Below are 144,179 nucleotides of genomic sequence, written 5' to 3'. Positions count from 1 at the left end.
ACGGGTGGGAAATCTCTAGCACACATCTCCATTAAGATTTTCATTTCATATAGCAGCTCTTTCCTTAATAGTGACAACAGAAAGGAGAGATGCTACATAAGATAGAAAAATGGAGGCAGAGATCCTCACCCAGTACCTGACTAGAGGGTTGTTCAGGTTTGCCTCCCTTTTTTTCCTGATATCGAGTAGGTTTGATACAATTATTCTAGGTTTGGGAGGACACGAAATTGCATTTGTGAAGTTTTACCTATCACTATCTGCCTGAGTTTCCTTCAGCCCACTTGCTTCTTAAGGTAAACTCTGTCCTTCATGTGCACGGGCTTGGCTGCTTTTGCATGTGGGATGCAAGTTTGCTTCTTGGATATAAAATCCATGATGAGTTTGGACTTTCTTTGAACTTTATTGTTGTTGTGGGGTTTTTTGTTTTTTGTTTTGTTTTTTGTTTGTTTGTTTTTGCCAGCTTTAAATCTTAGTGTTATGGGTTTGAAGCTACAATCCATTGAATAAAATGCGGAAAGGGCAGAGGGGGTACGTGAACATGAAGATGACTTCCGATTGCTGATCATAATTGATGTATTGCTGATCATAATTGATGTCAGGTAAAGATAACAGCAACACCCACATCACTATATTGACCTCCTTAGATAGTCACCAATCTCACTCACTAGGGCTCTACTCACTTTAGCTGCCAAATATGACAGGCCAGCACCATTACTATTTGGAACACATAAGGAGAGATAATGCTTACTTTATAAATTAAGTTAAAAATGCAATTTTAAAAAGGGAGGGGCACCTGAGTAGCTTAGTCAGTTAAAGGTCTGACTCTTGATTTCCACTCAGGTCATGATCTCAGGGCCATGAGATTCGAGCCCCAAGTCAGGTTCTGCACTGGGCGTGGAGTCTACTTAAGATTCTATCTCCCTCTACACCGCCCCCACACTCTCTCAAAAAAAAAAAAAAAATAGAACCAGATTTCAATAGGCTTATGAGCAGGAGATGGAAAACACTCAATTAGCAGCAAAGGGTACAGTAACAATTTTGTTGAATGGAGAAAGAAGCACTGATTTGCACGGAAAGTCCAGACATTGTTGAAGTGGTGGTCACCATATCAAGTAAAGAGAATAACACAGCAGGAGGTGTTCATTAGAAGTGAAGGGGATAAAACAGAATTGGCAGTTTCGTCAATTTGCCAGCCTGCATGCTTCCTGGCCAAAAAATGGAGAGTATGAGAAAAGAATTAAATTTTTAATTTGAAGACATAATTCCCCCCTCCCCTGGGAAAAAGAATGTGATGGCATATGAAGTCAGTTAGAAAGAAGCCTGTGATGTTTTCCTTCTCATAAAAAAAGGAAGCAAATTATTTTATCCAAGCACAACTGAATCAAATTTGAACTTCCTGAAAATTTATCAGTTGATAAACCAGGATTTAAGTTCAAGGACACATTCCACACCTAATCTTCATTTTACAACCCTTGGAGATAGATTTTCCTTAGCACTGAAATCTTTCAAAGATAGTCTTTCTTGCAAAACAAATCGTTAGAAGTGTGCAGCAAATTGGCCAGATGTCTCTGGGGCATAAACTCTCTCTTAAAAGTAAGGCAAGAGCTTTTAGTAACTACCTCGTGCTTTCAAACGATGAGCTTTCTAGTTGGCATTTTGAAACAGTAATGTTCAAAGTATTTCTCTTGTTGTCGAAAGAGTTAATACAGCTTCTCAAAATGTGCCTCTCTTCTCACAGAATATAGTTTATATTTGGGGAGAATTTGGCACAGCTTAAGTTACAGCCTAACTGGTTTTCTTAGTAGAATCCAATAAGGCATTTCTCCCACCCATTTGTCCCTTAGTGTTTATTAGCAGGGATAGACACAAAATGTCAAGAGGAAAGAAAAAAGTATTATTTATATTAATGTACTTTCTTCAAGACTTCACATCAAGATACCCAAATAACAGCCTTCTTCACATCTTCACATCCTAAACTGGTAACCGTCCCTTGGAGAGTGTTCACAAACACCCCAAAGTTCATTATCAACCCAGTGTATCACGCAAGATAAGTGGACTTAATTCTTGTTTATCTAAAAAAACAATAATTGCTAGGCACATAAATCAATTTGTGGCATGAAGCTAGTTCTGCTCTCTTCCAGAAATTGCTCTTCTTAAGTTTCGGACCTTGAAAAAATAGCAGAAATCTATTCAGCGGTCTTTATTTCTATGATTGTTGCTGTCCCCCAAACAGCCTGAGCAGTCTACCATCTGAGGTGTGGCAGAAAACCAGATCCTCACCCTCCCGCCAAAAGAGAGTGCTTAGAGAAGCAAAATCTATACAGCTTAATAGCTTGGTATGTGGTAAGGCCATAGTTCTGATTCTTAATTATGATTCTACTCTGGGGCCCCAATAAATAAATAAATAAATAAATAAATAAATAAATAAATAGTGATTAGTTTGCAGATATCTCAGTAGCTGCACAAACACACATTTCACAAAGTGCTGGCCAATGCCTACTTTCACATATTTCTTTTAGCCTAAAAATAACTTTCATGTCTTCCTAAGAGCAAGAAAAGGGAGGGAAAATAAAGAAACTAGTTTGGGAATCAGTGGGGAAATGTTTAACAGGCCTGCTGGGTGTTCTCTTAATGCTGTCTTGGATCTCAGATTAAATTATTATACTTTTTCTGTGTTGTAGTACTGGGTCAGTTGTGCATGAGGACAAAGGCAACTTCAACTTGATATTTCTGTCATCCCTGCTGTGGGAAGAGTCCTGTTCCTGGTTTATAACATCAATCACTCTCACAATAAATCTTGGTGGTGGATATGGTCATTTAAATCTCCACCTGCACAAACAACAGAAAATAAGAGAGCTCATAAATCTCTACACTGGTGATTAACAAATTTTGGATCCTGGGCAAAGATATTATGGGGAGGGGTTCTCACTAATTCATTAATAAAGACTGATTTGCTGACAATCTGTTTAGTTTACAGCATGGGGGAAAGCAAACAAGACCCTGCTAACAAAACAAAACGTTAGAGGTTAGTGAATTCCCAGCTGAGCCAGGATTAGAGATATGATATCTTAATGTAGGAGAGGGGTACAGCCCGTGAACCAAAAGCTCAGAAGCTGCTCTTACACTTTGCTCCAGCCCCTTGTCTTCGATGCCTAATTGCAAGGGAAGAAAACCTGGAGAAGAATCAGTAAGAGAGATTCAGGCGTTCTGTCTCTCCAATTTTATTTCATCGATTTTATGCAATCTCTTGGTTGCTGGTTCCCTTTGCTTTTCTACTTACTCTCCAGATTTTCTTCTTCTCCAGGAAAGAGGGTCCAGGCTCGAGTTAGAGAAAGGAAAAAACAAAACAAAACAAAAACAAACAACAACAACAAAAAAAAACCCTTTGCCCCAAGGGCTAATACTGCTTAGTATTCTGTAATACCAGTTTCAGGTGGGGAACCCGGGTAGCAAAGAGGCCCTAAGGAGAAGGCCAAGGCATTGGGAGGGTGAAAACAACAAGTCCCAGGCAAGATAATATCTGAGAGCCGCTAAGATTCTTAAGACATTATTAAATGCATTTCTAGAAAGAATTTTAGGGGAAAGTTTTAATTTTGTCAAGAAAAGATTATCAATTAACAAAATGCTTTCCACACACTCGTGGGACTCTATCTCACCACCCCCACCCCCACTAAACTGTGTGTGTTGTCCTGGGTGTGCGATCATCGAGTATGTTTGTGTGCACAAACAGTTCCATCATAGCTTTAAAGTGACCAGGTGCAGATGGATGTTTTGGTACTTTCTCTGCATCACCCTAAAGATTCAGTGAAGTGCTTGTTTTGTTAATTTACCCCGGTTAAAGGTGGGAAGATATCTTGGTAAAGCCACAGAGTCTTAGGGGTGTTGGCAGGCAGGAGTTGACCACTGTCTGGATGGTGTTTAAATTGCAGGGAAGAGGAGACAGGGGGATGCTTGTGAGATTTGTGTTTGGAAGTCCCAGATAGAGCAAAAGGATCCGGTTGTTTTTCTGAAGTCCTCAGTAACAACCAGCTACGACCTCTTAAGAGGGAAAGCAGGCCTTAGGAGATGGCCCTGGAGAGGGGCTGTGGGTGGGGCGCTCTCCTTGGCTAAACTGGAAGAAGGTGACTGGTATTTGCGTGTTGCAGTTGAGTTGATTTACATTGCAAGTTGGAAATCAGGGTCTGTGCGTAAGAGTTTCCCTCTGGTTGTGAAAGGGGTCTAAGAGTCGGCTGGGGCCTCGTAGGCCCCTCCCCTGGGCTACAAGGATCCGCCTCTCTATTCCCCAGATAAATTCCTAGTGTCCACCAAATTCCTCAGCGCTCTCTCACACTCCTCTGCGGCCAGGACTCCGGGGGTGGGGAAACAGAGCTGGGTTCCTCCCCGCAGAAGCCCTCTGGGTTCCTTCTCACAACTCTGCGAAGGGGAAAGGGGTGTGAGACTCAACCAGACCCCAACTCCAATTCCCAACACGAGGTGGCTGCTTCATACTCCACACCCGGGGGCCTACTGGTTTGGGGCTCGCTCGCGCTCGCTCGCTCGCTCTCTCTCTTTCTCTCATCCCCCCCCCCCCCGATCCTCTCCCCCAAACATGTCCACCGGCTCGCTCAGCGATGTGGAGGATCTTCAAGAAGTGGAGATGCTGGACTGTGACGGGCTGAAAATGGACTCGAGCAAAGAGTTTGTGACTTCCAACGAGAGCACCGAGGAGAGCTCCAACTGCGAGGCGGGGTCTCCCCAGAAGGGCCGCGGAGGCCTGGGCAAGAGGAGGAAGGCGCCCACCAAGAAGAGCCCCTTGAGCGGCGTCAGCCAGGAGGGGAAGCAGGTCCAGCGCAACGCGGCCAACGCGCGCGAGCGGGCCCGGATGCGGGTGCTGAGCAAGGCCTTCTCCAGGCTCAAGACCACCCTGCCCTGGGTGCCCCCGGACACCAAGCTCTCCAAGCTGGACACGCTCAGGCTGGCGTCCAGCTACATCGCGCACTTGAGGCAGATCCTGGCTAACGACAAGTACGAGAACGGTTACATTCACCCGGTCAACCTGGTAAGTCCGCCGATGCCGATGCCGCTGCGGCTACCCGAATGCCCCCCGCCAGCGCGTCCGCAGCCGCGTCTGCGGAATGGCTGTGCGCTCACCTCGGCCGCCACCAGCCCGGCGCGCCTCTGGGGACCTTTGCAGGAGATCCCGCACCGCCCTCGCTCTCTGCCCTGCAAGCTGCTGGAGCGGAGATGATTTATGCAAGTGTTTGACGTGGCAGCCCAATTAAGAGTTCGCAAGTGTACTGAGCTGGCAAAGAGGGATCCCCGAACCCGCGCCAGCGCCGTCAGGGCTGGTGTGGGACAGGGAACACCAGCCAGATGCTGCGCGCCTAGAAGGCATTTTGTGAATCCCTTTATTCTTCTTTTAGCTGAAGGAGAACTTGATTTTCCCCTTCTCATTTTTGTACATAAAAACACCCAATTCTGTTTATTTCCCAGGTATATTTAGGACCATTAGATACAAATTCATGGCCCCGTAATTGTCATGTAAGTCCCCAATTATGTAAATATTCGGCGCTTCTCTTATAGGTAGATTAACATTTTTAAATCCCAGAAGTTCTAACAAATATCAGCCTAATCAGTAAATTCTCACAAATATTAGTGTAATAAGTGATATTAAAATATAATAAATAACATTAAAATAGGCCACTCTCGTTGAAGATTTAAAAACATGTTACAAAAAACCCGTAATGCTCACTGAGGCTAATTTCTCTCAAATGCATTTTGCTATATAAGAAGTACAGTTTAATTCCTTTTTTATTTCATTTCATTTTAAGACCTCCAGGCTCTAAAGAAAAACAAGGACCACAACTTACTAGCACCTTTGTTTATATATGATAAGAATGAGAGGTTTTCCTCTTAAAAGTCATCTTATCGGCCAGCACTAGTGGGAGAGGTTGGGAGCTTTGAATTGTCTTCTCACTGAATTGATTTCAGGAATTGGGGGGAGGGGTGCAAAACCACATTTTACCCTGGTAAATATTTTTCCCTCTAATTAAAAGTTTATTCTCTTTCTAAAAAAAAGATGCGTAAATAGCTTTTCGAAATCTGTAACTAAAATGAAAGTAATCACTTCATTTACAGTTGCTGCTGTGTTCATCTTTGAATAAAGAAACTGCAGTGAGCTTTATTATAAAACACCTCGGGGAAGGGAAAAGGCGATGTTCGCTCAGCCCAGTAGGAAGATGATCTTAAATAAAATATGCGCGTATATTCTTTTATTAGCATTATCCCCCCCACCCCTTAAGAGCCAGCGATTAATTTAGAAACTGTGGTCCAAAGCCCGCGTTTGTGAGGGAGGAAATGGAAGCTGGCAGTAGAAAAACAGACGGGGAGGAAAGCGAGGGGGCCGGGAAACCTGGGCAGGGCCTCAGAAGAGGGGCCCGAGGGCCACTTCGCCTTGAACCCGGGGTCCGCTAGGCGCTAGGTCCTTCTCGGCTTCCCTGCTTAGGCTTACCCCGGCAGCTGCCCCAGCCACTTTGGGCCTTCCAAGGGCCTCCTCTTTGGGTTTCTCTTACAACTGAGGATGAACCCCCTTTGCTCTACCACCCCGAGCTGTGACTTGGAGCCAACGCTTTTTCTTTATCCAGCCACGGGGCGCACTGGAACACGGAGCAAATTGCAGAGATAACGCCTCTCTCCAACTCACTGCCTGCCCCCACCTCTCCCTCTCCTTTAGTCTCAGGCTCCGAATCCACCCCATCCCTCCTCCAAGGCCACTTACCTCCTCCACCCTCTTCTCTCCTGCAGACGTGGCCCTTTATGGTGGCCGGGAAACCCGAGAGTGACCTGAAAGAAGTGGTGACCGCGAGCCGCTTATGTGGAACCACAGCGTCCTGACCTTGGAGGTGCGAGTCTGGGAAAGGCGCGCTCCCGGGGGGAGCGGGCCCCGGGAAGGCGACCCCTGCCCTCCCTGCTCTCTGTCTCTGCTTCCCCCTCGCAACGCTCCTCTCCCTATCCCCCGCCCCCCCCCCCCCGCGAGAACACTTTAGAGCGACGAGGAGATTCGTTTCCAAACCTGAGGAGATCAGTTGTACTTACAAAGATTCCCATCTATTTAACTTTATTAACTTCTACCGTGAATGACTCTTCGAGCCTTGCTGGTCCAAGTGCAATATGTAATTATAAATATATAAATAGATAATAAGAGCCTATCAGTGTGTATCTTTTGTACAATATGTTGTAAAATGTAGATCATAGAATAGCTGACTTTGACAGTCACATTTATAAAGTAATTCACTTAAAGATATATATTTTTTTCAAACAAGTTTTGCTACTTTCGAAAATAAATCTTTCTTTATATTGCTAAAAGCCCTGACATTGGTGTGATTTTTACCAAAAAAAAAAAAAATGATCTAGACTTGAAAGCAGGGGACTATGGGGAACCTTGAAAATAAAAGTGATTCTTTTGATCCTCAATCCAAACTTCTAGAGATGGAAAAGATTAAAAACAATTTCCACTGTGAAGGTGCAGCTCACATTTCACACTGAAACCTCAAAAAGAAACTCTGGTCTCAGGTTTGCAGGTTATTCTTAAGACAATTATAAATAATGTAACCGTGAACCAAAAAAAGGGGGGGGCAGGATAACCGTTAGTAACAGTTACACGATTCAAGGGAAAAACACACCAAAAGGAAAATCCGATTTTCAAGTATTCCACGGTATAATTGATGACAGGAGCAGGAAGGTAAATTCCACGTTTTTTAGCTTTCTAGGCGCAGACATGAACCCAAACAACCCATAATGCGAAACTGTGAAGAAATAACGGGAGCTATGAAAAAGTGTAAATTCCATAACCTTTAGGAAGTGCTGCAACATACATTATTTATTTCTTCTTAGTAATTAATGAATTACTTCTAACACCGCTTATGCCTACCTATGGGTTACAGTTAGCCAGCGCCTTCAGCTCCCGGCCACGACTTCCGGCGGACTGGGTTTTAATTTAAACATCTTCCATGCTACGGAACAGCTCCTTGGGGAAGATTAAGTTGAGATAAACAGAGAGGCGAGGCCGAGGAGCCTGGAACCCGGTTCACTCGCTGCCCCAGCGCAGCCCGCAGCGGGCCGATGCGCCAGATGCCACCGGGGCTGTTTAATGTTCGGGGTTATGACCGCAGTGTTTACAAGACGTCTTCGGTTATTTATACTGTTATTCCTCGCAGAGAGCCTTGAAACTTCCGCTTCATTTGCTCTTTCTTTTCGATTTTTTTTCCTCTTTTTCTCGGCTCAATTTTGTACCTGAAGTAAGAGCTCCCTCGTCCATCTCCTGCACCTCCAACCAACCCCAGGGCTGCTTAGGGGGTGGAACCCTGGGTCTGGCCTTCTGGGAAGGAGCCAGCGACACTGGCCCCGACAGGTGAACCGCTTTGCCTGCCGTTCTCTGCCAGTGAAGGCTACCACATTACCAAGTGCAATTCTCTGCTCTTGGAGGGCTGGGAACTTTGCTCACTCCTAATCTGCCTGCTTGTCATTTGCAAGTCAGAGGACATCCTGGGGTGTCTGGCTTTCCTACCACTCCCCCAGCCCCGACTTGACCTTTAGGAGCGCATTTCAAGCTTTGACCACCTCCACCCTCCCCAAATTCCTGTGTTCCATTACTTCAACCACAGGACCAGTGCCCCCGGCTCCAAGATTCAGAATCCAAGTCAGAGATGAGTCCCAGAGTGATTCAGCTGTTTGCGTTTCACATTCAGCAGAATTTCCAAGCTCCCACTCATGTTCTTATAAACCAAATGCTCAAAATTCTGAGCACCCAACTCAGGTGGCCCACAGAGAAGAAATTGCTGCTTGCTCATTCTGTGGACCCCAAACTGCAAATGGACTTGAAAAAAAAAAAGTCCTATGCCTCCTCTCTATAATTTGAAGTCTTTGCTCTCAGCATGAGGCATGTGGCTATGAATAGGGAACATGTGAGTTAAGCCCAAGTTCTGCCTCTAGGTTTTCCCTGAAAGGGCTTGGATCCTCAGTTTTCTCATCTCTGAAAATGGGGATGTGTTAAAATAATAATACTCATAATTTTCCTCTTTTGCCTTGCAAAACCTCAGTGGGATACACATGAGATTATATTTGTGTAATCACTTTATAAAAGAAAAGATCAATGCAAATATCAGTTACTTTCACAAAGTAGCTAGAGATGAGCTGTCTATGCTTGACCTGACCTGAAAGTGTCTCAGGAAGCTCAAAGGGTGTGTGTTCATAGTGCACAGGTTATAGTCTTTCTATGGCCAGAACAAAACACCTTCTTTTCTTTGATGCAGTGCTGAAGGTTACAATTTCTCCCTCTCTCTCTCTTTCCCTCTCCCTCTCTCTCATGCCTTTACCTCTCCCCAGTATTCTCCAAATGTGTCTAGAGCTTTCTACCAATGTGACTATCCTGAAAATCGAGAACCCAGAATTCAGAGAGCAAATACAGGGCCCGAGATCAGCAAACAGAAGGGCTACCCTGGCGTCTTGCTGTCAGGAAGGCCTGCCAACAGGGGCCTCAGCCAAGAGCCAAGGGTGTCCTTGGGGTCCCATGGTTGTTCACTGAAAGGAGCAGGCAACACTATGGGAATGACTGGGTTTTGGCTACCACTAGCCCCAGGAATGTGGCAATGTGACCGCCCCAAACACTTTGATACACACATCCACAGTCTAAACACTTCTTCCCCATGGGCCCTTCTCTTAGGCCAGCCAGATCCCCAGCTCTCCCCCACCCACCACGCCTTACTTTCCAGTGTCTGTTGTCCTGGGACAGCCATCTTACCCTTGTCCCGCTCAGGTACCTGGTGTGCCTTGATTTGAAAAGGAGGCAAATGGCAGCTGGGGACTGAATGGGGACCTCCTTTGCTGCTTGTCTGATAGGAGTGAGGGGTCGGGCGTGTCCTGTCTGTGGCCTCTTCGTTATGAAAACTATCTTAGAAGGTGCTTTCAGAAAGAACCAGGAGAACAACCAAAACAGACTGTAGAAGCTTGGAAGATAAACATGTCTTCCAGTCCTCAGGAGGAGTAGACAGATACTAAAACTGGCCTGTAGCTGGAGAAGTCCCCCCCCCATTCTGATTGCTTGTATAACTTCTCACAAGCAATTCATTGTGCTTCTATCAGGTTTTTCTACTGTCAAGTTGGAGACATCTTTCTAAAAAGAGAAGTGGTAAAGGAGATCTGGTACCTCTGGTTATATTTGGTGATCAGTGGGAAATACTGACCAAGGAGACTTTGAAGCCAGAGGTTCTGTAGTGTGTGACATCCAGAATTGCCTAGGTGGCTGGTGAAGTCCATGATCGGGCTTCATCCCCTACCCCAGTTCCAGATTCAAGAGCTCTGGGGTGGGGCCCCAGAGTTTCTAACAATTTCCCAGTGCGGCTGGTCCACGACCCACACTTTGAGAATCATTGTTTGGGGATCTGGCTCAGAAAAACAAAAGAAGTAAATGCAGAGAGAGAAAGAAAATATTTGGGAAAATTTTTAAGAAGCTGCATATTCTGGGCTTCAGTTTCATTTACTTTTCTATTCACCCCAAGATGGCACGCAGTATATTCCTAATGCTTAAATGCCAGTCGGGAAATCTAATCACTCATCCTCAGAAAATAAAAGATTTGTGTGGCCCTCGTGTATCTAAGTTTGTGCGCTCATTTTGTGCCCTTGAGACAGATTTCAGTCATCAGATGATGAGTTACAGACCTGGATGGATTAGGGCCCTACTGCTGTTGGCTCCTTTGCGACCCCTAAAGGGAAGAAAAAAATGGGCACCCGGGAATCACGCCCCCTGCGACTCGCCGGTTGCGCAGAGGGTCTCAGCAAAGATTTCCTTTTCACTCCAGTAGGAGTAGGTGGGTGGGCTCCGGGCTGGGGGCCTGTGCGTCGGGCCCGTGGGAAGTCGGCTGGTTGGGGTGCAGGGGCTCCGGGGATGGTGGTGAGCGCAGGGTGAGCACCGGGTGCGGCTGGCGGGCAGGGCAGGGACCCGAGCCCAAAGGCGGAGTAGGGAATGACGGGTTTTCGTTGGCGGCTTTTCTACTCCCAAGAGTTGATGGAAGTAGGCGGGAGGAGAAGAAAGGAGGCTCCGAGCTCTGAGCCCCAGCCTACACAGCCTCCTGGGTCCACTGCCTTTTCCGGGCACAGCCCCCGAGACTGCCGGATCCGTGTGCGAACCGCCCCGCGCAAAGACGCCACCCGGGGAAGGTTCTAGGGCTACGACCCCGCACAGCCGCGGAGGGGAGGCGCCCGCCCCACGCAGATGGCTTGCCGAACTTCTTTCCTAGCTTTGCATCCTTCCCTCCAAATGCTGGCTGTGCCCCCCCGGAAGCTCGCGTGCTGCCAGCTGCATTGTCGAGGGCTGGTCTGGCTTCCTCCGAGAGGCTGGGGTCGACGTGACTTTGATCTTTGGGTCTGCGCCGGCTCCGCACGTCCACCCCCATGCCGGTTCACAGAAGGATTATCCATCCCGGGGAACCAGGCTTAAAATCCCCTCCCTGCTCAGAGGGAGTAGGAAAAGGTGGAAAGGGCGCAGGGAACTGGCGTTTAGAACTTCGCGGAGACCAGACTTCTCAGAGCGAGATCATCCTCCTCGCCCCCAGAACCCAGCGTAGTGCCCAACACCTCCATATATGTTGGATCAAGGGGATGGGTTAGCCCGGTGACGGGTATTAAGGAGAGCACGTACTGAATGGAACACTGGGTGTTCTACGCAATGAATCATGGAACACTACATCAAAAACTAATGATGTAATGTATGGTGATTAATAATATAATTTTAAAAGGCTTAATTAAAAAAAAAGATTGAATTTGAATCATTGACTCTCTAAGGCTATTGGGAAGGAAGCTCGAGGGAAGAAATGGACAGTGGAGGCTGTTGTGGTGCTTAAATCAAAACTCAAGTCAGGTTGACGTAGGCGTGTTTGAGAAAAGCACAAAGCGAGCAGATATGGTGGGACTGGGTGGCGTCATCTGAAGGTGGGATGTTTCAACTGCTCTCTCCCCACACTCAGATGAAACCTGCTTTTTCCCTTCCCAATAGAAGATGACATTATTAGTTATGAATTTATCCGGCCCTTAGGTTAGAATCATTAGCTTAAAAGGTGCTTTAAATAGTGGAAATAATATAAGACACTTTATAAGAATAAAATGTTCACGGGACCTTATTTTAAAATTAATCCAGTTGGTGATAAGGAAGTAGTCTGTTGCCTTTTGCAGATGCAGTTAGATCTACATCTAGTGTATAGTGTAATGGAAGGAGCTTTTGAATACTTGACCATTCAGACCTTGGTTCTTTCACCTGTAAAGTGAGTATAATAATGGCTTCTTTGGTACCATTATGTCTGGTACATGTCAGACACTAATTAATATTCGTTTTCCTCCTCTCTTCTCCCTTTCTTCTCATCACCAAGTTATAAAAGTGCCTCAAAGAATGATATGCATTTACCCTAAATAGTTATCTAGCCAATAGGAAACAATATTAAATTCTTGTGATAATCTAATTGTTCAGGTTATCTTGAAAGTGTTTAAAACAAGTTACATTCAGGTCTCATCTTCCTTATTAAGACCTCACCACCTTATCTGCAGTGGATCCCACTTGAAGTTCTGTATTTTGGCCCTTATCACTTTATCAATAACAGGTAATTCTTATTTTCTTTCATTCCTCTATTTATCTAGTTGTGTCTCTCTACTCTAGCTCCGTGAGGGCAGGAACAACAGTGTCCAGATGGTTCTCCTTGGTTTCCCAGCACCTGGCACAGTGACAGACACATAGCAAGTGTTCAATTGAAAAGGAATGAACGCAAAAGCTTAATAATAAGCTTGTTAGAGGGCTCCTGGGTGGCTCAGTCGGTTGAGCCTTCGGCTCAGGTCATGATCCCAGGGTCCTGGGATGGAGACCCACATCGGGCTCCTTACTCAGCTGGAAGCCTGCTTCTCCCTCTCCCTCTGCCTGCCGCTGCCCCTGCTTGTGCTCTCTGTCAAAAGAATGAGTAAAATCTTTAAAAAAATAATAACAATAATAAGCTTGTTAGAGATGCCTCTGTCTGCTCGTCAAGTTCCTTTTGAATTGCTATAACCACGTTCAAATATATTGTCTAATCTTAATTTTAGAATTTGGTGATGAAACTTACTCTATAATAAAAATAAATCTACAATGAAAAAAATCACCATCAAGTCCATCAAAGGGAAATTAACCTGAAACATTGGTTCTCATCACATATGGATTCTTTTTTTTTTTTTTTTTAGCAATGAAGTCCAGAAAAGGGTCTTTATTAAGTATTGTGTCTTTCAAAACACTGTGGGTCTCCCTTCAACATTTTTACCATCACTGGGGAGTCATCACATCTAAACTATTCTGGTTAGTTCCAGGGGTCTTTCGCTAATGACTCTCATTAGAATCCTTTTTCTTCTTCCGTACTTTATGTGAATACCACCACCTTCTGTTGCCCCCTAATCTCTTACTTTCCAGGCATCTGTCACCCACTCAATGACTCCTTCCTCCACCATTTTTTTTTTTCTTAACAGGCTTTGTTTTTTCCCCCTGCCAAGGACTTAAAAAAAATCCAAGCCATCTCTAAACCCAAGGGAATTTTTCAAACCAGCAGGGGTCATTTGGTTACAAGGAACAAAAATCCCTCCAAACTGGCTCACATAAAAAGGGGAATGAGGCATTGTAAAGATAGTCCAAGGAATCTGGCTGACATCTCCAGGCAGAAAATAAACAGTAGGGAAATCTACTGGGAAACTGAAAGTCTGGAGTGAAACACCCTCTCTTTCTCTCTGGGACCTTAGTTCTGCTTTTTCTGCCAGTGTTCTGCATTTTCTCCTCTGATTTTCTGTGCTGACTTGCTTTCTACTCCTCCTGAACTTTCTCTTTCATATGTGGTTGGTCTGTTAGGTTACTGACTATGACCCCAGTTCCATATGTACGTTCAGTTAGACTCCACTCTCCAAAATTTCAATCTCAGCATGTCTTAATTTGAATTCTCATGACTGGGATCACTGAGAACTTGTTCTAAGAAGCTCTGATTAAATTCCCCAGGTCAGTTGTATGCCTCTTGCCCCATCGGCTGTGGTTGGCTGGGGATGGATGGATAGGTTGGCTCTTGACTAAGGCAGATTTTTTGAGAAGGAGGCTCTAGGTAAGACAAGGATCTCAAATCTGCTTGCTACAAATGTAATCTAATGCAATTAGGGCTGGGATGTCTGCATATGGACCACCTGGTTTTATTCTACTACGCCAACAGTAAGCAACGTGTGATGGGGAAAAAGTCATGTTCATAGATCATATTGTATCTGTGTTGCAGGAAAGAGTGTGGATAACCACAGCAAGAAAAGATGTATTCACATAACCCAAATGATCTACTTTATGGAATAGAAAAATTATATTCAAAAAATCACCATCACTCTTTAGCCAAGAAAATGTTATTATTGGACATATTTAGAAACAAGCTAATTAGCATAGATTCGGCTTCCTTAATATTTTTCATCCATTTGCATTACACAGAACACATTCATATGCATTATCATATTTTATCTTCAAAACAACCCTAACCCAGGAGGTATTATCATCCTCACTTCTCATATAGGGCAACTGAAACTCAGAAAGGGGAAGAAAATCACCAGAAGTTATATAGTAGATAAGTGGCAGAAAGTTGAGCATAGAATTATTGTATTTAAACTGAAATGGGCTTCTGCCTTGAACATAGGAGAGTCCCAAAGATAAAAGAAATTAAGGATAGTTATAACCCTAAAAAAGAAATACCTCCAATAAAATCATGACATTATGCTTTTTTCAATTCAAATTTTTATTTTATACTTAAAGATCTCTTTTAGACTTCTTAATAAGTATATTTTTATCCTACGTCACCATTAAGGATACCAAAAACAGAAAATTATAACCAAAATAAGCTCATTAAAGTATTCCAAAAATATGTTTTTACAATCAGAGTCTAATTCATTCCAAAATATTTATTCATTCTGTCATAAAAATCTGGTGATTTTTCTATCCATGATGTGTTAGTTTTTATCTTATAATAACCATGCCAGAACCCAGTGTCTTAAAACAATAAGCCTTTATTATTGCTCAGAGTCTGCAGTTCACTTGGGCATTTCTGCTGCTCTGGGCAGGGCCCAGCTGTGCTCATTGAACTTGCTCATTTATCTCATACCAGAGCTAGCTGGTTAGGGATGGCCTCACTCAGAGGTCTGGTGGGTGGCGGGCTATTTTATTGGCTGGAGTGATGAGAGTGACTGAATCACATGTTGCTCATCACCCAGTAGGCCAGTTTGTATTTGTTCTCATGGTGACTGGGGAGGGAACAGAAACAAGGCCTCTTGGACCTAGATAACATCACTTCAGCTGTGTTCTGTTAGTAATGCCAGTCACAGGACATCCTAGATTTGAGGGATGGGGAAATAGATTCTATCTCTTGATGGGAGAAGCTGCAAAGTCACATTGCATAGAGTGTGGATCAGCAAAGTTTAGAGATTTGGGACCATTTTTATAATTAATCTGTCATATTAAAGTTTTCCTAAAACTTCTTCATGTTCAGAGTCTAGGCCTTATAAATCACTTCCCACTTTGAATTGCCAATATCTAAGTGATTTGCTACCCAATTGTGTTCTCTGGGCCCTTATGAACATTCCTTAGAAGAGTTCTCTGTTGTCACTGAGATTTTCTTCCAAGCCGCTGATACCAGTTCTTCATGTTTCAGTGATTTTCTGATTTTGTCAGAAGGAAACATAAAGAAAATATCACCATTAATTAATCACACCAACCTTTCTTTTACTTATTCTTAAAAGTTTTTGGGTTTTTTTTTTTTCCTGACTCTAGTTACATTGCTTGGTGTGTGTAGTGGGCTGAATGGTGGTCCCAAAGACCTCAAATTCTAATCCCTGAAAACTAAATGTTACTTTATTTGGAATAGGATTTTTGCAGATTAAGTTAAGGATATTGAGATTGAGAATTTATCCTTGATTGTTTATTGTGGGCCCACAACGCCATTACCAGTGTCCTTTTAAGAGAATGGGAGAGGAAGATTTGATACAGGGAAGAGAAAGGTGATGTGAAGACAGAGGTAGAGATCAGAGTGATGTAGCCACCAGAGGCTGGAAGAGGCAAGGAATGGATTCTCTTCTAGAATCTCCAGATCCTAGAACCCCAAATTTCTAAGAAGGGCCCACCTTGATTTCAACCCAGTGAAACTGATGTTGAGCTTCTGGCCACCAACTAAGAAATAATAAGTTTCTCTTGTGCCAAGGCACTAAGTATGTGGTCATTGTTACAGCAGCCACAGGAAACTAATACAGCGTGTGATAGGCAATACCTTGCATGTATCTCAGTAACAAAAATGCAAAAATGTAACGGTCATCTGCTCATAGTTTACTTCCTTTCTTAAGTTCTGTAAGGCACTTGGATGTTGCTTGTAAGAAAATAAAGGGTGATGGTATTTCTCCAATGAATTTGTTCTCTTTGTTCCTACAAATTACTTTTCTATTTTCATGCCTTTTGGTGTATAAGAAAATAATATTTATATTTACTATTTATATGACAAAATAAATTTTTTTCTGATGCTCAGAGTTTAAACTTTTTAAAGCATTTTTAATGGCAATTGAACTCAGCATAGATAATACCAACAATATAAAAAATTCAAACAGACACATGTTAAGATGCATCCCAATTTTAGAAATGTGAAAATATGAAAAATAATGTATCTTAGAATGATGATATACAGCAGCTCATTGCATTCCATGCATCATCAATGAGTGTCCAGGATCCTATGTTACACTCTGGAAATAGATAAGATGACACCTTCCTCATCTCCAGCTTGGGTCTTTCTCTTCAGTAGTTACAGAATCTCTTCTCTTCAAGGATCTGGAAGAGCAAGGCAGTCTTGTATTCTGAAAAGTACCAACTGTGCCAGTTTCTGGAAGGGTAGGCTACTGATAAATGCTGGCTTCCCCCTGACATACTCTAACCACCAGGCTACAGGCACTCAGCCTGTCATTCATGAAGTCAGGTCAACCTGGAGTACTTCCAGCTGCATCTACCCTACACTAACCAATCTCCCAGTAGTGGGCAAATATCTGGGGAAGTGATTTCAAAAGGTCCCTTTCTGCATCCAAGGTGGTTGTCCTGGAAGCCTTTATTTTCCTAAAGCTAAAATTGGATCTCAGGCCATTTGGAGATGGGCTATATGAGATGGGCCATCATTGCACTACACTGATATAGGAAGCCATTTTACAAATAAATACTCTTGGTTCAAAGCAAAAAAAAAAAAAAAAAAAAATTCAGGATATGATGGGTGCATTAGCCGAAACATCTTCGTTACTGGAAAATCGACACCAAAACTATGAATGATATAGATCTTTAGAGTCGACCAGGCCCCATGATAGCTGAGCTTAACTTTTCATTCCCCACCTGCCAAGCTTTCTGCATCATCTCAGGGGCCTTCTCCTCAAAGAATTTATAAATTTCCCAAATATTTTTGTCTTCAAATCTGTCTTTTGCTTTTCCTTCTCTTTGAGTCTTATAAATCAATTCACAAATTATGTGATACTGAATTCCACTATCTTTCTCAATATTTTTTATAAGGTATATTCTAACTTATTAGAATACAGGTTCTAAGAAGTGGTATTTTCAAAGCTTCATAAATAGGAGGCTCAGCCACTAAGTGCTCTGACCCCAACCTAATCATTTAATCTCTCTGTGCCTTGGTTTCTTCACCAGTGGTGAGATTTCTAAAGTTCCTTCCAGCATTAAAAAAAAAAAAAGTCATGACTCCAGAGAAAAGTTCCTGTGATTTTGAGCCAGACTGCTGATATTTTGCCAGTTAAAGGCCCACCCAGTCTCAACTGTATGTTATAGAAAATCCCAGAAATTGTTAGTATATGACTAGTTTTGAAACCTCTGCTGGTCCTGACTATCAGTAAAGGGCATGAGATTTCTTCTAAGAACCTCTCTCATTAGAATGATTTCCTTTCCCACAAGTTACATACTATTCAGACAACATTCAAAAACAATTATGTGTTCACATCTATTTAGTTATCATTCTGACCCTGGTCTGAGGCTGGATAAGCAAAATGGGGCTAAGAAGAGGAGGATGGCCCAAAGGTATAGCAATCTCTGAAGATTTACTAAACTTACAGAAGATTTAATTTTTTTATATTTTGTTTATCCCATCCACAGTTGAGCTAACCACTCCATGATTTTCAGGTAATTAGATGATGGTTGACTTTGTATTGTTTCATTCTAGGCCATGATGCCCATCTTGGATCTTGGTCTGCCTCTTCCAGAAGTAGAATTCTGAGCCAAAGAATGTGACTAATTTTAGGTTCTTCGTATATATTGCCAAATTGCTACTTATTTTATACCAGACCAGAAATTTCTAGGTGACTTCTCAGACTAAATTTTAAATTTAACTGTTTTGTTCCCTTGCTCATATAGAGAGGTCAAACCCTGAGCAGATAAAAAAGAATAATGGGTTAAGATTAGTGAGTTTCTCTCTCTGACACTAATTCACACTATCACACCCTTGGATCGACATACAACTTAAAAAAATAATAATATTTGTTCTTGGGCAGGACTCAAGGAGAACATGAAAAACTAAAAATATTAAAACTGTGCAGCTATCGGGGAAAAGAGTAAACTGTTTTCCAAATTCTTGTCTTTCTATTCCTTTCCTAAGAATCTTCCCCCAAAAATTCTATCTTGTATGTCTCCCAGGAAAAGCTTTTACCCCTGAACCAGAAACCCCCAAAACAGATTGGTGCCAAATTAAAATAGATTTTGTTAACCTTTTTTCTCATAATAAAAATAATCTTTGATTATTTCAAAGCATTTGGAAAGAAAAGATTTACTTCCAGAGAGATTGATAAACATAACAAAATTAGGTTAATATTGTATATACAGTTTTTATTCTACTTTTTGTCTCAACACTAAGCTTTTTGCCATATCGTACAAATATCTTTTGGAAACATGATTTTTAAAGATAGGGTAATATTCTATTTTATGCAAAAACCGTAACTTATTTTCATACATTTAGTTTGTTTCCAATTTCTCTTATGATAAATAATAGTGATGATCCTTACACATCCTTACAACTTTCATTTCTTCTCAGATTATTCTTTAGGACAGATTCCTAGCAGTGATTTTTTTTTAATAAAGAGTGCAAAATTGCTTTGCAGAAAGCCTATACTCATTCAAAGTCTCACCAACAATGTATAAGAAGGTGCATTACAAAGAACACTTATGAGCCCTGAATATTATATCTATATTTTTGTCAAAAACAACTCATTGCTTTTTCTCCAGGTCTTGGTAACTTTACTAATCTACTTATATGGCTTTTACAGAAGTCAGGGGAAGGATAGAGGGAGGAAGAGAGGGAGAGGGAGAGAAAGACAGAGAGTGAGAGATGATAGAGTTTCTGTCCCCAGAAATGTTTAAGGATTGCTCCGAAAACCAAGTTACTTCCCTTTATAGCATTTGGGTTGGGGTAGCTGTTGAGTTATGTGGTCAGCTGGAATTAGGCACCAGCACCCCCTAGAGATCCCCTATATGGTCTGGTTACGTTTGTTTCATGATTAACTTTACTGTTATGAGCTCTTGAGGGACATGTAGAATAGATGCCAGGTCCTATCCCTTGTTTTGCACGGAGCTCAGAAGTCCTGTGAGAAATAACTTGAGCTCTGTTTAAAATTGGAATTAAAAGATGCAGGTCCCCAAAGTAATCTAGAGTAAAGGGAGAACAGTGAAGGCTGAATGAAAAATATCACCTGAGTGAGGAGTGGAGTGGAGTAGGCTTAACTGTGCAGCAAGGGGTGGATATTGAAGAGAATACTTGTTCCAGGGCGAGTGAGAAACTGGGCCCCGCTATCCTCTGAACCAGTCACTGAGGGCTGAAGGAACAGTATCCCAGGAGAGTAAATTGCTGGGCTGTGATAGACCTTTTTTAAGAGCAAGACATCAGAAATAAGAGATTTCCTACAGTTAGTGTAAAAAGAACACCAGGAAACTGCCCCGGAATTAGCAGAAGAGAGGCAGAAACCCATGGGAAGAGAGAAGGTCAGCTGTTCCAGAGCAACTGATTTTGGTTCCAGCAGGAGAGCCACAGCTGTCAACTGAGCAGGAAGGTGAGAAGAGCTAAAGGCTCCTCTGGCTCAAGGGGACCAGAGAACACCGCTCTGACTGCCTTGAGAGAAAAGCCCATCACCACTTCAACCCAGCTCCCATGCCCCCTACCAGTCTCCAGAGATTTCGACACTGAAAATGACCCGTACAGGATCATACTCCTAGGAATTCATAAAGCCAAACACCACAGCTTGCTAACCATGCCTTCAGCTCCTGCCTTCTTGCCACTGGTGTCCCCTTGCCCTGTGACCAACTCTCATCTGTCTGCCATCTGTCTCCAGTTCTGCTTTCCCCTCTTCACATAATTACATAGGCAGATTGATGACTCAGCTGCTTAAGCTAAAATCCCAAAAACTCCTTCGGGGAACAAAATGTCAGTCTCATAGTTTTTAAGGTATTCTTAAGGTCTGTAAACAATTACCTTGACTCTCCCTCCTTTACCTGATTTGTGGAAGGGGATAAGCGTGGCACCCTTCCTTTTTCCATGGGAAGACACTGGAAAATAAGCAGAGTTCCCACCTAAGCCAACAGTATCTGACTCCAAAGACTTTTCCCTACTCTATCACTATCCCCAGGTCTTTTGTTTGTAGGACTGTAAGAAGCACTGGGGTGATAAATGAGGTTGAAGGAAAGGGGTGGGTGATGTGCTAGGATAATGATTGGAGGCGAGAGGGCTAATCCGCCCAGTTGTTTGTAAACTCTAATACAGATGTTAGCCCACAAATGTTTGAGTTTCCTTGGAGGGTGTCCCTATAGAATAGGATACTTGATGTCCCTTTATCCATAGCTTATAGCCTTAGTTGCCAATTCCAAGCAACAGGAAAAGGCCACTCAACAATTTTTGTGTGAGAAATGAGAACATGCTATACATATTTTTTGCAGCTTACTTTATAAAGTCGTGGCTGCATAAAATTTCATTGTTTTGCATACCACAATATTTTTAACCATTTCTCTATTTGTTGATGAATTGTTTCTAATTATTTTCACTTTTACAAGCAATGCTAAGATAAGCATCTTTATTATTTATGTACTCATGTTGTAGTTATGTAGAATAGATTCTTACAAGTAGGATTGTTGATCTTGTTAAAATTTTTGGATAACAACTATCAAATTACTCTCACCAACATTTAAGAAGTTCATAATCCCAGTACCAAATGCCTCACATCCTTGACTGTACTCAATGTTATCAAATTTTTTAAACTTTTGCTGAGGACTTCTGCTTCCAGGAATCTGAAGCAGATATACTTTTCTCTATTCTGACTGCTAAGTACAATTAAAAACTCTGGACATTTTATATAAAGTGAACATAAGATGAAAGAAAAACATGGAACAACCCCTACCCCCTACAGTGTCAGTGAAGACCATGTGAGGAAACTGGACTTCCATCCCCATGTGTCAGTAAGGGAATGACCCTTCCCCTCTCTGCTGGGGTGGTATTAGAGAAGGTCTAGTGGAAAGTCAAGACTTTTTTGGAAAATGCAAAATTATGGAGACAGTAAAAAGATCAGTGCTTGCCAGGAGTTGGTATGGGAGGTGGAGGAATGAATAGGCAGAGCACAGAGGATTTTTAGGGCTGTGAAAATACCGTGCATGATACTATAATGGTCAACACATGTCATTATACATTTGTCCTAACCCTTATAATGTGTAACATCAAGAGTGAGCCCTATTGTAAACTATGGATGTTGAATAATAATGATATAGGTTCATTAATTATAACAAATGTACCACTTTGGTGTGGGGTGTTGATAATGGGGGGGTTATGCATGCGTGGGGGAAGAGGGTATAGGGAAATCTCTGTACTTTTGTCTCAATTTTGCTGTGGACTTAAAATTGCTCTTAAAAAATAAAAAGTCTTTTTTTAAAAAATGACAATTAATAGATGCCATACTGAGATGACAAAGATATTAGAATTATCCAACAAATATTTTAAAGCAGCTATGATAAAAATGCTTCAATGAGCATTTACAAGCCTGCTGAAACAAATGACAAAATACAAACATCAACAAAGAAATAGAAAGTCTTAACCAGGAAGGAGGAGGAGGAGGGGAAGGAAGAGAAAAGGCAGAGGAGAAGGGAGAGAAAGAAGATATAAAGAACTAAATGAAAATTTTAGAACCGAAAAATATAATAACCAAAATAAAAAGCTCAGTAGATGAGCCCAATAGCAGAATGGAGGGCACAGAGGAAAGAATCAGTGAGCTGGAAGATAGAACAATAGAAATTACTCAACCTGAACAAAAGAGAAAAAAATATGCTGAAAAAAGTTTATTAGGTCTGCAGTGTCTTATTGGATTATTAAAAACAAAACAAAACAAAAACACCCTGACATTTGTGTCATCAGAGTCCTGGAAAGAGAGGAAAAGAGAACAGGAATGAAAAAAGCACTCAAAGATATATTGAAAACTTCCTAAATTTGGCAAAGACATAAACCTACAGATTCAAGAAGGTGAGTGAACCCCAAGCAGAACAAACCCAAAGAAATCCAGGCTAAGATGTAACATATTTAAAATTCTGAAATCTTTAGACTGAAAAAAAGATACCTTGAAAGCAATCAGAGAAAAATGATACCTTAGCTGTGTGAGTAAAGCAATTAAAAGGATAGTGAATTTCTCATCCGGAAACAATGGGGATTGATAAGAAGTAAAATAATATTCTTTAGGTTCCTAAAGTAAGAATTGTCAGGGCAGAATCCTATACCCATAACAACTTTTTTCAGGAATGAAGGGAAAGTCAAGCCAATCTCAGATGAAAGAAAACTATGGCAATTTTTCATCAACAGACTAGCCTTTAAAAAAAAAATGGCTAATGGAAGTTCCTAAATAGAAAGAAAATTATATAAGAAGAAACTCTGGAACATCAAGGAGGAAGAAAGAGCAAGGCAAGGAAAAATATGGGTAAAACTTAATAGACTGTCAGTCTTTTCTTGAGATTTCTAAATTGTGATAGACACTTGAAGCAAAAATCGCTGTAACACTGTCAGATGTGGTTCTAAATGTATGTAGAGGAAATATTTATGACAGACAATTATATTACAAATGGGAGAGGGTGCATGAACATAAAGAGAGGTAAGATTTCTATACATCTTTCGAACCAATTAAATAATGACAACAGTAGACTGTGATACATTATATATATACACAAGGTAATGCCTAGAGAAACCACTGATAAAAATATACAAAGAAATGCACTGAAAAACAGTATAGATCACAAAATGGAATTCTAAAAACATTCAAATAACCCCACAATAATACAGGAGGAATAAGAACAGAAACAAAAACAGAGATAAATAAAAACAAAATGGCAGACATAAGCCCAACATATCAATAATTACATTGAATATAACTAATCTAAATATATAAATTAAAGACAGAGATTGCCAGAGTGGATGGCCAAACTACATGCTGTCTACATGAATTCTCTTCAAGTACAACAGTATAGGTAATTTGAAAGTAAAAGGATAGAAAAAGACGTATCATGCAAACAATCCAAAAAAGGAGTGACTATATCAATATCATAAAAAATAGATTTCAGAGAAAAGGAAATTACAGAGATAGAGAGGGATATTAATATAATTATAAGATAGTCTGTCCACCAGGAAAATATAACAAAGTTAAATGTGTATGCACCAATCAACATAGGTGAAAAATATGTGAAGCAGAAATTAATGGAACTGAAAGGAGAAAGAAACAATTCCACAATTATAGTTAGAGAATTCAACACCCCTCATTCAATATTTGGTAGAACAGCCAGACAGAAATTAAGTAAGGATATAGAACTTCAACAGGTTCTAAAGAAAGTGTTCCTTCTATTAAAATTTTCTAAAATCTTGGTTAACCTTGGAATTTATTTCTGTTTATTATAAACAAGTGATTTAACTTATTTTTTCCAAGTGAATAGTGATTTGTCCCAAAGTAATTTATTAAATAATTCATTCTTTGCCAATTAATTTGAAATGTCAACTTTATCATATACACAATTCCCACATATATTCGACCTGTTTTTGAACTGTATGACAATGTGAGGTGGTTTCTTTCTAGTAATATATCTATATCCTACTTCTTATATATAATAATGTATTCTTTTTGCCCCAGCTCAGCTGAATGTTAAAGCAATTTTTTTTAACTTAAAGTACAACACAAAGTAGGATACTCTATGTAAATTTTGGTTATGATCATTAACAAATATAGAGAATAGCCAGAAGCATGTACAATCCATCCCAACTGTCAAATACCCTAAAACTTGCCCCTGGTCATACAGTGAAGCAGTAGAGAGCTGGTTGTGGGCCACTTCAAATTATCTGTGGGTAAGCTCCATTTACTCAACTGTGCTGGTTACATACTAAGTATTATATAAAATAGAGTTGTATTATCTGCTACTGCTTCCATTTCAAGGGTGTTGTTGAGAACCTAAAAGAATATGCTCACCAATTTCACTAATGTTCCAGAATACCAGGCATGGTTGTACTTCTCCTGTCAACTGGTTTGTTTCTCTTCTTGATACTGTGACTGAGATAATATGTCTCCCTTTGCACAGATGCTTGAAAGATCATAGACAAATCATCAGTAGAAAAATCATAGCAAATATTCAGAGTCATGTAGCCAATTTGATGTACTGACTCCACCAAAGGATTCATCTTAGTTTTTTTTATTCCCATTACCCCTTTGTCATATTCTCTTCTCTCACTTGTTTTTCTTTTTTATCCTCCCTTGTATTATCCATATTTAGTAAGCAGAATAATGACTTCCCAAAGATGACTACCTTCTTATCCCTAGAACCTGTGAATACATCATGTCATATGGTGTAATGATCTTTTTGACATGCCAGTTTGGCTAGTTTAAAGTTCCTAGTTATTCAATCATTAATTGGTATGAAGGTCTTTTGTAGATGTGATTGAAGTCCATAATCAGTTAACTTGAAGTAAGAGAGATTGTCTGGATAGTCTGGGTGGGCCTGAGTCAATCAGTTGAAAGCCCTTAAAATCAGAGTTGAGATTTTCCTGATAAAGAAGAAATTCCACCTGTGGACAGCAGATTCAGTCTGTGCCCAAGAGTATACTTATAGAATAAAGCCTTTATCCACTGTTGGGATTCCACACAGCATTGCTTCCAATCAAGGAACTCACTTCACAGCAAATAAAGGCAGCAATGGGCCATATTCATGGAAATCACTGGTCTCACCATGTACCCCACTATCCTGAACCAGCTAACTTCTCAGAATAGTAGAATGGCCTTTTGAAGACAGTTATAGCCCTAACTAAGTGGCAACATCTTGCCAAGCTGGGACAATGTCCTCCAAGAGGCTGCATATGCTCTAAGTCAGCATCTAATACATGCTTTGCCTCCCATAGCCAGGATTCTTAGGTCCAAGAATCAAAGGGTGGAAATAAGAATGCTCTACTCACTATTATCCCTAGTGGTTCACTATCAAAATTTTTGCTACTTGTCTATATGACCTTACATTCTGCAGGTCTATCTAGAACTCTTAGTCCCAAAGGGAAGAATGGTTCTACCAGGAGACAAAAAATTATTCTACTGAGCTGGAAGCTGAGATTGCCATTCAGCCACTTTGGGGTCCCCATGACTCTGAAAGAACGGGCAAAAAAAGTTGTTACTGTATTTGCTGGAGTGAGTTGACCTGATTAACAAAGAAATTGTAAGCCCAGTGACGATTCAAATTTTTCTTTGTGCACTTGGCGAATGAACACAAAAGCCTGAAAGTATTGCTTTTGGGATTATAAATAAATTTTAGGATAGGTGAATTTGCAAATACTGAATCCTTGAAAAGTGAGGGTTGACCTATCTTGCCCTGTGCTAGTCAGGGTTCTTAAGAGAAATAGAATCAATAATATAGATGATAGATAGATAGATAGATAGATAGATAGATAGATAGATAGATAGATAGATAGATAGATGATAGATAGATGATAGATAGATAGATAGATATTGTAAGGAATTAGCTTATATATAATTAGGGGAGGCTAGGATATCTCACAATCTGTCATCTGCAAGCTGCAGACCCAGGAAAGCCAGTGATGTTCCAATCTGAGTCCAAAGTCCTGAAAACCAGGACAGCCAATGGTATAAGTTCCAGTCCAAATCCAAAGGTGTGAGAACCAGGGGACCTAATGGTGTAAGTGTAAATTTGAGGACAGGAGAAAACTCACATCTCATTTCAAGCAGTCAGGCAGAGAGAGTAAAATCTCCTCTCTTCTGCTGTTTTCTTCTAACCATTGCCCTCAATGGACTGGATGGTGTGAACCCACATCTGGGAGGGTAATCTGTTTCACTCAGTCTACCAATTCAAATGCTAAGCTCATTTGGAAACACCTTCACAGACATATCCAGAAATAATGATTAACCAAGGATCTGAGCACCCCATGGTCCAGTCAAATTGACACCTAAAATTAAGCATCACACCCTGTACTAAAGTAAATGGAAAACTGCAACAATCCGATTCAGCCAGGATTACTAATGGCCCAGACCCTTTAGGAATGAAAGTTTGGGTCACCCTGCTGGGTAAAGAACCAAAGTCATTGAGGTGTTTGCTTTGGGTAAAGGGAATAGGGAATGTGTTAGTGGAAGAAGATAGCTATAAATACCAACTAAGACATGTAACTAGCTGCAGAAATTAGGGTTATAATACTTATGAGTATTTCGTCCTCGTTTTGTCATGAAATATGTTTGTACGCATTTTAACCAATGATTTTTGTTTTCTTCTCTCTCTTATCCCCTTATATAACATAAGATGTATTCATGAAATTAATTTTGTATCACATCATTTAAGTTACAGTATGTCAAAGAGAAGAGTGGGTATCATCCTAGCACTTTGCATCCTCTCCTGGAGGAAGGGTTAGTGTGTTTGGGTTGTATGCAGGATGTGTGATGTCAGGTGGAAGTGTGACTTTGTTGTTGCCTTTATTTGGAGCATAAGTATCATTTATAGAGGTGTGTAGCGATGCCAAACTGACAGAATGAACAGTAATGGTCTAGTTGACATGGCAACTTGCCTAGGCTGTAGTCCCAATTGTTAAACCAAAAATCCATAATCAATTAAATTTGACTTTAAATAAGAGTGATTGTCTTGCATAATTTGTATGAGCCTCACTCAATCATTTGAAAGGTCTTAAAAGCAGAGTTGAGGCGTCCTTGAAGAAAAAGGAATTCCACCTATGGACAGCAATTTCAGCCCATGCCCAAGATGCCCAGCTGCCCTCCCTGACTTGTCTAATCAGCCCCCACAATTGCATAAGCCAATTCCTTGCAATAAATCTCCTAATATATATCTCCTACTAGTTCTGCTTCTCTGGTTGAAACTTGACTGGTATACATGCCAAAAGAGAATTAAATCTGAAGATAAAATTAAGCTTGCTGATCAGTTGCAGCTGACTTTAAGATAGGAGGATTATCCTGCATTATTTGGGTGAACCCAGTGCAATCATGGGGTAGTTAAACGTGGAAGAGGGAGGCAAAAGGGTCAGTGGCAGAGTGGTACAGCATGAGAAAGAATCAACTGCTGTTGCTGGCGTTGAAGATAGAGAGGGGCCATGAGCCAAAATGCTGGCAGCTTTAAAAAGCTGGCAAAGACAAGAAAATGGATTCTTCCCTAGAGCGGCCAGAAGACATGCAGCCCTGCTGACACTGATTTTAGCCCAGTGAAAGCAATTTCAAACTTCTGACCTCCCAGACTATAAGATAATAAGTTATTGTTGTTTTAAGCCACTGAATTTATGGTAATTTTTTACAGCAGCAATTAGAAACTAATATACCAAATCTATAAATATATATGTAAATGTATTTATATAAATGATATAAAAATTATAGCATTGACTTAATTTCTTCTTTCTTTAAGATTTATTCATTTATTTTAGAGACAGAAAGACCAGGGGGAGGGGCAGAGGAAGAGGGAGAGAAAGAATCTCAAGCAGACTCCCTGCTGAGCACGGAGCCCAATGTGGGGCTTGATCTCATGACCTTAGATCACGACCTGAGCTGAAATCGAGTTGGACGCTTAACCTACTGAGTCACCCCGGTTCCCCTTAATTTATTCTTTACAAAAGAAATTCAGAAAAAAATAAGTACCCCTGGGATTAGTACTGTGTGAGAGATTGTTTAAAGTTTCTACTGAGACAGTCCAATAAAATCAATGCTAAGATTCATGATATGGTTCCCTTATGAAGCATTTATAAAGAAAATTGTCTAGAAAAATTGACTTCATGACCCTCAAATCTCTCAACCAAATCAAGAATATAAAAGGGACAGGAAAGTGTGGGGAGAGTTGGCAGAAGATATGGTGTGAGATATGAGACTAAACTGTGAGCCCAGTCTCACCCCAATCCCAAGAGGCAAAGGAGGAGCCAACTATCTTATGGGGTGGGGAAGTTTCCCCAGGGCTACCCAGATAGCTCAGTGTTTTATTTCTGCTTGAGGGGGGTGCAGGAGGGTTGGCTTCTTCTTTGGTGAAGCCAGGAGAGGGATACTGTGCTAGGATCTATATACCCAGAGCTTGTCCCCCACAGGAAAGAGAGAATAGGCCTATGAGGGCACAATGGGCCCCGTCTAAGCACACAACCTGGAGGGGCAAAGGGACCCAAGCAGTAAGTTAAAACCCACACACAGAGCCTCCAGTGGCCTCCAAAAGTGGAGATGCATCCATCTGGAACAAAGGACAGTGCCCATAAGAGAAAGGTTGGCTCTAAATGTCTGCCAGGTCCAGACCACGTGGAGTCAGATTATAATGATGCCCTGTTCTTGTGAGAGCTTTTCTTGTCCCTTATGAGTCTCTGGAACAACTCCTTCCTGTTTCAACTTTTCAAGGTGGGAAACTGTGAGGGTTGAAGGTAGAGGAAGAAATAAAAAGGGGGGAAAAACTGAGATGCGGCCAACTCTATGCCCCTTTGTCACTTGCAGCCCCAGGTTGGCCTGTGCTAGGGGTTTGAGGCTTAACACATAATATAGTCCAGAATTTCTATTAACATCTTCGGTTGGATATTCTAATTACTGGATTGAGACTCCATGACACTTAGCACTGTCTCCTACATAAGAATGAGCACAAAAGTGAGAGGACTTGCCAAATTTTCATTCAGGGGAATAAGAAGAAATTCCCCCACTGAACACTTTTTTAAAAAGGCAGGAGAATGGATGAATAAATAAGTGAATTAACTGTTTGAGTTACATCAGCATACCAGTTATATTTATTATAGGGACTTTCCATTTCTCACAGTATATTCCAGCTAGGTTAGAAAATTAACACGAATTCTGTTTTCCCATGATCCCCTGCTTCTGTGCCACACATAAACCGGACACCTAGAATCATCAAGATTTCCTCTCTTATACCCACCCATTCAGTCTCTAATGCAGTCTTCCTTTACATATATTTTATACCTCTGTTCCTTCCTTTCCATTTTCCCCACTCTCCCTTGTTCCATTATTATGGGTCCAGATGGCTTCATATCTTGGTTACTATAATAATTTTTTCATTAGTGTCCTTGATTAGGTCTTAGGATCACTTTCCAATTCAACTTATTTACACTGAAGCTAAACCTACATGAAAATATAGTATCTCTCCATGCTTCTTTGCTTAGCATTCAAGGCCCTCTGCAATCTGATTCTACCTTCTTCTCAGCTCTATTCCTGCTTCTTCCCTATCCAATGAGTTTGTTCCCAGTAAAAAGGTATGCCTCTGTATCTTTTTCCTTATGCTTGAAATATTCCCATGACTGTGGCTATATTTCAATGTTTTGTGAGAACCTATCCTTCCTTCAACGCCCAACTCAAATGCTGCCAACTCCATGAAGCCTTTCCCAATTGCCTCAGTTTGAAGATTTAGCTGCAATGTAAGGTGGATTCTAGAACAGTATACATCCACCTAATTAAATCAACTAGTAACTGGGAGAGGCCTAATATTTGCAGGTTCCCATCACTACTGATTTGACCTTTTAATATGAAATTTATATGTCTTGAGCCAAAGATGAATTGACAAAAGGAACGTGATTGACATAAGGAAACAAAAATCTCCATTCTATATTCAGAACTTTACAGGAAGATCTCAGGGGCAGAGGAAGTTTTGTCACAAGACAGTTACTTCTGTGCTGGAATAGAGTTAATTGAGTTTTCACTGAGGTTGGAAAAAGGACCCACTTTTATAGTCAGTGTCCAATCAGAAACCATATAGTAATCTGAACAATGAAGGTTTAATCTAAAAATTAGCTTTTTGATGTAGTGTTCCATGTATGGTGATTAACATAACATAATAAAATACAATTTAAAAAAGAAGTATGTTAATTATAACATTCTAAAAAATTAGAAATAAATTTTATGCCCAACATAAACCACATAAAAATAAAAAATAAAAAGTTAGCTACAAAAAAGCAAAAATGGGAAAAATAAAAAATTAACTACCGCAGAGGATTAACTAGAAAGAAGAACTGGGGCTAAGAAAGTATACCCTCAAAGGGAGTAAACTTGGAAAAGAGGCCCCCTCCTTCCAAGGCTAAGACTCGGGCCTTATTGGGGAAGTCCCCCGGACAGAGAAAACCCCTAGCTGTTCTGGGCCAGAGTTGATCGGTAGTTGGCTGGAGCACAGACCGGCAAGCAAGGAAATCCTGTTGGAGTGGAGTGCAGGGAACAGTCTTCCGGGGTGGGGGCCAACAGAGGCTGGCAACTGGGAACCATGACTGGGATTCACTGGGAATTTGCCCTGTGGGCATTCTGCAAGGGAAAGCATGCACAAGAGATGCCACACCTCAGAAGTCATTGTAAAGCCATCCGAGGAGGTACTGGGCACAGGTCCCCCCACGGGGAAGCCCTGTGCTGTGTTGGCCACCAGACACTGCTCGCTGCCACAGCTCTGTAGGAGCCTGGCCTGCAGAAGCCGGCCCCTCAAAGGACCCTGCTCGGAAGGAGCGCAGTAAGTGAATTTGAAAAAACGAGCCCCTTCTTCCTGCAATGTCCCTCTAGCTCCCTCTACTGACGAAGTGTAGCATTGTGCCAGCTTCAAGGAGAGAACTGTGGATCAAATCCGGCTGCAAAACAGTGGATAGGGGGCTGAGAGGCAACACACTGAATAACTGGAACACTGCCCAAACCGTTCTCTTCCGGTTTTTATTTTCCTATTCATCAAACAAAACGGATTTGTAAATCAACTTCCAAAGTACTTAAATCTCAGGATTTCTCTATTACCATCACCATCATCAAAGAATCCCAAGGGAACAACAACAAAAATTATTGAGACGTGTTCTAGAATAGATGCTTACAAACATCCTGATGTAGGATGCTATAATAGCCACTATATTAAACAAGCCATATGTAAGTACATGGTTTTATTCTTTCTATTTTAACATATGGGAAACTGAAGTCCAAGAACACATAGCTAGTAAGTGATGGATCTAAAAATATGAACCTGGGACCATCTGATTAGAAAATCATCACTCTTCTCACTAACTCAGCCTGAATTTCTCACCAAGAGACTAATTATTTTTTTTTTTGATGGGCCAAGAAATTCCAGGCATCAGGCTGAAAATGCAGTGCCCTTTGAGAAAACCCGCTGGTAATCAGCTTCTGCTGCTGCTGCTGCTGCTGCTTCTTCTTCTTCTTCTTCTTCTTCTTCTTCTTCTTCTTCTTCTTCTTCTTCTTCTTCTTCTTCTTCTTCTTCTTCTTCTTCTTCTTCTTCTTCTTTTTGTCTGACACATCTTTTCTTTGAATGCCTAAAAAATGCAATAGAAGTTATGGTTTTCTCTATGAAATTTGATAGTTTCGTTGTGAGCACACTTAGAGTCTGGTTGTACCCACATCTCCGCTGCTGGGCGATGCTAGCAGCCTAATGTTTATGGAGCACTAGGTGTTAGGCTTGGCGCTAGGTCCTGCGCATGCCTTTTCCCGCCTAACCCTTGCTACAGTCCAGGGGGTAAGTCTGACCAGCCCCATTTTCCAGATGAGAAACTAAAGGCTGGAGAGGTTAAATATAACTTGACCAAAGTTATCACCTAAGCGGGGGCAGTAGGATTTGAACCCAAATAGGATTTATTTCAAACATTCCTGACTTTTAAGTTTTAAAAATATAAAATGGGGCTAATATTATTTTTTTAGCTACATTCAATTAATAAAAGAAATTACTGGGCGCCTGGGTGGCTCAGTTGGTTAAGCGACTGCCTTCGGCTCAGGTCATGATCCTGTAGTCCCGGGATCGAGTCCCACATCGGGCTCCCTGCTCAGCAGGGAGTCTGCCTCTCCCTCTGACCCTCTTCCCTCTCGTGCTATCTCTCATTCTCTCTCTCTCTCAAATAAATAAATAAAATCTTAAAAAAAAAAGAAATTACTGCCTCGAGATTATTCGGCTCCTTTAAAAATGTTAGGCTGTGTTACGGTGAGCAGCCCATTTCTCTGGAGTTACTGATACGGCACCCCTTGTCCATTCTCATTAATTCCAGGTGAGACAGGGCAGACCCATGCGTACTTGACTCAAGCAATTTGCAATTGTCTAGGATGAAGATAATTGCTGATATAGTAAATATTTTTGGCAAACTGATGTTTCATGGCCTCGTTTTTTACCTTGTGTCCGCTTGCTGAAAGCATTACATCGACCGAGGGGACCTCTGTGCAACTCAACTAATGAGTCTCCTTAGGCTTCCACTTCTATGTTTAGCCCAAAATAGATCTCAGTGCCCATTTCTGTGATGCTCAAACTAGAGCAACACTTATATAACTACTGAAAGCAAATTCATCCAAATATTTCACATTTAAGTATTAGCTTCACTTAGATTTCTTTAAATTCTATTTCATTAAATTATCTCATTTGTATAAGATGACTATAATGACAAAAGTATCTGTGAAAAAAGGTAGGGACAAAGAGAATTTTAAGAATTTAATAATATATAGCATATTGTTTTACTTAATTCAGTTTTATAAAATAAAATTGTGCCTATCTAGACCTACTTTTAAGATAAACATATATATATATATTCCTTCCATAGATCTCTTAGTCTGTGAACATAGATCAGTCAATTATATCTTCCTGGGACTTGAGAATGTCGCCTAAAAAGAATTTCACGTTCTTGTAAATCTCACTAAATGAATCACAATGACAATTACAAAAGTTGGTCATTACTGTTCTAGTTAATGAGAATTTACCGTGCATAATTTCCTCAGTTTTCACAATTCTCTGTATAAATCCCTCCTTTCCGTTCACACCACGGGGTGGCAGCCTTGTTTCTCATTTCAGGTTCTGTAGTTTCACAACAGGGATCCCCATTGTTACTGAATGGGTATTGGTTTTCAGAAGAAATCAACTCATACAAAACCACGTTTTGGAGGAAATGAGTAGGAAAAAATAGTGTGGGCCTTCTTTCCTTATTTATAAAACCAAACTGATCTCCAAAGTCCCTTCTAGCTCTAATTAATGATTCCAAGGCTGACTTGGAAACTGAACTTGAATCTAAGATTGTGAGATGGGGATGATGGGACAGAGCCTTCAGGGGCAAGCCGAACAAGCATGCAACAGATTGGGGAAGAGGTGAAGGAGGGCTTGAGGTGAGGGTGTTCCCAGCCTTTTCAAATGCAGAGGGTATGAAAGCAACCCGCTCAGCAAACGTCTCTGAAAAGTTTGCGAGTCTACAGGACAAAAGGAATTAATGAAGATTCTGATGGAAGTTAGAAATGTGCTAGAAAACACTAGTTATAAGTATTTAATTTCCACACCCTAGAAAATATCCTAAAATCAATCCTTATATATAAAACTACCATCTTAGAGGAAAGTTAGGGGAAAAAATCATTGCTAATGGAAGTAATTCTAACTGCTGCCAGGAGGAGAAATACAAAACCACCCCAAGCCAATCAAGGCACAGTTTCAGAGAGGATAATCATTAACTGATCAGTAATATTATCGTAACTCTTCTGAAGAAAAAAAAAAAGTTAACAGAAAGATAGCCATTTGCATGCTGTCTCTAAAGGGGAGGACAGAAAAATTTAAGACACCTTCTGCAGCATTGTTCAGGAGAGAAATCTTGATCACATTGCATTATATATTTGGTCTGTCTGAAGTATATGCACTTTTAGGTAAGATATTTACTATTCTAGTTTGATAATGCTTGCCATTAAAAGTATCCAAGTATTCTTCCTTGAACAAATGTCCTGATCCCTGGTTATAAGCAAGTCTGTTATAAGAGAAAGTATCTTACTTTCAGGATTTATTTGGAGACAATATAGCAAAGTGTTTCAGGGCACAACCTTTGGAATTATACCATGCTTTGAATTGTCCTGCCACTTGAGTAAGTTACTCAACCCGAACCCGACCCTTTTCCTCATCTTGGTAGAGACACTAACTTACCCCAGAGGGTTGCTTGTGAGGGTTAATTGAAACAATAAATGTACAGTGTCAAGCAGAGTTTCTGGCACATTGCAGATACCAACAAATGACAGATATTGCAGGAAATGATCTCTTTACTAAAGTTTTATTAGTTTGGGTGGATTTTTAAATTGATTTTATTGGGGTTTCCAGATAACACCATCATGTGCAAATAAAAATCATTTTACTCTGCCTTTCCTATAATTATTTCTTTTTCTTATCTCATTTTATTGGCCAGAACTTCTAGAACAAAGAGGAGAAAATTATGGTGATAAGAGGCATCGTCATTTTTGTTCTACTTTAATGAATATGCTGCTAGTCCAGGCTTGACAAATAATATAAACACAAAAGACATCAAAATGTTCAAAGTTTGACTCTTCAGCTATCTCGTCTTCCTCCCAATAAGGTAAACGTTATCCTGGATTTTTTGTTTATAGTACCCTTACTTATAAAAAGAAATGTCTTTATTAGTTTTTTTTTGAAAGGCTTGCTTCAAAGAGCTTTTTAAGTTTGTTTAATTTTGCCCATCTTTGAGCCGGTATCATACTCTATATAGTCTTTGCAACTTGTTCATAACACTCAATACTGAATTGATTGAACCCTGTGATAGCTTCTAGCTTTAGTTTATTCTTTTTAACGGCTATATAATATTTCCTTGTATAAACACACCACAATTTATCTGTTCTATTTTCAGGAGACATTTGGAATTTTTTTGTACCACTTTAGCTATTAGCAATGTGGCTTTAAATATTTTTGTGCACATATCTCAGTGCAAGAGTTATCCTGACAACTACTAACAAGATGAGATTGAGCATCTTTCCCTATGATTGACTCATATTTTTATTCATATTATGATGTTTCTTCTGTGAAATGCTCTTCAGGTCTTTCACCCATTTTTCAACGGGGTTGTCTGGCTTTCTCTTACTGATTTACAGAAGTTCTTCTCTTCTTGTCCTTGTTTTTTCACGGAGTGAGGACATTGATTTTAATGTTCTAAACTCAAACTGCTTTATGGTTATGGCTTTTTGTATCTTGTTTGAGAAACATTTCCCAATTCTGAGATCATAGATTTATTCTTCCATATTTTCTTTTTACAGTTTTGAAACTTTGCCCTTCACATTTAAGTCCTTAATTGTGCTGGAATTGATTTTCCTGTATGGTGTGAAGTAAGGGTCCTATTTTATAACCCATTTTCCTAACACTGATAATTGATTCGTCCATTCTTTCCCCATTGGAATTACAACATGACTTCTGATCTATATCATGTTTCCCTATATGAGTCTGACTTTGGCCCCTTACTCTGTTTCACAAGTCAGTTGATCTAATCCTGCACCAATAATTCATCATTTAATCATATAGCTTTATAATAAATTATGCTAAGTGATAGGGCAAGTCTCACCCTTTTCTCCCAACCTCGTTCTTCAAGATTTTGTGAAATTCCTCCAAAAATCTTCTGGGGATCTAGATTGGAATTCTATTGAATCTATAGACCAATTTAGGAAGAAATTACTTCTTTTGGATATTGAGTTTTCCTACCTGTAGAAATGGTATATCTCTGCATTTGTGTAAGTGTTCTTGAATTTAATAGTATAATTTTTACATAAAGGTCTTGCATATCTTACTATGAGTACTCATAAATGCTTTGTTTTGTAGATCCTATAAATATTATGCATTTTTATTACATTCTTGCAACTCTTTGTTGCTAGTCAAAGTGCATATGGTTGATCCTCAGTTTTCATTCCTGCTCTTTTCTAGTGTCACTGCTATGTTGTCACTGGCACTTGCAGCAGAGTCTGGAAAGCTAAAATCTACATCTTGCAGAATCTCCTTGAAGCTAGTTTTATCTTTGTGAATTAGTTCCCACCAATCATAAACACTTACAGGCAATTTGGGAGACAAAAGTAAGGCAAAAGTCACCTTTCTGTCACTTCATCAGTTTTTGGCGAGGAGGCAAGGGCACCGAGGTATGGAGTTTGTAGCCCTGTTCTAGAATCCAGTCGCACCTTGCAGGCATTGGGTTGAGAGGAAGCTGGGAAGTGGCTTTCTGATTTCAGATTCCTGAATTGCCGCAGTGGTGGTATGCTACTGAATGCAGTTGCCTGATTCTCTAGCTTAGTTCTTGTGGTCTTCTTTGGAGGATCCTTCTGTGCTGTTCTGCGATTCATATTTGGAAACTCAACTTTTCCAATGATTTCATATTCCTCTAATTTTGTCTATTCAATTTCTTTCTGTTTAAAGTAGTTAGAGTGGCTTCTGGTTCCTAGTTGTTAGCTGATTTATAGAAATGCAACTAATTTTTATATTTTTATTTTGTATTTAGCAACCTTGCCAAACTCCATTTTTATTCTAAATTTCCTTTTTATATAACCATTTCGTCTGCTAGAAATAACCATTCTGTTTTGTTTTAAATCCTGTATCTTTGATTTGTTTTTCTTGCCATACTCACCTGGCTAGTATTCCAGCAGAGAGCTGGTTGAAACAAAAGTTTAATGGCAATTGTCCTTGTCTGAGTCCCACTCTTAAAGAGAAAGTATTTGGTATTTCACCATTAGGTATGATATCTGCAATAAAGTTATTGTTATTATTTGTAGATACTTCTTATCAGTTTAAGGAAATTTGCTTTTATTCCTGACCTCATAAAAGTTACATTTTAAATCACAAATGCGTATTGAAATTCATCAGATGCTTTTTTTCCTATTGAAATATCCAACTGATTTTCTACTTTATTCATTTAGTGGATTATATTTACTTACTTTTTTTTTTTTTTGAGTAGGCTCCATACCCAGGGTGGAGCCCAACATGGGGCTTGAACTCACAACCCTGAGATCAAGACCTGAGCTGAGATCAAGAGTCAGATGCTTAACCAACTAAGCCACACAGGTGCCTCTATTCATTTACTTTCACATATGAAAGTAACCTTGCATTCCTGGGATAAACTCACTTGGCCATGGTATATTTCCCTTTTTACATTTTGGCTTGTAGGTTAAGCCCTCTATTGAAGTAAAATTGACATATAATAAACTGCATATATTTTAAGTGTATAATTTTATAAGTTTTGAGATATACTTACACTCAAAAAACCATCACCACAATCAAGATAATGAACATTTTTGTCACTTCAAAAAGTTTTCTCATGCCCCTTTTTATAATCTCTTCCTCTCACCCCTCTCCTGCATCCTCAGGGAACCACTGATAAGCTTTCTGTCACTATATAGTAGTTTGCATTTCTGGAATGTTCTGCAGATGAAATAATACAGTATGTACTCATTTTGCTGACTTTTTTTTTAATTCAGCATAATTATTTCGAGATTCATCAATGTTGTTATTTTTTTTAAAGATTTTATTTATTTGAGAGAGAGAGAGAGAATGAGAGACAGAGAGCACGAGAGGGAAGAGGGTCAGAGCGAGAAGCCGACTCCCCGCCGAGCAGGGAGCCCAATGCGGGACTCGATCCCGGGACTCCAGGATCATGACCCAAGCCGAAGGCAGTCGCTTAACCAACTGAGCCCACCCAGGCACCCTCATCAATGTTGTTATTGCCTGTAGCAATAATTTGTTCCTTTTTACTTCTTATTAGAAATTCTGGTATTTCTTCTGTCTCCATTCTATGAAGATACCACCATTTGTTTACCCATTCACCTGTTACTGGATATTTGCTTTGCTTCTTGTTTTGGGTTATTAAAAACAAAGTTGCATGAACATTTGTGTACAAGTCTTTGCATGAGTTACCATTTTACATTTCCATCAGTAGTGTATAAGAGATATATTTCCTTTGCATCCTTGTTAACACTTGGTATGATCAGGTTTGTTTTTTTTTTTAATTTTAGTTATTTTAATAGCTGTGTAGTGTTATTTCATTGTGGCTTATTTGAATTGCTCTAATGACTAATGATGTTAAACATCTTTACATAGGTTTATTTGCCACCTGTATATTTTCTTTGATGAAGTGTCAAAGTCTTTTGCTCTGTGTTTTATTGACTTCTTTTGTTATAATTTTCTTTTTATAATTTTTTAGAGTTTTTATAAGATACATGATTTGAACTATTTTCTCCAAGTCTATAGCTTACCTTTTCATTCTCTTCACATGTTTTTTGAAGAGTAGAAGTTTGTGGGACACCTGGGTGACTCACTTGGTTAAGCCTCCAACTCCTGATTTCAGCTCAGGTCATGACTCAGGATCATGATCTCAGGGTTGTGAAATCCACTCTTGTCAGGCTCCACTCTCAGCAGGGAGTCTGCTTGAAATTCTTTCTTCTTCTTCCTCTGCCCCTCCCCCACTCTCTAAAATAAATAAATAAATCTTAAAAAAAAAAAACCAGTAGAAGTTTTTTAATTTTGATGAAATCCAAAGTATTAGTGCCTTAATAGGTATTCTTTTGATATCATGTATAAGAAATATCTGCCTGATTTGAGGTCATCAAGTTTTCCCTTGTGTTTTCTTCAAGAAGTTTCATAGTTTTAGGCTTTACCTTTAGGTGTAGCATCCATTTTTGAAGTAATTTTTTATATATGCTTCAAGAAATGGATTGACGTTCTTTTTTTTTTCCCCCATTTGGTGACCAAATAATTCCAGAGCCATTTATTGAGAAGACTATCATTTCTGAATTGTTTTATTCAAGGATTTTGCCTAATGGTTAAAATGACCAGTGTTTTCATATCTCACACTCTCTTTGTCATGTTTTGGTAACAAGTCATTCTAGTTTCATAAATAAATCTACAACTATTTCCTATTTTTCTATTCTTTGGAACATTTCATATAAGGTTGGGACTGCTTTTCTTCTTTGAATGCTTGATACCAGAATATTTGGTATCCACAAAAGCCATCTGGGCCTGAAATTTTTTTGTGGAAAAATCTGGGCTGTTAATTTAAGTTCTTAGGTGTGGCAAAATATGTTTTCCTAAGAATCTGTACTTATCTTCTATATTATCAAATCCATTGCTATGTATATAAATGTTTATAATATCCTCTGATTATTTTTTAATGTCTGCAGCATCCGTAATGATGTCCCTTTCATATTCCTGATAGTAACTGTTTGTACTTTCTCTTTTTCTCAGTTAATCTCAACTAAGCAATATTTGTAATTCTTATTAATCACATATATATCAGTCATTATCTCTTCAGATATTACCTTTGCCTATTTTCTCTCTCCTCTACTTTCTGGATTCTGATTAAATGTATGTTAATCATGTCTCCCCATAATTTATGTCAATACCTTTTCTTCTGTACTTTCTTTTTGTCTCTATTTCATTTTTAAAATATTTTGTCTAATTTATCTTCTAGTTCACCAATTCCCCTTTCAGCTGTGTTTGCTCTGTTGTTAAAACCATCAAGTTTTTAATTTTGGTTCTAGCAATTTCATCTCGACCTTTTTCAAATCTGCTATGTAATTTTTTCCTACAGATATTTCAAATTTATCTTTTATTTATTAAGAAGTAAGCATAGTTATTTTATTACCTATTTGATAATCTTCTAAATTCAAATATTAAATATTTATGGCTCTATTTCTGTTATCTCTTGTTTCTTTTGGTTCTTGCTCACATTGTCTTCTTTCTCTAAGTGCCTGTGTAAGTTGAACTATATATGTGCTGGGAATAGTACTTGAAAACCTATTTATAGGGGGTCGCCTGGGTGGCTCAGTTGGTTAAGCATCTGCCTTTGGCTCAGATCATGATTCCAGGGTCCTGGGATCGAGCCCGGCATCTGGCTCCCTGCTCAGCAGAGAGCCTGCTTCTCCCTCTCCCTCTGCTGTTCCCCGTGCTTGTGCTCTCTCTCTCTCCTTCTCACAAATAAATAAAATCTCTAAAAAGAAAGAAAGAAAAAAACCTATTTCTAAGAATAATTTGAAACCTAATAGAAATTTACCTTCTTACAAAGAGGTCTGTGTTTCCGCTAGACATCTAGGGAAACTTATCAGTCTGAAATCATCTTAATATAAGTTCAAAGTTTGATGTTTCCACGAGAGGACTTGTCTACTTCACGTACATTCTTACGCTCAGCATATAGCTCTTTTGTGTCTCACTCTGGTGCCAGGAAGAACTCCTATTTAACTTCCCACTTAGTGCCATCACTGGGCTATTGATGTGCTCTTCGCTCAGTAAGGACATCAAAATACAAGTCCCAGTTCTCAGGACTGGCCAATACTCACCAAGCAAGATCACCTTCTAATGATCAGTTACCTTTCTCAGTTCTTCCTTCGTTCTTAATTTTGGCCTTCTTACTCTCTTTTCAGTATTTGCTTTTAAGAAAGGCTTCTAGGGGTCCTGGGTGGCTCAGTCATCAAGCGTCTGCCTTTGGCTCAGGTCGTGATTCCAGAGTCCTGGGATGGAGCCCTGCATCAGGCTCCCTGCTCAGCGGGAAGCCTGCTTCTCCCTCTCCCACTCCCCCTGCTTGTGTTCCCTCTCTCACTGTCTCTCTCTCTCTCTCTGTGTCAAATAAATAAATAAAATCTTTTTTTTAAAGAAAAGTTTCTAGATTTTTCTCCCAGAATTTTTAGTAGTTTTCTGTAAGAGAATTGGTCAATTACCAGAATCCAGAGTTCTATTCCTTTCTTCCTGAGTCATTTTTGCTGTTATTATTTAGGGAAATTGCTCATTTCTTCAAAATGTCCGAACTTACTGGCATAAGGTTGCTCGTAGTGTTCTCTTTTTATCTTTTTGGTCTTTATCTGAGGCTAAGATTCCGTTTTTCATTTCTAATTGTTTTTTTTTTTTTCATTTTTTCTTTTAAGATTTATTTTGACAGAGTGAGAGACAGTGAGAGAGGGAACACAAGCAGGGGGAGTGGGAGAGGGAGAGGCAGGCTTCCCACTGAGAAGGGAGCCCAATGCGGTGCTGGATCCCAGGATCCTGGGATCATGACCTGAGCCAAAGGCAGATGCTTAACCACTGAGCCACCCTGGCTCCCTCTAATTGTTTTTATTTAAGCTTATCCCCTGTTTTCCTTGGTCAGACTCATACAAGTGTTGTCTACTCTATTATCCTTTTTAAAAAATCAGTAGAATCCTCTGTATTTTCTTTGTGTTTTCTATTTCATTAATTTCTGTCTTTATCATGTGTTTTTTCTATTTTCTTGGACTTCTTTCTGCTTTTCTTTCTCTAACTTCTTAAGTTGGATATTTAGCTCATGAATTTTCAGGCTTTCTTCTTTAAAGCAAATAAAAATCATATTAATTATATTAATCTCTACTAATTTTAATCTGCTTTACCTATTAATAACTCAGAGATTTATTGGCATATCTACTCTGATATAAATTAGTCAAATTTTAAACTTTTATCTACTAATTTTTACTTTTATTTTGCTGATATTAATACAGCTACTAGTTTTTTATGATTAGTATTTTCCTGGAATTTTTTTAATTTAAATTCAATTAGCCAACATATAGTACATCATTAGTTTCCGATATAGAGTTCAGTAATTCGTCACTTGTGTATAACACCTAGTGCTCATCACATCACGTACCCTCCTTAATGCCCATCACCCGTATACCCCATCCCCCCACCCTCTGGAATCTTTTTCATTTTTAATTTTCATAATTTTTACTCTTTAAATATAAAAACATCTTTGGAGATCTTATATTTTCTTTTTGTTTATTTATTTATTTATTTATTTATTTATTTATTTATTTATTTTTAAAGATTTTATTTATTTGACAGAGAGAGACACAGCGAGAGAGGGAACACAAGCAGGGGGAGTGGGAGAGGGAGAAGCAGTCTTCCCGCCGAGCAGGGAGCCCGATGGGGGACTTGATCCCAGGACCTGGGATCATGACCTGAGCCGAAGGCAGATGCTTACGACTGAGCCACCCGGGTGCCCCTCTTTTTATTTTTTTTTAATCCACTGGAACAATCTCTGTTTTTGAACTCAACATATTTATACACAGAATATATTTCTATTTTTAATCTACTGTTATATTTTTCTGGCATATTTTACATGTGAGTTTAACCTATTTACATGTGTTATGGTTAGTAGAAATTTATAACTTATTTCCACTACCTTTATGCTTTCTTTTTGTTTCACTTTTTCTTTTTTAAGATTTTATTTTTTTATTTGAGAGAGAGAGTATGTGAGAGAGCGAGCACAAGCAGGGGGAGCTGCAGAGGGAGCCCAATGCTGGGCCCCATCTCAGGACCCTGAGATCATGACCTGAGCCGAAAGCAGAAGCTTAACGGACAGAGCCCACCAGGCTCCCCTGTTCCACTTTTTCTATGTCTTTTTTCTTTCTTAACTTTCTTTATACTTGTTTAATTGTTTATTTGTTTTATTATTTAATTTTTGTCTTCTAGATGAGAATTTATACACTCTATTTTTTTATTCTCTTTATAAAATAGTAGTCTTTTATTAATCTTATGTAACAACCCAACAAGATCTAAAATCAATCATACTGTAACTTTTTTCAAACAATACAAATCTAAGGATATTTTCCCCACATCAACCTCCACCCTGCTCCCTCCAAGTTAATGAGTTGTTAAGTGTGCAGGATAAAATTTCCAGAGTAAAAATTAAGTACATAACTTTCCCACTACGAGAGGGCGAGATGCATTTTCTAACTAATTTTATGTATTTCAAAAAAACGCTATTTATCTTAGTTGTGATTTGAATTATGGATTAAATGACCAAATGAACTTTTTTTTCAAGTAGGTGGCCTAAAAATACAAACATCTCTAGCTTTTCAAGATTCAATTATATTAATAGAAGAAATATAAACATAAAATGTAATCCATAGCAGCACAAAAAATGACTCTGAGGTGCCACCAGAATACCAGAACAGAGGAGAGTCTCTGAATCATATAAAGTAGATGTCACATGATAGTGTTAAATCTGAGGTGGGGGATGAGATGGCAGGAGGGGGGAACAGAGGAAAGTCCATTTGTGTGTGTATGTTTGTGTTGTCTGAATTTCTACAAAGGAAATGTATTTGTGTGTTATTTGTGTAGAAAAAAAAGGTTACATAGTCATTTATAAATAAACTATATGGATAGAGATTTGATGATAAAACCTAACAGAGCTGAGGATCTTTGAAACTCACACATTTGACAAATGTCATAAGAACTCCTCCAAAAGGGGGCTAAAATTGGAGACAGTAGAGCTCTTTAATCCATGTGGAATGTATTTTTGTTATGAAATAAAGATCTGACTGTATATATACCTTTTTCAGTGGATAGCCAACTGTCTTCCATTTATTGACTGATTACCCTTTTTCAACAGAATTGAAATGCACCTTTATCATTTAATAGGCTCCTTCAAATACATGGATCTCTGTTTTCTGTTCTTTTCCACTCATTTTCTGTCCATCCTTGCCCCAGTTCTATACTATATTAATTATTGTTGCTTTTTAATGTGTTTTTAGATCTGTCAGTTTAATATATATATATATGTCATGCTCTTGTATTTTCTTTTTCAGATGAAATTTAGAATTTGATGAATTTTATTAAAAATTATCATTAGCTATTGATAGGGATATATTACATTTATACATACATATGAGGAGGATCGACTTCTTTAAACTGTTGAGCCTTTCCATCTTATTTCTTCCATCTTCTGTCTCTGCTTCTCTTCCTATGTCAGCTTTGTTAACTGCTAGCGAACATTGTCTTCCTTTTTACAGAAGAGGATATGTGAGTCCATTGCCCTCAGTCCACACCTTCCCAGTCATACTACTAGAAAGGGAAACTGTTCTTTTTCCCAGCTGCACCTCAATAAATCCTGAAGTAGGACACTCTTTGGCCTGGCTTGGTCACATACCCTTTCTTTACCTCACCAATCACAGGAGCCAGGAAAGTGGGGTAGTGAGTCCAACCAGGAGCGGTAAACTGTGCAGTATTTTGAGCAGAGACAGTATAATATAAAGAATTTTTAACTATAACAGGAAATTGGAGTATTAAGGGGTTAGCTAGCGTGAAACAAAGAAAACTGGAAAGAATACAGAAACCGCGTATTTAAAAAGCAGGCACTACTCCTGGGGCTGAGATGGAGTGCCAAGGAACAGCCTTGTGCACACACCGCCCCACCCGCCCCGATGCCGCTGAGCTCCAGACCTTGGTGGAGAGGGCATGGCCATGACTCACTGAAATTTACTATGATACTTCACAGACAGAATTCACAGGAAATCCCCCCTCTAACTCTGGGGATAGCAGGTCACAGGGAGATATCTCACTGGAGGGGCTCTCCTACAAAGGCTCATGCTAGGGAGCAGGTTTTGGGGGTGAGCTGCAGGAGGGGAAGCTACATGTGTTGTTGGAGGCAGACACTAGAGAAGCTGCTGACACTGTAGGAACCCACATGCACAAACAGGAGACCGCCTGACTGCGGAGCTTCCAGAGGCACCTCTCTACAACAAAACGATGCTGTATTTCTATGTAATTATAGACACTGCTATCCTTAGAAGTGAAATTCTCATCTTTTCCCCAAATGAGGAGAAACAGTCTTCAGACTCATTGTATCCATTGCTGACTATATTAATCCTCAAATTCAGTCACAGTGCTACTGAATATTCTGTTACTTAAAGACAATTTTGTAGGGGTGCCTGGGTGGCTCAGTTGATTAACTAAGTGTCTGCCTTCGGCTTAGGTCATGATCCCAGGGTCCTGGGATTGAGCCCCGCCTCAGGCTCCCTGCTTAGCGGGGAGCCTGCTTTTCCCTCTGCCCCTCCCCCTGCTTGTGCGTTCTCTCTCCCCCCACCCGTATCAAATAAATAAATAAAATCTTTAAAAAAAAATAAAAAGAACAATTGTAAAGTTAACTTCTATAGTGAGTTGCATTGTGGCCTCAGAAGATATGTCTAAGTTCTGGTGCCCAGTACCTGTGAATGTGCCCTTGTTTGGAAATAAGGTCTTTGCAGAGGTAATTAAATTAAGGATCTTGAGATGAGGTCATCCTGGATTTATAGTGGGCCCTAAATCCAACGCCTGGTATCCTTATGAGAGAGAAGAGGGGAATTTGAGACCCAGACACACACAGAGAAGACAATATGAAGACGGAAGCAGAGATTGGAGTGATGCATTCACAGGCCAACGAATGCCAAGTGTTACCAGGATGCCACCAGAAACTAGGAGAAAGACATGGAACACATTCTCCCTTAGAGCCTCCAAAAGAAATCAACACCGCCAACACCTTGGGGTGCCTGGGTGGCTCAGTTAGTTAAGCGACTGCCTTCAGCTCAGGTCATGATCCTGGAGTCCCAGGATTGAGTCCTGCATTGGGCTCCCTGCTCAGCAGGGAGTCTGCTTCTCCCTCTGACCCTCCCCCCTCTCATGTTCTCTCTCTCTCTATCTCATCCTTGATTTAACAGAACCACTGATGCGTCTCATGAAAGAAGCACTCTCCCCTTGGGGACTAAATTCTCTACACCAGCAGCAAAGTTTTCAGATAAGGGAAGAAAAATTCTGAGTGGTTTATTAGGTGAAATTGTGAGAAGAGCCAGTCCTACTGCCATACCTTGATTCAAATTTATTCTGGCTATGGAAGAGAAGGTACCACGTAATGGTCTCCGATTCAAAATATATCCTGAAAGACAGAATGTCATTTTTCCAGGGTGTTGCCTCCCAAGAAGGCTACAGCTGAGTCTTCAGTAAGTCATTTCACTGTTCAGTTAAGCCAGCTGCTTCCAAGTGTTGGTCGATGTGGTAAGATCTGTTAATTTCATAGACATGGCCCCATTGCTGTACTTCCTTTGCTGTGAAATGAATTCCCTGATTAGATGCAGTGTTGTGTGGGATGCACTGCGGGCAGATACACCGTTTGGTGAGTTCACAGATAGTGGTGCTGGCAGAAACATTAAGGGAGTAAAGCCAAATCCATTTTTCAGAATATGTGATTATTCCAATAAGGATGAATCTTTGCCCCCTCAGTGATGGAAGAGGTCTAGTATAATCAATTTGCCATGAGACAGCTGGGTCATACCCTGGGAAAGGGGGCCATATCAAGAACTCAATGTTGTTTCCTGCTTTTGGTAAATTAGGCACTTAACAGTAGTGCCAAGATGAGCCTTGGTTAAGGAGACGTCCAGATTGTTGAGCACATGCATAGCCTGCATCCTTACTAGGATGGCCATTTTGTTCAAGGGCCCATTGAGCAAGCCTGGATGGCTGGGTAAGAGGCTGGCTGACATCCACAGATAGTGCCATTTTGTCCACCTGATTATTAGCAGTCTCCTCTGCAATGGATACCTTTAGTGTGCATCGAAATGGGACACAGATATCGTCACAGTTTGTGTCCATTTAGAGAAATTCATCTATATATCTCTTCCCCACACGTCCTTGTCACCAATCTTCCAATCTTATTCCTTACAAATCCCTGTATGTCTAGAAAAACCATTAGCAATTGCCCATTCTGGTCACCCCTCACTCTAGACATGGTATACAAACAAATATACTGTTCTAATTATGCCCCCTTGGAAGATTTTCCTTTATCACTGACTGTCCTTCAGACCCCTGAGTGGCCATAGGGGAGCCACCTGTGCTGTAGGAAGTAGATTCTAGGGAAGCCTTCCATGCTTCCAGAGCCTGTCAGGAGGTACACTGGAAGCAGGAAGCAAAGCCCTTTCCTACTTCAATGTCTCTCCATCCTTTTCTACTGATAAAACTTAACATTCTGATAGCTAGCAAACAAGAATATTTAAAGGATTAAGACCCATCTTCACAGAGCAGACATAAAGTGAATTTGGAACTGGGAGCGATAACTCAATTTCAATACAGTTGCCCCAGCTTAGCTCAGAAGCCTGCCTCTCTGCCAATCATTATCACTACTGCAACTCCCATTTGGATGCACATGGGATTGGAGGAAGGTAAAGAGGAAACATATTTCCCCAAATAAGAGGTAAGAGTGCTCTTCCTAAAGGAAGAGAGGTGTTCTGGGCTGACAAAACGATAAATGTTTCCTACATGATATCCTTTGACTATTCAGTGCACGTATGTGTACACACACACACACACACACTGGTTTTTACATATCTATAGTGTCTCTCTTTTTTTTAAAGATTTTATTTATTTATTTGACAGAGAGATGGAGAGTACAAGTAGGCAGAGAGGCAGACAGAGGGAGAAGGAGAAGCAGGCTCCCCGCCGAGCAGGGAGCCTGACATGGGGCTCGATCCCAGGACCCTGGGATCATGACCCAAGCCGAAGGCAGACGCTTAACTGACTGAGCCATCCAGGCGCCCCTCTATAGTTTCTCTTAACATAAAGCAACTGTACCTTATGCAGTTGAAAATGTGCTTGATCCCTATGCAGTGGGAGGCGAAAACTCAAAGTCACATCCAGCCCAAATTCAGGATCTTTGAGTGTAGTCAATCTTGATAAGGTCCTGATCTAGCTAAATGATAAATAATGTATTTTCCCCCAATGCACAAATATATAATAGAGGAGGTGGGGAACAGGATAACAAAAACTAATGAGAAGTGGCAAAAAGGAGACTCACTGTGCAATGGTTGAGCATATACCGTATCCTGTTGGACAAGAGGTACCTCTGAAACAAATAATGCAATATATGTTAAGGAAAAAGAAAAAGAAGAAGATAGCAGGAGGGGAAGAATGAAGGGGGGTAAATCGGAGGCAGAGACGAACCATGAGAGAAGATGGACTCTGAAAAACAAACTGAGGGTTCTAGAGGGGAGGAGGGTAGGGGGATGGGTTAGCCTGGTGATGGGTATTAAAGAGGGCACGTTCTGCGTGGAGCACTGGGTGTTATGCACAAACAATGAATCATGGAACACTATATCAAAAACTAATGATGTAATGTATGGTGATTAACATAACAATAAAAAATTTAAAGAAAAAAAAAAGAATAAGGGTAAGAAGTCATCTCTTCTCCAGCAGAGAATTGAGATCTTTGGTCAGCCACTCAAAGTGTCAAGATTTCCTTTATCTATTATCCTCAAAGACCCTGCCTTAGAGAAGTAGTGAGAAGGAATTTCCTGGGACCGCTCTGGTAACTGAATTCATCTTTCTGCTGATACCGAGACTGGGATGTTGTCTTTGACAAGCACACCAGTAGAGGCCTTTTGCAAGGACAAAGGCTTTCTGGCAATCCCTTAAAATTTACTTGGCTGTCAGTCAATGTCATTTGGGGGGAAATCCATTAGGTTGTTATCAGAAATCTCATTGAGACAGTAAGCTTTGAATAGGGACTTTGCCCTTCTTGTTTCTATCTCTTGGAAACTGGCCTAGCAACTCTGCCAATCACCTTGGATCTTAGTTCATTGTCTTTGCCACAGACTCTATCCAATGATAGGGAGAGAAACAGGCTGGGATTGTAAAGCCAGGTTACAGCTTTAGACTCTGTCCCCTAACTTATGCACCATTCAACTGGTATAATGGGAGAAATTATCTTTTTCAATTGGTAAGGGGCCACAGGAGAAGATATTTGAGGAGAGTCCTGAGTAATGAGACATCCCTGACTCCATTGCTCTGCTGGGTCTCTGCATTTCTGGTTAGTGTATGAACCTTATGGGGGGCAGAAAATGTAGTTGTTTCAATTGACAGAGTAGATATTATCTGATCATGATCAATAAAGGATAACTAAACCAGGAAGCAGAAAGGACTCCTCTTAACAGCTATATAAGTACCACCCTACCATTGCCCGTCTCTTTCAGAATGGCTCTACTGAACCAGTTTGTCTCTCTCATAGCACTAAGGGAGCAATAAGCAGCCAATAATATTCCAATAGCTTGATTTTTTTTTAACCAAGTTCATAAAGCTAGAAGCCTTAGTAGGCATAGCTATCTATTGTGAAGAATCGCTGTTTGATTGTTTTTAGTTAGCAACCCGATGCAGGCAAATGCTTTCATAAATATAAAACTGCATGCTTGGATACCATATTAATGTCAAATTACTAGAAGTTTTGAAATGCTCCTCTCAATTTCTATACTTATTTCATTGCTGATTTCACTGCAGTTTGCAAACTGGCTTTGGTCCATACACCACATTCTAAGTAGTACTGATCTAACAGATAAAGCTCACTATTTTCCCAGCCTCGGTATCAATTTCTGTGTAAATGGAGAGTCTTGGTTTGGAACATATACTGTATATTCTAACCTTACCTAGCACCTGAATAATGAATAATATTATAATCTGACCTGGCACCTAAATAATGGAGCACATTCTAAGACCAAGGAAGCCCACAGACTTTATCTCATTGTCTTACTTCTTTCATCATGAAGTGAATTCCTTGGGCAGAGGAATGGTGTATGGGCTAATGTGATAGTGTATAGACATTCAATAGGTCTATGGAGAATGATGCTTGCAGAAAAATCAAAATCCATTTCCAGAATGTGGAACTGTTGTACTGAGACAAATTGTTGACAAAAATCGTATGACAAAAGGGATTCCAAAACGATTGACATGCTTTATACCAAGTATCTTGCTAGTCCGCTGAAAGAAAGTTGCCTCATAAAGACCTTCAAGTTGGTCACAAGTGCAGGAAAATTGACTTTTCAGCAGTGACACTAATCACTGGATTACGGCCTTTCCCTTGTTATTCCCTTGGTAAATCAGACCGTGTTATGCTACAGCTTAAAACACTTCACTTCTCCTAGCACTTGTAAGAAACTCCAATCTCCTTTCCATGTCTACAAGGCACGAGGTGTATAACGCCTTAGTCTCTCTCCAATTTCATCTCATGTCACTCTTTCCCTCGATTTGATCAGGATGCCCCATCCACTCTAATGCTCCAGCATAGCAAACTCTTAGCATCTTGTTCCCTCTGCCGGTAACACTATGAACATCCCTTCCACTTCCATCCCTTTCAGTTAACAGCTGATGTTACCTCCTAAAAGTCATCTCCCTACTAACATACAGACATCTTTCCAATCAAGCTTCTTGTTTATTTTCTTCACTTACACCTAACACAAGCTACAATTATTTGAAAATGTTAGTACAGAAATTGAAACAAAATGGCAATTCCATAAATCTACAGGGCTTTTAAATGCTCAGATATTTTTCTGAACAGAGCGGGAAGCAAAAGACCAAGAGGCATTCTTGGAGACCCGATAAATAATAAAATACCCAAATGGTTGCATACTCCCAAATCCTCTGAAGTCAGCTTTCACCTTTTCTCCCTAAAGGACAGTGGCTTTATCATTTTTCATCCAGGAGTCACACCAATCAGAGGCCAGGTACCTATGACCCCGCCTTGTTGCCGTTTATTAAATCAGAGCTGCCCATTGGCCTCATCCAGGGTCAGAGGCTTCTGACTGCAGCGACTGAGCTCCGGAACAGAGGCCCGTGCCTGCCTGAGAGTAGGGCTCCGGGGGCGTCTCAAGGTTCTGCACTGCCTGGCGCTCCCCAGGCCGTTACTCGAGTCTCGCTCCTGCCGGTAGCGTCTCTCAGGCCACCCACCGAGGGCTCATCGGGCCCCAGAGCGGCCGTTCAAACTGGCGAGGGTGCGCCTCCCGGGGTCCCCGGATCATTCCAGGGCTATTTGAGCGCAGAGCCGTGGAAGGGTCTCAGGAAATTTAGCAAGTGAGCGCCCTCCTACGCCCGTTGGCCTGAACAGCCGCTCTGCCCCGCGCCCCAGCCCCAGCCTGCAGCAGCCCTCTTCCCCCGTCCATCCTTCCCGGATCTGGCTACACTGCGAAAAAGCCACTGAAGTGCTTGGGCTCCAAGGCGGAGCCCTGACCACAAACCCAAGTTGAGTAAGGAATAGCGAAGGGAGAGGCGACAGAAGTATGACCTAAGCTCCCTGCCCTATCTATCTATCCATCTATCCATCCATCCATCCATCCATCCATCCATCCATCCGCTATCATCCCCTGTCGCTGTATTTTAGGACTAGAATTAGAATTCCTTAATGAAAGCTTTATAGCGTCGTAAAATAACGCGTTTAACTGAAAAAACGAAAGAGGACTTTTTCAGACAGAAAAATGTCTTAGAAAATAAATTTAGTTGTTGAGAACTAGTTGTGCTAATTATATTAAACAGTGGACCTTTAAGTTGAATGAGCTAACGAGAAGGTTCTATGGTTTCGACAAAAAAATTTAAAGTCCTTTTATAGTATACTGTATGCCAGGAATTACGTACTTAAGTTTAGATATCAGCTAAAAATGTATAAAGGTCACGCAGTTTTTTTCGAAATCTTTTTAGACGGTTCTCAAGCAAAAAACGTCCAGCCCAATATTAATCCCTGCCCCCAATACCCGGACATCACCAAGCCCAGGAGCGGGAGGGGCCCGCCTCGGGGGACGAGGAAGGAGGAAGGGAAAGTGGGGAAAGGGGCGGGGGGAAAGTGACGGGAGCAGTGAGAGCCGGAAATGACTGGCTAGCGAGGAACCCAGGGGCACCCTGTCCGGCGGCGCTCTAGCCTCCGCGCTCTGTCTCTATGCTCCCCCCGCGCCTGGTCTATTTATTGTCGCGGGGAAGAAGCGGCCGCCCAGTACCCGGAACAACAAAGCACGAAAGACGGAGCCCGAACCTCGGGGGCTCCTAGCAACGGGCCGGGGCGGGAGTTCCATGGAGACTGGGGAGCGCGCCCGCCTCATCATCATCCTTGTCCTCCAGCTTATCCTTCGCGTCCGACGTAACCGGCAGCAGCGCTGCCGCCGCGTTCTCTGCCGCCGCCCCCTCTTCCCACGGTAACCCCGTAGGCGACCCTGGGCTTGGGGGAGCGCGGGCGACTGGGCGGCCTGAGTGCCGGGGGTGGTGTGTGAGAGCGGGGCCGTGCTGCGGGTGGGAGGTGCGGGGGCGGACGACCCGAGGAGAGGAACTAAGGTGGGGGCAACTGGTCCGGGGGCCGAGGGAGGCTCCACTTCTTAGGAGGACAGGGTGATATTTGGGGAGCTCATCAGGGATAACGGCGTGGGGGCGGGGCGTCCCTGCCTGCGAGCGTTATCGAGCAGGGTGTAGCATAAGAAAAGAGGTATTTTATTTTTCGTGTTAGCCATCCCTAGGAAAGACAGGAGAAGGCTGCTTCCCCATCTGTCTCTGTGAAGCTCTCATCCAGAGAAAGAAGGATCCTGCAAAGATGCTAGGGGTCCATTGCTTACCAGAAAACTTCCAGCGGCCTCTGCCGCGGCGGGAAGGCTCCCAAATAGCACCTTCGCGGTTCCTGGTGCTGGTAATGCCAACAGCCCTGCTTTATTATTATTATTGCTATTAACCAAATTAGGTTTGATGAAGAGTCTGGAACTAAGGAAGATAAAATGAATTGTGGGTAGGGCTAAGCAAGGATGAGAATTGGGATAAGCGCTTAATGATAGCCAGTAAGAGCCCTAAAAGTAAATTTAATTGGGAATGACGGTTTTTAAGACCCCTTCTGCAGAAATGTGCATCTGCAGGCTCTGTCAGTGTGCTCATTGCAATAAGACTCACACTGCAGCCAGTCCACATCTGTGAGCTCTCTGGCTGCATCTGTCACCTGCAGTTCCAGAGCGACACTGGCAGTTAACCATCGTGGGCTTCTGTATTTAGGGTTAAGAACAGTGCCTTAAAATTGGCTCAAGGAAAAAAAAAAAAGAGGAAACAGGCTTGGTTTGATTTTTGTGTGAAAAACCAGTTACAGAATCCCTGAGAAAATTGAAAAAGATAAATATAAGGAAAAGATTTAGCTATTGGAGCATAATCTACTGTCTGTTAAAGTTTCAGAAAATGGCAGTTCATTCGAATGGAGAAGGGACTTTTATCGCTATCAGTTCTGAAGAATTATTCACAGTCTGATACGTCCAGTTACATATTTATCAGTTTATATTACCTCTTTATGCTTTACATCACTATTTAATGGTTTTATGCTTTCCCAAATCATTCCAGGTCAGTAAATGAGGTTTCCCTGTGGCATACTGAAAAGGCTACATATACCTACTAGAGAATATCATTTTTGTGTCCAGTGAAAATAAAGCTCTTTATATAAAATCGAGGATTAAAGATGAAAATAAAACTGATAAGTCACAGAGGCAATTATGTCAACCACAGCCTCTGTTTGTCTCCCGCTTTTTTGTTGTTGTTGTTAAGCCTGGCTTGTCTTAAAACGAAATGTGTCATTCTTATCCCCAGCCCCCTCTCTTCATGCTCTCTGCCATCAAAATCAGAAACTGTAATGGTCTAAGTGCTACTAAGTGCTCTTGATTGGTTGACTGGTGCCAGAATAGAGTTTTTAACTCAGGCATTTTCATGGAATTGAGATGAATTGAGGTTCAGTGTCTCTTGTTAAAGGAAGTTCATGGATGTGCAAAGAGGTGGGCAGTTTCTTTTAATGGGAAGTATATACATTGGGAGACTTAAAATAGCATTTTAGGACTCCTCAGAGGAAAAACACAGTATTGTCACCTTTAGGTGAATGAATCAAGGACTGTTGTTTAATCTTTTCGTAAAGCTGTTCTTCTGTGAAGGATATCCTGGAGGATGACCACACTTGAGGCTGTTGGATGTTGAGTCCCGAGATTTTCATAGTGCCTATGAGACTTAGTGAATTTCCTCAATCTCAGGGTTGCCATCATACTCACTTCACCTAGACCTATTTGTGTTTACCTCTATCCCTTCCGTGTTAGAGTGGGTGTTAGGCCCTAGCTTCCACCTTTAGTAACAGTCCCAATTTCTGCGTTCCCTGCTCCCTACGACACCATTCCCAGTGTTGGGTGGTGTTTTAGTTCCTCTCCTTATTTAATCATGTCAAAATGATTTTTTGTGCTATTTGTATTATTTGTTTCTTATGGAGTTTTCAGCACATGTGGTTGGCCTATATATCTTTTTCATTAATCTTACTTTGTTGTATTTTCCTTCTGTATCCCTCCCCTTTATTTGGAGAATTGGAGTGGTCATGTCACATGTCTGTATTCATTCTATTTGTGCAATACAACAGGTTAGGAGCCTCATGCTGAGAGACTCAAAAGACTGTATTGAAGTAAGGCATGTACAAAATATTGTAATTTTTCAGAATTAAAGGTGTTTTAGAAGTTCGAGTGGTAGTATTATAACTGTAGACATAGTCACTTTTTTAAAGGTAAGAGAGTATTGTAGATTTTACTGTGTGCTTTTATCTGAACCTAAGATTTTCATAATTCTTATTCTAAAACACTTTTCTTAACATTAGTCTTTTCTGATTATTTTTGGATCTGAATATTTGACTGAAATTACATTTTGCCAAATTTGAGGGAACAGTTGAAGTTATTTCCACAAATTTTTCTTTATGTGGAAAATTTTTGTCTCGAAATTTTTGTGGATGTATGGTGGTTCCCTGTTTATCTGTGGTTTTGCTTCCCATGGTTTCAGTTACCCTTGGTGAACCATGGTCTGGAAGCAAATGATCCTCAGAATGTTAATAGTAGCTTAACACTAGGTCATAGGGCCTACATCGTTCATCTCACTTCATCTCAACACACAGACATTTTATCATCTCACATTATCACAAAAAGAAGGGTGAGTACAGTACATGAAGATATTTTGAGAGAGAGAAACCACATTCACGTTAACTTTTATTGCAGTATATTGTTATAATTGTTCTGTTTTATTTTTGTTGTTAATCTCTTATTTATTGTGCCTAATTTATAAATTAAACTTTGTCATAAGTATGTATGTATGGGGAAAACGTACTATGTATAGGGTTTGGTATTACATAGCTTTGGCATCCACTGGGGGTCTTGAAACATATCCCCCACAGATGAAGGGGACCTACTATATACATATATAGAATGTGCAGAATTTGCTCTAAAGTAGAACAAATACATGTGCAATATGCAACTGAATATTTTTAGAGTGTTATTTCTTATGGATGTGGCACATCATTTAAAATAAATATTGTATAATTTAGTTGAGTGGGTGTCAGTGTTGTTTTTAGGTGAAGGATGTCTGTAATAATCTGGTGATTGATTTCCTTCTGTTGCATCATCGACCATGTGATGAAATTACTATTGCTTTGAAAAATAAAATTTAAATTGACTTTAGAAGAATTTATAGTAGAGTATTTCCACAGTGTCTCTAACCGAAAACCTGTAGTGCTTTGAAAATATAGCTATGTTGTGACATTTAAATTAAAAAACAAGGATTTCCTGAAATTTATATTCATATTTGTTGCACCTTTTATATGCCTGATGCCACGTCAGGTATGTACAGCTGGATGAAAGGTGTTTCTTTTCAGGTGCTTTTTGTGCACTTGTAGATAGCAGAGAAATGCCGTACACGAATACCAAAACATGACACACAAATGTGTATTTTATCTTTTTTTAATTTTATTTTATTATGTTATATTAGTCAACATACATTACATCACAAATATGAATTTTAAATCCTTTGTTACTCTGGTGCTGTTGGTGTACAGATTTCATCATGCCCGCTAAATTAGAAGTTCCTCGAGGATCGGGACCATGAGTTGCTATCCTGTTGTATATTAATGTCATGCATGTGTGTTCATATTTGAAGATTAACATTTTAATAAAAGGATGTATACATATTTATTCTTTCACTTCAGGGAGTTGTCTGGTAGATGAGGGGAATCTTTCAGATTTCTAATCTAATTAGTAATCTAATTCTTGTTGTCTACAATTTCAACTTTTTTATGCTGGCTACAAGTTATAAGCGGCAAAAATTTCTCGTACATGATTAGGGCCTTTTTTTTTTTTCTAAACCAATTCAAACAATAAAAATAATGATTTTCTGCCTTGAGTAGATGCAGTCTTTTCTCTTGTCCCAAGAATACCACCTTGGGCAGTTTCAAAAAGGAGAAAGAGTATGTGCATGTTTGAGGTCTTTCCAGCCCACGTATGCACATTTGACTTTTGTATTGTGATACAGCCTTTTATTAAGTAGGGAGATGGAGTGTGTGTAGTTGTGGAAAAACCAAGATTCCAGAAGTATGTCATTAATGAAAAAGAATCAGATTGTATCAGAAATTATATTCATCTGGTTTTATCTTGTGACTGGTGATAAAATTCAAGGTTTGGTTTAAGTGGCTTGTTTTGTATGGGAGACATGCTGCTAGGGATCCCATTAAATGTTAAAAAAAATACAGTAAGGTAAATTTTGGGACAGTTCAGATTGGCCTTCATGCAGGAATCAATAATAAAACTGTTTAAAATTTCACCCAAAAAATGCAGCACAAAAGTTTGGCTGTCGACTTTGACCACACAGGATTCATTCATCAGTCAAGAGTATTGCAAGTCAGAGTGAATGTTGAGTTTTCTCAGGACATGTGTGGATGACTCTTAGTATTTTAAGTCGAAAATTTTTTATTGATTAAATAATTCCAAAGAATCAGGTGCTAACCTCCTTTGGCTGATAAATTACAGGTATTTTCATTGTGAGGCAGAACATTTTTTATCAAAATCAGTTATGCTTTCTTGGGATTAAGGTTGATATATGGACTCTGGATACGGGTTGTCTGTGTTCAGCACAGTGGTTTTCTGCTTCTTGGTGATGTGGCCTTGAGCAAGTTATTTCACTGCCTGGATTCCCCAGTTTCCTCAACCACAGTGTGGGGTTAATATTAGTACTAGCCTGTGGGGGTTGCTGTGAGAGCTAAGTGTAAAGCACCAGAACAATGCTCAGCATAGTGAGCTGAAAAACTAGTAGCTGATGCTCCTAGCAGCGGTACTAGGCAGCACATTAAAGGTGAACCGGCTGTATACTTTTTTCTTCCTTCTGGGGACTTTCTGTTAAAGCATTGGAATTCTTGATTTGCGATCACTGACTGTTGGATTCGTCTCTGCTGTTAGGTTTTGGGGGGAGGGAAGCACTTTGTTTTAATTTTGAATTATCACACAGGCATCTGGTTATCACTTACGGCAGATGGACTAAGTAAAAAGAGACATCTCTGGTTCTTGGAAAAGGAAGGCCAACAAAGCCTGGTCTGGCACCACGTTGCAGCTATTGAAATGCTCTTACCCTGTGGACTTGACCGCTTGTTTTGCTGTATGGTGCTTCTGAATAAAAGGAATAGACCCCAATGGTTTCATTTAGCAGAATTCGTCTTTCTTTAGAGGACACTATTTTTGCTTGTATAACCTGAAATGGTGGTAAACTCGAAACTTGTTGGTGTCTTTGTCAAGCCATTTAACTTGAGTTTTCTGTGTCACTATAAATGTTGTACATAGTAGCTTTTAGTAGATTTCTTGTAATTTTAGAAGTAGCTGAAACTGCTGCTCTGCTCCAGTAATTCAGGTGGCTCAAGAGTGACTGCATACGATTGGAAAATTATTTGTTTATGGTAAGGCCGACACAGTATACTGAGGCTTGCCTAATCAGGGAAATAACTTGATAATTGTGGCTTTGTTTAGGCTGTTACTGAAATGGTTCGCCTTTTAAAGTTAAGTCCAAATGTTTTAGTTTAGTTATATGGACACTTGAAACTGCTGACAGAAAATAAAGGTTTCTGTTTTTTCATTTATACAATGAATTGCAAACTGTTCTTTCCCTTTTTGGCTAATATCCAGCTCTTGGTTTTTAGCTGAAATGATATTTTTATAAAATGTATATTATAGAAGTTTATATAAAAGATACTATTAGAAATGTGTTTTGCTTTAATTGTATAGGAGTAGAGTTTCACAACACTTTCTTCCATGTTGTGCTGTTTTTGTTGGTTTTAGTTGGTTTTTATACCTTTCCCCACTAAGAAAATTGGCCAATATGCTTGTATTTGGAGATGTGGCTTTTGTTTTCCTGTTTAAAGAGAATGAAGTCTAGTTGATATTGCTGATTTAGTTGAGTAATCACTATGTTGGCCAGATTGATTTAATATTGATAAAGTATTGTTAACATTATTCCCATAGCCATCATGGATTCTGAATCTGAAAACTACTGAGATAAGCAAGGAAATGGTCATGGCTAATTCGCTGATATCTATATAGATATAGATATTTGATATATACATTTACATATATCCTTTAATTTTAGATATTCTAAGGACTGGAGTGGGAAATTTTTGGACCAGGAGACCAGGTCTCTATGGTGTCCATATTGCCCAGAATAAAAGCCTTTTTTGAAATAAAGGTTTGACTAACACATTGTTAATGTTTCCTTATGTTCTTTCCACCGCACTTTCTTAGGGATAGGTGTTGCTGTCCTTGAGATATAAAGACAAAGCTAATGTGAAATCCAAAAGTACAGATAAGAAGATGGGAATTTGGTTTTTGACTATGGTCAACATTTACAGAACCCATCATTGGTTGAACCTCAGCTAAGATTCATGAAACCTGAAGCTTTTGTGGAACAAGAACCACCCCATTCTTTTTAATTTTCCACGTACTTTTGTTGAGCAACAAAGCCTTTTTTTTTTCCTTACCAGCTTATGGCTAAAGTGAGCTTCTTGACTATCTCCAGTTACTGTATGCATGTGTAACCGAGTGACACTGTAATGAGCATCCTTTAACTGCTCATGGTGGATTGACCATATCCTAGGACCTCCACTGGTGGCAGGTGAGGGTAGATGTGGAAGGCACAACCATGCTGAAGGCATAGTCTTCAGTTCATTAGACCTTCCTCGGCATGAACTTGGTATGCTAATCTCAAAGGTACACTAGATTTCTTAATGCAGTTCTCTACTCCTTTTTTGGTGGTGATGGGGGACCTAAAGTATGTGACACAGCTCAACAGTTTATAACTGATAAAAAGCCATGCGAATAATACTCTTATCATCTTCTCAGCAGCATATTGCTAATGTAAAGCTTTATGTTAATATAGCAGAGAAAACCTTTAGCTGACCAGTGATCTTGAAAATTCTGCTTTAGTGCATAGTACAATACTGCTTGGATAATTGTTCAATTTGTGTGTCCATTAATAACATGTGCCTTTTAATTTACTCTTTCTAGGCTTTTTGCTTGTGGCCTGTTAAATTGGAAGAGTTTCAAATGTCTGAAGTTACATTCTTAATTTGCCTTGTGTTAAATCCTCACTCTCATTTCCTAAAGAAAGGAACGATGGCTTTATCATCATACCCATTCAGTTGGATGACTGATGTGTGCTGAAAGTAACTGACCTGTTAGCTAGTCTCTAACCAGCTATCATGGAATGAATTTAGGATATGGATGTGTAAGGACCCTTGGGGTTAAAATGGAGACTGCAACTCTTAGGAGAAAGGGAAGGGAATATGTCCATCAAAAGTGCTGAGGATCTGTATGTGTGTTTTAATTAAAACAATTCTTTCCTTACATCAGAAACATGTTTCTGTATTTGTAAAAGCTCCTGAAACACAGTTACCTTTCAGGATTTGGGGGTCTAAACTAAAACCAATAATAACTTGTTAGGTGTAGGAACACTAAGCAGAACATACCAGCCAGTTAAAAAAGGAAATAATAGGATGCTGCTAGAGAACTTGAGTGGTCTGGGGCTACTGAGATTCTTAATTTGTTATCGTGAAAAATGTCTACCCTTCCTACTTATTCCCCAGCCCCATAATTTTCTCTTTTAATTGTCCTTATTCATTTAATTTAGCAACTCTTTATTGAGTCAATGACCAAGTGCCAGCTAAACCAAATTCTAAGGACACACATTTGTACTAAACAGTTCTCTTCAAGGAGTGCGGTGCCTATAGTCTAGCACACAGTTATGGTACAGACGGTACCTTTGCAGCGCCCTCTGCTCGGAATCCCTCTCTCAGTGTTTCATGACTGGTTCCTTATCCCGCAAGATCTCATTTGAATAATTTGTCTTCTCTGAGGAAGTTAAGAAGCCTGCCTGCATCATTCCCCCTAGAGTTTCTCTTGTGTCATCTTATTTCCTTTATAACCTAGATCACATTCTCTAATTTTTTTAATTGCATGTCTGTTGTCAGATTCTGCAGCTGCCGTGAGCATGCCTTACCTGACCATTTTGTTCTGAGCTGTATGCCCGGTGTCTAGCCACGGTGCTTGGTTCACATCAGTTGCATATTTAGTGAATCCAGTTACAAGTACGAACGAGTCTGTTGAAGCAAGGAGCAAAGGGCATCCTGGGCAAATACGAAATTAGGAAAAGGTCTGCTATTGCAGGAGAAATGGTAAAAAGTTGAGATTGTTAAGGTGTGTTGGAAGTGGAAGATTAGGTTACAAAAGGTAAATTGGAAACTTGGAGCTCACTGCATTCCAAAGCCAAGCAAGCTAGATTCTATTTTGTCCGTGCAAGAGAGCCAAGAGACTTTTCTTTAAGCAGGGCTGTGGCACAATTAGGAAGATGATTCTGGTAGCTTATTTGGTAGATGGACTAGATGTGGGGACTGCAGGCAGAGTTCTTTCCGTTAGAAGGCAGTCGCCATAAAGACATGAGAAAGCCTAAAATAAAATGCCGATGCTTTGGAGGCAGAAAAGAAGCTAGATGAAAATTTAACTGGGTAAAGAGAAAAAGAAGAGCTGAAGGATGATTCTGAAATCTGATTTAGGTGTGTGAGTGTTGGAGGGTGGCTCCATTGACTGAAATTAAGAATTAAGGAGACCACAAGTATTTCTGAGGGGACTGATTAATTTTGGATATGTTGGTTTAATTTAATGAATATGCCAAACAGCCAGTTAGGAATGTGGATTCAGATCTCTGATAGGTTAGGTTTGATGTAGGAGCCATAAACTCATAGATAGCAATTGAAGCCTGGAAAGCTTAAAGAAAAAAAGGATTTATGGCAGTGGTTTATAACCTTCGGGGATCATTGATCACTCATTGAGAATATGAAAAAAAAAAAGGCCTCCTCAGGTATGCATCCAAATTTGTGTGTATACAATTTCAAGGAGTTCCTCACCTCTGGAACCTATTGTTGAGCTTTTCAGGGACTGTCATGGATTTCAATTAAGTATTTCCAATTTAAGGAGCAGAAAGAAGTATTTGAGATGGCAGGAAAGTGTAGGAAAAGGTGTCTCAGAAGCCAAAAAATAGGGGGTGGTAAGGGAGAATTTTGAGAATCAGGAGTGCCCGGTGTTTTATCTTCTGGAGAGGTCCAGTAGGAGGGAGTTTCAGCTGTGACATCAGATTCAGCAGTGAACTTTGTAAACATCTCATACCATGCTGAGGACAAGGTAGATTGTGAAGGTTTCATGCGTGAATCAAGTTAAGGAAACAATGCATGGTAAACAGAGTGCAGAAGTCTTGATGTTCTCTAATGATAAACAGGCCTGATATGAGAATAGAGCCCATTTTAAGGACCTGCTGAAAGGGAAATTCCATTATTTTGATGACCTGTTGTGGCGTTTCAGCCCAGTGGCTCTCAACTGGCTGCCCATTAGGAACAACTTAGAAATGTTTTAAAAAATTAGGGCCCTACAAAGGTTAGTTAATCAGTATCTCTGTGGGTTGAGGCTTTTCATAGTGTTTATTTTGTTTTATCTTTTTCTTAATAGTTAAGAACTAGTGTTCCAGTCAGAAAACTTCGTTATCACTCTTATGTTCTGTGTAAGAATCCTTTCTTTTACTTGTCTGTTATCTAATTATGCAGCTTACTGTTGTGCTATTTTAAAATATTTTTAGAGTTTTCTCACAGACCTTAATTTCCAGTTTAAAAAATGTTACGGCTTTCTTCTACTCTTAAGCCCCGTTCTCCATACTGACTGTTTTTGAGTGACACGGACCCCAATTATTAAAAACCTGACCCCTCTGAGAAAAATAAGGAATTCTTAATGGTGCTTACATGTGGAAAGAGTATTAATTCTCTAATCCTGTTTGCTTTTTTTAAAGTATGTTACTTTTTTACTAAGTAGTAAAAACTATTTTTTACCTAGAAAAGTTTGAAGTCTGTATACTGTTTTCCCACAACTAACTTACTTCATAATTCTACCTTCCTTTTCTTAAAATGGCAGTCATGCACGACATAGACCTTAAACAGGTTGTCTATGCTAGAGCACACAGTTTATATGAAGGGTAAACCTGTAAAAGCAGTTGAAAGGAAACTGTCAAAATAGAAAATTTCACATGTTGTGTTTTCATCTTGCCGTGCTTTCTCTTGATTAAATTCTTGATGAGCTGTCAGCATTTGAGTTTGAACCCTGTATTCCACTCCTGAATAAAAATCAGAATACAGAGAAGTTTGAGCTTTATGCATGCCAAGCCTGACACCAACCAGACAGAGGCTGAAAGAGGGGTTGTTTGGTTTGTTAGCCACCTAGTGAGTTAACATGTACACTTACAAAGAAAATAATAATCTTTTTAAAAGTATGCACTTTTATTATCAGGTAATGGCTTGATTAGTCTCAGAAATTGTAGCTACTTGTGGGTAAGTTAGGACAAATATCAAGATTCTCTATAAAGTGATAAACTTACTAGTTTTTGAAATGATAGCCCGTAATATGTGAAAATATAGACATATAAGACCTGCTGGAGAAAATTGATGCCTTACAAGTGAAATGAAATGAACATAATAAATTTACACTTAGAAATGAACATGATAAACAGTTGTATTACAATTTAATTTCTAAATGTCACTCTTCTGTCTACCTGTGTTTGCCAGTACCTAGCTAAGTAAAAGTTAGCAAAATATACATTTTGTAATATGTAAGAGACTTGTTCAGATTCTTTTCCCCTCTTCCTATTCCCTTTCTCCCCTAATCCCGCTCCCCCTGCCCCAAACCCCCCACAATCAACACTTGGTTTGAAATGATTCTGTTATTATTGGGGATTTTTTTTTTAAATCACTGCTAAATTTATTTTTTTAAATACTAATTTCACTTAGTGGGTACATCAAAATTATATTCCTTATTTTTACCCCCTTGCTTTTAGACTTGAAGGAACATGATCTGTTTTTGTGTTCCAGAGCTTAAGGACAACAACAAATAATTAGAAATCCTTTCCATTTTGAACATTTCTCTATTCATGGAAGAGGAAGCAAGGAGATTATAATTGTAGCAACGAGGATAGCTAAATATGAATGCTTACCGTGTACAAGTACTGTACTAAGTGTTTTGCATAAAATGTCAACTTTTGCAACACTCTGTGATAGGTACTGTTACCTGCCTTTTTTTATAGATCAGGACATTGAGGCACAGAGGCATTAAATAACTACCCAACACCACGCTACTGGTAAATGGTAGAGTCTGGATTTAACCTAAATGATCTACTGCAGAGTCTAAGCTCTTATAATTTAGTGTGTGTGTGTGTGTGTGTGTGTGTGTGTGTGTGTGTGTGTGTGTGTGTGTGTACTGCTTTTTGATCTCAAGCTAACAGTTAAGCTCTTGCAGACATTTTATTGAATGTGTTTGGTGTCTCAGGAACCATGCTAAGGCTTGGGTACAAAAATAAGTAAGATTTGATCATGTGTCTGAGGAGTCTATTGTCTACCAGGGAAACATAAATAAATGGGAAATTTCACTATAGTGTGGGAAAATGCTGTGATAGTGGTTTGCATAGCAACATGGTAATGGGACTCAGGAGTAGGGATACCCTGGCTCAGTGTTAGGGATCAGATGTCTTACTTCCTTTGATTTCTTATTTTACCCATCATGGTTTTTTATTTTTTTTAAGATTTTATCTATTTATTTGACAGAGAGAGACACAGCAAAAGAGGGAACACAAGCAGGAGGAGCAGGAGAGGGAAAAGCAGGCTTCCCGCTGAGCAGGGAGCCCGATGTGGGGCTTGATCCCAGGACCCTCGGATCATGACCTGAGCCGAAGGCAGACACTTGACCGACTAAGCCACCCAGGCACCCCTACCCATCATGGTTTTAATTGCCTTCTATACTAGGGTTTTCAGATTTTCACCTCTAATCTAGACTGACGTGTCTGAGTGATGGACTCTTATCTGATTGTCTGCTCTAGACCTTCCTTTGGATGTCTCACAGGTTCATTCAATTCAACATTTCTCCAACAGAATCCTTACCCCTCCTTCTTTTCCCGTCTCCTCTGCAACGTGCTCTTCCTCCAGTGTTTCTGTCTCAGTAAATAGTATCTTAGGCCACAAACCTGGAGTCATCCTCCATCTCCCATTTCCTCTTCCCCATATCAGCCACAAAACTCTGTTCCCTCATCTCCCAAAAATGTCACTCTTCTGTCTCCTTCTTTCCATCTTCATCCACCCTGGTCTCCACTGCTGTCCTCTCTCACCAGGACTGCTCCACTAGACCCTGACTGAGTTTCCTGACCATTCTTATCATCCAGTCCATTCTCCCATTACAGAAGTGCCAGTGATAATATTTTTAAAAAAGCAAATACTTCATGTCATTTCTTCTCTTTTAGTTCCCCATTGTGAAAATGTGAATGTGAATGTGAAAATCCTTAATATAGCCTAGAAGGCATGATTTGACCCCTCCCTGCATTTGCAGCCCAGTCTTGTGCCACTCTTTCCACTCTAGCCATGCCAGCCCTTCTTCATGTATGAATAGTTCATAACTTTCAACTCACTTCAGAGCTGAGAACACCTGCTATTCCCTCTACCAGGTCTCCTTCGTGCTGGAGCTCTGTCCCCTAGCAGGAGGCCTACTGCTTAGATATCCAATTCATTGTTAGGGAATTGGTTGAATGAAAGTGATGCTGAGCTATAGAACAAATAGGAGTGAGCCAGGTGAAGAACTTTAGCAGAAGGAATAGTATAAGCAGACAAAAGGGTTAATATTCTTCAACATATAAGAGCTTGCATAGATCAGTAAGGAATCTCAGAAGGAAAATGAACAAAGGATCTGAGACAGTTAACAGAGTAAATATGAGGAGTAATATTTTACAAGCTCACCCTCATTAGTATTTAAGAGGATCATCCTCACCAGTTAATTCAATTTTGCTTTCTCTCATATCTCAAATTGCCAAAGACTTTGACAAAATATTTTGTTGAGTAGACGTGACTGCATATACATGTGTGATCTCAGTCTTGTTTAATGTGCAGATAAATAGAAGGATTCAGCAGCCTAGAAACGTGTGCCTATATGAGCATAGGGGAAAAAAACTTGGTAGTTATCACTGTGGTAGGACTATGAATGACTTGTTTTTGAGTATTTTTTATGTAAGCAGAAAATGACATGTTATCTTCCTTAAAAATCATGTATTAAAACCATTTATTTGAAATACTAAGAAATCTGTCCAGTGGGTGCCTGGGTGGCTCAGTTGGTTAAGCGTCCGACTCTTGATTACGGCTCAGGTCATGATCTCATGTATCCTGAGATTGAGCCCTGCATAGGGCTCCATGCTCAGTGGGGAGTCTGCTTGGATTCTCTCCGCCTACTCCTCCACCTGCTCGTGTATACCCTCTTTCTCTCTCAAATAAATCTTAAAAAAAAAATGTATCCAAAATAAATTTTGCTCTTAATAAGGAATTGGTACACCTGATTTCTCTTTTTGAGTTTGATTCCCCAAATTTCAAGTTGTATTCAGTAAATTGTACTATTTCTATTCTTATCCACAATAACACATTAGTTAATGTTAGCATTGACTAATATGACATTACTTTAATTGAGTATATTATGATTTGTGAGGTGCTCATTAGTTCCTCAAAACAATCATGATGAGTAAATGGTGTGCACTGTTTACAAATAAGTGTAGGAACAGTTCAGAGCTAACCCACTGTCACATAGCTTCTATTAGGATCCAGGTTTTCTTACTTTATAGATAGGTTTTAGTACAACATAAATAAGTAAATGAATAAATAAATAAATAAATTCTTAAGTAGGCTACTGTTTAAACATTAATATGAGATGGATATTGGATTATGTATTTTTTAAAGATATATTTATATATTTTAGAGACTGAAAGTGAACCTGAGTGGGAGGGGCAGAGGGAGAGGGAGAGAGAGTCTCAAGCAGACTCTGAACTGAGTGTGCAGCCCAACTTGGGGCTCGATCTCAGAATCCTGAGATCACGACCTGAGCTGAAACCAAGAATTGGACAGTTAATCAGCTGTACCACGCAGGCGCCCCAGATTATGTATTCTTAAATCGCAAAATATTTTCTTAACTGGAACTTTTTCACAAGAGTGTAAACCATTGACTTATCTTATACTAAGCACTCATTCAGAAAATCAGCATCATTTGAATTTTCCTCCACTACTTTTTAGGTACCATTACAAATATTTTTATTGACTGAGGCATAAAATTTTTTCCTTACTGTTTTTTTAAATAGATAGTTGCTGACAAACCCCCAGCTGTTGTTGTTGTTGTTAATTAATGTTCATAAAAAAATATTTTTTTATAGTTTATATGGATTTAAAAAATTGTAACGGTTCATTTTGATGCAAGTTATTTACATGAATGCTCCCTGCTTACTACTCTTCAGAATTGGTATTTAGACGAGTCAGAGATAGTAGGTGGAGGCAAAAGTAATGAAGATACTTTAACTTTCTGTTTAACTTAATGTGATAATGGTTTTGTATATCAAATACTTTCACTTTCTACTTAAGTATTTGTTAAATGTTTTATATAATATGGGTGGCATAATATATAATCCTTTCCTTTGGAAAGTACAAGAGTTTTTGAGGCCAGGCCTACTGTTAGTAAAGCTTTCTTCCTGTGGCTGGAACACAAAAATGCCAACCCTAAGGATGGGCCCCCAAAGGCTGAGCTCTTGCGCCATGCATGAAAATGGCCTCCTTGCTGCCACACAAATGAAAGGGTTGCAGTTTTGGTCGTGTGCCTATACTTTTGCCCCCTAGTGCTGCTAACAACTGTCTTCCTTTCCTGCCCCTTTGAACACAAATGCGTGTTGAAGAGAAAATGGGATGTTGAGAATTGGGATGTTAATTTAACTAAATTAACTAATTTAACTAAATTAACATAATAGCTCTTGAATTAAAATCAAAATTTAGTATATAATTCCTAAGTTCGTCTGTAGCATGTCTGCATCTAAGATGTTGGAATCTGGGATTTTAGAATTAGATGGGATCTTAGAAACCATCTAGTCTCCTCTTCCACTGAATGGAAGACTCATTCTGTAACATCCCGAACTGTTGGTTAATTCTCTAGCCCCGCTGCCTTTTTTTTTTTTGAGACTTCTCTTCTGTGGAGGCTACTGCTTTGTAGGTACTTGTTTATTGGTGTGGCTTTGAGATTTGCTGCCATGTGACGTTAACTGGTTCTATCATTTTCCTTTTTATTCAGATATTTGAGAACAACTGCTATCTTTTCTTTCCTGTGCTAAATGTCCTGAGACTTTCCTCACACAACTATTTTTGTATTTCATACCATCCTACTTTCCTCTGGATATCTGTTGTCATTGTCCTCTTTAAATGATAATGTTAGGACATTCTAGACGTTTCAGTCACAAAAAAGACTATTACGTTCTTTGCTCTGGGCACTCCTATCTAACCTAGCTTTTGTTTGTTTGTCTTTTAAGTAATTACAATTTCATGTTGCCTTAGTGTGGCCTAGTATGAAGTAATGTCTTTTTCTTAAATACCCTTTAAAATTGTTATGGAAATTTTCAGACAGAATTGTAGGGAAAATAATATAACAAGTGCCCATATATCCCCTAGGTTTAACAATTGTTAACAATTTTTTTTTAAAGATTTTATTTATTTATTTGACAGACACAGAGAGGGAACACAAGCAGGGGGAGAGGGAGAGGCAGGCTTCCCGCTGAGCAGGGAGCCCCATGCGGGGCTCTATCCCAGGACCCTGGGATCATGACCTGAGCCAAAGGCAGACGCTTAACGACTGAGCCACCCTGAGCCACCCAGGCACCCCGAATTGTTAACAATTTTAACAATTGTTCAATTGTTAACAATTAAACGATGTAATATATGTTAACATATATCCCCTAGTTAAACAGTTGTTTAAATAATTGTTACTCTTTAACAATTAAGAAATGAAATAGTAACATGACATTTTTTGATCCTAAAATACAATTATGTCTATTATCCAAATCTGTATCTCAGAGTAGATTGTCCCAATTTGTTTGATTCCCATGGCAAGATGCCAACATCTAGGGAATCATCTGAAACCTTATCCAAATCTAATTGTTACTCAATTCAGACAATGACAAATGCTTGTATTTTAATGTAAATTATACACATGACATGCCTCCCTGAATATTTTAGTATGCATCTCTAAAAAATAAGCATATTTGGGCGCCTGGGTGGCTCAGATGGTTAAGCGTCTGCCTTCGGCTCAGGTCATGATCCCAGGGTCCTGGGATCGAGTCCCACATCGGGCTCCCTGCTCCTTGGGAGCCTGCTTCTCCCTCTGCTTCTCTCTCTCTCTCTCCCCCTCTCTCTCTCTCCTTCTGTCTCTCATGAATAAATAAATAAAATCTTAAAAAAAAAAATAAATAAACGTTTAAAAAAAAAAATAAAAAATAAAAAAAAATAAAAAATAAGCATATTTGTCTCCATAACCACTCTATCATTCCGTGTAACAAAATGAACAGTAATTCCCCAATATCATCTATCACTCAGATCCATACTGATTGCCCTCAGATATTTCTTACAGCAGCTGGTTTGTTCAAGCCGGGATTCAGTCAAGGACCATGACAAACAGATGTTTTGCTCATCTTAATAAAAAGGTGGGCTTTAAAATTTGTCAGTGTTACATTTTATTTTATTGATACTGCCTCATTGGGCTAGCCCAGGAATTGAGAAGCTTTTTTTTAAAGGAACTGATAGTAGCTATTTTAGTCTTGTGGGTCATTTGGTCTTCGTCAGAACCGCTCAGCTGTGTCACATAGCCATTCGGTAAATACTGGAGCATGGCATGTTCCAATAACACTTTTTTTTTTTTTTTTTTTTTTACAAAATAGCCACTGGCCCATTGGCCATAGTTTGCTGACCCCTGCCTAACCTGTTGTGATATCCAGTTTTTTCATCTGTTAATGTTACTGTTCTCAGGCTTTGCATCAGTTCATTAAATAATACTATTTGATAATAAAATTCAACTACCTGTTAATCCATCAAACAGTAATAGCTGCCATATAATGAGCGCATGCTATATGCAATGTACTGGACATAGATAACCATATTTAATCCTTAAAAGCACCTTGGGAGGTGCAGTGATACCACCAGTTTTCAGAAGACAAAATTAAGAAGTAAGGTATCTCCTATACTATTAAACAGATGTGAAAGAACACCGTCTTTTTAGAAGGCAAAAACGTTAGTTTGGTCATAGGCATGTGTTGAGAGACTGTCAAGTAATCTGTTGGAATCTGGGCACAAGATGTCTATTTCCTAATGTGCTATTTTGAGAGCTTCTTAGAGAATAGATTACTTGGATGATATGCCTCACTTGTAGAAAAGAACAATTTTCAGGAGACCGTGAGGGTTCGTGTTGTTTGCAAATTGCTCTATATATTGCTCTATATTCAGTCTTCCCCTACTTCTGCCATTTCTCAAATCATGGATGGTAATTTTGTGATTAAAGCGTTGGAGGCCCCTCCCTCAGTATCCTCAGATGCAACTTGAATACACTTAAAGTAGCTAGATTCTACTTTTCTGTATTCTCAGGTTTATTTGGTTTTGTTCTTTTGGCTTTTTACTGGATTTTAGGGGTTTGCCTTGTTTTGATGACAGTGTTTATTGTAGCCTTTCAGTTTAAATATCTTTCCTGGCATGGAAAATATAGAATGTAGTACAGACATAACTGGTTTTATTGCTCTTCACAGATTCTGAGTTTTTGGCAAGTGGAAGGTTTGTGACAGTCCTGCACCAAGCAAATCTATTGGCACCATCTTTCCAACACTTTGAAAAGTCTCTCAGTATTTTAGACTTACTCATTATTGCTATATTTGTTATGGTGATCAGTGATCTTGGATGTTACTCTGTAATTGTTTTGGGGCACCATGAAATGTACCCATGTAAGATGGCAAGCTTTATCAAGAAATATTGTATGTGTCTGTCTGTTTCACCAACTGGTCGTTCCCCTCTCTCTCTCCTCAGGCCCCCCTATACCCTGAGACACAACAATATTGAAATTAGGCCAGTTCATAATCATACAGTGACCTTTAAGTGTTCCAAGTGAAGGGAAGAATTACACAGCTCTCACTTTAAATCAAAAGCCAGATATGATTATGCTTAGTGAGAAAGGCATGTCAAAAGCTGGGATAGGCCAAAAGTTAGGTCTCTTGTGCCAGGTAGCCAAGTTGTGGATGCAAAGGAAAAGTTCTTGAAGGAACTTAAGAGTACTATTCCAGTAAACGCATGAATGTGTGCTTTCTTGCTGATATGGAGAAAATTTGAGTGGTCTGGATAGAAGATCAAACCAGCCACCAGATTCCCTAATTTGGAATCTGGTGGCTGGCCAGATTCCAGCCAAAGCCTAATTCAGAGCAAGGCCCTAACTCTCTTCAATTCTGTGAAGGCTGGAGAGGTGAGGAAGCTGCAGAAGAAAGTTTGAAGCTCATAGAGGTTGGTTCATTAGGTTTAAGGGAAGAAGCCATCTCCATAACAGAAAAGTGCAGGGTGAAGCAGCAGGTGCTGATGTAGAAGCTGCAGCAAGTTCTCCAGAAGATCCGGCTCGGATCATTCATGAAGCTGGCTACATTAAACAACAGATTTTAAATATAGACAAAACAGCTTTAGATTGAAGAAAATGCCATCTGAGGCTTTCATAGCTAGAGAAAAGTCCATGCCTAGCTTCAAAGAATAGGCTCTTTTGTTAGGGGCTAATGCAGCTAGTGACTTTCAGTTGAAGCCAGTGCTCATTTACCGGTCCAATTATCCTAGAGCCCTTAAGAATTAGACTAAAGCTACTCTACCTGTGCTCTGTAAATATAACAAAACTTGGATGACAGCACATCTGTTTACAACATGGTTTACTGAATATTTTAAGCCCACTGTTGAGGAATCAGATTCCTTTCAAAATATTAACTGCTCATTGACAATGCACCTGGTCACCCAAGAGCTCTGATGGCGATGTACAATGAAATGAATGCTATTTTCATGCCTGCTAACACAACAGCCATTCTGCAGTCCATGTATCGAGGAGTCATTTCAACTTTCAGGTCTTACTATTTAAGAAATACATTTCCATAAGGTTATAGCTGCCACAGATACTGATTTCCTCTGGTAGATCTGGGCAAAGGAAATTGAAAACCTTCTGGAAAGGATTCACCATTCTAGATGCCATTAAGAACATTTGTGATTCGTGGGAAGAGATCAAAGTATCCACATTAACAGGAGTTTGGAAGATGCTGATTTCAACCCTCATGGATGACTTTAAGGGGCTCAGGACGTCAGTGGAGGAAGTGACTGCAGATGTGGTAGAAAAAGCAAGAGAATGAGAATTAGAAGTGCAGCCTGAAGATGTGACTGAATTGCTGCAATCTCATGATCAGACTTGAGTGGATGACGAGTTACTTCTTACAGATGAGCAAAAACGTTTTCTTGAGATGCAGTCTACTCCTGGTGAAGATGCTGTGAAGATTGTTGAAGCAACAACAAAGGATTCAGAATATTACATACGCTTAGTTGATAAAGTAGTAGGTTTAGTAGATTGAGAGGATTGACTCTCAACTTTGAAAGAAGTTCTAACAGTGGCCCAATGCTATCAAACAGTATCACATGCTATAGAGAAACTGTTCATAAAAGGAAGATCCAATCCATCTGGCAAATTTTATTACTGTCTTTCTCTGAGAAATTGCCACAACCTCCAACCTTCCGCAACCACCACCTGATCAGTCAGCAGCCATCAACATCAAGGCAAGACCCTCCACCAGGCAAAGATTGACTTGCTAAAAGCTCAAATGATGGTTAGCTTTTTTTTTTTTTACAATAAAGTACTTTTTAAATAAGGTATGTACATTGATTTTTTTTAGACATAATGCTGTTGCACACTTAATAGACTACAGTATAGGGCAAACACAACTTTTATATGCACTGAGAAACCAAAAAATTCATTTGATTTGCTTTATTGAGTTACTCACTTTATCATGGTGGTCTGGAACCAAACCCACAATGTCTGCAAGGTGTACGTGTAGTCTTTGATGAACTTGTCTTAAGAGCCAGCAGGTGGCGGTGTTTTCCAAGTAATGCTTTAAGGTTGCAGTTTGCGATGGTTGGTCAAGTAATGTTTTTGAATACCGCTAGAAAGTCAGAGAACCTAAAACACAATTTGTTCTTATCCCTAAAATCATCGAGTGAGGAAGAAGCTGCTTCAGCTTCTATGATGCATTTTTTTCTAAGACTATTTAAAAATTTTTAGAGATACAATTGACATGTAACATTATGTTTCAGGTATACAGCTTAATGATTCAATATATGTATGAGTTACAAAATAATCACCACACTATGTCATTAACATCCATCACCACACATAGTTACAAATTCTTTTTCTTGTGATGAGAACTTTTAAAATCTCTCTTATCAGCTTTCAAATATAGGAAACAGTAGTATTAACTCTAGTCACCAGGCTGTACATTATAACCCCAGGACTTACCTATTTTATAACTGGAAGTTTGTCCTTTTGACCACAATTATAATGCATTTAATAAAAATCTAGAAATATGACATTTCCTGAAGTTAAGACAGGTGCAGTTTTGAACTTTGCTTTTTATTAGAAAATATTGGACAACTCATAGGCATTTACTTGAGACACAGGACAAAACACCTGATTAAACCATGGGCAGTGAGAAAGTTATTGATAATTATATTGAAATCACGGGCGCCTGGGTGGCTCAGTTGGTTAAGCGACTGCCTTCAGCTCAGATCATGATCCTGGAGTCCCAGGATCAAGTCCCGCATCGGGCTCCCTGCTCATCAGGGAGTCTGCTTCTCCCTCTGACCCTCCCCCCTCTCATGTGCTGGCTCTCTCATTCTCTCTCTCAAATAAATAAATAAAATTTTAGAAAAAATTATATTGAAATCAAAATTGAATTAATTTGATTTTTCTTATAGTAATTATATATATATGTTGTTTTACTACACTGTACAAAAAATTGAAGAATATTATTTGTTAATACTCATGAAAAAACTATTGGAATCTTAAAATTTGAGATGAATTTTTATTTCTACCATGTTTGCTTTTTTAGTTGTATTATTTCTACTTTTATCTTATTATTTTCTTCCTTATATACTTATGGTTGTTATTTACTTGATTTCTTGGATCAAATGCTTAAGTCATTTGTTTCCAAGCTTCTTATTTTCCAATAGGTATTCCTTTCTTGTTTTTAACCTTTTCTTTAATTGAAGTATAGTTGACATATACAATATTATATTAGTTTGAGGTGTACAACTTAGTAATTCCCCATTTATATGCATTAAAAAGTTCTTATGACGATAAATGTAGTTACTGTCTGTCACCATACAAAGTTACTACAATATTATTGACTGATATTCCCTGTGCTGTACTTTTAACCCCAGTGAATTATTTATTTTAAAACTGGAACTTTGTACCTCTTAACCCCCTGTATGTCACCCATCCCCACACCCACCTTCCCCTCTGACAATAATCAGTTTCTGTATTTTTTAGTCTCTGCCTTTGTTGTTGTTTGTTTTGTTTTTTAGATTCCACATATAAGTAAAATTTTTGTTTGATTAATTTCACATAGCATAATACCTTCAAGATACATCCATGTTGTAGCAAATGCTAAAATTTCATTCTTTTTTATGGCTGAGAAGTATTCCGTTGTATATACACATATTCCACATCTTTTTTATCCATTCACTCATTGATGGACACTAGGTTGTTTCCATATCTTGGCTGTTGTAAATAATACTGTGATGACCATAGGGATGCATATATCTTTTCGATTTGACGTTTTCCTTTTCTTCAGATGAATATCCAAAAGCAGAATTGCTGGATCACATGTTATTTCTATTTTTAATTTTTTGAGGAACCTCCATACTGTTTTCCATAGCAGCTGCACCAATTTACATTCCCACGAACAGTGCACAAAGGTTCCATTTTCTCCACATCCTCACCAACATTTGTTTTTTGTCTTCCTGTTAACAACCTTTCTAACACATATGCAGTGATAGCCCATTGTGGTTTTGATTGGCATTTCCCTGATAACTAGTGACACTGAGTATCTTTTCATGTGCCTGTTGACTATCAGTATGTCTTTTTTGGAAAAATGTCTCTTCAGTTCCTCTACCCATTTTTTAATCAGATTATTGTTTTTTACTATTGAGTTATAGGAGTTCTTTATATTTTTTGGATATTTACCTCTTATCGGGTCTGTGATTTGCAACTGTTTTCTCCCATTCAGTAGGTTGCCTTTTCATTTTGTTTGCTATGCAAAAGCTTTTTAGGTTAATCTATCTCCCACTTGTTTGTTTTTGCTTTTGTTGCCTTTGTTTTTAAAGTTAGATCCAAAAATCAGGGGCACCTGGGTGGCTCAGTTGGTTAAGCATTTGACTTTGGCTCAGGTCATGATCTTGGGGTCCTGGGATCGAGCCCCGGGTCCGGCTCCTTGCTCAGCGGGAGTCTGCTTCTCCCTCTCCCTCTGACCCTTTCCCCACTCGTGGGTTCTCTCTCTCTCCCTCTCCCTCAAATAAATAAATAATCTTTTTAAAAAAATAAAGTTAGATCCAAAAATTCAATGCAAAGACCGATATCAAGGAACTTTACCACCTATTTTCTTCTAGTTTTATATTTCCAGGTTTTACATTTAAGTGTCTAATCCGTTTTGAGTTAATTTTTGTGTATGGTATAAGATAGTGTAGTTTTATTCTTTTGAATGTGGCTGTCCAGTTTTCCTCTACACCGCTTATTGAAGAGACTGTCTTTTCCCCATTGTATATTTTCACCTCTTTTTTCATAAATCAGTGGACTGTATATATGCATGGGTTTTATTTCTGAGCTCTATTCTGTTTTATTGATCTCTGTGCCTGTTTTTATGCTAATGCCATACTGTTTCGATTACTGTAGTTTTGTAATATAGTTTGAAATCAGGGTCCAGCTTTGTTCTTTCTCAAGATTGCTTTTATGGTTCCATACAAGTTTTAGAATTGTTTGTTCTGTTTCTGTGAAAAATACCATTGGAATTTTTTTTTTTTTTTTTTTTTTTTACCATTGGAATTTTGATAGAGATTGCATTGAATCTGTAGATTGTTTTGTGGTGGTACGGACATTTTAATATTAATTCTTTCAATCCACGAGTATGGTATATCCGTTTATTTGTTTATTTTTCAGTTTCTTTCATCAGTGTCTTACAATTTTCAGTGTATAGGTCTTTCACCTCCTTGTTTAAATTTATTCCTGGGTATTTTATTCTTTGTGATGCTATTGTAAAGTGAGTTTTTAAAATTTCTCTTTCTGATAGTTGTTGCTAATGTATAGAAACAGAACAGATTTATATATTGATTTTGTATCTTGCAACTTTACTGAATCCATTTATGTTAGAGCTGTTTTGGTGGAGTCTTTAGGGTTTTCTGTATTTAAAATCATGTCGTCCACAAAAAGTGACAGTTTTACTTTTTTCCTTTCCAATTTGGATCCCTTTTCTTTTTCTTGCCTAATTGTTCTAAGATTTCTAATACTATGTTGAGTAAAAATGGTGAGAGTAGGCATCCTTGATTCGTTCCTGATCTCAGAGGAAAAGCTTGGAGCTTTTCAACATTCAGTATGATGTTAGCTGTGGGGTGAATCTTTGTTAATAATATCCAGTACTACTCCCTTATTTTACAAGATAGATAAATTAATTGTAAGTGTTTTTTTTTATTTGTTTGTTTGTAATGCTTCAAAAATATGGAGTCTTTCATGTAGGATGTCTCTTTTTTAAGTACTGACTTCATATTATATCCTTGATATAAAACCTATGAGAGCAATAGTATTTTCTGAGGCTGCTTGCCAGATTATATTCATGTAAAATATGAACATTGAGTAACTTAAGATGAACTAGGCCTGTGACCTCATTTTTAGAATTTAAGTTGCTCAAGTACAGACACAATCACCTATTTTGTATTAATTTCAAGGTTTCTTTGCATTCACCAAGATTTGCTTTACACCTACTCTCTTGACTTTTTTTACCCTATATATTGCCCTTGTATTCTCCCCTTAATTTATTTTAACCTGTTTGGTGTTAAAAAATCTGTGTGAAACAGTAAATTTGACATAGTTTCTTCATAGTTTCTCCTTAAGTAGTGCTTTCTGTAGCCTGTCTTATGGGATGTGTATCCATTAGGATTAGGTTTGGCAGCATATAACAAAAATCCAACATGTTCAGGCCTGATATGGAAATTGATTTTTCTCTCACGTTCATCAAGTCTGGAATTAGGAAGTGAAAAGATAATAAGGAGTTTCACTGTATCGGGAATTCAGGCCTCTTCTGTCTTCCTGTTCTACTGTCCTTATCACATAGTCTCATGATCCCAAATGACTACTTGAGCTCCAACTCTTATATCCAAACTCCAGGCAATAAAAGTGAAGGGTGGAAAGGCAAAGGGGTCTTTGCTGGCTTAGTTTGGTCACTCTAAGCAGTCTTTTCTTCCCCAAAGACACAAAACCAGTTATTTGATTTTACATTAACCATGACAGGTCCATGTGGCCTCTTGGCCGTTACCAGGGAGCCTTGAAAGTATGTAGAGTATTTGATTTCTCCCACACTGTACCCAGCTAGATTCTGTTGGGTTCTGTTCATTGTGAAGGAAGGATAGAATGGATGTTGAAGTAAGCAACTAAGAGCTTCTTTACCTCACAGTTATTGCACAGTTTTTATAGGAACATAGGAAACCCAGTGAGGTCTAGGTGGCTCAATATCTGGTTTATAATATAATCATGGGAAATGATACTAAGGTATCTCTGCTCTGCCTGCTGATTTAAACTTATTTGATCTATATTAACTGTCATTTTTGTGTTATTGTTACCAGATATATGCGCTAAGTACTTTTTATACCTTCTCTATAATCCCTACACTTTCTGGTAGGGCACTGTCTTTCATGCCACAAATGAGAAGACTGAGGCCCAGATAGATGGCATAACTTGTCAGATTCTCATGACTGGTTAAGTGGTGAGTCAAATATTGATCCCACTGTTTAAGATCAGTATTGATAACTGCCTCTGTCCTCTTTATTAATCTGTCTACATATATAGCTATCCACTGCTACCCCTGCTCCACTCCTTGTACATAAAAATTGTTTGAGGTTGCTCAGATATACACAAAAAACGACAAAACAAGAAGATAAGCAGATGGAAGGGAATATAAATGTGAGAAAACCTGATGAAGCTAAGATACATGTGGTACACAGAGCTGAATGCTCCATCATCCCAGACTGGTGCTGGAAGGCTTGGTCTGACTTGTGTTCTATCAAATACTAAAAGACAGGAAAACAAGCTTGAATTTTCTTTATTGGGACTCTTGGCATCTTTGTTGTTTTAATCATAGAATAATTTGAATCCTTATAAGGAATACTAGTTTTTCATTTTGCAGCTTCAAGGAATCTTTAAAGGTCATTATAATAGTAATGTTAGTGTTTTCTGGTTTTCTCTTTGTGGGTTAGTAAGCTGAGAGAAGCGGGAACCTAGGGACACCTGGGTGGCTCAGTCAGTTGAGCTTTGGACTCTTGGTTTTGGCTCAGGTCATGATTGTGAGATCAAGCCCCACCTGGGCCGTGCTGAACATGGAGTTTGCCTGAGACTCTTTCTCTCTCTCTCTCTCTGCTCCTCCCCACCTCTCCAATAAATAAATAAAAGTAGAAACCTAGTCAAAAAGAATTTTTTAGCTGGATATGGGTCATACGCTTTTAGTAAAAATGAGGGCTCATTTTTGTTTGTTATAGAAATGCTCATATCATAGTTTTGAAAGGTATATTTTGGAAGACTGTGATCTTGACAAAAATGGTGGTGTGCTTTTTACCAGCGCTCCTTGAAGACAAAAGATTTTGTCTTACTCATTTTTTTCTCTGGTGTCTTCAGTGTATGGAAGATATTTGATGAGTGAAGAATGAATGAATGACTAGTAAATGAGAAAAATCTGTTAATTAATATAATTAATATTTCTCCTTCTTTAAACAAGTAAGCCAGTTACCTAAAATAGAGGAAAAATAGGTCATCTTTTTTTTTTTTTTTTAGCCCTGGCAAGTTGTATGGGGTGGGTTATAGTAATGATTGGACATTGGGACCACGAAGTCCAGCCCTTGAACTTGGTATATTTGGAGAATTGCTATAACTGTGATACACCTGAAACATAGTGGTTGTCAAGGCAAGTAGCAGGAGATGAGTCTGGTAGGCTCCTGGCATGTAAAAGTTCCTTATTAATTGTAAGGAATACAAGTCAGGTCCAGATTTTAAAAGATTTTATATGATATGTTTGTTATCTTTTTGAAAATGACTTTTTTAATGGGCAACAGAAGGGACACGATTTGGTTTGAATAACATTTAAAAAATAAATAATGTAATTCATTTCTTGTATTTTAATTTTTAGGACTATTTGTGAAAAATAAATTAACAGAATATTTACTTTTTTTTGTTTTATTTCTCAGGATGTGATCTTCGTGGTGGGAAGCTAAGTTTTTAAACTACCCCAATGGATGCAGACAGTGATGTTGCATTGGACATTCTAATTACAAATGTAGTCTGTGTTTTTAGAACAAGATGCCATTTGAACTTAAGGAAGATTGCTTTGGAGGGAGCAAATGTAATTTATAAGCGTGATGTTGGAGTAAGTATCTTAATTTTGGTATGTGTGCTATATAGACTAATTTTATAGTGCTGTGAATCATATTCTAAAACATATTCTCTATACAGATAGTTTATGAACACCTTACCATGTACCAGTTGTACTGAATACAACATTGAGCCTTGTAGAAGCGGCCCCTCCTCCCATGAAGTGTCAGCTTTTGGATGTTCCCTGTCTCCAGGTCTTAGCAAAGAATTCACTGGCTACTAGAATTTTACTGTTCTCTCAATTTCTTTTAAATGAAGAAGGGGACATTTATATGTGGCGTATACTTATTCAAATATAATTTTTTAAGGGCTCCTGGGTGGCACAGTTGGTTAAGTGTTAGAGTCTTGGTTTTGGCTCAGGTCCTGGGCTCAAGTCGTGAGATCAAGCCCTGTGTCAGGCTGTGCTCTCAACGCGGAGACTGCTTAAGTACCTCTCTCCCTCTAGCCCTCCCTCCACTCTCACTTTCTTTTTCTCAAATAAATCTTTAAAAATATATAGTTACATGAATGATGTATGATATGAATGATGCCCTAATATATATGTTGTGATTTTTGTAGTATATTTTAATACCCCTCTTTATTTAGCCAAAATTGTTGGTATTCTTTAGTAACAAATTGCTCAAAATAATATGGTTCATATCCTAACCCAGACACTATATATTTCAGTTTTTGTTAGACCTGTAATATTTAAAATAAAAGCATTGATAACTTGCTTTTAACCTTAATGAGATTAACATTACAAATGACAATGTGTGTTCACTGGCTTTTATAAACCAAATGATATTGAAATATATATCTTACACACTTACCATGAAAATTATGAATGTATATGAAGGCTCTAGCTCTAAAAATTAGGTGCCAGTATATCTCAGTAAATTATCATTAGCTCTTAGTACTAGAAACTAAGTTAAGATGAATTAAATTCAATTAAAAATTGCAGTGACCCACAATTAAAGATTTTCAAGTTCATCAGTAATGCCATCGTCACCTAAATAAAGGAAAAAGATATCTGCTAAGAAGGTTAGAGAGTGAAATGCCTAATACTGCTTTGGAACTTAGCATGCCATGTGACAGGGAAGTGATTTTTCATAGAAGGTTAATTGAAGAAGCTGAATTGATGGATAAGGTGGTGGTGAAAGACAATTAAATGCAGAATAAACTCTGTTTCTCAGCCCCTTGTGTATGAAATTTTATAATATCTTTTAGTTCAAGTTTAATTTGGCTCGTTGTTAAATTTTATCCTTCCAGCTTTTTAGTTTGATAATATGACATATGACAGAGAAAGGGTGAAACTCCAAAAGTAACAGAAGTTTTAAGGAGACGTCCAGTTCATTTATATGTTACAGTATTCAGTAAACATTTATCTCTTATGCATAATGGGCATATAATATTTTCCATAAATGAAAAATTGCAATGAAAATTTAAATTCACACTGTTCTCTTGGACCTTAGTCCTTGACTGATTTATGCTCACTCTGTAGATAATTTCATTCAAACCCACAACCTTAAATGCCTTTCATATCTAAGGAATCTAAAATTACATCTCCAGGTCCAACATTTGTCCTGCACTCAAGATTTGTATATTGAACTTGAATATGTAGTAGGCATCTCAATTGTAAGATACAATATAATGATGAGTACCATGAAGCAGAATAAAGCAAGGTAGGAGGTTGGGGAGCAATGCGGAGATGGGTGCTTTGGTGGAGTGGTCAGGGAAGGCCTCTCTATCTGACATCTGGTGAGAGAAAGAAAGTGGGAATATCGAAGGAAGAGTATTCCAGATGAAAATAGTAACAATTACTGCAAAACTCCTGAGGTTTGAATAAGTTTGGCATCTTTAAGGATCCATGCAAATTGCAAATTCCAGTTATGTGACTAGGGTGGAATGAGAGTTAAAAAGTTTGCATGCTTGTAGCACATTGATTTCAAGTATATAGTAAGACGTTTATACAGACCTTGTATTTTTAATTAATTAAATGTCCTTTTGAATTAATATGTTCTTTGTGTTCAGTATGGTACTTGATTTCAGAATGGATGATTTGGAGAACAGCTATTTATTTCAGTCTTGGGTAAGCGTTGAGTAGTAGTTACACTTTTATTAAAATGGCCACATGGAGCAGAATCATAAGTGAAAATTAACACTTAATATATAACCACATTTTTGTTTTATTTTGTTCTTTTGCAGAAAGTATTAATGAAGCTTAGAAAACCTAGAATTACAGCTACAATTTGGTCCTCAGGAAAAATTATTTGCACTGGAGCAACAAGGTAAATTTTACTTGAATTTTTTACTTGAATTTTTAAATTTTTCCTTCGTGGAAAGGACATTTTCCTAGACTTAAAACAAAATCATGTGTACAATTTGTTATGTTTGTCAGTATAAAATTCATTTCCTGTGTAACTGATAATCTTTTCTTTCCTTAAAACCATAGTGAAGAAGAAGCTAAATTTGGTGCCAGACGTTTAGCCCGCAGTCTGCAGAAACTAGGTTTTCAGGTAACATTTTCAAAAAACATCCAAACTACAAATATTATGGGATTTAATTTATAAAGTTAAACTTTTTAATTTGATAGACTAAAGAAATCACACAGAGGGATGCCTGGGTGGCTCAGTCAGTTAAGTGTCTGACTTTAGCTCAGGTCATGATCTCAGGGTCCTGGGATTGAGCCCTGCCTCGGGGCTCCCTGCTCAAGGGGGGCCTGCTTCTCCCTCTCCCTCTGCCACTCCCCTGTTTGTGCACGGTCTCGCTCTCCCTCTCTCTCTAATAAATAAATAAAATCTTTAAGGAAAAAAAAAAGAAATCACACAGATACTCTTCTCATGATTGGCCTTTTTCTTATTGTCCTTCAGTACAAAAATTTAGTAGCAAACTCTTACTCATGTGAGTACCTGTAAAGGATCTTGGCATTTTCACTAACCCCTTGCTCACTGAGAGACTTGTTGCCTTACAAGTGAACTGCCTTTTCAACTCTTTTAGGCTGTTCAGTTCTCACCAAAAAAATCTTGTTTTTGATCATCTCAAGAGTGGTATGTCGGGATGATGAGTAGAGAGTAGGGCCATATGTTTGAAAAGTTAAAGTGTATTTGTTTTTATAGATAGCTATCACATAAATTATAAAGAAGAAAAAAGAACTACAATGGAACTTCCACAGATCTATGCATTTAATGGCTAAGATTAAACAGTGTTCCTACGTATTACGGTTAGCGAGAACATTACTCTTATAATAGGGAATTGTGATTATTTAAAATATGCCGAACTGGGCGCCTGGGTGGCTCGGTTGGTTGGGCGACTGCCTTCGGCTCGGGTCATGATCCTGGAGTCCTGGGATCGAGTCCCACATCGCGCTCCCTGCTCGGCGGGGAGTCTGCTTCTCCCTCTGACCCTCTTCCCTCTCGTGCTCTCTATCTCTCATTCTCTCTCTCAAATAAATAAATAAAATCTTTAAAAAAATAAAATAAAATAAAATATGCCGAACTTACGTAATCTGTGCTTTAGCAATAACTACACTGTGTTGTAAGTTGAAAAGAATTCACATGACTAACTAATACCAACTATACACCAGTGTATAAGGACTCAGAAAAGGCTGCATTCTGTAAAATCAATCAGATGTATTAAAAATGACATAAATCAAAACAAAATGCACATTGTATAAAAAGGGACATTTGTAAGATTGGCTTGCTGTGTCAAAGCCGTGGTTTGGTCCACAAAAAGTACACACTGGTTGGTGCGCTCTCACATGTAAAGTGACTGTCACTGGCAGGTTTTATCAAATATAATTTTATGGAGGCATAAATTTGAGTAAAATTAGTACATATTTCGGATTTGTTACATCATTTGCAAATGATGAGTAAATGAAAGAAAGATAAAGATGAGCTGTGGTCCCCAAAGAGGTGGGTCCGGGCTGTATGGAATTTGAATGAGCAGTGTTGGAAAGTTGAGTTTCTTTCTGACCTCTTCAGTCTTCCCTGAGGTGGAAGGTGCTAGAAAGGCATGGAAGTGCTGGTGGGTAGGGGGAGGGTTGGTGCTTGAGGAAAGTGGCAATATTGAGAGTCTTGACTGATGGTGGTGCCACTTTGGGACAGTTTTGTGACTTTCATCAACTGCCTTGTGCAAGTACTCAGCTGGAGAACAGTTAATCCAGAATTGTGGGTTTACTGGGAACATTTCAAAGCATAATAAGATACAGCCATTCAAGTTATTGGTAGGAGTGGCTGAAGTTACTTTTCAGCCTTGGAGCTTCTTGTCTTAGCAAAACATTGGAAGTGTTGAAAAAATCCCAGTTAAAAACAGTTTTCTCACCTTACCCCCGCAAAAGGAAAACTGATGAGCAGTTGTTTTTTTTTTCCTGATGAGTAATTTTTTTGTTTCAAAACAATTCATTGAGTTGTACTTCTTTCCTGTAGGTAATATTTACAGATTTTAAGGTCGTTAACGTTTTGGCAGTGTGTAACATGCCATTTGAAATCCGTTTGCCAGAATTCACAAAGAACAATAGACCTCATGCCAGGTAAGTCTTTGAAGAATCAAGACAACTTACCAAATTTGTAATTACTTGTCAACCTGTAAATATTTATATTAATTGTGATTTTTTTTTTTTTTTTTGGTATAGTTACGAACCTGAACTTCATCCTGCTGTGTGCTATCGGATAAAATCTCTAAGAGCTACATTACAGATTTTTTCAACAGGAAGTATCACAGTAACAGGTATTTTATGATATTGGAACCAAGCTTATGGTCAATTATGGTTTGAATGAGGTGCCTATATCAAACTGGAAATAATGTCTCATTTGCCCCCGTTAGTCACTTCTACTCCTCAAGGGGAAACAGTCTCCTGGCTTTTAACACTGTAGTTTAGTTTTCTCTACTTTTATATACTATTTTAAAATATTATATATGCTATTTTAGATCTGTCTTCTTTCACTCATTATTATCTTAGTGTGAGATTCATCCATATTATTCCATGTAGTTGTAGATCAGTCATTCTTATTGCTGTATAGTATCCAGCATGTGAATTATACTGTCCATAAGCATTTGGGTAGTTTCCAGTTTGGACCTGTTAAGAATATTCTAGTATATATTTTCATTGTATGGTATTTCTTTAATTTATGATGTCTTGCATTTAAAATATTCAAGAAGAACCCATTTTATAAACTTCATGGAGAAGAGGTTTTATATAAGTAAAATAGGCAAATATCATTGGTACTTATCTGTCATGTCTTATGTGTATTTTGTTCTATAACTTTTGAGTCGTAAGTATTTAGAAGGGGTGGTTTCAAGCAACTAGGCATAGAGAACATTAGCACACAGGATGGCTTTAAAGGTACTGTATTTATAAATGGTACAGAAACATCACTTGGGATCCAATCTTCAGCTAAATTGAGTTCAGAAGAATTTCTTTGGTGTTCTTGAATTTTTCTTTGTATTCCTTCAGTCCTTAGAGGAAAATACACATTATTGACACCTTTAGACTCTCAACAAGTAAACCTAGTTTTGACTCATCCTGTGGGTTTTCACATCTTCCTTGGAGACTTTTAAAGCCTACTGCCAGCGTCATGCCTGAATCTTAAAGTGGAGGGATGGTGAACAGACCCATTTGTTCCCTTCTTTCAACTTTCTCTTTCTACATTTTGGAGCCCAGACTTCTGAGAAGCCCCAAAGTCTATTGATCCATAGGTCCCTACTAAGTATAGAGTTTACAGTGCATAGGTAAAATCTATATTTACTGAGTTAATAGATAGTTAAACAACATAAAAACAGGCCGAGGATAATTGGGTTAATTAGTATGCATTATATATTTACATCTGGAACATGCTATGAAATGTTAACAATTCAGTGAACAGATACTGAGTGGTTCCCATAGGCAAAGCACTGTCCTGTGTGGGGGAGGGGAGGGTAATCAGGAAGGAGCAGACCCAGATGACACGTGGTCAGTACCTTCAGAGTTCACAGTGGGTACAATATGTACGTTTTCAGCATCTTTCAAAAGAATTAAGAATTTTGAAAAGTTTTATGAAAATATTTTCATCATTTCTTTTTATGTTTCTTTTTAGCTATTTAAATGGAGATTACATTTTTAAAAAGTTATTCCACGCATTATATGGATTAATTCACATATACTGTCACCCCCTTCCCGCATGTGTGTTTCCCTATTTACTGAGTAAGCTGTGAGGATGAATGGCCAGATTAATATTAAACATGTGGCAGGTAGTGAGTACTAGTAAATCTGTGAGGGGTTTTTAGACCACTTAGTTAATAACCGCTCTCCAGTTTCCCAGTACTTTGGAAGCAGCTTTGTTTTACTTTACTGGGTTCCTCAGTACTCCTATGAGCATCAGTGGTAGCCTAACCAAAAGCCAGGTTACAGTGACCAAAAGGATAGTGACCAAAATGTCTAGTCCCGTTTATCATTTCTTCCTTTAATCAGCATCTAACAGCGCTGTTAGATGTGATTTTTATATAAACTGTCTTCACACTGCCCTAAACCAAGGTGAATAATAGCATTTTGTGTTTCACATTTCCTTGAATTGTTCAGAAAAAATTTTACTCTCTTGGTTTTATTATGACTGTATAATTATGTAAAGTGTAGATCTTTTTTTTAAACAATTAATCTGATAGTCTAAACCATGTGAATGTTTTCAATGCTGGGAAATGCACGTTCCTAGCGCTCGTCTCATGAGGCCTTTCTCCGTTGTGCTTGTTACAGGGCCCAACGTAAAGGCTGTTGCTACCGCTGTGGAACAGATTTACCCATTTGTGTTTGAAAGCAGGAAAGAAATTTTATAATTCATCACGTAATTGGTTAGAATCCCTAACTGAGCACCTTTTAAAACCTGCTGCACATTGGACTCAAAACAAAAGGAAAACTGGACCAACATTAATTGAGGAAATAGACTCTTTTATTCATTCACGGCTACAGTGTAAGCTCCAGGCCCTTTGGATTTTATTTCAAACCTTGCTGTAATATAAAAAGGAAGTTTACAAGACATGACATTGCTGCTTTTACAAAAGGACATTCTATTTATTTTCGCAGTAATTCTCATGTCCCCGTAAGCAGAGCTGTCACAGTGTGCACTACCTTAAATTGTTTCATTATTGTCATTATTTCTTCCCAGTTTGAGCTAATGTGTTTTATTTGTGAATAGTCTTTTACATTTTTGTATGCTGAATATGGGCACCAAAGAACCTGTAAAAGTTATCTTTTTCAATTGAATGTGCACAAATAAAAGTTTGGAAAAGATCTCTCTTCATATCCATTCTGTAACTTTTATTCCCCATTTTCTATTTTAACAAAAATTGTATTCATAATTCTTTTTTCTTTTTAATCTATGCAAGCTTAGACTTTTGCTAAAGTGTGTTGGCTTCTTTTTGAAGTGTATTTTGTAAATATATATGCCACATGTGTATAGTATCTTTTACTGCTCTGTTACCAAATATTAAATAGGAATTTTTTTCTTGCAGATTAGAAATAAAAGTATGTATATAAACTCTAGGGAGCAAACCGGAGTAGAACTTTATAGATTAAGCATAATGTTTTATGTTGCTAATTTAATATGATAGAAAATGTTAAATATCTTTTACAAGTTACGAAGTAGTTTTAAAAAGCGAAACCTCTTACCTACAAGATGGATAGGAGAAAGAAGCTGTGATGGGTTGTACCTCATATGGACTTTTGTTGTTCTGGTAAGACTCACCTCTAGTTGTAGGAAAGTAGTAATCTTAGGTTGGTGCTGAAGGCTCTACTAAGAGTCTTGTCAGAAGTTGATACATTGTGCTGTTTTAACAAGAAGTGCCCACAAGCTGCCTCTGTGCCACAGTATAATTATAATATAGTTCAACTTGAACTTGAAAGCCATTTTGCAAGATACGTCTTTCCCCTTGCTGTGTCTTATTTAATGGAGCTGAAGAGTGACTATTCAGTATTTGGGATTGCTCCTCTTACAAGGTTACAATAAATATGCATTTGTGAAACATTAGCCCTTCCGGCTCACCCAAGAGCCCTGGGGGTAGTGCACGATCAGGCTGCACCTGTGTCTACCACTTGGGATTAGGAGGTTAGAACCAACAGTAATTTCACTTAGAAATAAAGCTGAGTGGAGAGTCCAATTAGCTTCCTAGTAGTAACTTAATAGAGACAATATTCCAACACAATCTTCCACTAAAACCTGAATTTTCAAAATGTTTTGAAAGTTTCATGAAAAATTGCAATGTCTTGTCCTCCGTGTTCTAGTTCATTTTCCTTACCATATTTATAAAGTCTTCCAAACCTAGCTTACATACTGCACTGAACAACATACATTATTTTATATATATTTTTATCTTCTTTTCTCTCGATGCCTTCCCCTACTGTGCCTCTCACTCTTAAATCGGGGGGCAAAGGCTAGCTTTTATATTTTCTTTCTTGTGAAAGACTTAATTTTATTTTCAAACTTCTCTTATTCTCTCTCTCTCTTTTTTTTTTCTTTTACATTGTGTTTATTTGCTTCATTTTAAGATCCAGCAGTATAGGGTAAACCTCATAAAATATAGAGGATACAATTTGGTGAAGAAGTCACAGGTTCTGTGAGACTATTTTTAAAAATTGAGATTTTTCCACTTAGCTTTAATCAACAGTAATAAGTGACCTGTTTTGTAAATGTTCACAAAAAAAAAGAAATATAGAAAAGGCGGAAAACACGATTATATGGCCAAGGTGCAGATCCAGATGTTGTAATATTTTCAGTATTCAAGTGACTTGAAAAGTAGGTAGATCAGTAGCTCATCAAAACGCTTTCTCAGAAAACAGGAAGAAAGACAATCTAACCAGTTCAGGTTTCAGGGCTGCTGTGTGAGTGTCACCTGGCAAAGTGTCATGGATAACCCACTAAACTTAATGAAGCTGGTAAGAATGAGCGTGTCTGATGTCTTCTGCTGGCTCTTCACAAGTGCTGTAAATTTTTTTATAAATAAAAACTGTGAATATATACATACAAATGATAAGTATTCCCCCTTTTTTTATTTTTGAAAATCAAAAAACTCTGGTTAGGGGTGTATTGGGTAAAAATTTGTTTGAAGACAGAATTATTTAGTTACAGACTCAGGATAATAGAAAAATACAAGCATGTTTAAGATACTGAAGTTGAAATCACTAGTGATAAACCTCCTAAGTTTATGAACAATTTCCTACCCATTTATGATGAATGGCTAAAACAAGAAATTGCTAATGTAGATATACAGTGTTTGAACTTTGAAGGAAACATGTAACAGTTTTGTTAAATATCTTACAATCTGTGATGCTTGACAAAGAAAAAAATTCGTATCGATTACCTGTCTTGATTTTTTAAAAATCAGCTCCACATATAATTCCACTGAGGATTCATAATAAATTTCTTAAACTGATCCTCTACAGAACACACTTTTCCTTCTCCTTCCAAAATAAAACAAAAAACATGCTCTAACTTGCATAGGAAATGTGCTGTGGTAGAAGATCTCAAGTCTCTCTTCCTTGTAACTTTCCCCTGCCAATCTTTATGTAATACATTTCAGAATCAGGACTTTCAGTCATTCTCCTGAGTCTCTGCTAATACAGTTTCACTATTACTTACATAGATTTATAGTCTTTCCATTTTGTTATAGGGGAATTCCTAGATCATACACCCTTATATCAAACTGGGACAGTTTGTTAGGGGCCAATAGGAAAATTCCAGTCTAAATAACAAAGGGTTTTGGCTCTTAGGATTCTCTTTTCTTCAGGCCAATCATAATGTTTTATTCTTTTTCAAGTTAGGTTGTTCATGCTTTTAAGTTTTTGTGTGTCTCCCATAGCTTATAATAGTAATTTAATGGGTCACTACTTAAGTAGATCGAGATTCTTTATTGCAGATTTTCTGTCATCATATCCAAATTGGTAAAATACCTCACCGAGTCCTAATATTCAACTGGAGAAATACAGAAGAGAGCAATTCATTGTTGTGTGGGAAAAACCCAAGTTTCTGGTACAGTTGGTGACCTCCATTTCATCCTAGAGAAGAACATGGTGAGGGAATTGTCCTGATGTCTGAATGTCACTCACTACATCTGCAGTCATCTGAAAGTCAGCATCAGTTATAGCCCGTATGCCATAACCTGAGGTAGTGACAGTCCTGAGGAGTGTAAAGAATTGCAGGAAGCTATGGATCGCTACTAAGTCATCATGAAAGCCTTCCAAGGAGAGAGTTTTATAAGCTTGACTTAATAACTCACACCTAATTGATTAGAGATTTGGATCAATAACCTAATGACCTGACTCCTTTTCTAAGGTTTTACTAACAGGTACTACTAAATAAAAATGGTCCCAGCATTTTTAAATTGTCCTTTCTAGTCGTATTTTTTAAAATGGTTGGAAAAATGTTTACTTTTCTCAACTATTGCAGAATTGTTTCTTTTAATATTTTATACATAAAATTCATTAAAGGGCATTACACTGTAGTTCATAATTCATAAAAGCAGCTGCATAATCTTTGTACCTGTTGAACTATAGTTAGGAATTATCACTGAAATCCTAGCCAGGATCCTCTCCTAATCTAGAACATAGGTGCAATTACCCACGTTGTGTCCTGGTTCTGTTTTACAGAAGGCCCAGTGCAAGTACTGTTGTAGTGGGCAAAAAACCATAAGCTTGTGTTCAGGCCACTTCGGTGTCTGAATCATAAAGCTGCAGCCAGCCTCTGTACATACATACCTTAAGGCAAAAGTTGATCGCATTACTAGTTCATAGTTTTTCAAAGGTTGCTCTGTGAAAAAGGTGCAAAGTACTGAACCAGCCAGTATGTGTTTCACCTGGTATCCTACGCAGCGTAAGAAAGGGATCATGGGATCTTGTACCTCATTTACCTTTCGAGAGGTGAAGGTTAAGGGTGGTCTTTATAATTTCAGGGTGTCTCTAAAACTAGCTCAGCAACACTAAGGAGAAAACATGGGAGTGGCCAATATGTATTGGTACAAAGACACCCTTAGAATTGTTCTACTTTATCAACATTTCTAAGGTTTGAGGCCATTAGGTCTCTGGAGAAAGCTGCCTTGGTTGTCCCCTACCACACAGCTTTTTACACTCCAAGAGCTGCTCTTGGGGTTTTCTTTTTTGAAGCGGTTTTGGCACTAATTCCTCTTGATGATGACTCATAAAACAAATGTTGTTTTTCACATAGTTCCTGAAAGAGAAAGAAGCACTAATGAAAATGTCACCCTTAGTTTATAGTACTTGGAAAAAAAACAAAAAAGGTACAGGCTATTATTTTTTTAAATCACCCTGGGGCTTTAATGTTTTAACTAAGCCAAAAAGACATTTTTATTGCAAAGCCTGATGTATCATGAAATTCAGTATACCACCAAACTTTGGTCATTCTCACGCAAAGGGTAAGGTGGGGAGGGTGACTTCCCAGAAAAATCAAGGCATTCCTACCTGCAGAGTCCAAGGACAGAACTAATGGAGATAATGTCCCAGATCCTATTTTATTTTTCTCCTCTTCTCAAACTCTACCAGTATGCCTATATTTATGTCTGTGTAGTCTGCCTTCTGCATTACCCGCTTGCTCCTGCATTAATAAATTCTATGGATTGGGCGCCTGGGTGGCTCAGTCGTTAAGCGTCTGCCTTCGGCTCAGGTCATGATCCCAGGGTCCTGGGATCGAGCCCATCGGGCTCCCTGCTCCGCGGGAAGCCTGCTTCTCCCTCTCCCACTCCCCCTGCTTGTGTTCCTGCTCCCGCTGTCTCTCTCTCTCTCTGTCAAATAAATAAATAAAATCTTTAAAAAAATAAAAATAAAAAAGTCTATGGATTATTTCCATCAGCATAAAAATATGCCCTAGTATTTTATGTTTTTTAAAAACAAAGTAAGGCCACCTTTGAACCTCTTTCAAAGATCTTTTCCTGTCATTTAATCAGTTACTTGAGTATAGACTTCTGCTTTCAAGGACGTTACCTTTTAATAAAGGAGACAAGTGTATAAGCATATAATTTCAAGTATTAAAAGTGCTATTGAGAAAAATGGAGAGGAAAGAAGAATGAAAACAGTCGGGTGGGAGGTGACTATATCACACTGCTGGCACCACTCTAAAGAGGTGACATTTGATCAGAAACTGATAAGGAGGAAACCCTGTGAAGAACTGGAAGCACTGTTTCCAGAAAAGTCAGAGCATGGCTAATACATGAACGACGAGATGAGCTTAGATTTGTGTAATTTGAACCACAGGGTGTTGAGCTGAGGAATGACATCTTAAAAAGATCAACTGCTGTATCGAGGATAGACTGGAGGGTGCAGGGGCTGGAAGACCAGTGTAGAGGTTAGTCTAGTCCAAGGAAAAGATGGTGGTTGCGACTAAGCATGGCACTAGTTGAAAGGGTCAGGTTCATGGTATGTTTTCTTAACAGATTTAACAAGATTTAGTACAGATGTGAGGTGTAGGGATTATCATGGATGAATCCTAAGCATCTGGCCTGAGAAGCCCCTCCCCACAACCCCCAGGCAGAAGGTTTCCGGAGGAATGTGTGTACATTTGGGTGAGTGGGACTGAGAATTAAGAATTCTGTGTAGGTCATGTTAAGCGAGAGATGCCTATTAGACATTCCAACCAAAGATGTTAAGTAAGCACGTTTGGAAATTTGGAAGTCAGGTAAAAGGTCAAACCCTGGAGATATACATTTGGGAGTCCTCATTTTATGGCTTATAATGCCTTTGGGATAGATCTTAAGAAGTGAATATAGATACAGATCTAAGGATTGAGCCCTGGCACTACTGTATTTAAAGGTGTAGAGGAGGGGAAGGAAGAAGCAAAGGAGACCAAGGAGTGACTAATGAGAAAGGAGGAAAAGCAGGGAAGTGTGATATTCCAGAAGACAAAGGAAAATAAGTGTTTCCTAATGATCATCTCAAAATGAATATATCTAAAACACCTCTCCATCCCTGAAACCTAGTTCTCTCTCTGGCTGCCCTATCTTACCATCCATGCAATTTCTCAGGCTAAAAATTTAAGTGTCATCCTAACTCCTTCATTGCCTTACTCTTATATCCAATTCATTCATTCATTGAATAACTTTATCTGAGATCAGTAAGCCAGTGAGGCTGATAGAGAAGTGGTCTAAGAACTAAACCTTAGGGCACAAAAACTTTAAAATAGTGGGAAGATAAGATGGAACCAGCAGAGGGTGCTGAAGGAGTGACTGGCAGGAGACAACCAGGAGGTGGTTCCCCGAAGGCAGAGCAACAAGTATTTCAGGAAGGAGGTCATGCTCACCTCAGTCCAATTCTGGGGATGATCACCACGCTAGCCATTAAGATGAGGAATGAGACTGACCACTGGGTTTAGCAATGTAGAGGTCACTGGGATGTTAGAGCAATTTCACTAGGGTTATAGCCATAAAAGTCGCATTGGAGCAGGTTCATGAGAGAATGGAGAAAGTAATTGATGACAGTGCATATTCCAGAATTTTGCTATAAATGGTAGCAGAGAAACAGCACAAGCTAAAGAGGAAAATGGAGTCAAGACCATTTCCTTTTTTTTTTAAGACGGTTGGGGGGGGGGCGGAATCACACGACTCCCATGCTGGTGAGAAGTCGAGATCCAGTAGAGAGGTAAAATGTGCATGATGCCGAGCTGAGCAGAGAAAACTGTTGGAGAATGTCCTGGAAAAGGGATGGGGAAGAGCATGAAGTGGCCTCACATAGGAATGATGGAACTAACAGAACCCAGAAGGATGATGGTGTAGTTAGATACAAACACTAATGTGTGGGTTGGTGTGTAAGGTTATGGAAGTTCCCTTCTGATTGTGTCTGCTTCCTCGGTGAAGTCAGAGACAAGGTCATCAGTGGGAGTGAACAGGGCTGAGGTGGGGAGGTTTCCAGAGAGAGAAGGTGGAATGGAGCAGTCGTCTAGGAGACAAGCAGTTAATAGGTCTGGGACATATGTGACTGCCAGGCAGCACTGAAGGCCACTTGAGGTCAACGATCATGATTTTTTTTATTTATTTGAGACGAGAGAGAGAGAGAGAGAGAGAGAGAGAGAGAGCGAGCATGCACAAATGGGGGGAGGGGCAGAGGAAGAGGGAGAAGCAGACTCCCTGCTGAGCAGGACCCTGGGATCATGACCTGAGCCGAAGGCAGATGCTTAACCGACTGAGCCAGCCAGGCGACCCCAAGGATCATGATTTAAAGTGAGAAAAACCCAACACTGCGCTTATGTGCCTTCTCAGCCATGTTCAGCTGTGTGACTGCAGAGGCTCACTTGGCACACCTCAAAATGTAAATCAGCTCACGTCACTCCCTGCTAAAATATTTTAGTAGCTTCCCATTGCACTTAAAATGAAATCCAAGGGGCACCTGGGTGGCTCAGTCAATTAAGGTTAAGCATCCACTTTCCACTCAGGTCATGATCCAGCCTGCCTGCTCAGGGAGTTGTCTGCTTCTCCGTCTGCCCTCCCTTTGCTACGCCCCCACACCCTGCTAGTGCTCTCTCTCTCAAATAAATAAGTAAAAATCTTAAAAAAAAAAAAAAAAGAAATCCAAACTTGCTGGCCTGCAGGGCTCTGCACGCTAGTCTCTACCAACTTTCTAACTAAATCTCACAGATTTCAGCCTCCTGGCCTTCTTGCTGTTCCTGGAACAGGTCAAGTGTGTTTCGGATTAGCCTTTGTGCTAGCTGTTCTCTCTGCTCCAATTCTCCTTTGCCCTCTTTGTTGGCTCCTTATTGTCACCCAGATTTTATCCTAAGTGTTACCTCTCAGAATAACCTTCTCAGATCACCTGATCAAAAGTAGCCTCATAATCACTCCCTATCTTATCGGCATGTTTTAATTCTCGGGGCATTTTTGCTCGCTGAGTAATGTGGCTGTAGCACCTTGAACAGTGAGTGCCTGGCACATACTAGATGCTCAGTAAATATTTCTTGAACAAGTGAGTTTGGATGAAGGAAGGAAGGAATGACCACATACACTAAATTACTAGAAGTAAAAACTAACCTAAGTCTCAGAACTAAAATATTTCCAAAAATGTCAGTTTGTTCATAAACTAAGAAAAAGCATCAAAGTCACAGCTGAAATAGCAAATATGGCCAACATCCCATTTTGAATTTGTCGCTGGCAGGGCAGAAGTTCAAAATAAAATCCTTTCAAATTACATTATTGCTGAAATCTTTTCTGACCTCTCAGCTGAGTCACTGTTTATTTTATAAGAAACTTAACAACCTTGGAAGAAGGCTGTTTTCTCGGGCTTGCAGAAATGGAAGTAAAAAAACCGAATGCCAAATATGAGAAAGGAAAATGTTAAGCTACATGTAATATCACCTTAGAAGTTAATTTCACATTAGAAATCGTTTCCTTTCTTCCTCCTTAGAAAGTCACTGGGATATGCAAGTCAGGACTCTCTCTTCCCCTGGTGACAAAATTGGACTCACTCTTTTCATTAACTCCTAAATTTGTGAAGACTCCCTTAACACAATCTCTGAGCTCACTTCAGCTTCTGGGTCCCAGCAAGCTCCCTTGGGCTTTCTGCAGGCCCCGCATGTACTTAGCTAGTTGGATAACTTCTCAATACCATTAGTATTTTATCTTCCTTTTTATTTTTGTCTCTGACATTTCCCTCCAGGGAACCTTGTTTAACATACCTATTCCATACATACTTTAGCCAGCTAACACGATTCAGGCTACTTACATTTCCACTTTAAAAGCCTTTGGGGGCGCCTGGGTGGCTCAGTGGTTAAGCGTCTGCCTTTGGCTCAGGTCATGGTCCCAGGGTCCTGGGATCGAGCCCCGCATCGGGCTCCCTGCTCCACGGGAAGCCTGCTTCTCCCTCCCCCACTGCATCGGGCTCCCGGCTCCATAGGGAGCCTGCTTGTGCTCACTCGCTCTCTCAAATAAATAAATAAAATCTAATATATATATACATATATATATACACATATATATCCTATAGTACTACAGAAATAGGAGTCAACCAATTTTCCGAAAACAACTGTTTCCTCTCTGCCTCACAACACACACCTTAGTAGGTACCTTCACTACTGCTGGGAGTTTCACCTGCAGGATTATTCTGCGCCCTCATCTTTTATAATTCTCTGCATCAGACCTTGTATCTGCTCTTGTTCTTCAACACCCATCACCTGTCTAGGGTTGCCAGTATTTAGGCTTTTGGGTTTCCCTTACTTTCCAGTTTACGACTACAGGTTTGGATTTAAATTTGAATAACTGCATGACTCAAAAGTAACAGAAATGTGATTCCTTCAAAAACATTTCATAATTCAAAGTTACTAATTTAGACAGATTCTTTCCCCACCCCATTTCTGAATGAGTAAGTTTTGTTGCGTTTTAGATAGCCAAATCATAGGTTGCTAGGGAAGGTCTTATTCCGGGGCTCTACTAGATAGAAAGGTTGGCTTTTCTTAAGTTTTGTCCTCAAAGTTTTACTTGGTTTGCAATTTGATACATTCTGACAGCCCCATTTGAAAGATAGACCTAAAAGTTTCTTAACCTTAATTCCGAAACATTCATTCCAGTTTCAAGTTAGACTTTTTAAAAAAGAATGTGATCAGGGGTGATAACAGAGTAGGTTGTTCTTTTCGTTCAGCTCATTCATAATTGCTTTCTCCCTGCCTCAACTTTGTAGTTAGTGTTGTTCACAAGAATTTTAACAACCCTTTGTTTTTAAAGGAATTTCACTCCCCCAGCTAATAAACAGGTAGTTAAAAAGTGCATGTGCACAAGGAGGACCTACCATAAGGCCAATGACACTGTAGCCTGGGGCCCCTCACTTCACAGGCTCTTCCAAGACCCACGCAGTCACATCTAATTTTGTATTCATAATTTGCGGGGTTTTTTTCTTAAACAGGGCCTTCAAAAGCTTAGGCTCCACAAAATGTGGATCTGCCCTGGCTTACATAGGCACTTACTACTCACTGATGTGCTGAGGACCAGCTTCCAAAGTACACTGGTCTTTTCTCCCTTCCACTCACATGTCCTATAGGCACCTCACAGTCAGTATGCGCAACCTGAACTCGGTGTGGTCCCTGAGCCCCCACCAGACTCTGGCCTCCCAAGCCTGCTCTTCCTCCTCCTCATCTTACTTCAGTGGCTGTCCCCATTGTATATGGGGTCAGTTATCTAGGCTCGGGGAAGATCCCAATTTTCTCTTTTTCCTCAACTGTCTTTTCCAATCCAGCTCTGAGTCTTTGCATTCCATTTCTGAATGCCATTCAGCTCCATAGTTTTCTATCCAGTTTCTTCAGCAAACTCCCTCTGGTCTCCCTCATTCAGCAGCCCCCCTTCCAATCTCTGTATTTTGCCAGAGTCCTCCTTTAAAAATTGGGTAACTCTCCCCCCCCCGCCCTGTTGTTTTAAACGTACCCCACTGCCTTCAGCATAAAACCCGAACTCTTTACGAAGACGGACGAGACCCTTCCCGACTGCTCTCTACCCTGCACTCTGGACTCATCTCTCGATCCCCAACCCAGAACCCGTCTTCTTCCGACCCCACCAGTGAGTATACTGGCCTCTGCGTGTGATTCTCCTCCGACACCCACATATTCCTCTTTGCCCAGATCATTCCTTCAGGATTCTGCTTTGGTATTATCTCTTTCAGGAAGATTTTATAAATGACATCCTCCAATATATGTGATTTTCCTCTGTGCTTGCCAACAACGGTAAATATTTGCAGTGGTCTGTTTTCTTGCCTGCCTCCTGAAGGAAAGAGGCTAGTGACTCCTCGTCACCTACAGCCTCAGTTCTTTCCTAGCACAGTGCCTGGTGCCTAGTAGATGGTCAAAAAAGAGTTGAATAGATAACATCTGAAGTGGTGGGGAAGGGAGTGGTGTGGAAAAGCCAGAATATCTCACTTACCTGCACACATATCTCTTCCTCCGCCCCTTGCAAAGGCTGTATTAGACTGTAGATTAACTCACATCCTATGACCCACGGATCAAAGCGTGTTGTGCTTTACACCATTATCCATGATCTAATGCCCCCCCACACACAATGAATTCAGCATTGGCCTCATTCACAAGTTATCAAACTGTGCACTGAATACTTTTTGATCATCTGCTAGGAATCAATATTAAGCTAGACACTGTATAGAGAGGTTCCATAGGAAGGATAATGGGCAGAGACCATTCCTGGAAACCAAAATGTTATAACTTAGTTAAGGAGGTGAAACCACTAGAGTCTCAGCTAAGGCAGTAGAGAAGAAAATGGGACTAGAAAATATTAAAAATCCAGGAGAAAGGAATGCTCTCCAGGGCTAAGTTTATGCAGGACTTCACAGATGAGGATTTGCATTGTCTTTTAAGGTATAAGGATGTTGGGCTAAATCGTCAATGGTAATTAGAATGTAGGAATAGAAGGAAAGATAAAGAGATAAGTGCCTGTGAGGTAGGAGGGATTCTAGGAAAGAAAATTGTTTCACGGGAGCTAAAAGAGAATTTCAAGAAAGAGTAGGGGTAGTAGATTAAACGTCACTAAAAAAAAAAATTGTGTCCTTCATTCCATCAAGAGAGTCAGTCAATTTCTATACCCCTTGATACTGGGCTGGCTTTGGGACTTGTAGGGTATTGGAAAGTAATGGAGGTACTGCAGTGTGACTTTTAGAACATACACTTCACAGGGCCTTATAGCTCCGGCTTCCACAGCCTTGGAAAGTTGCCCAGAGTCTGCCATGTGAGGAAGCCATGTTAGCCTGCTGGAGGCTGAGACCCCGTGGAGAACAAGAGAAATGCCCCACCGAGTCAGTACCCACTGTCATCCACGCGGGTGAGGCTCTCTTACACCGGCCAGACTGACTGAGCCTCCTGCTGATTTAGACACATGAGGGCACCCAGGCAGAATGAGCAGGAGCACCACCCAGGCAAACCAAAGCATCCTGGGAAATGGGACGTCGTGTATTTTAAACGACGATGTATGGGGATGGTGTGTCACACCTAAATAGGCAACTGATGGGAAACACGTGATAGGGCAGAATGAGAAATGAAGACTGGACAGTAGATTTGGAAGTCTTTCGTGTCCTGGCATCTTAGTCCTGGAAAAGGCCCTGATCTGAATGAAGTCTCCAGATGAATGCATGGAGTTACCAAGGTCTTAGTTATTTGACTTAGTTATTTGACTCGTGTATCGGTAATTAATAGTCTTGTTCAGATTCTGTGCTTTCCGAGAAACCAAGTCAGTTGGCTTCAACTTGCATAGAGCCAGGCAATGTGCTGATCAGGTCAAGGGTCCAGTCACCTTCCTGACAATTATACTTCCTCATAAATTAATAACTTTCATTTTCATTGTATTTTTAAAAAAACAGGGCCTTATCTATATTAAAAATTAACCCTACAATTTGATATTTAACTCACAGTTTGAATTAAGAGGAAAGTCTTTCTGCTTGCTAAAGTGAAATATTTAAAAAATGCAAACCACTTCTAAGTGTATAAAATAAAGTGGAAGTTTTCCAAATCCTACTATAAATAAATATGTCCACATACAGCGACCAGCAAATCACCTCACAGGTTTATTCTTCCTTCAGATAAATGCCAAAGAATCACTGCGCCCATAGTTCCTGTAGCAATCATTTCTCTCTGGCCCACTGAAAGTGTTTATAGAAGAAATTCACAAACTGTAAATAAGGAGCGCCCTCCCATTAAAATGCAAGAACAAGTACCCTACATGTTCAAGTATAATGATTTAATCTTAGGAAGAAGAACAAATTCCGCTTCATTCCAGGCCCCTGGGCATCACCTCCTTCCCTACAGTTCATCAGCACGTAGAGCTCTGAGTTCTGTTACCAAAAGGAAAGAGTTTTCTACAGCCCACGTCAAAATTAGGCTGCTTAAACAATCTCTCTGTGAAATGTGTTTAACCAGCTCTCTAGCTGCTATCCACAGGAGAAACTCTTTATCTTTCTGAAACTCATTTTGATTGTGCCATATTTGGAATAATTGCAGTCATTTAAACCCAAGGGTGTTCCTGATCATCTGAGCCTTCATAGGTGGTTAGGGCTTAAGGACGACCTACACGGTGAGAGAGGAAGGAGGCCCATGGTTCTGGCACAGGCTGAGCATGACATTCCAAGACTTACCTGAAACCCCAAACAAAAAAGCCCTCCTCCGCAGGGGACCCAGAGAGATGAGAGGGGTTCTTTGAACATTACTGAAAAAAGCTTTGCAAGGTTCACCTGTTAGAAAGCACTGGTTGTTCTAATTCCTTAGCTTAGTCACCAAGATTCATCACATGGCATAAAAACTGAAATTATGCTTTGAGATACGGTTTCACGCCAAAGGAAATATCCTGAAATAATTTCAGATATTGGATCATTATTCGGTTGAATATAAAACTGCAGTTTTTTGACCAGAGCATTGTTCGGACAGCGTGCACATAATACTTACGCTTTTGCCAGCTCCACTGATATTTGTTCCAAAGAGCATCCCTTTGTCTCAGGTATAAACACAACAACAAAAGCCAGGGCTGCTAGGCTCATGATTGTATATATAAAGCACACCCACGGCAAGCCAATGAGATCTACAAAGGACAAAAGAGACCGATTAAAAAATGTGTTTTGTGTTTCTTTGACCCCATTCTGTGGACAGCTGATTCTTGGGGCATATATAAAAACGTGTATTTTCAAACATGCTGGTAGGATCCTGGGAAATGGCAACCACAAATTAAAAACATAGCCAACGTCTTTAAGTTTCCTTTTTACAGACTACCTTAGCTTTCTCTGTTAAAGCCTTGTGACTATCACAATGTAAACCCAATGCCATCTTCTTCATGAGCATGCTTTCTTTTTTCAAAATGGTAATATACATCCCCATAGCAAAATAAAGTTAAATAAAATAAAATAATAAAATAAAATAAAATAAAATAAAACGATCTCAAATGACACAGAAGCATAGAAAGCAGAAGGTAAAATATCTCCGCTGGCTCCTCATCCTCACAGGCGCCCCCTCGGGAGTCATGGCTGTAGCAGTTTGGTTTCTATTTGGTGGACATTTTTAAAGACATTGACACAGATGCACTTTTCTTGAAATGAGCTCACCCTTCTTTACCCTGATTATTCAAATAAATCATTTCATGCCGGCCATATTTCCTTTTAGTAGCGGGCAGCGTGTTTGTAATGCTTCCTCCTGGATTCAGAAAAAAAAGTGCTAACAGTTCTCAGGAAAGGCCTTCCCTTGCTAAGAGTCATCGTCAAGAAGCCACATCCTCAGGCACTGCTGGATCTCGCCGGCCAACCTAGGGCCACTTCTAGCCAAAGGGACAGTCCTTTCGCAGTTCCTGACCCAGGTCAAGGCACATGAAGTGGCGAGAGATGGCCCCCAAAGCACCAGAGCTCAGGAGCAGGAAGTCCAACCCTGAGGGGTTCGGGAGCAGGAAGTCTAGCCCCGCGGGGCTCAGCTCAGGAGCAGGAAGTCCAGCCCTGAGGGGTTCGGGAGCAGGAAGTCCAGCCCCGCGGGGCTCAGCTCAGGAGCAGGAAGTCCAGCCCGGCGGGGAGCAGCGGGGAAGAAGCAGGTTGTTTACAAACGCAGGCTCAGACTGACCGCAGCCAGAAACCATGCACACAGCCCTTCACGGGGGCAGCCACCAGTCCTCACTGGTCAGTCAGGAGAACTGACCGAGCAGTTCCATAGTAACACAGTGTGGTGGATGCAGCGTGGGAAGATCTAAGCATATTAACTACCTGTCCGTCCGTTGTGCTGAGGTGAAGAGAAGCAGGAAGAAGGGACAGTACGACAGCTCTTTCAGCAGTTTTAATTAAAGCCCCATCCCTCTGTGCTGTTCTTGCTGCGGGCACAGGTTTTTGCCCAAGTGAGTGCTTAATAAAGTGCTTGTAGAAATGGTCCTCCTATCCTCTCGGGGACAGAAAACCAGGATACAGAAAGCGAAAAAACAAAACAAAACAAAAGGTCACCTCATCAAACCTGTCCTCTGTTCTGTTTGAGTACTTCCAGTAACAGGGAGCTCACCCCTTCGGAGATTCTCACTGCGTGGTGGGCTGGCCCTGCGTCTTACCAAGGTCTTCCTCCCTGATTCTGAAGTCCAAGTCTCCCTTTCGGGAGCTTCAGCTCAGAGGTTCTGCTTTGCCCTCCGGGTCCGCTCTCCATCCCTTCATGACAGCACACCAGCCGACAGCCGTGCAGACATCTGTGTGCACCCCCATCCCCCCACCCCCACCCCCACCCCCACCCCCGCCTCCCCTGAGCACCTTCTCGCCGCAGCCAAACACCCTGAACTCTTGAAACCGTTCCGCACAGACCACAGGTCCCATGCCCATCCGGGTGCCCTCCCACGATGGACACACGGCAACGCTCTGAAAAGATCCAAACAATCCTCTTAAAATACTTCACTCAGAGCTGAGCGCAATGCAGCTGCATCACGACCACTGCCCAGTGAGTTGGTTTCCCCGGAACACTGCTTTTATTGATCCTGCTGAAATTGCACTGAAAAAGGCTGGTGTCCAAGGGCTTGCTGCCAAGCAGAACCCTTACGTCTTTTACTTGGAAAATTGATTTTTGAAAGTAAGTACAGATTTTGAAAGTAAGTACTTCCCTGCTCTGGGCACGTTTGCATTATGCCACTTTGCTTTTCTGAAAGACCTACTTAGTACCGGTTTTTGCCGAGAGAAATCCAAAGAGGATTTTTGCCCTCAGGAAGTGTAGCTGCTTTTCTGCTTCACGCCATCTTGGCTCATGAAAGGTTTCCTAGAGACGCTCTAGTTTCAAATAGTGGGAGAAACCTGTACCGAATTTCGAGCTTAGTCCAATGGAATGTCATCTACAGGTTCATTCCAGGATTTTTAAGTGAAAATGCTTTCCCAGCATTTGTTCTAAGTGCAGGAGAACTTCTGAATGTGCATTAGCTTATCCTATACGTTAGCCATCCTTCCCAGAGATTTGTTTCCTCTTTTTTCCACCCCTGATCATTTCCACTCTTTCTTCTTCTGTTTAATTTAAAAAAAAAAAAAATGTTAAGTATAGTTGACACACAATGTTACGTTGGTTTCAGGAGTACACCATAGTGATTCATCAAATTTATACATTATGCTGTGCTCACCCCATTTTTTTCTTTTATATTTCTCTTTTCCACATCAAAGAGCAGATAAAGGGGTGTGTGTGTGTGTGTGTGTGTGTGTGAAGGTAAAAGGCACAGGTCTATGCATGTGATCTGAGTAGGATAGGTATGGTTGGTGCTAATGACCAGTGCCTTTGTTTTTTTAATCTTGATCCATTTCTAAAAATGTGGGACATAAACATTTAAAATGTTATGTAAAAACCCAAACCATGCTTAATTAATAACTCCAAAAGTTAATTTCCAGAAGTAGATGTACTCAAAAAAAAAAGTGGTTGATAAGACTCAGAAGTGCTATAGATACATACCTTTTTGAGTATATGTCCACTTTTCCAAATTTATATATTGTATGTATTATTTAATATTTATATCATATACATGTAGGAAGGAAAGAGGAAAGAAAGGAAAGAGCTCACTGGCCAATTTTGGAGGGTGCCGGGGAACTACCTCATTACTTGGGAAACTAGAAAATAAAGAGAAAGTTTCAAGCATTTCTCTTGCCTTTTGTCTTTGATTCATACTTCAGGGCAGGCAAATAACTAAGGAGAAGAACCTTCTCCTTAGAGAAGTAGAAGCTATGATCCAAATGTAGAAGGAATGATGGAATGAAAATAACGGATCTGGGCGATGATCCTCACAGAAGCCTACATGACAAAGTGGGAGACAGATAGGATGCACCTTTGTGGCAGGACGTACGCCATCATCTGTGAAGGAGTTTACAAACAAACAAATGAAAGAATGTAAATCTGCTCAAGCCTCTAGACCTAAATAGCAGTTCACTGGAAACACAGAGGACAGAAGGTCATGTGATAGGACTATAATCAGCAAAACCCAGCATGGGAAAAACCCTATGAAACACAGAACCCCATTTCTTCATTAAAAATATAAAGATGGGGAGGAAGAGGGAGAAATGAAGATGCAACCTACAAATTATAAGAGACATGTCAATCAACTGTGAGTTATGTTTTTGGATCATGATTCAAGCAAAGTATAAAAAAATTTTATCAGACAATTGGAAGAATGGGAAGACAGACTGGATATTTGATACCAAGGGATTACTATTAACATTTTTAGGCTTGATCATGATATTGCAGGTAGAGTTTTTAAATGTCTTACCTTTTAGAGGTCCATGTGGAAATTTTATAGACAAATTGACATCATGTTTGGGATGTGACTCAAAATAATTTGGGGAAAGAGCAGGTGGGGTTAAAAATGAATTAAGAATGATAACTTTAAATTGGGTGGTCGGTACATCAGGTACCTTCTTTTTACTTTTGAATGTTTTGAACACATCCACAGTAAAATGACCTTTAGGTGAGTGTGCTTCCCTCACATTTGTCCTAAGAGCACAAAAGGTATTAGAGGAAAACAATGAGTCCTTACCGGTCACAGTCAAAAATGTCAGAGAGATGAGGAGATTGATGCCCCAGTTCATGCTAGAAGTTAAAGCCATGGCTCGTCCTCTAATTCCACCAGGAAAAATCTCGCTCAGTAGCAGCCAGGGCACTAGAAGAAAGGGAGGGAGGGGGCAGCAAAATGATCAAAACCTCACTGAAACTGAGGGCCAGCCCTCTGCCCTCTGCGCCCTGCCCCCTGCCCCAGGCCTGAGTGGTTTGTGGTTGCAGAGCGGGGCTGTGTCCTTCCTCAGCAGGAGGGGAGAGAAATGGGCTTCCTTCTCATCACCAGCCGAGTGAGAAAGGATTCAGGAGAAATACTGACAGAGCCTGACGATAATCCTGGAAGGAGGGGTGTATGACACAAGCCTGAGAATGTAAGCGGGAGGGGCAGTGGCTGGGTCACCTGCCAGGGAGCAATGAGAGAGGCAGCTTTGGACCTCTGCCAAGCACAGAGCCTCAGCACCAGACCCGGGCTCTCCCTGCTGTGGGTCCTGGCCCTTCCCTTGGAGAAGTCCAACATCACAGCTAATGAGTGGATAGGAAATGGAGCCAGGAAGACGGGGGGGAAAGAGGCCCGCTACTCTCCCTGCTCCCACTCGGTCTTCCTGACCCGGGGCAAGCTGAGTAGACAGCAGCTCTGAATTAAAGCAAGCCCCAAAATTTGATTATTATACTTGACGAAATGTATGAATTTCTGAAAGGAGACTTGTTGGCACCAAAACTGATCAGAGCACTTTTTATTATCTGAGAGTGACAGGGAACATTACAGGGCCTGCCTGATGGGATTAGAACTCACTTGTCTTCTGCTTACCACCCATCAAGCCCAGCGTGCCCAATAAAATAGCTACGCATTCTCACAAGGGGCGGAGCACCTTATGAACCTCACCTCCAATGATTCTCCCCAAATCTTCCAAGACAGGAACTTACTACTATCCCTCTTTACAGAGAAGAGATTCAGGCTTCAAGAGTTAATCATCTGCCAAGGTCACAGAGCTCAGAAGTGGCGGAGGGGGTACTGAGTCCTAGCAGTGAGTCCGTGAAACTCATGCTTGTTAATCATGGTGCTCTCTTGGTGGTGGCTCAATAAATATTTGCTAATGAATAAGTAAATGTGGAGCATAAGCGTTTGATTCTGAAGAAAGAAGGATGTAGGAGCTGCCCCAGCCCTGGCTCACTGCTGGCGAAGGCACTTTGTACTGGAAAGACAACAGTTATCTACAGACCAGCTGCGGGGTCCTAGCCCAGCAGAGGCAGTGGGGACAGGGCCCCAATGCCAGCCACCACTCGCGTGGCCTATGTGGGAATCGGGAGAGTCAGCTGTGCCTCTAATTTAACAACTTGCCTCCCCTGACAAGATCAGGGTCTGGACAGAAAACATCTGCTCATAGTAAATCTGCTGTTTTAAAGTAAGAAAAATAAATTGAATTATAGCAGAGGGCTGGAGAAACACTTTTTTCTTGATTATCTTTTTCCAAGTGAATCCATGTAGGGTTATCGTTAGGGCATGGAAGATAACTGTAACAAAGGAACATGTTTATTATTCTAATTGATAGGGAATTCAAAATTAAAATTCTGTATCCCTCCCCTCCACTTCCTACCCCCCCCCAAAAAACTGTACTAGATTCTTGCAGATTATATCCTTGGTAGGATCACTTTGCTCTTAATGAGCCCCGTGCAGTGCTCAGGTAACCTTGTCTTTGTTGTGAGACTGGGGATCTGGCTCTGGGTAGAATGACAGCTGTAGAGTTCTGGTGAAGTCTTTGTAATGACCTGCCCTTGGACAAATACAAGATAAAATTATGTAAATCCAATGCTTTTGAAGTTAAATAATCTATGCCACAGACCAATCTCCTGTGCCCCTTTCTGCCATTGGTATCTATCACAGTGGCGTGGGGGATCTCTCATTATCTTTTGCTCTAGCAGCCATGAGGAGGAGGTGGGGGAAGGGTCACTCTTTCTTTTCTAGATGAGTTCACAGAGGTTTTCTTAATCTACTTCCATCCCACTTCATCACCACTGAAACACCTTCCTCCCTTCCCCACCTTTCACCACGACCCTCAAAACACTAGTTATACAAGCACTCAGTCTGAGCTGTCAAAAGTCTTGCCTAAAAGGACCCACAGTGTACACTGAAAGCCTGTCCTAGACATGCATTCAATTTAGCACCGAGCCAGGTTCGTGGGCAGTTGAACCAGTCAGTGAGCAATGAACTGAACGTTGAAAGAGAGACTTCCCGGGGCGCCTGGGTGGCTCAGACAGTTAAGCGTCTGCCTTCAGCTTGGGTCATGATCCCAGGGTCCTGGGATCGAGCCCCGCATCGGGCTCCCTGCTGAGGGAGTCTCCTTCTCCCTCTCCCTCTGCCTGCTGCTTTCCCGGCTTGTACACACACACACTCTCTCTCTCTCTGTCAAAAATAAATAAAAGTTTAAAAAAAACAAAAAAGAAAGAGACTTCCCTCCATCTCTGATGAGAACTTGTCAGTCAAATCTTGTATCTGATGTTTCCAAAAATAATGTAGTGTTGCAGAAAGCTTCTACTTCTTTCTTGATCTAATAGAAAGAATTCAAGAATTGATGCTTTGATTTATCTGATACTGACCAACTGGATGTTGTAGCATTTAACAAGGGTTTTGACAAGGATGGTCCAGCCCCCAATAAGGAGCCAGTCAAGTCAAAAATAAGGAGGATATTATTTTAACAATGATTTCAGCGCCCTAAAATTACAGATTTTCAAATCCAGAAAGTGAAATCAAGTTCTGAAGATGGTCCTTGCTGCAAGATAAAACTGACTGAAAGGATCAGAGTCTTCCCAGGGCCGTCTTAGGAGCAAGATGATGCCAGAATCTGACAGGCCTCCATGGTCCCTGGAAAGGGGCTAGGAAGGTCCAAAGCAGAAAAAATGGAGCAGCTCTGTTTCAGCTCTTAAGTCAAGGGCACAGAGATGGAAGCCGTCACATGGGGATTTCATATGTTGACATTTACAGTGACAAAAAGTCTTCTGCAAATCATTGGTGTTTTTTCTAATGAGATGGCCTCATTTCTCCGAAAGTCAATCTGTCACCACCCGCCACAGTGAAGAAGTGGAGCCTTTCGGGGTGTCCTGGTTCTCCACTGCCCTGATGATAGACCCAAAGGGGATTCTTGTGCTATTTGCTTGTAAGGAATCCAGGGGGTATTCAGAGACGTAGTGAACTCTTCTCCAGTGAGGACCACCACTCCTGTATAGCAGGCCCCGAAACAATCCTCCTTGACCTCCACCCTTCCACTTTGGCCTCGGCATTCTAGGGTGAGCTCAGCAATACGCACCTCTGGAAATGTCCGAGTCTGCACATGTCTTTAAGGCCTCCCCTGTGCTGCAAGGATAGAGGAAATTTTGGACTTGCCGGGACATAAGTTACCCACAGGTATTGGCACCTGGTCTTTACATGGTATTAAATCACCAAGGCTGCCCGTCAGAACTTGCCTGATCCAGATGAAATCCGCAGACAATGTTTATGGTTGCACAGAGTGTCATGAAAAGACGTGAAGGACAAATATGTTAATGTGTCTCCATGTGCCGTGGAGGACACGGGCTTTCGTTAGCAGGGGCAATCCGTGCAGATGACTTTGCCCACCCACGGGTAGATAACCTGCCATGTTTATCCCCGCTCCCTCCATATAAGCCACTGAGGCTGTCACTTAAGCCCTTGCCTTGCCTTGACTTGAACTCTTCCTCACCCGCCTGGCATGCTAGCTCCAGGTTTGCAAGATTCACGGATTCACGGAGGTCTTAAACTCTTGCCAGAGAATTCCCAGCAACTCTGGAGGCAGAATTCTCAACAGCTTGATTTGCCAACTAGTCGGTGTTCCATACTTTGCCAAAGTGAAGCCAAATCCCATGGCTTTTATTGTCTATGCAAACAGCACACAGCACACCTAGCTCTCTGTCTGCCAAGAGATCCTTTAAATGTGAAGGGAAATTCGCCCATTTCCTTCCAACCAGATGTTTAAATCCTGGCTTCATTAAGTTCCCTAAGTGGCAAAGGTATGCTCTTTAAAAAAAGACTCCACCATGGGTAACCATCTCCAACATCAGCAATGATGCAATAGCTTTTATTTGTTTTTATTTTTATTTCTCATATTCCCCTTTCTCAGTTTCTCTGAGTTTTGCTCATGCCTCGCCTCTTCTAAGTAAATATTTTATTCTAGCATATTATCTTGTATTACTTAAATAAACCAAGAAAAGCAGTGAAATAAAGCCTCAATTTTTCCCAGTCTTTCTATCTTAATGATTTCTAGTCTACACTAACTGAAATGATTTTTTTAAAACATTTTAGGGAAAATTGAACACAATGGAAAAAACAATTTAAAAAAATGCAAGAATTGATAATGAAACTCTTGTGAGCAAGTACTGGTTGGGAATAAGAAAAAGCTACTGGCGGTGGTTTTTAAATTTTCTTGCCTGTGTAACCTTTAAAATAATTCGAAAAACTAAGTACTTTCTTTCATTTATAAGTCAACATCAAACTTTCTTCTTGCTGTAACTTTAAATGATAGCAAAGAATGCAATTTCTATTGTATTACAAACTCTAACATATAAAAGAGAGCACTTCTCATGCTTTTAAATATTTCCAGTAGAATTGAAATACCATACCTATCTGATATTCATCATCATCCATTTAAAAAATACAGGAATGAGGTACTTAAAGTAAATTTTATATTGTTTTTCCCCTTGAACTCAGTATTTTATCCTTTTTCAATGCATTTTTAAACTTAAAAGTCTTTTGATCACTCCATCATAAGTGCTCTGAAAAAAATTACCATAAACTGAAACTTTAGGGTTGTTTTATTTCCCCTAAGAATTTTTAGGTATTTTTTTTCTCAGCTATTAACACAATAATTAATAAAAAATGGATCAAAATTATAGAAATATATTACAAATCTTTAGAATTAACTATTAGATATGAAAAGTGAAATTTATTGAAAGAAACCTCTCTTAACAGACAGGGAGTTTTTTCTTTATTATGTATGTGTGGGTGAGTGTCACTTCTAGACTAAGGATATATTTCTACTCTTTAGATGAAATTTATTGTTCTCAAGAATAATGAAAAAAGATGGGGAATTGAAGAAATTTTATAATACAAGAATCACTCAGTTCTTTGAATTAACAAAAAAAGTGATTTGTAATGATATATCAGCTGATCACTTGGTTAGGTCATCCTTTAATTTTGCTGAAAGCAAATTGTTGGCAATATCTAGGCCTATGAAAGATTATTATGTAGTCATTAGAATCATTTTTTCATACCACACCTACACCAATATTTCCAATTATCTTTTTGATTACTACTCCTGAGGTTTTTATAATTTGGGACATGTATCATCATAATAAGTTTTCTAATGGATTAATAGGTGTGCTTTCTTCCACTTAAAGTGGAAGGACAATTATCACTAGGGAGATGAGGAAAAAGAAATTGTAGGAAACAGATTTTTCTGGAAAATCAAGAAATTGATTTTCTTTGACATATCATCAAAGCAGTACTCTGCAAAATGAACCCCCAGGAGCATGAAAATCCCAATTTTCAGACCACTGAACTAGGATTCAAATTGGAGAAAAAAAAAGGAGTTCCAAGAAATTAACCTTTTCTTGTTTAAACTGTAACTGGAATGTCATGCTTCAGATGTAATGTTATGTTGTACTTTTTTGATGATTGATGCTTTACTTTAATCAGAAAGGTATTACAGTTTTTAATATTACAAATGCTCCCTGGAAAAATTCTTAACATTGTGTTCTGGAAAACAATAAAGTAACAAAGGAATGCTTGTGTTTATTAAGATAGTGTTAAACCTTAGTTTATGTCTTTAATGTCTTTACTGTATGATACTCACAATTCTCAAGGGCACAGGACTGAGAGGAAAGTTCAACACTGTTGTTTTATGTGAACAGTTGCCCATGGTAACAGAATTGATGGTGTCATTTCACTGTGTTGAGTTGTGCTCATGCTACAAAAATGCGGTTTTTAGACTGGTTCTGTTAGGTACTGGTCGGCTGCATCATCCAACTCCAAAGAGGAAAATAGGATTTAATTAGGTAAGGGCACATATGTCTTTAAGTTTTTCCTCCTTTGCTTGGATGCGAACTTAGTGTAAAACTATTCAGATACTAATTTTTATTTACTTCACATTATTTTAATGGTTAATATCAGAGGACCAAATAACTCATCACTTTCATCAATCAAAATGGCCTTTAACTTCATTAATTGGAAAAAAAAAGGAACAGTATAGATGGGAATATTTGTGATAACTAAAACCTAAGATTTAAAAGGAAAAATATGAAAGTTCTTAAACTTATACAATTAACACTTAACTTATACTTAACACAAACAAGTGGGTGAATATGATTGTTTAATGGCTACAGTTGATACTGAGACTCTCATATTGAAAGCATAATAATTTATGCAGAATGCCTTTTCTCTAAAGGTGTGTAATTATCCCATTAGAATAGCAGGGGGGAAAAAAGATCACTAAAAATGCCTTTCACTGCGATGATTCTGACTATTAAAGACCTAAAGTCTAGGAGAAAATATGAAGAACATCGAAATCTTTTTTGAAACATTGGATGTACTTCTGGTCTAAAAGCTTCTCTGTTCTAAACTCATCTTATCTTGGAGTAAAGCAGCTAAGTAAACTTCTAAATTAAAACCTGCTGTTTCACATCCCTGGAATTCTCAAAATCTTTAGCTGTGCAAACATCACATGAACAATTTCTTTTTGAAGAGCTAGAGTTATTTGGGTATGAAATCTAAATTTAAATGTTATGGCAGATGAGTCTTGTGCTTCCTACTGATACCCATCCTCCAAAAAGCTGGCTAAACTCCATAAAACTAAACCAAACAAAAAGTTAGACTCCACAGTTTTTGAGCCTTAAAAAAATTCTAGTTTGTTATTTAAAACCGAAAAGTGGCCTTTTTAGGATACTTGACAGACAATTCTCCATGGATCTCTTGCAGTTCTGCATGTCTTAGGAGCAAAAGCAGTGACTTTTTTTGTTCTGGCTGTTTTTCTAAGGATGTTTACATAACAAACAGCCTTGGAAGACAGAGACAGTGTCTCCTGTATCCAATAAATTAAAGATAATGTCTTCTTCCACAGAGGAAATCAGGCGGGCTTACTGTCTATTATAAAAGACTTGGGTTCCCTATACCTGGGGCTCTTCTTCTCAAAAATGACCCAGTGTGTGTGCAGGTGTCATCTGGTTCCCTTCATGTTGCCCTGTGAGTACTGGGGCTTGAGGAAATGAATGGGGCAGTGCTGATATTCTGGCTATTGCTATTGCTGGGGCTAATAAATTGTCCTTTGTCTCTGATCAAGAACTCTTAATGTTGTTTTCCAAAATCCATAAAACTGTGACAGGGTAACTTGTTAGCTTGCAAGTGGGCTAAAATATTAGTCAGTTTGCAGTTCTTGAGAGTTTGATTACTTGTGGCTATGGTATGATTTTTCTACAAAGATCTTTTATTACTATTATTAACTATGGACTGCCCTTTTACATCTGAGGGATTTCATAGGATTGTTAAGCCTGAGATAATCCATTGAAATATTTCTATAAACTCTAATGTTAATTAAATAAGCAAAAACAAACCCCAAAGGCCAGGTTCAGATTTTCACATATTTCTCTTAGGAAAACTGTGAAGGAATTGTCTTAAGTCTTTTTTGTAAAGAGTCAAGTTTAAATACATCTAATTACTAAACCAAGGTATGAAAAATTATCCCATGATATTGCTCATCTCAATCTTTTTTTCTAGGGAAGGGCTGGGTCTTGTATTTGAAGAAAAAAAATAGAAATCTGGAAATGAATATTTTGTTTAACACTATAAATTTTTTGATGGCTTAAGTTTAGGAAATTTAAAACACAAACCTTCTTAGGTCATCAAATATTGGAGATGGCCTTGTGTCCTCAATTGACTAGCGTTATTCAGATACAATTTTTGTTCAAATGTGCATGGAGTTCCCCACACCATACATTCATCTCTAATTCCCTATATACTGACTCAGATATATACCAGAGGGATCAGGATACATCAACTCCAAACTAGAGAGAGAGAGAGCTTCCCCCTAGTCACAGAAGCTGAGAGAGTTCCAGAAACACTTTTTTGACTCATCCAACAAATATTTGTTGAGCCCCTGTTGTGGGCCAGGCCCTAGGTTAGGCTGGAGGAAACAACAGTGAAAAAGAGTTTGTGTGCACATAGGACATATAGCCTAAATTAGTTGCACCAACTTAGAAGAGTGGACATTTGAATGTTTCTCAGGCAACATCACACCTTTCACCCTTCCCCAATGCCTCAGGACTTCCTATAAAACTTGTCTGGTTTCCTAGGAAGATCTCTTGACTGTAGGTAATCCAGAATTAAACTATATTTCAAAGCACAAATCTATTCTTTTTAGTCTTGACCCAACTGGAATGGTCTATGGGAGGGAGGTCAGGAGGACCATGGCATTATAATTCAACTTAGGGCCATGGAGCACTTCCTGTGTGTCCTGACATGGCTTAAGCAAAATGCCTGCTGATGTCAGGGTTGCCATTATCAGAACTATTCATGTCATGTGTAGACCACAGTCTGACATTTATTAGCACTAATAACTAACTGTATTGAGTCCATACTGCACACCAGGCACCAAACTAGGAACGTTGTATACAGATTGCCTCACTTGCCCCCACAATTACACTGTGAGGGAGACAGTATTGCCCCATTTTCTAGATAAGGAAACTGAAAACTTGACAGAGGAATTGACTTGCCCAAAGTTCTACACCCTGGAGCTGGGATTCAAGGCCAGGCAGCCAGATACCAAAGCCTGGTCGGAATGCAAACACTCTGTGCCACAGCCTCAACAGGCTTTCTTACTGTGCCTTCAAGTTCGTGTCCCCTCAAGGCCACTTCACCTGCCGTCATCCCTACTCCCAGATCTTCACTCTGCTTTCTTCATACAAGCCGTGGCCCAAGAAAGACCTTCTGTGACCATTCGACCTCCTCCACGCGTGCTCCTTCATTTATTCTTCCCATTGTTTCTTTACCATTCTTACCTCCATCTAGATTTGAACACTTCTCTCCTCCTGACACTGTATTGTACATGTATTCATGTTCTTGCTTCTTGCCTGTTCCCACCACTGGCTCCATGAAGGCAAGTTGTGGACCTTGCTCATCCATCCCCAAATTGCCACACCGAGCACTGGGTGAGCAATACACACACACACACACACACACACACACACACACACACACACACGCTGCATACGTGAGTGAATGAATGAATCCCCACCACTTCCTCCCCCTCCCCTCTCCTCTTGGTCACCCCAAGTTGCTTTCTTGCTGGAACGCCTGCCTATTTGGTAGAAGAGCTCAGGGGAGATGATTTGGTGGCACCTGTCACTCAGCCTACAGTGTGAGGTTCTGCTTGAATGAGTGAATACAAAGGTAGTTAAAGGATAACTGTCATAGTCTCATTATTAAACTTAACATGTGACGTTGGACAAATTCCTTCCATCTGCTTTCCTGAAGAGATACTAGTCATGAGATTGAAGAGGAAGTTGATTAATTAATGAACATAGGAATGTTTGGATTTTGAAAAGCCCTAATTATTGTGAAAAGAATAGCCACACACATTTTTCTACGTTACAGTGGCTAACTTAAGGAGGGCTGGGTTTCTATACAAATATCACCACAGATGAATTCATGAGAATTCATGCCTTGGGTTTGGGTTCCCCTGTGCTTTACTTTTGAAGCATGAGTAGAAGAGAAATCTTCATGTGGCTCCATAGCCTCACAATGTCAGAAATCTTTGGTTCTACCCTGAAGTTTGAACCATGATGGATAAATATTCAGCTATTAAAAGGAGCTAAGTGATGATCAGGAGCACCCTAGAAATGCAGTGGAGGGTAAGATTAAGATTTTGAACATATTTTATTTTTTTTTAAGATTTTATTTATTTGAGAGAGAGAGAGCACATGAGAGGGGGGAGGGTCAGAGGGCAAAGCAGACTCCCCGCTGAGCAGGGAGCCCGATGCAGGACTCAATCCAGGGACTCCAGGATCATGACCTGAGCCGAAGGCAGCCGCCCAACCAACTGAGCCACCCAGGTGCCCGAACATATTTTAAAGTGAAAAATGAAGTATGGAAAGTTAAATGTTTAATAAAGGTCTCTAATAAAAGCAATGGAGTCTATATCTTGATTTCATTTGATGGAGGAGTTTTTGTATTAGTTACTGAAAAATGGAGGGCAGAGGCTCCTAACCTCTTCAGGCCATGGACCCTTCAGCAAGCTGGTGAAGACTATGGATTCCTTTGAATAACATTTTGAACGCATGAAATAAAATATGTGAGATTACTTCGTACCACCCAAATTCATGGTCCCTCTTGAATTTAGGTTCTGGCAACCCTATTATTTTACAATTAGGAAAACAGAGGACCAGAAAGTAAAATGATGTAGGGCATATGCTTTAACCTAAAAATAGAAACACTTTTTTTTGGCTGGAGAAACTATGTTGTGATCTAATACAATTAAGGAATGTTGTTCTAAGCCAACCCGTATTTAAGAAGGTTTAATAAAAATGGTTTTAGTCTTGCTTTCAATTTTACTTTAGAAAAGCAAGTACTTTTCCCTTTATACCACTCTTTTCGCAAAGGATTTGTGTCTGTTACAAGCAATAAACTCTCTAAATGAAATACCTGGGCAAAAATCACATCAGGTTAATAAATTTTACAATGCATTCAAGATCTGGTATGAAAACCTTGCTTCTAATAAAAACCTTCTTTAAACTCTAACTGCTTTGTGCAGTTTATACCAATGCTCTAGAACACAATTTTGGTGATTGAATTGGAATTCCCAGGATGTGTTTTCTTTACAAAAGAAAAACTACAACATTAATACAGACATAAACGACTGACTCTTGGCAAGACAAACAAGGACAATGACCAGATCCTTTCTAAAAACTCTAGGAGAATCAACAGCCCCAAACCACGGGTGTGCAATAACTGCTTGTTCTCTTTAGAGGAGAAGATTCGGGATTCTGTCTCAGACTGCATGCCTCACACACATGCCATGTGTGAACACCCAGCTCTTCAGGCTTGTTTATTTTACTCAACATGTGCTTATATGGCACTTCTCAGGGCCAGTTTTTAAGGACTTTATTATGAGCTGACTTACTCCTCACAATCCTATGAGATAACTATTAATTGTATCCACATTTCTAAGTGATAAAAGGTAAGGCACAGAGAAGTTAACTAACTTCCCTAAGGTTGCATAGCTGGCAAGTGGCAGAGTTGAGCTTCGAATCTGGGCACTGCCCTACTCCAAAGTCCATGCTTTCCCTTTTCTAAAAAAAATTGAACCCATACCTTGTTACCTACATGTAACCCAGTTCAGTCCTTAGAACTGCAATGATAAGTTGGAGAATCCATGAGATGACAGGTCATTTCTTTTTCCCATACCCAAACCTCCTTCAACCATGAGATTCTCCATCTCGTTAGCAAAAGGAACCTTGTTCTCCGTATAGCAGGAAAAAGCAGAGGTGTCCAAGACAAATCCGGAGCTACTTTTAGATACTCTGAGTCTGAAATAACTCTTCACGACTTAACAAAGAAAAGCCCTATTTCTGAGCACTCCTAACCTCCCTACATCTTATAGGCAAAACCACAAAGAGATTTTTCGAACTATGCCCAAGTGAAGATTGTTCTGCAAAAAGCCTCACAATGGCGCCCAGCAGGGACAGCAGTGTCTGTGGTAGCCTAGCATTTCCAGCTGACGCGGTGCTCGGCCTGCCCTGGACAGCTTGACACACACAAAAAACACACTTCAAGATCTTTCTTATATTTGTATCCCATTCTTAAACTCCTTCTTCCCCAACCTCCCTCTTAGAAACACTAACATATTCCTCCATGGTTTTCAAACAGACTTATGCAATGTTCACTTGGAGGGAGAGAAGGAAGAAAATATGAGATACCATTTCTTCCCTCAAAGACCTTATTCTAGGGCGCCTGGGTGGCTCCGTTGGTTAAGCGACTGCCTTCGGCTCAGGTCAGGATCCTGGAGTCCCGGGATCGAGTCCCGCATCGGGCTCCCTGCTCAGCGGGGAGTCTGCTTCTCCCTCTGACCCTCCCCCCTCTCATGTGCTCTCTCTCTCTTATTCTCTCTCTCAAATAAATAAATAAATAAAATATTTTAAAAAAAGACCTTATTCTAATAACTATGTTTGGTAAACCAAAACAAACATACAGAAGCAATACAATTCATCATTAAGGACAAAGTCGTGTTATTACACCCACCGTGACTTCCACTCCCACCATATGCAACAGTATCCCAAACACTCACCTGTGCTTCAGCTCATGGGACACTCACTATACCTCATGAGATCGAACGAGCGTTATTATGAACAATTCATAGATGAGAAACAGATTCAGAGACGATAGATAACTTAAAGATCACACAGCCAGTAAGCAGAAGAGCTGGAATTGGAAGAACCCAGCTTTTCTGATTTTACATTCAGGCTCTTTATTACCCAGACCTGAACTACTCTACACTAGAAATATTTCCTAGTTCATACAAATAAAGACCTCTAAGAAACAGGGTGAATTCATAAAGGAGATTAAGACTTTCACTAAGCTTTAAAGATAGGAGGGATTCGGGTAGAGTAGAGGAGAAGGAGAAGGGCCACCAGGGCCTGTATCTCTTGACCTTGACTGGGGTGTGGAGCAGTGGAGATAAAGGGGCACAGAGAGGACTGCACGTCGGCAGGGGGCGTCCCTCACTATGCATTCCACGAGGAGTGGAATGTGTACTTGTGTATGAATGGTGGCCAAGGAGCACAACACCACTAACTACAAGGTAAACGGTGCCCCCAGAGTTGTGCAGGCACCCAGACAGAGCTGAGTAAGATGATGGTGGGCCTTGAAAATCACACCATCTTTCCTCAGAGATGGGTCAGATAGTAGTAGAAAGAGAATGGAATGAGGCTCCAGATGCCTGGGGTTCTAGTCCTAAATCTGTGTGACCTCATTCTCTTGGACTTCTTTCTTTTCTATAAAAGGAATATGTTAGGCTAGATCATTTCTCATCTTCGTTTCATCTTGAAAGATATTTGACTTCTCTGATTTGGTAGAAAGTAGGAAGCCATAGAAGATTCGTGAGCCGTGCTGATATGAGGAACATGGTAATAAATGTGCCCTTCTATGGAGGATGGGTGGGCATAGGAAGGGTCTCCCAGGAATCTAGGCATGAGTTCATAAGGGGTAGACTAGGATGGCAGAAACGGGAAGGAAAAGATAAATACAGGAGCCATTTGTGAGGGGGAATGCAAGAGCATTTGGTCACTGACTGGATTGAGAAAAGGCCCCAGAGCATCAGACTGAATGACAGCATGGACATTCCCCTGGCATAACGGAGAAAAGAATTCAGCATTTGGGCTTCTTGCACTGGGCTGATAGTGAAGCATAAAAGTGGACAAATCCAGTACTCATTAGGAGAAAAGGAACTAGAAAACGTGTGACATGGTAGAACTAAAGCTAAGTGAGAGTCATCAACTCAAGGGAGACCATGAATGCCCCTAAGAAAATAAATGTGGAGGCTTTTACAATGCATTAGCAAAAGAGTGTTTTTTGGCTTTATAGCTAAAGAAACAAAAGCCAAGAGACATTAATTTAATGACCTCATCTCTCTTCAGATATTGATGGGATGGAAGCTAGTCATACACTTTAACAATTAATATTTTAATTAAAAGAAATAAATACCTATCATAGCATTTGAAGAGAGAATTCAGGGCCCTTGACCTTCTGGAATATTTTTTTTTTTTCCACATTCACATCTGTTCTTTCTGAGTCCAGAGTTTATTACTCTGGCGGTTCTATACTGTGTCCAGTTAGCTGAACTGGAACTACGTTTCCCAGAGTTCCCTCCTCTGTTTCATTTTCAGGGAGGGCTGGCTGGAAGATAAATTTGCAGGAGACTTGGAAGGCCAAAGTGACACATCAACCCTGTGCTGGGTCCTAGACATCCCTGCAGCTTGTCATGTTGCTGTGACCTGCTGCCTCTCCTTGCTGGTCAGGGGGAACGGCCAGTGCACAGGTCCCCTCCTTCAGCCTCTCCTACTACTAGACCAGGCACACAGGGCTCTATGGAGAAGGACACCTGTTTTTCTGAAAGTGGCCAGTGTCATCAGAGTCCATGTGGTGAGAGACAGATACAGGCTCCAGTCGCTTCTCACAGATTCCAGTTTGTCCTGGGTTGGAGTCCAGCTTGTCTTCCCCCGGCCCTGCTGACCTGCAGGGACTGCACATGACAGCCAGATGTGGAGGCAACAGGCTTCCACAGGCTTCTTCACCAGCTTCCCTTTGTCATGGCCCTGATGAGTGACTTTCTCTTTTTCCTCTCACCGTCCCCTTCCAGACCTTTGCTTTCTCAGTGTCTTCCACAGCTATGTGAGGTGCAACCCTTGCAAGAAATTCCTTGTCCCCTATTCCTCACAGTGGTTCTGCTTCCTTGATAGAATTTTTCACAGTGCTGGGTGCCTGGGTGGCTCAGTCGTTAAGCGTCTGCCTTCGGCTCAGGTCATGGTCCCAGGGTCCTGGGATCGAGCCCGGCATCGGGCTCCCTGCTCGGCGGGAAGCCCGCTTCTCCCTCTCCCACTCCCCCTGTTTGTGATCCCTCTCTCTCTGTGTCTCTCTCTGTCAGATAAATAATAAATAAAATCTTTAAAAAAAAAGAATTGCTCACACTGCCTTATTATCCAGGCCTTTCTATACCCAGCCTCCTTTTAATTGACTGTACTTTGTGCCTTTCACTTATTCTCAAGGGACCATTAGCTACCAGAAAAGGGTGATGAAATTTTAAAATATATCTTAGTATTTTTAAATAATCATCATGATGGACTGAGAATCAATATTAAAGCACTGGCTACAGGGAGATTTGGGGACACCATCTATAGGCTTCTGGCACCTGACCCTGGAAACCTCCACAACACCCAGAACTACCCAGTTGCTAAGCGGGAGAGAAACAAACTCCTACCTTATTTCAGCCACTATTATTTTGGTGTTTGTTATGAGACTGACGCGCTACCTACTGCGCTAACGAGGCACCTATTTTGGTGTTTGTTATGGCTGAGCTTGAATTCTAACCAAATACACATTAAACATTATCTTAATCAAGTTCAGTTATTCAAGTAAGGGCACATCGAAACTTATCATTATCCTCCTTCTCTTACCCTGTAGCTCAGCCTCATAAATGGATATGCTTGCTTACCGAGCAGAGCTTCAGAAAAAGAGAGACTCTCTATCTTGCATAAAATGCAGAGTGGTCCATTTAATAGCTTTATGTGACGGACAGTGATCCACTCTTTCCATTCATTCTTATTTCTAATGTATCTTCGTGGCAGACTGAACTAAAAGCAATTAACATTTATTAACAAGACCAACACTGGACTGTCTATTCTTGTCTTGCACTAGGCATTACCACTGAATTTCAGAAGACAAGAGGTATTTTCATTTATTTGAGAAAGTCACTTAGCCTGAGATAAACTGCCACCATTTATAAAATTTGGTGAATACTCTTTCTTCACAGGCTTGCTGTGAAGGTAAAGTGAAATACTCCAAAGTATGTAAAGGCTTCCTTTGACATAATAGGTGTCAATAACTATTAGTCAAATCTAAAGCCCAAATTAACATTTTAAAAGAATTAGTATAGAATACTATTTTAAAGAATCCCAAAAAGCAAATAACAAGCAGACCCCAATAATTTTTTTCCAAAATCAAGCTAAGTTTCCTGAAAAGGGGAATTCTTGCTCTAATACAATAATGTATCAAATGATATGCTAGTGACTGAGAATTTGCTGCATTTTTCAAAGTCACCCAAAAACTAAAGAGAGAAGGGTAGTATGAGCTGGGGAAAACTCTGACCATGAATAGGTGGGTTCTGGAAGTTTAGATCAATGTCTCTGATATAATATGCGCCATGTTGTAATCTCTGTTAACCTGAAAGTTTCTCTGACTGAAAACAAAGAAAGCATCCTTTTCTTTTTGCTAAGCTTTCCTGAGATTCTTAGTCGATTCTTGATATTTCAAAAGATTGGATCAAAAAATTGATGTAAAAAATATTTTTAGTTTTATGATGAATCTATAGGAAAAAAAGAAGATGCTGGCAAAGGTATTTGGACAATACCACCTGATGTTTATCACATGAGTAAAACTGTACTTATTAATATAAAAAGAAGGTTCACTTGTATCTTGCCTTTCTGGTAGACTTTAAAGAGTTTCTAAAAATAAAAGTATAAGATGGTTTCTCAAAGTTCATTGGCTTTATGTAACAGAGTAAAGACATAAGTATTGTCTGGACTGCATGTTTGTGCCCTCCCTACAATTCATATGTTGAAGTCCTAATTACCAATGTGATATTTGGAGGTAGGTCATCAGGTAGAGTCCTATGATGGGATTAGTGCCCTTAGGAGAAGAGACAAAATAAAACTAGCTAGTTCTCTCTCTCTCTCCATCCCTCTGCCCTGTGAGGAGACACTAAGAAAGTGGTGGCCATCTACAAACCAAGAGGGAGGCCCTCACCGACAGCCAAGTCTGCCAGCACCTTGATTTTGGACTTTGCCAGGCTCTAGCCTGTGAGAAATAAATCTCTGTTGTCTGAGCCGTCTGGGCTTTGGCGATTTATTAGAGCAACCCAAACTGACTAAGACAAATGTGTCCCAGGTACACACCCAAGATGATTGAATCCTGAAATAATAGTAGAAACCTGTTTCTAGGAAACTATTGATTAATAATATTTATCATTGTTAAGTCTTAACAGGGAGGGCCAGGGTTCAGAAACAAGTCAGAGAGATCAGAGCCTGATGGTATTACAGTATTTACTCTAACCGTCCATGCTCAGTCACTTATAAGCAAATCTGTCTAATCCTAGTGACAGAGGAAGGGCCAATCTGGTCATCCACAGTTTGGGCTATGTGCCTAGAGGTGTCCCTGAACAACCATTTATGACTCTGCATAGCAAAGAGCAGAGTCAGTCATATTCCTTCTCTCATTCTGGAATTTGAAAGAGTCAATATCCAGAAACTGATCTCACTTAGAAGTGGGAGTAGACTGCAAGGTGAGGAAACAAAGCTGCAGTATAGGCCATATCAGCCATGTGCAAAATCCAGTTATTCATTAACTGAGATTAAGCAGGCCAAACCTGCTGGTTGCTGACCAGAAAGAAGCAGACATAGCGAATATAGCTCCGTCAATTCAGGCATAATCTCCTTGAAGACAGGGACGGTGTCTGTCTTGTTCCTTACTGTTTCCCCAACATCTAACATAGTTCTTTGTTATTGAAAAAAAATAGCCACTTGATATGTATCACCTGAATGAATAGTTAATGACTTAACAGTAGATCACCAGAGAAAGCCCTAAAGTGACTTTCTTTCTAGAAACACCGTCAGTTCCTGGCACCAGAAACCTAAATTTGTCCATGAGATTCCTTCTCCTTCAACATACGTCTTCTTGTGTTCCTAAGCTCCACTACTTCCTTTTATTTGAGCATATTTGTTTGATCCTTGATCCTTGTAAACAACAACAACAAGAAAAACAAGACTGTGTGAAAGAGGAAGGAAGAAAGGGCGAAGGGGAGAGAGGTCTGAGAGAGAGAGAGAGAATGAGAGAGAGGTGTAGGAGTTGAGGCTGGTAGAGAGACTACACTTTACTTCCCTAAGAGAGGTTTAGCCGGGGTGAGAGGCTGAAAGACAAGGAACTGCAACAACCTGTTCTAGAAAACTCTAGAGGGTTTGCTCAAGATAAGCGTTTAAACTTCATCACTGGAGTAGACCAGCTATACAAAATAAGACAACCGTGTAGCTATCTCCCTGTAAATTGTTTATATTGTATTGAATGGGAGTAACTTGACTCCCATTCTCCTGCTTAATGAGTGAAGTGCTCAGGGAGGTTACACTGGTGATAAGACAAAGGGTACTTAAAGGAATAATCCACCCTCTTTCCCAACTCATCATTTCCTGTCCTTCATTATTACGGAACGCCTCCACTAGTGTGTCTTTAAGAAAATCTAAATGCTTGAATTTTTTCCATTTATGAAGAACTCAGGAATGATATGGAAGAAAATGTTATCCCAGTAGACTGCTTTCATAAAACAATATGTTCTCTTGGGCAATACATATCTTTCGAGGTCGGGTTTATCCCCAATCAATCACTGTTAAATTATCCTCATGTGACAGATAATGGAAAACTAATCCTTCTGTTGAATACCAGGCCCACACATTTCACAAAGGAGGTATGAGTCAAGCATACTTTCCGCATTAGTAGATACATCAGGTGGCCAGTATTATCCCCATCTTACTTCTAGTAGTTATATGTAAAAGGTACCATAGCCATAAGATGCTCTGATGGTCAAAAGCAATATGTTAACATTCATAAGGGCAAAGAAGGAAGGAATAAAAAATAAAATACTTACTTGGTCCTAGACCAATTGAAAAAGCAGCAACATAAACAAGCAAGCTGGCTAAGGAAAGCCATTTCAAGAAAGCTGGGACGTCCGCAGGGTCTGTGACTATCTGGTATTCAGCTTGGCTAAGTCCAGCATTTGGTAAGGTCGTCACCCCTCTCTTATCCGCGTCATTTTTTGTGGGCATTAGGGAGTTTCTGCTATGGGTAGTGATCCCCTTAAAGAGCTCTCTAAGAGTGTCGTCACTGGCTGATAGGTTTCCTGGCCCAGAAAACACAGACTCATCCAACGACTGGTTGATAGGGCTATGGCTTCGGCAGATATTGGTGAAGTTCATGGGGATGTTGAGATTCACGATGCCCATGGTCACCAATGAAGCTGCCATCACAGAGGAGCCGACACAGAGGAAGGTTTTGCTCCCAACGTGGTCTACAAGAAGAGTGGCAGGGATGGTGCTGATGACCTTGACAACTCCAACCCCCGTGGAAGCGAGGCTAGCTGCCTCATTGCTTTGGAAGCCAACAGACTTCAAAACAGTTGATGCATAGAATAATATGTTTGGCTGACCGGTGACTTGCACAAAAAATACCAATGTCAGGCCTATCATTATCCGAGTCCTCATGTTGTCCTTTGATCGAAACAGATCCCAAAAACTATACTGATATTCATCTTTCAGGGAAGATTTTATCCCAGTGAGTTCCTCTGTTGTATCCGAGATGGCTCTCAACCTTCTGAGAACCTTGCCAGCAGCTTCCTCGTGTCCTTTCATCACCAGAAACCGGGGACTTGGAGGAAGAAAATACATTGCAATTGCTTGCAAAACTCCCAAGGGAATAACAAGGCCAAACATATATTTCCAGCCATGGGAAACATTGGCAAACGCGTAATTTGAAATGTAGGCGAAAAGTATGCCGATGACAATCATCAGCTCATTCAGGGACACAAGAAGACCTCTTCTGTGTTGTGGAGCGATCTCTGCTATGTAAACACATGTGGCAATTGAAGAGAGTGAAATGGAAACCCCTATAGCAATGCGGCCCACTATGAGAACTGCGTAAGATAAACTGAGTATCAAGACTAAGCTTCCGAGTCCAAGGAGGCAGGATGACAAGATGATGGCAGCCCTTCTTCCATACCTGTCAATCAGGACCCCTCCAGTGAGGGAGGCCAGCAAGGCGCCAATGAGGAGGGAGCTCACAACCATTTCCTGCTCATGGCAGGTTAGGGCTAATAAGGTTCTTATCTGAAGAAGGGCCCCAGAGATGAGCCCAAGTTCATAACCCACCAGGAGGCCACTGACAGCAGCAGTGACAGATGACAGGAGAGTAAACATGCCGCAACCTACAGGCAGAGAGAAGAGACAGAGAGGTCAGTTCTGTGCTGTTACTTTCAAAACTTTATGACTGAATGGAGACTTAACCTTGTATAAGTAAGTTTTTCAGAGCACTGAGTATAACCACACACTTAAATATAGTAAAATAATATATCAACAAAAATGATTAGATATAAAAGGAAATATCCTTTTTCTTTCATTTTTAGGAGGCGAGGGGTGGAGACATTTAGGAAGTCACTTCCTTCTATTTGTGATGCTGATGTTTTTAGTTACTAGCAGACAGCTATGCAAGATAAGCAGATGACAGATGATGAAGACTGAACAAACAAGAACACTGTTTCGTTCCTGCTTTGGCGTTGAATCAGAAATTCAGACAGCCCAGTTCCTCAGGTCCCGCTGCAGGCCATTCTCTAACAGCAAACCTTTGAGGCAGAGTAGAGAGGATAGGAGCCTCAGGAAGTGCTAGAGGCTTCCGTTGTGTAACCTGGAGGAAAATGAAGCACAGCCTCCAGGAAACCTGCCCTCATGTCTCCTTGGCCACATCCGGCCACAGTTGGCTCTTGCTGAAACAGAAGAGGGTACTGGGTGTGTGTGTGTGTGTGTGTGTGTGTGTGTGTGTGTGTCTCAAAGTTAAGATTGTACCAGAAAGAAGGAAGAAAGAAATGGATGCGGGGGAGGGAAACAACAACATCCATTACTTGCTCTGAGTAAGGAGGCAGCGGAATGGAACTTGGGGGGAAGAAGAACAAAAGGGACTTGATATTGTTTTACTATTTTAATGTTAAAAACTGAAGGAAAAGAGCAAAATGTTAGCAGTCATTAATTTCAGAAGTAGGTATGTGGATGCTTATTATATGTTTGTAACTTGTCAAAAATAGAAACGAAACGAAACAAAAACTAACCAAGGGAAGAGCACTGCAGGCACAGGAAACAATAGTTTGTAAGGCGTAACATAGGAAAGCATGTTTTTGGAACTGTTGGGCAGCCAGTACATCATATGTGGGGCACAGCAGCCTGGGGAGTTAAATAGGATCCACTAAACTTGGATAGGGACAGAGGGGACACTTCAAACAGGGTCCTGCAAGTCACAGTGACAACTTTTTATGGTTTTCCAATTATAAAGAGGCAATGCACACTGAATGGTATGGGGGCACTGATGCCAAGTTTCTTGTTGTTGGGTGCAGACTGGTTCTTCCAGGAGCAAGACTGATAACAGAAAGGAGTATGTTGCCTTAGAGTTAACAAGAGATGATGGTACCTTAGACTTGGATGTTCAGAGTAGACCTTGAGACAAGTAGACAGATTCAAGGGAATTTGGAGGTAAAAATGACTACACTTGTTCATGAATTGGAGTTAGAAGGTAAAGAGGTGGGTCGGAACCCAAGATGGCCCCATGATTTGAGCCGTTGGTTGGGTGATTTTACAATGTTCAATACCCTGTATATAGGCCTATATATTGTTCACGGCAATATCCTGACCAAAGGCAGGCTGAGAACCGAACTGGTTATGACTGGGAGTAAAAGGAGGAGTGGAAATCAGAAGTTCTGTTTTAGATTTACTGAAATGTTTTAATTGTTTTAGCTATAAGACCTTCAGTTAAAAATGTCAATTCAGACTCATATACAGATTTGGAGCTTAGGAGTTAAGTCAAGCCTGGAGATATGTATTTGGGATTCAGCAGCATGTATCTGGGATTTAAAATCATGGGAATGAATGAGATCACTTGGGCAGATAAACAGAGGAGCAGGAGAAGCGGGAAAAGGACTGGGACCCAGGGAATGACAACATTTAGAAGAGGAGACAACAGTAAGGGAGATGGAGAAGAAAAGAACTGAGAGGTGTATAAAATGGACTAGAAATGTGTGTGGGCACACATTTATCACAGGCTGAGCGAGGGCCATTTAACCCTGCCATTTCAGGGGGTTAAAAAATGCTGTTCCACTCTAGGAAAAGAAGCAGGTCAAATAAAGTTGGTCTGAATCTCTTCCCATCAGAAATATCCAAGGCATTTTACATCTCCAGGATCCTGGGACATAGGTGACTTCAAAAAATAAATCTAAAAAGGACTGAATGTTTAAATGGAGGAACAAATAAAAATGCAAGAATCCATGATAATATAAAATTAATTTATAAGCATGTGAACACAAACCATTAAGTTGAAATTAAATCAGTAATTTATTTAGCTAATCAGAAAACAAATATTTAGTACCAGTACATGGCAGACTTTTTCCTAGGTACTGGGAGGCATATCTGTGGCGTTGAAAGAAACCATGTGTAGTTACATAGTTGCCCCCCAAGAAACTCAACATTCTAGTAATATCTCTATTACCTATCATTTATTATGTACTGCTTTAATTTTTACTCGCAAAATGACTTTAAAGTACTCTTATAGGTTCGTTCATGTCCTAAACTTCCACATATCTTCCCCCATTGTGATCTTAAAATCCTCATGTTTCTCACACACACACACTCACACACACACACACACACACACACACACACACCCCAAATGTGGTAGAGCAACATATTTCTCTACCACAAGGAGAATCAAGTCAAATCCTTACATTTGGGTAAGAATACTGTATTACTTCGTATCTCTACTTGTCGTTACTCATTTTATCTATGTTTGACATATTGATTAGCTTCTATGTGCTTTGGCAATTGGTCTCTGATATTCAGATTAAAGAAAGGAGTGACACTGGAGAAGGAAACACTTATAAGGCAGATTGAGGGAGGCACCCCAGGACGGGTTTAGAGGGGATACTGGCCAGCACAGGGTACTGAGATAAGGACCTGGTGTAACAGATGTCGGAACTGCTTGAGTAGCAGAAGATTGTCCTTGCCATCTTGCCCTTCTCCTTCCCCTTCCTAGTTTGCCCCCTTTATTAGGTGGGAAATAGGGCTTCCCTACCAGAAGAAAGACCCCTTGAGATACAAGAGTCCCTTCCTTTGATGCTTTATCATCCTCCTTCAGACAGAGTCTGAGGTGGTGAGTTGAGGAGGAGTGGGTGTGAGGGGTGGGGCAAGTCACAAGCCTGCTTCTTATATTCGGGCGGGGCGGGCGGTAAATGCTCCTGACCCGAGAAGGATCCAGTTCCTTTGTCCATTTTCTGGACTTAGCATCATATGCCTCGTGAGATCTTCTGTCTGTGATCACGGGACACGGACAAATTGGGATGTGTGCAGAGGGTCTGGAAACCATCCTAGTTTGTCAATGTCCCTCTGGAGACCCAGCAGCTAAGAGTATAATTCTTCAGAGATATACTAGAATTATTTCCTTATGAATTACTAAAAATTATTTGTATAAAATTACAAGTTCTAAAATAATTTTATATATCAAATTATCTATCATCTATCTATCTATCATTTATCCAGGCGGTTGGCCTTTAAAAGCTTAAAAAGGTACACTAAGGCATTCTATGACCCTATTCTCACATGGGGGTCCTACCAACATGGGTTATATGCCACAGAATTAGGCTAAGGTCTTAACCATCTGTATCTTATTTGAGGGGTTTATCTTCCCCGTGATGTGCTTTAAGGGATACTGATCAAAACAAATTTCACTCATCTCAGTACTGCTACTTTTTACGGCTGACGTTCCTATACAGTCTTCACGATGCGCATTTGGGATTTTGAATTCCAGCAGCCTGTGGAAGGTTGGTCCCTAATGCTCCTGGGATTGCGGCCCTGTGACACCATGGGACTTCCACCACCGGACAATTTCCTGGGGCAATTTTATCATATAAAAACAATGAAGAGAGGGCGCCTGGGTGGCTCAGTCATTAAGCGTCTGCCTTCGACTCAGGTCATGATCCCAGGGTCCTGGGATCGAGCCCCACATCGGGCTCCCTGCTCAGCGGGAAGCCTGCTTCTCTCTCTCCCACACCCCCTGCTTGTGTTCTCTCTCTCGCTGTGTCTCTCTCTGTCAAATAAATAAATAAAATCTTAAAAAAAAAAAAATGAAGAGAAACATAAAAAGTGGGCTTTTTTTCTGTCTACATTTTGGTTGATGATGAAAAAAGCAAGGCATTATCCTATGGGTGCCAGAAAGGAGATATAACATTTCCAAGAAATCTGGCCACGAACAGGAGGAAAGAGCGCGTGGCAGGAAGGTGGCGTTTATGTTTGCCTGAACACAGATGGCAGAGTTTGGGCAGCTCTCTGGACCCAGAAGCAGCAGCCCGAGCTAAAGGAGAGGGTAGGATGAGGAATTACAATGAATGCCTTTTCAAAGAACATCCAGTCCTGAAGTCAAACACTTTGCACTTCACTTTCTTGGTGAAATTTAGCATTTCCATCCATTTTGCTCATGGCCTTTACTCACAGTGGCCCTTCCTTCACATTTATTTTCCCCAAAAGGGCCACGGAGACATCTCAGCCTTTTGCAGACATCACAGAAACCACTTGCAACTGGTACCGCAGGCCCTTGGCTCATGCCTCCCTCTGTGTCTTGCTGCTTTGCTAGAAGACCAGCAGTGTTCCTTTTGGTGCAATGCTGATTCCATAGCAAGGTAAGAAAGTAAAACCGCTCATGGGAGATGCAATCGCAAGCAAGGGGCTTCACGTGAACGCCCTGAGACCCACACGGAGGACACAGAGGGCAGGAGCCTCCGCAGGCTTGGCGAGGCCACAATGGCTGCATTGTCTGCCGCTTATGGTGACTCACTGGAAGCCACGCCGTAACTGGCTCGCACATGAGACACTCAGTTTTCCATATTATTTGAGTTTCTGCCTGCTCTCTGCTTTTCTTTCTTCCCCATATGCCTACTACAGCCTACGTACCTAATGGACACACAGCGAGCACTTGCCCTCTCACTAAATCCTACAACACACGGCGGGGCATGCGCACGCAGGTCCTTCTGGCTGGCAGCCAGGGGGTTAGACAGCTTGGCCCCGTGCGAACGCCTCAGGAATTGAGAAGCCCCCCTACTTCATGTTTTGCTCAAGAAAAACTTGCAGTGGCCCCCAAATGGCCTTGCAGATGTGGCCTCCCCCTTTCTCCACTCCTCCTCGCTGCGTTATCTTTCATGCCAACTCATCTTCCAAGAGTTGTCTCAAGCGCCACCTCCCCCAGGAAGGCCATCCTGCTCTGCCTTATTCTGTAGCCTCACCCTTAACCCCTCGGCGCTTCTCCTGCCCAAAGAATGTGTTTCTAGGGCACCTGTCATCTTTCACGGTGCTCATTTATTTACCCATTTGTCTTCTCCGGTTAAACCGAAAGTTCTTAAAGCCAAGAACTCGGCCTTCTTTATACCTGTATTCTCACCTCTGGTCTTTGACAGAAAGTAAATACTCAATGAATGTTTGCTGAGTGATTGAATAAAAGAATGAATGATAACAGCCCTCCAGAATACGGATCCTTGGTCCTCTGCTCCCCAGGGTTCTGTCAGTAGACGAAAATGAATGCATCATAGTATGGAAGAGTCAGCCTATACAACTTTATACTTACGTAAATGCTTAGCATTTGAGCAGCATAGTATTAGCGTTTCTATAAAGCTTTCAGCACTATTATTAGCCTGTTAATATAGCACCATTATAGAGACCATAAACTGTTTCATTCTCACTTGTATATTTATACTTTATGAAATGGCAGCCCCGTGCACGGACTTGTTCTCTAGACGTTCAGACTCTGCGTAGCAGCCCCAACGGGGACTCTGGTTTGCAGGCCCCATAGCAGTCTCCAGGCACCAGCTCTTCAGCAGCCCATCCCCACCACTTGCTGTTTCTGGAAAATGCCATGCACCTTCCCAGACTCGTGCTTCTCTTCAAGCTGTTCCCCCTCATGGCATGTCTCTCCCCGAACTTCAGAGCCTAGGGAAATCTGAGTCATCTCTGAAGATACAGTTTGAATCTCCCCTTCTCTACAAAACCTTTCCAGACGACCTCTCTTTGGTTAGCACTGATAGCTCTTCTCTCCCTTGCCCTTCCTTCCGTGGCCTCACAGCGCCCTGGATTATAATTAGTTCTGCCAGTCACCTGCCTTAGATCGGGAGCTCTTTGAGAGTAGGAGTGTCACCATCAAGGGACCCACACAGGGCCTGATGCGAAAGCTCAGTGGACTACTGGATGTCACGTGAAGGAGGAGCACAGGCTTAGCCAGAGAGCTCCCCAGACCCATGAGAGTTGAGGGGTGCTGTCCCACCAGCTGCCAAGGGTCCCAGATGCTGCCTCTTGGCCCTAGACCCCGTGTGAGGCCCCCTGCGGTGGTAAATACTGGGCACTAGCCTTCATCTAACCACTCTCCCCCTCCTCGGCCCGCTAATCCTCTTTAGCATACAATGAAACTCAGCCCGGTGGAAAATTTGGCCTCCCTCTACACCGGCTAGCTTTTGACCTTTCTAAAACAAAAGGAGAGGAACTTTGTTTTCTTTTTCATTTTTCAAATCTCAGGTTTGATTCAGTAGTACTTGTACAGACACACTTTTCTGAAACCAATCTTCTCTGACTTCTGGGGGCCGGGCAGGTACACTGAGGGAACAGCACTTACACGGGGTGTATTCACCCTTCGCTGGCTCTTGCTCTGTGAACTCCCTTCTTCTGCTGATGACATGTAGGACTTTCCTTCTTTTCCTTCTTTCCTTCTACTCATTTGTCTTTCCTTCCTCCCCTCCTTCCCTCCTTCAGTGTGGGACTTTCACCAGGATGAGTCTGGGCGCTTGCTTCTTCCAAATTCCACTGCTACTACTTGACTTCTTCTACTGAGAAAAGACTTACAGTGTTTGGGGTTTTCCCCCTATTTGTTTAGTAATAATTATTTATGTGTTTGCTGTACATATATTCATCTCATCTCCTATCTCTGTCTTCTTGTCCTTTCTACGTGCACCCAGAATGGCGTCTCCTATTTATCCTCCATGTCACAGATCTCAGATGATAATTCTGCGCCTGTGGCTTTGGCGCCCTCACACTCATTACAGTTTCCCACAGGTCTGTCTGCACCTCCGTCCTCGGCCCCGTCTTCACCTCGATTTATTCCCACTGTCAGATGTCGTCCTAGTCTTTCTTCAGAGTCCACTTTTACAAAAATTACGGAGAACAGAAATCAGATGCTTTCCAAAACTGATGTATGTTCCCTTAAAAAAAGAAATCTTAAAATGCAGCCCTTGCCTTTGTTTTTAAAATAGCCTTGCCAATGGCCAGATTTGCTGCCTTCTCTTTACCCAGCCCCCAGATCAGTTATGATATTTTTGACTGTAAGAAACCAAAACCTAAAAAACAAGGGTTTAAAATATTGTGGCATTTACTGTTTAATTAGCGAGAAGACCAAGTTGAGTTTGGTATCTCCAAGGATTCACACTCTATCCATCCTTCTGTTCCTGCCTCCTCAGAGGGTTGGCTTTTGTCCCTGATTTGTCACCATATGTGCAAGGTGGCTGCCGCAGTTCCAGGCATAAAATTCTCTCACAACCAAATTCCAAGGCAGGTGACAACGGAAGAAGGCTTGGGGCAGGCCTTTTTCCTTTTACTGGGGAGGGAACTTTCTAGAAGCACTGTGGAAGATGATGGGTTTCGGGATATGCTACCCCTAAAACGTGGTATCTTGGCTTATTGAGTATTTTAATCTGAAGGAGTCTGAGAAAATGGCAGAAGCAGGCGGGTCCCTCTGACCTTCCCCCTGCCCTTCTCCCCTGAAGCAGGCAACAAACCGTCACATGAGAGATGCTTTCCCTACACCCAGAAGAAAGGAGCACTCTTAGCTCTAAAGACCCAGAGAGGCCGCGAAGGATCCGAACACACAGGCCTTGCCTCATACAGCCTGACCTGCCACATTACTCCATGGCTGTCCACTCTTCATCAAACCGAGCATACAACCACTCAGGCTTAGCTTCTTACAGTCTTTATTTCCTGGCGAAGGCTCCCGTGTCATGTAGAACCTACATTAAATACATTTGGATGCTTTTCTCCTCTCATCTGTCTTTGCCAGTTTAATTTTCAGACCCAGCTGAAGACTCACCCTAATGTCTCATTGGCCAGAACCAGTGGGTTCCATGCTCCATCTTGGCAAGAGTGACTGAGACGTGAGTGTCGAATACTTCAGTTCTGCAGGAAATGAGGAGGGAGTTAGCGTAGCTGTTGGGTTTTCAGTGTCTGACACATCTCATTCTAGCCACAGGTTGCAGCTGGGAATCCCTCTTAGCTAGGCTGGGGGGAGCAGCTGATGAGGCAGAGGAAGGCCAGCCGAAGACAAAGCACAAGCTGACACCCCACAATCACCCCCCCCCCCGGAGGTGGGATCTGGGTGACATTCCTCAGGCACTCCTGGCTGCCCTAAAACTAAGAGAAGGAAATAAAAAACAAACAAATGGTTAACTAATAGAGATCACAGTCCAAAAAAGACAAGAGCCTCTATCAGTTTACAAAATGTCTTAGTGATTTACAAGAAAAATGCGTTCTTATCAATAACCTAAATTCCAGAAGGAAACTCCCAACTATCTTCATGTTAATGCTTTACTCGAGGGAAAAATCATCTTAACTTGACAATGGCAAGGCCTCCAGGGTCTTGTCCTCTTCAGCATACAAAAGTTCTTTAGAAAACCTCCCTTTTCTTTGCATCCCCCAACTCCCAAGTATATAATCGGTCACCCCTCTCAACCCCGGTGCGGCCGCTCTTTCTGCCCACAGGTCCTATCCCCATGCTTTAATAAAACCACCATTTTGCACCAAAGATGTCTCAAGAATTCTTTCTTGGCTGTTGGCTCCGGACCTCACCAACATTCAAAACTACATTACAGCTGCTGGCCAAATTTCTGATGTCTGGAAGTTATTTTTCTGGTGTGACTTCATTGGACGAAGGAAGGAATTTTTTTTTTGCTTCCATTTCTTGGTCCCCTGACTAGGAATAAGAGATATCATTCCTGCATGATTTAAAGGGGCCCGTAGTTCTTTGCTTGTCAAAACCAGTATCTGCCGAACTAAAACTTCCGGAAGGCACCATTCCAGGGGCTCATCTGGGCTCTGTCCTTTCTTAATACTGATTTCATGTTCCGGAATGCAATGAGCCGCTGTCTTTCCTACCTGCCCAGAGTTGCTGACATCCTGGAAATTGTAGCCCCTGAGAGAGAAAGAGAAGGAATGGTAACAGGATGGCGGGGAAGATCGGACTGTGGAGCAAAACTGCGACCCTCTGCCAGTGCGGCTCCAGGGGTCTGTGGGGATGACTTCCCTTTAGCCGGCTCCTGAAAATTCTCTCAATGAGGGATGCCCCGTGGGCGTTTGTGCAAAACTAAAATTTCACTGCCTTTTATGCATTAGGCCTATGTGTGCATCTTATTTAGGGTTAAATCCTAACGCACTGATGAATATATCTGGCTTTCATGTTTTTGTGATTTTGCATCTCTTTGCATGTTTTTATGGATATTTTATTTTATTTATTTATTTTTTTATTTATTTGACAGAGAGAGAGACAGCGAGAGAGAGAACACAAGCAGGGGGAGCGGAAGAAGGAGAAGCAGGCCTCCCGCAGAGCAGGCAGCCTGATGCGGGGCTCGATCCCGGGGTCCTGGGATCATGACCTGAGCTGAAGGCAGATGCTTAATGACTGAGCCACCCAGGCGCCCCTTTTATGGATATTTTAAATAGACAGTTAAGGGCGGGGAGGGGGAGGGCAGTGAATGTGCAGAACAAACCAGCAGCCCTCTCACCTAGAGATCTCTGAGGTTTCCTGGACAGGGCTCTCAATGTGCGCAAGCTGTGGTAAGCTATGGACATTTGAGAATTAACAAGACCTTTAAAAAGGATCCTCATCCCATCAATGACTAGTGAATGTTGGAAAAAAAATAGTAACATATTTGTACTTTAAGATTTCAAACGTATGCAGACGTGATGAAAACATTTTTAAAAAAATTCAAAGTGCCAGGGATTGCACAGCAGGTTTCCGTCAGCCTATATTTTCCAATCAATAAATATAAAACTTCGAAGACTATGATGTGAGGATTTAAAGTTGTTGAAGGAATTGCTAAAGGAGTCTACATACTTGAAAATGACTGTGAATCATCCTTAGTGCATTTACAATTTTTAAATTAGGGAAATACAGGGCGCCTGGGTGGCTCAGTCGTTAAGCGTCTGCCTTTGGCTCAGGTCATGATCCCAGGGTCCTGGGACTGAGTCCCACATCAGGGTCTCTGCTCAGTGGGAAGCCTGCCTCTCCCTCTCCCACTCCCCCTGCTTGTGTTCCCTCTCTCGCTGTGTCTCTCTCTGTCAAATAAATGAATAAAATCTTCAAAAATAAAAAAGAAAGAAAGAAAGAAAGAATGGCTAAGAATGCCCAGAAAGAGGAGAAATGGAAGAAAAGGTCCAGATAAGTTGTCAAGTTGTTGGGGAGGGGTGGGGCTGGGGCTAGGGAGCCACATAAGGAAACAACAGGGCCACAGCCTATGGGTTTTACATAAATTGGTTTACAAGAAATTCCCTATGGTGGATTTGACAGGAGACTTTTAAGAACGGGCCCCTCGGATATTTAATTGCTCAATAGCTCTCTTCCAATCATAGAAACGATCCACAAACAGCTTGTATGAATGGGATTTGAGAGTGGGAAGGAAAAAGGGCCTTGATCCACACACGGATTGGGGCAAGGATTAGAGAAATGACTAGCTGCACGAGGTGAAAGTTAACAATCAGTGGAGAAAGGAAGTTGGCGCAAAAAAGTGATCAGAAGAACCACCAGACTCCTAAGGGACACAGTGTGTGTTTAAGGATGGGCAGAGACGGGCGGAGAGCAAGAAGGCATGTGGACTTAACCTTATAGGGGCTGGAGCTCTGTTTACTGAAATATTAAAAGAATGGTGACCCCAGGAAGCTGCGGGATTTCAACATGCGGGTGAGGCTCTCTAGGGCTCCCTAATTCTGTCCCCACTGTGATCACTTGCAGAGACTGGCTTGGTTTCTCTAAACTGATATGGTCTCTTCCTAAGAATTCTCCCTCTCATGGTACTTAGCACAAAGGTTTCCTGATATAGTCCCTGCTTACATCTTCAGATTCCTTTGCCATCCTCTGGCCTCTGGATGAACTCTGCGCTCTCGTCATACAGAAATATCTGTAGATCCCTGAATGTGCCATTCTCAAAACTGGCACACAAGCTATTTTCTCTGCTTATCATGCTCTCTGTAAACACACTGACCTCAGTTATACCTTCTTGACTCGGAGTCGCTCTACATCTCCCAGAATCCATTAAAAGCTGGTGGAGGTGCCCCTTGGGCCCTTGCAGAGCATCATTCATCCGGCTACCTTCTCCATCGTGGGTTCCCTGATCTCTTGTCCTTCTCCACCAGTTGGTAATAAGCGCTCGCATCGGAGGGATGTCTTTTATTCACCGCTGGACCCGGGGTCTAGCATCGTGTCTGAGTCTTAGTAGAATCAACATTGGCTAAACGATCATCTTGTAATTACTTCGATTCTTATCTTTCTGATGAGTTGGTAAAATCTATAGCCATGGATAATGTATTATGTGTCTTTTTTCACTCTGAAGCATCCAGCTCAACAAGTATTACTGAAGTAAAATGTTCTTTAGTTTAGCTGAACAAACACTTAATTCATTTACCCATTTAACAGTGAAGCATGTACCATGCACCGGCACTATGTGTTGGGCACAGATGGTGACAGGTTCATCTACGTAAACAGTATGGGTGGTCACCGTGAGCACTGCGTTGAGAGATCTCCTAGCTTACATCTGGATTTGATGGCTCAAGACGGTGGTTACTTGGGCGCCTGGATGGCTCAGTTGGTTAAGCGACTGCCTTCGGCTCAGGTCATGATCCTGGAGTCCCGGGATCGAGTCCCAAGTCAGGCTCCCTGCTCAGCAGGGAGTCTGCTTTTCCCTCTGACCCTCTTCCCTCTCGTGCTCTCTAACTCTCATTCTCTCTCTCTCAAATAAATAAATAAAATCTTAAAAAAAAAAACAGACGGTGGTTACTTGTCCCACATGCATGTGATCCCTGATGGAAACACGGACGAAAGGTGGAGTTCCTACTTCTTATGAGCTGCCCAGTATTTCTTGCACACACACGGTACTTGCAGTCAGCTCAGAACTCTGATAGGTACCAGAATATATATTTTATCCAGAAATGTATAAACTGATAGCCAAAGACATGTTGCATAGAAAATTAGGGAACTAGCTAAAATAAAAAGCAATGACGTTCTGAAACGAGTGAAACAGGGACCCCAAATCCCAGATCAGATCACAGAACAGAGCACGAAGTAGAGACATCAAGTGCTGGGTGGTATTATCGGTCAAGTGGGCAAAACCCTGGACTGGATCTTAGGATACTGAGACTCTGCCCCACATTACCCATGCTTCCTGGAGCGCGTCCCTTTGCTTCTGTCTAGGAAGTGCCTGGGCTGAATGGTGAAGGTACGGTCAGGAATCAGAGTGACTGATTAGTTACCAGCTAGCTTGTGACATGTCTCTTAATCTTTCTGTTCCTCTGGGTCCTCATTCCCAAGATATAGATAATAACATTACCTACTTTATAAAGTTGCTATGAAAATCCATGAGATAGAAAACTGCACTGGGCATGGTAATGTTTGCTGTTATTCTCTTAGCCTCAGTTTGCTTATCTGTGAACTGGGCATAATATCACTTCATTGGGTTGTTTTAAAGATAGGAAAGGATAATAGTAATAGAAGCATTTGACCCACAATAATCATTCAACAAAGATTTGTTTAATCTGAATCCGAGAGGTAAAATCCCCATAACAAGAAAGTAAAACTTTGAAACAGTCTCCCTTACTGATAGCGCCGGAAGTAAAATGATACCTTGTTTCCAGCATAACAGTTATGCCTTTTCATAAATTCTTGAATTCCTTTGTTTTGGGCAGTACCTACATAATTGGGTTTACATCATGAAAAATTCTTCCTGTGATTTTGCCTTGGGGTTTCAACAGTTTTGTTTCCCAATGGAATTGAAACATACCATTAGCTTGGGCATGCTCTCTCACCTTACAAATTGATCTTAATCACAACTTTTCTCTCTATTTGTAAAAGTCTTGCACACCTGAGGCTGAGATGCCATTGTGGGCTGGTTTCTAAATTAGCATTGCACATTGCTACCAACTGTGCAGGAGCACAATATTGTGGACTCAATAATATGGATGTAACCAACAGGCCCCAGAGCCTCACTGTGCCCAGCAGACCTGAGTCTTAAGTGTTCCTGAGAAACAATTACTTCCAAGGAAAGCATCAGGTAACAGCTTAAAGGTGAATTACACTTGATTTACTCAAAGAAAAAAATACTCCTCTAAGTCAAACAAAGGACTGCATTTTTCTCCCCGATATTTTGGCAGAATGGTATAAAGTGAGTAATTGTTCCAAAAAGAATGAAAGCTACTAAAAATAAAATGATGTGATCATTTATTTTAGTCTTATTATTACTTCTACCTAAATTGTAGAAAAATTAGTATATCACCGAGGCATAGCCATTTAGCAAATGCATAAATGACTGCTGTGACATAGGAAGTAAAATGACACCAATGAGCCAAAGCAAACCAAACTTAAATTTGAAAGAACCCTATGAATTTATGATTTACTACAAAGATAATATATTTGACTCAAAGTTTCAGCTGGGAAATATCTGGGGTGATTTCAAGTCTTTTGCCTTTAACAGCGATCGGGTACTTTCTGAAGGAAGATGGATTAGAAATTATCCTTATTTGGTATTTGGTCAAACAGCCCCTTGGGAAGAAGCCCATATTCCAACGTTCCCCCTTACTCACCACCATAACTCTTGTCTTTTTACATGGCTTTCATCCCCTATTTTATTCAATAACTCATCTTTTTGGGGAAGACTGTGCATGAGAAAAATTGAACTAGGGAGCCCCAACTCTGCTCCATTTAAGAATCACAGACAGGGGTGCCTGGGTGGCTCAGTTGTTAAGTGTCTGCCTTTGGCTCAGGTCATGATCCCAGGGTGCTGGGATGGAGCCCCAAGTCGGGCTCCCTGCTCGGCGAGAAGCCTGCTTCTCCCTCTCCCACTCCCCCTGCTTGTGTGCCCTCTCTTGCTGTGTCGCTCTCTGTCAAATAAATAAATAAAATCTTTAAAAAAAAAAAGAAGAATCACAGACAACCAGTGCTCACTCACACAATCTGAGTAAATAGCTGTTTCAATCCTTAGAGGCACAAGCTAATTGCGCACTAATGGAGGGCCATTGGGAGCGCTCAGAACATTTCACACCCTTAGGCTAAATATTACTTAGGTTCCTACTATTGGAGAAAATGCCACCTACAAAACCATATTCAAGAACTAACTATTCTTGAATGAAAAATAGATGCCCATATATCTACAGCAATTAAAAATAGCATTTTAAAATTGGCCGAATCACCTTTAATTTACACATGTAAATTAGAATTTCCTTAGGTGGCTCCAGGGTGGATCCATTGTACTTTGAGGGTGTTTGTTTGTTTGTTTGTTTGTTTTACCAGCTAATATAAGATCCAGCCCACTAAAAAGTACCCTGTTGACAATTCACAAACAATGTAAGTGAAGGGCTACCACTAGGCCTGTTCCTGGGGTCTCTGAGACCTCCACTCCTGCTAGCAGTCTTACCAGACAGAAAGATGATGTTAAAAATATTTAATGACTGGGAAAGGGGCATTGACCGATTCGAATAGACATGACCTGTAAAACCAGCTCAGGCACACCAGTGTCTGCTGACTAATTCCAGTCCTCCCCAGGTCAGCCACATTGCATAAAGCCTCCATCAGGGTCTGCCAGGCCTTGCCACCTGCAGACTGCCACCAATGCCTATCCGCTGCTACGGGGGCCGCCGGGAGCTAGTCTGTGGCAAAGTGGCAACCTCTCTGCCCTCTCTAGGTCACAGTGATCTCCAAGGGAAACAAGAGCCCTGGCTGCCTGAGCCAGACACCACCCAGAGTTTGTGGTGAAACAGGTGCCGCCATGTTTGTTTAGAGCCTTCTCTCTTTCTAGATCTCGGAGAAGCCACTTGCTGGAGCCTCACAGTCACAAAAAGCCTCAAATTTAGACTTTTGATGTGATTTCCAAGTGATGTGAAATGCACAATCATAGAGATAAGCTGACTGAAGTGAAGAGAGGTGGCTACCTTTAAATCTAGTCTTATTTCCAGACAAGAGTCTACAGCCCCTCATAGATTCACATGTCTATAAATCCTGTCACTCTCTTGGCAATATCAAGTTGCATACAGTCACTTTTTGCCGTTACCAGCCATTAATTTATTAAATATGCGTGTTTTTAAAACACAATAAAACACAGTCACTCTTTGATATATGGAAAGCCTGGAGAAATGGTAATGGCTAAGGCCCTGGGTCTTCCCAACATGACTGGTTTGTTGTTAGAAGTCTTCCTCTCACAACCAAGGCTCTGTTACGAGGTCAGCTGGTTGTTGGCCTGACTTACTTTTCTCTGGGGAGAAGCTTGCTTCTAAAAGTCTCCTCAGCTCTCTGACAAGGCTAACCCTGGGACTCCAAGCCTCAGTAAGAGCGTAGTAAAAGTGCCCTGACCTCAGGAACAGGGCCTGCATAAGCAGAGGAGCGATGGACTTGTGGTTTGCTACTGTGGCCCCACCCAGGAGCCCGCTCAAGGATATAAGGGGTAGGAATGGAGCAGGGAGACACCGGCCTCGGGTTTTTCCTTTCCCTACCTCCGCTCTTTTCCCTAGAGAGGCACCATGATGACTTCTCTTATGTATTGATCACCTGTTCAGCTTCTCCTTTGCCAAAAGGAGTTTCACAGATTTAAACAAGTTTGAGAACAACTGCCTTTGGCTACTCATCTGATTAGCACAAGTGTGCATTTCTTAAGTCTCAGGCTGTGGCATCTTGGATTGAGAAGAGTCTTGGCGGAGATGAAGCCCAGTCCTTTCAACTGGGTCAGTGAGTTCAGTTCTAGTGACCCAGGTTCCAGTACATTCCGGCAGCGGGATCTGCCATGCTGAGAACCTGCATTCATACAATGAATACTGTTCTTGGTTTCGGAACGTTTGGGCGGGTGCTGGTGGGGTAGAGGGGGGCCTTAAGGAAACCCTCCCCTTAGCCAGTCATTTGAAACATGAAATTAGAAGAGCCTGGGAGACCCATCTCCTGAGATAGAGGAGGAGGCATCCAGCCTCCCAGGCCAGAGACACCACGGTCAGTTTTGCACCAGCACTGAGTGAACTTGGGCCAACCAAACAACTTCTCTCCCTTGTGTGAGATGTTCTAGCAGCGTACTTTTCTAATATCACCTATACCATGGTCAGCTCTAGGCACCAGGATGGAGCTCAACCCTGCCTATGAGGTCAATTATAATATGTCTGTGAACACTAAAAAAATTACTGAAAATATATGCACTTTGAGTCATAACTTCTTGAAAATGAATTTAAGTTCATTAGCTTCTAGTTATTGGAACAAAGCATTCTCTCCAGGTGAAGAAGGGATGGCCGAGCAAGATCTGCCAGCACTTTTTATTGTGCATAAAAGTATTTGAGGGTGCAATCACGGAGTTTAGGAATTTTTGTTTTGATTTGGTTTTCAGGATCTCGAATGACTTAATTATCTACCCCCGGGTTGTATGACTTGTTCCTCTTTGTGCTTTAATTTTCCCATCTAGGAATATAGAAAAACTTGTATCTTCAAATGTAGGAATAGAATGATAATTATTGAGCATATTTAAATACTCTGAATTTCCTGGATGAAACTATGGAAGTTTAAAATACAAAGAAGTCAAAAGAAGTATTTGACAAGCATTATTTCATTAAGCCTCAACATCTTTATAAAACAAACTAAAGTATAATCCCAAAACACACAGCAAGCCTGCACTATGCATTTGGTAGATATATATATATATTTGCCTTTGGGTACCAAGAGATGTCTCAGACAATTTAGGAAAATTTACACAAGTAATGTTAAAATGTTTGCATTCATCTAAATGTAAACTATAGCACAGATCAAAGTTTTATTCATTTAAGATTTTAGGGAAACATTTCGGCTTTCTTTTCTATATAATAAAGGTTCCTTTAGAATTAAATTTAAAAAATAACTTACAGTATTTATCCATTTGTCATTTCTTCAGAACACAAACAGTTGCACTTTAAATTGCATTTTGTGCGTATATTCAATCTTTCCAAACACAAATACTTGTGACCTTACTTCAGGATAATTGTGCACTTGCACAATTTAACCTATTAAGAGTACACCGTGCTTTCAAAGCTGTATCAAAATTAAATAGTCCATTTTTAATTGTTGCTGTAGAGACCCCCTCAGGACAAAATTTCTTTTCTTCTTTGCGACATTATCGACTATTTTTTTTTAAGATTTTTATTCATTTATTCAAGAGAGAGAGAATGAGAGATAAAGAACACGAGAGGGAAGAGGGTAAGAGGGAGAGGCAGACTCCCTGGCGAGCAGGGAGCCCGACGTGGGACTCGATCCCGGGACTCCAGGATCATGACCTGAGCCGAAGGCAGTCGCTTAACCAACTGAGCCACCCAGGCGCCCTATCACCGACTATTTAGTGATTATTGATTTGGCCACCTCAGCAAGCTCTGCGGCTCAATCTTTCAGAACTTGGAGAGAACACTGCGATTCTTTCCATGAACCCTCAAATACAAGCTTCCCTGGGCTGCTCTGAGACTGAGCCAGAGAGCACCCGGGAGGAAGAAGGGGCAGCTCTGCTTAAGAGAGGGACTCAGCCATCCTGAAGGATGGCCCCAGACATTTATTCTTGAGCAGAAGTGGGAAAGCAGGAGAAAAGTTGAGCAGGGAGCAGGGTAAGGGAAGGCTGACAGCTTCTCGTTGCCTAGGAGCCAATCTGCACCTCGGACAGAGAGGTCGTGGAATCAAGTCCAAGATCAGACAAACCCACAACGCAAACATGACTTTACAGATCCATCGCAAGGTGAAAGGTACATGCCTTTTGTATCATTTAGTGTTCTGGACTATTCATGAAATTCCAATCTATGGCCTGGGAATCTATGGTATGGTGAAGGGGAGCAGAGCTGAGAGAGAGAATTATTTGTGTTTGATTTAATTTCCTATTACAATTAGTTTCTATTCCTTTGAGAACCAGCTAAAAGAGTAGGAAAGGATGGCCAAAAGCTTGCAACGTGTTTGTGGGAATTGTAAATGTGGAAGTGAAGAACAGCATTCGGCACGGCAAAGATCACTGAAATGAATTAAAACTTTTTCAGATTTCACCACTGAAAGGAAAAAGTATTAAAGGAACCCCCCAGTTTGAAAGGCCAGTTGGAAAGAGAGCAGGAGCAAATCAAGCAGAGGTTTTAGGCTTGAATTCATTACAAATCCATTACACACGGAGGCTGGGAACTTAAAAAAGTGGTGTTCAGTGATTACATAACTAATACTTTCCTGAAGCCTACTGAAAATACTGATTTAAAACATGGTGGTTGTAAATGTCCACTTGTTACAGATTGCCCATTTGTGCCAATAAATGAAAAAGTGTGTGTGTGTGTGTGTGTGTGTGTGTGTGTACACATGGGACTCTCTTGCCGGTCACTCGTCCCCGAATGAACGAGTTCTACATTCTGCCAACACAGTCGATGGACCCATCCTGCCAGTGGTGGGACCTGGATCTTCACGTTACAGCTCCTTGTCATTCCTGCTCCCACCGGACTCGGTCCCCTTCTCTCCACGCCCCTCGCCCGCTCACGTGTACACACGCACACGCACACACACGCGCGCACACACACGCGCGCGCGCGCGCGCACACACAGGAGCGAGAACCGAGTACAGCTCTCCGCCCCGGCCGGCCCGTGCCTCACTTTACCTCTGGCCCAGGGAGGATGCCGGCCGTCGCCGGCTGCGCCGCCGCCCTCGGTCTCGGCCGCTCTCCCCTTGAGGCTCAGCAGCCCTGGGCCCTCGCGGTTTTCAACAGGTACCATGGTGGCGTAGAAGTTACAGGGGCCCCCGCGGCACCGCGCCGCCCAGGCTGCCCGCTCTGACAGCAGTGGTCACTTTCCCCATGGTCGCCTGCTAAAGAACGGTGAAAAAAAAAAAAACAACTGTGTGATTTGTAACCAACTTTGTTTCTATTTCCGAAGGCTTTGCCCTTTTCGGTGACACAGGCTGTTGCTATTCCAGGCAGCCTATCACAGGCAGTGGGAGGGCCGGGCTCCCAGGATTGTTTTCGCTTCAGACGCGGGCTGGAAGCGAGGGGTTAAAAGGCTTGGGGACAGAGCTCAGACCTAGTGTTTTTGGCAATTAGCTGGGGGGCGGGGGGTGGAGGACGGGGGGGGGGTGCGGCTTGTGTGCCTGCACCTTTGAAAAGAGGCAGAGAAGAGAAACACGCCGCTTGAAAGGGAATGAGGAGAGAGAAGGGCCCAGAATGCTCACAGATGGTATCAGTTACTCTTGTAGAGAGGGGAGCAATTCATGCAAAGACATACCAGAAGGAAAAGTGTGTCAGTTTTTCAGCACGACTGTTATTCCAAGAGTCGGGACACTTCCCATGTAAACAAAGTATAAAACATCTTTACTGTGTCAGCCTGATTTTGCTCTAGGTGAATGCGGTCTGTCCTCTTTCTCAGCAAGGCCTGGCAGACAAATCCAGGCCGGAGACCAAGCATGCACCGACCCAGACTGCAGAGATTCTTTGGACTTTTTACACCCTGAGATTTTAGCAAAGTAATCCCGTTTATCTAAGCACAGGTATCTTTAAGAGAGGAGCCAACCCTGAATCTTCTGTCAGGTTGTGTGATGAAAGCCTGCTTTGGGGGCGCGTCTGGGTGGCTCAGTTGTTAAGCCTCTGCCTTCAGCTCAGGTCCTGATCCCAGTGTCCGGGGATGGAGCCCCACATCGGGCTCCCCGCTCTGCGGGAAGCCTGCTACTCCCTCGCTCACTCCCTCTGCTTGTGTTCCTGCTCTCACTCTCTCTCTCTGTCAAATAAATAAAATCTTTAAAAAAAAAAAAAAAAAGCCTGCTTTGGGAGGAGGGTAATTCCAATTCAGAGAGACCAGACCAATGCCCCATTGTGTGCGTTATCAGTGGCCATAGATAGTTGAGGCAAAAATCAGGGGGTGAGAAGGATTTTTTCCCCCTGATTTGTGAATATGTTTATACAAAAGGTCTTTCAGACTTGTGATATATTACCTCCAGTTATATAGTTAGCAAATCACATTTAGTGAAAAATCTTAGAGAGGAAATTGGGATCATTTGAGAAACTCATTAGGAGTAAAAACTAAAATTTTTGGAGCACTTATTATGTGCCAGAAATTGTGCTAAGGACCTTAACCCAGATGATTTTGTTTTTTTTGAGATGATTCTTTCAAGGAAAAAAACCCCCACTTGTGAACAGGTCCCCATATTACAAAAGAGACAGTGGAGCCTGAGTAACTTGCCTGAAGTTTCATAGCTTGGTAGTTAGTGGAGGAGCTGAGACTGTGAAGCTAGGCAGTCTAATGCAGTAGCTATCATACAGCCTAATTTCCCAGCCTTGTCCTTCTCGGATTTTCTTGGCTTCCTTCCCTTTCAGCCCTTCTTGATTTTAAGAGGATGCCATGAAATATGCCCTTTCGTCCTAGTCACTTCCCCGGACAGAGAGGCAGATTTGTGCCGTAGGCAGAAGCCGAACTACTCAGGACTTAGTTCTACTTCTTGGCTGGATCAGAACACAGCTGTAAATGAACTTATCATTTGTATATTTCCTTTGCTCATCACTAGATATTTCCAAATTTTTCTTCTCCGTCCAGGAAATCGGGGAGCAAATGGAAAGAAACCTGTAGTAATTCAACCAGTATTGATTGTGCACCTGTTGTACGTCTGCTGATAGTGCTGGAAAAGGGAAGTTCTCCAAACGTAACCCAGCTCCCTCCTGGTTCAGAGGTGAGTAGTTCGGAATCCCCCAGATCAGCTCGTCCCCACTGAAGAATGTGTAGTGCAGTGATGCTTTAGTGTTTATGTATTCCCAGAATGTGTTATGATTGTAGGGGCAGTGGTTTTTGTCTGTGACACACACACACCTCTCATCAGTTCTCCATGTTCTCTTTGCTGCTACCTTTTCTGCTCAGAGCCAGTGACCGCAACTGGGGGTGGGGGGGGGGGGGCGGGCGGGGCATGTTCTTGCAGTAGGTGGATCGTGTAATTGCTTCGTTTATAATTGCTTCGTTTAATGATCCTAGACCCTGTGTCTCCTCCAGCAGCTTGTTGGCACCATCGAAGTGTCGGGGTGTTTGCTGTAGTCTTGGATGGGACAGAAGACAAACTTAATTCTAGAATTCCTCAGTATG

General features: G+C 40.6%; 4 protein-coding genes across 12 annotated transcripts; 2 read left to right on the top strand and 2 right to left on the bottom strand.

The window, feature by feature from the left end:
• Positions 1–4,327: 4,327 nt before the first annotated feature.
• On the top strand, positions 4,328–7,344 carry TCF21 (transcription factor 21). The gene is made up of 2 exons (XM_027602657.2): positions 4,328–5,038; positions 6,784–7,344. The coding sequence occupies exons 1-2, from the start codon at positions 4,589–4,591 to the stop codon at positions 6,871–6,873; spliced, it is 540 nt and encodes a 179-aa protein (XP_027458458.1). The 5' UTR covers positions 4,328–4,588; the 3' UTR covers positions 6,874–7,344.
• A 23,908-nt stretch (positions 7,345–31,252) lies between these two features.
• Positions 31,253–51,620, bottom strand: LOC113926670 (putative F-box protein At1g47300). 4 transcript variants are annotated; one of them, XR_003521385.2, is made up of 5 exons: positions 51,473–51,620; positions 47,874–47,921; positions 47,651–47,768; positions 43,938–44,054; positions 31,253–31,823 (listed from the first exon to the last, which is right to left on the bottom strand). XR_003521385.2 is itself a non-coding variant. In XM_027601914.2 (4 exons), the coding sequence occupies exons 1-4, from the start codon at positions 50,532–50,534 to the stop codon at positions 31,591–31,593; spliced, it is 426 nt and encodes a 141-aa protein (XP_027457715.2). In that variant the 5' UTR covers positions 50,535–50,638; the 3' UTR covers positions 31,253–31,590. The 4 variants fall into 4 exon arrangements, 2 of the variants coding, with proteins under 2 accessions (XP_027457715.2, XP_027457716.2); XR_003521384.2 differs by lacking the exon at positions 47,651–47,768; XM_027601914.2 differs by lacking the exons at positions 47,651–47,768; positions 51,473–51,620 and adding an exon at positions 50,503–50,638 and having other exon boundaries at positions 43,938–44,050.
• TBPL1 (TATA-box binding protein like 1) lies at positions 50,787–86,008 on the top strand. Of its 3 annotated transcripts, none has more exons than XM_027601912.1 (7): positions 50,787–50,914; positions 78,588–78,766; positions 80,956–81,038; positions 81,203–81,266; positions 83,175–83,278; positions 83,381–83,475; positions 85,475–86,008. In XM_027601912.1, the coding sequence occupies exons 2-7, from the start codon at positions 78,632–78,634 to the stop codon at positions 85,552–85,554; spliced, it is 561 nt and encodes a 186-aa protein (XP_027457713.1). In that variant the 5' UTR covers positions 50,787–50,914; positions 78,588–78,631; the 3' UTR covers positions 85,555–86,008. The 3 variants fall into 3 exon arrangements, with proteins under 3 accessions (XP_027457713.1, XP_027457714.1, XP_027457712.1); XM_027601913.1 differs by lacking the exon at positions 50,787–50,914 and adding an exon at positions 50,950–51,083; XM_027601911.2 differs by lacking the exon at positions 50,787–50,914 and adding an exon at positions 51,761–52,023.
• A 145-nt stretch (positions 86,009–86,153) lies between these two features.
• Positions 86,154–141,998, bottom strand: SLC2A12 (solute carrier family 2 member 12). 4 transcript variants are annotated; one of them, XM_027601908.1, is made up of 6 exons: positions 141,722–141,798; positions 130,945–131,030; positions 121,670–123,001; positions 103,192–103,314; positions 99,129–99,261; positions 86,154–89,936 (listed from the first exon to the last, which is right to left on the bottom strand). In XM_027601908.1, exons 3-6 carry the CDS (start codon positions 122,991–122,993, stop codon positions 89,783–89,785), a joined length of 1,734 nt encoding a protein of 577 aa, XP_027457709.1. In that variant the 5' UTR covers positions 122,994–123,001; positions 130,945–131,030; positions 141,722–141,798; the 3' UTR covers positions 86,154–89,782. The 4 variants fall into 4 exon arrangements, with proteins under 4 accessions (XP_027457709.1, XP_027457708.1, XP_027457710.1 ...); XM_027601907.2 differs by lacking the exon at positions 130,945–131,030 and having other exon boundaries at positions 141,722–141,998; XM_027601909.2 differs by lacking the exons at positions 103,192–103,314; positions 130,945–131,030 and having other exon boundaries at positions 141,722–141,998.
• Between the last annotated feature and the right edge of the window lie 2,181 nt (positions 141,999–144,179).

This window comes from Zalophus californianus, chromosome 7 (genome assembly GCF_009762305.2).
Source record: "Zalophus californianus isolate mZalCal1 chromosome 7, mZalCal1.pri.v2, whole genome shotgun sequence".
Lineage (NCBI taxonomy): Eukaryota > Metazoa > Chordata > Mammalia > Carnivora > Otariidae > Zalophus > Zalophus californianus.
The sequence above is the reverse complement of the archived record's forward strand: the minus strand, read 5'-3'. Positions and strand labels throughout refer to the sequence as shown.

Coding starts and splice junctions, on each gene's coding strand:
- TBPL1 (XM_027601912.1), top strand. CDS start 78,632: ATGGATGCAGACAGTGATGTTGCATTGGACATTCTAATTACAAATGTA. Junction 83,279..83,380: donor AACAATAGACCTCATGCCAG/GTAAGTCTTTGA, acceptor TTTTTGGTATAG/TTACGAACCTGAACTTCATC. Junction 83,476..85,474: donor AGGAAGTATCACAGTAACAG/GTATTTTATGAT, acceptor TGCTTGTTACAG/GGCCCAACGTAAAGGCTGTT.
- LOC113926670 (XM_027601914.2), bottom strand. CDS start 50,534: ATGATAAAGCCACTGTCCTTTAGGGAGAAAAG. Junction 44,051..47,873: donor ATATGCTCAACCATTGCACA/GTGAGTCTCCTT, acceptor GTAAAAAGGAAG/ACAATGTTCGCTAGCAGTTA. Junction 31,824..43,937: donor GAAGTCGATCCTCCTCATAT/GTATGTATAAAT, acceptor TGCATTTTTTAG/GCATTCAAAGAAAAGATGTG.
- SLC2A12 (XM_027601907.2), bottom strand. CDS start 141,836: ATGGTACCTGTTGAAAACCGCGAGGGCCCAGGGCTGCTGAGCCTCAAG. Junction 123,002..141,721: donor GCATCCTCCCTGGGCCAGAG/GTAAAGTGAGGC, acceptor CTCTGCCTGTAG/GTTGCGGCATGTTTACTCTC. Junction 99,262..103,191: donor GACATTTTTGACTGTGACCG/GTAAGGACTCAT, acceptor TGTCCTTTGTAG/ATCTCATTGGCTTGCCGTGG.
- TCF21 (XM_027602657.2), top strand. CDS start 4,589: ATGTCCACCGGCTCGCTCAGCGATGTGGAGGATCTTCAAGAAGTGGAG. Junction 5,039..6,783: donor ACATTCACCCGGTCAACCTG/GTAAGTCCGCCG, acceptor TCTCTCCTGCAG/ACGTGGCCCTTTATGGTGGC.